Source organism: Aulonocara stuartgranti (assembly GCF_965226115.1).
Source record: "Aulonocara stuartgranti genome assembly, chromosome: 18".
Classification (NCBI taxonomy): domain Eukaryota; kingdom Metazoa; phylum Chordata; class Actinopteri; order Cichliformes; family Cichlidae; genus Aulonocara; species Aulonocara stuartgranti.
In genome coordinates, this window is record NC_138954.1 from 22,561,185 (window position 1) to 22,695,126 (window position 133,942).

The window sequence follows — 133,942 nt, forward strand, 5'->3', positions numbered from 1 at the left end:
AATGGTACAACAACGCAAAAGCATGGATCCATCCTGCCTTATATTAACGACTCAGGCTTCTGGTAGTTGTGTTCTGGTTTGAAGGATATTCCCTTGACTCCATCTCTTTATAACCATTGTGTATCCATCATCTTATGGCTGCTTCCAGCAGGCTAACATACTCTGTCACAAAGCTCAGATCCTCTCAAACTGGTTTCTTGAACATGACAATAAGTTCATTGCACTCAAATGTCCTCCACAGTCACCAGATCTCAATCCAATAGAGCAGCTTTGCGGTGTGGTGGAATGGTAGAGTCATATCATTTATGTGCAGCTTACAGATCTGCAGCCATTGTGTGTTAATATAATCATGTCAATATGGACTAAAATCTCCCAGGAATGTTTCCAGCACCTTGTTGAATCACTGCCATGAAGAATTAAAGCAGCTCTGAAGGCAAAAACCAAAATAATTTTAACTTGCACAAAAATCTTGTGCTGCATAAAGGTGTTCTATATAATGATTGTTCTGAAAGCCTGTAAAGGCTAAAAACACACACTCCCAAACATACTAAAACCCTCTGGTAAAAGATTAATTAAGCCTGCTCATTAGAGAGTGTATTGATTACGGTTATTGATCCATAAGATAAGCAATACGATCTGGGCCAAGCCAACTTATTAAACCTTTGCCGCTATCCAGTGCAAAGACAAAGGTACTGTTTTTTTAATGATCTGAGTTATAAAAAAAAGAGGTTTGGGGCAACTCTTTGATTATCAAGGGCTCTGAGTTTTCCCAGCTGAGCCAAAATCCTGAATAAAGAAGTGAAAGATGAAAGACAAAAAGGGAGGAAGAGCGATGCCACTTGCGACTGCCTTCCAGCTCATCAAGCTATAAAAACCAGACTGGTGACAGGATGAGTATCAGGAAATCAGGAGAGGAGAGGTGAGCAAGTGGAGCAGAAGAAAGGATGTTATGCTATTTGTGTCAGATCATGTTGGTGTGATAGGATTAAATGGTGTGACACTGACACTCGTATCATGGGACGCATGTAATGACGACGACAGCCGCACGGTGCAATCTAGCCTCATCAGGCAGCTCATTAGCAAATCACCTGCTAACACCCACATAATTAGCAAATCAGCGGGTCATCTAAAGGAGCGCACACACCGGCTTTCACTTCTTATCAGTTTGACCATATGTTTGGTACTCGTCACTTGTGACTGAGCTTCATTTGACAGTGAGTCTTCTTCTCTGAGGTCTCGCCTGCCACAGCTGATCTGACAGGAACCAGAGGGGGTGAGCAGCATGCTGGGGACTTCTATACAACCTCCAGTATGTCAACAAGCTACTTGAAGGACATCTAGTTTGAGGATCAACTATTCAATATTTACCAATGATCCTGTCCCTAAATGCCTCATTGGCCTTGAATACACGCTGCACATGCTCATATTTGCATGACATCTCAGCTATTAAAGCTACCGAGTGAGATCAATACACTCTCATCCTGCTAAATAGGGAGTAAAGAGCACCATCCCTATTCACACTGATGAGCTTTGGCCATGAGCAAAGCCTGAGCAACACCCTCTAGCCCCCCCACCCAGGCACACGAGGCCGCCAACGCACACCCACACATCTACACATACAGGCAGACATCAACTCAATGCTATGACCTGTGCTGCACCCAGCTACACTACAGCCATTAATTAATCCTTTGACACACACACAGACACACACACACACAGACACACAGACACACATATATATAAAGATATTATGGATGAATAAAATCCAAACCTATCTTTTCATGGTGTTGACATTTTACTCATGACTGTTACCAAGCTGTGTTTTATGGTGCGATGCACCGAATCTGTTGTTGTGATTAGGTCTTACAGGCAGAATCTTTTTTTTTTTTTCCTCTCAGTCTCTCGCTCACTGTTTGGCTGCGGCAACCACTCCACTCTGTGCCTTTGTTACCGTAGCAACCAATAGCAAAGCTAGGGAGAGATGTTTTATTGCAGTAGATGTAAACGTGAGGAGGGCGGGTCTGTCCTCTAACTCATACGTTACCCACATATGTGTGCGCAGTCAAACAAACAACACACACTGATGCGTACACACTTAAGCAGGAACACAAGTACACGCGCAGTCGTGTACATGGACACAGATGTAAGGAGGTGTGGGTCCCCGCATGGAGGGGGATGGGAGACAAGCAATTTGGTCTCTAAATTTATATATATATATATATATATATATATATATATATATATATATATATATATATATATATGCTGGACATAGTTTAAACTCTGAGTCCACAATTTTGGCCTTAAAGAGCTATGTGTAGTGCTTTCAAAGCTTTTCCCCAGTGAGCTTCTGAGACCTCCTCTGCTGTATTATTATGACAGACTGACTTTCACTAATATGCGATATACAATATACTTACAAGGATAACTGGACTGTAGAGTTTTCATGCTGGCTATGGCAGTATTAAAGACTCAGCTGAGAGAGAATCCTTTAGACCTTGTTCTCATTTGTAACACACTTGCTCCTTGAGGACAGTATGCAGGTTAAAGCCCGGAATAAAGCAAGATGGCCTAAGGGTAGAAACACAGACACGGGCTAAAATGGGAGAAGTGGGTCACCTTCAGACTTCAGTTTTCCGCGCTACAATCAGTATCGTTTCAGTAATAGGATTCAATCAGATATGAGCTGAAAATGAAAAGGGTGCACTGGAAGGGTAAAAAATAGTGAAAAAAATCCAGAATCCTTCTTTGGTATGTGCTGCTACTGTACAGTAGACTCAATTCAGGCAAAATGTGATGAGCTGTGTTTGTAGCTGACCAGGGTGTTTGTCATGATGAATTTTAATTTTGTCCATTAATAGAGTGATACCAGTTAAATAGTTAGATCAAACTGTGATGTGGTAGCCTTCATGCACAAATCTGTTTCGACACTAAAAACAGAATCAACATGAGCTTTATATTTCAAAAGAGAAGCTGAGAATTCTTGGAGTCATCGCTCCAAGATCCAAAGACTCTGAAGGTGGGTTACAGCTCCTGTCTTTATCGTACACGTTGAGGATGCCATCTCTGTTAATGGGCAGTTCAACATTTTGTTTCCTCTTTTCTGCTCTGGAAATTAAATGTAAAGAGCTGAAAGTTAGCTCTTTGCAGAGACTGGAAAAAGCAAAAACAAGGTGTTTTATCACTGTTTTACATGTGTTATGTACAAGACTCTTTCTATGGCTGGGAGCTTCATGGAGAAGTCTTTAAAAACTTCCTGTAAAAGTGTGAATGAATGTTTTTACACTTCGGTTATAAGGTGTAATATGGGATTTTTCTTTCAATTTTTTGACAGAGCTAAGTTTCACCTGCTTTCGGGTTTGGTATTTAGCTAAATGAACTTGTCTTTTAATCCCAGAAGGAAAGTAAATGAGCATGGATCCCTAAAATGTTAATTTGACATGGCTCATTGGGTAAATTCCCACACATTGCTCTATAGATAACTCGGATTTTATGAATGACATGTGTCTTTGTTGTAAATCCGGGACTGGGTCTGTGACGCAAGTTCAGAATGGTTAATGTGAAAATCTCTCAAAACAGGTGGCTAGACTACATGGTGTCAAAGGAAGCAGGTTGGGAAGAAGCTAAATTAAAACACAGATATTTGATGTGTTTACATGCGCTCATATTCAATGACAGGACAGAGCAAATGTCTATGACGGACACAGTCACGCGCTCCTCAGAAGTGGAAGTGTCGCGGTCTTTATCTTTATTGAGGTGGAGGCGATATTCCCTCAAGTGGCTGCTTGTCTCCTTAGAACGGGTCTAATCAGAGTTAAAGGAATCTGTCTCCTGCTGTTAAATATCCTAAAATACTATTCAATCTATAGGGTCATTTATATGCTAATGCAAAGGTTACCTCTGCGTATAGCTCTGACGCAGCTGTGTGCTGTTAGTTTATGGGTGAAAGCGGAAAAAGGTAAAAACTGCGAAAGAGATAATGAGGCTCAAGGAGATGAAAAGAGACGGTGCTAGCAAAAAAAGAAAAAAGAGACAGAAGGGAGATGAGGAAAAGGGTGGAGAAGACACAGAGAGGAAGCGATGTTCCCCTGGGTGAGTGCCATAGGTAATTAAAATAGGATGGACAGAGCTGGAGTCTAGCCAGAGAGGGTTTCATCTCCCCTCAGACATCTTCTCCAACAGGCCCTTTGCCTAAAGCTAAATTGCTGGTAGTGACAGACACACAGCATGCAGGGAGCTATCAGTGTCTGGGTGACAGGCAGGTTTGTGCAGAAAAGTAGAGAGGATGCATCTAAACATGCAAATAACAACAATTTGTGGGCTAAAAAACAGGCAAATGTATGTACTTTTTATTGCTACTGTGGGATAGAAATGCATATGAAAACGTCTGAAACAGCACACGCACACACGCAGACAGACACACACATAGACTTGCACGCACAGAAAACATTTACCGTGCTGTACAAAGCTGCAGCAAGGGCAAACGTTGCTAACCAGAGTTTGACTGCAGTAAGCACATATACATTCACTGCACAGCTCCGAGCTGGAGGCAGGCACATGAGTATGCAGTGCACACACTCAGACACACACTATGAGCACAGAGTCAAGCGCACGCACACCCCTGTGCGTACGACGCCAGTGAAGATGCAGTCTAATTACACAACAGCGACAGGGGTTTTTCGCCTATGAATTTGACCTGGTTTTATACAGTCATTATCCTGTTTAGTCACACAGTCTTAATGGTGTCCATGACATCTGTCTCCAGGCAGAATCTTTTTTTTTACTCCCTTCTTATCAATTTCTGAAGCAAAGCCTCGTTATTTTTTAACATTCATTACAAGGAAAGAAATCATCTTACTGCTTGGTAACTGGTTCTCTTTTGACAAAAATAAACTGTGGATTTTGCAGCCAAAAATAATCGTTGCATTTGTTGTATTTTTTCTTTCTTTTTTTACCTTGTGTTTTTCACTGACCAGCACTCGTCATCCACCTGCCTATTCATTTTTCTACCTCAACAAAGACTATGCTAAATAGGCTGTGCTAATGTCCCTGCGCGGCATCCATTACCATACATCTCACACTCTGTTAGTGGCTTCTCTTATGCCGGTGTAGAAGGGGCTGAAAGGTAGCTCATTTTCATGACATGCTGTTCTTTGTGTGCTGTGATCACCGGCAGCAGTAAATATAGCTCTTTTGGCAGAGGCCTGCTAAGAGGATCATAGCCCACAATAGGTGGTCTTCTCACTGCAGATATCAAAAATGCCAAAGAATCTGCTTGTACACATGTACATGATGCATGCTTGCACAGACACACACTCCCACAGCAGCAGCAGCAGCAGCAGCAGCAGCAGCAGCAGCAGCAGCAGCAGCAGCGTATAAACACCCATACACTGACACCTCCCCTGAGAAAGTTCTCTCCTCCTCGCAGGTATAATTGTGTTTCTGCTATGCTTTGCTCCTCTCCGTTCAGTTGTGACTGGGTCCCCAGAAGAAAAGCCATAATTAAAAGAGAAAAGTTGTGTTTGCCGCGAAGATGGGATGGGTGCAGGCGAGGACAGAGAGGGGAGAGAAAGATTAGCCACAACAAAGCTTCACCAGGCCACAAAACAGTCTCAAGTAGCTGGAAAGACAAAGGACTCCAATGCTTTTATCTCCCAATAAAAAAAAAAAAAGTCCTCCAAATCCCTCCGGCTAAGCTGCCATAACTAAAGCTTGCTTTTTGGCATAGGTGCTCACTGAATGTGTTGGACAACAAAAGCAGCAAAATATGAGAAGATAGACCAAGCTCCCAAGAAATATATATATATATATAAAGCCCCATTCATTTTGTGCAGAGAAGTAAAAAGTCAAGTGCCTTAGTGGTGGCATTTGAGAAAAGGTTACTGGTTATTTGCTTATCTTGTTTGTGTGCGCGCGTAGATGTGTGCGAGTGCTTCAGTGAAAGCATGGAGTGGATGGTCATTTTCTCCCTTTTGCAATTTTGCGATGTAAATGAGATCACAGAATGAAGGAGATTAGGCGGTCTCTATCTGTCTGAGTTGAAACAGCTGTGATAACGCTCCAAACCCAATTTCTAGCCACTTAAACGGGAATACGAGTTACGTGCAAAGGAGAGGGTTGATTTGCGAGACATACTTCCTTTTTTCAAGCTCATGTGCGACACACGCACGTGTAGTACGCGCACATGAAATATGTGCGTACACCTTCCCACTCCTCACCTCTGGGTGAGGGAGTAATGGGAGGTGCTGATGAGGTAAGACAGTGGATAGAACAATACAATAAGAACACATGTATTTGAGTAATCTAACATGCTCATGTATCAAGTTATCCAAAACTACTCAGATTATGTTTGATGTCATTTACTATTTCAAAAGCTTGCAGGTAGCTTGTATTTGGCAGCTGATTACATTTCATAATAGTATGATCCATCCCTGCATGCGAGGCCTTTATAGCGTGTGAACAATGTGCACAGGCATACATAAAAAGAGCAGCACCCTCAGGGAGGAATCACTGAAAGAAGAGTCATAAAACTGAAGATGTATGGCCACTCTGAAGGGATTTTAACATGGAAATAACTGCACGGTATTATTACACGGCGCATGTGGCTGATGCAACAACTAAATCCACATGCTTCAGCCACCTTGGCCACCTGAACATCATTTATCTTGCAGTGTGCACTTTATGGTGTTGTGGACAATTTACAGCAGTTTTCCACAGGTAACGCTCCTCTGTTTGCAGGGGTACTTGCTATCTTGCTTCTTTCCGTCTAAAACATCTGGAGGGGCTTGCTGGGGGGGGGGGGGGGGGGGGGGGGGCAGTAAAACTCCTGAAAGCCTCTCACATCAACACAGAGAAGCTTTGCGTAAAGGAGTATATTTTAAACACCTATCTCAGCATAGGGAACAAAGTTCTGCCAAGGAAAGAAAGCACGCCTGCATGACTCCTGACCCTCTGGCCCCCTTTAATCCTGCAGAATGACTCCCTGAGGTCCATGCACCGAGGGCCCAGCGGGAATAGGTCACCCAGCAGATGCCTGCCTGCTTAAACTCTTCTGATTTCATTGCCCCGAGGTCTGAGAACTCCATCGCCCCTTTGAAGTGTCAATTTTGTTCTGAAGAATCCCACCAAACCCTGCCACCCGATAAATATGGCTCCCTGTATGAAACTGGAGCCTCGTAATATGCTGGCTCCTTTTGAGGAAAATAAGCATTTCTTCAAATCTCTTGATACTAGACGCAGCTTTGTTTTGTTTTACAATCAGATTAGTGGATAATCCTGTCTCCGCTTTGACACAGAAATTACTGTTAGGGCAGGTGGGAGTTCATTCATCAAGTCTGGAAAGTAAAGTTCATCCAAACACTGTAAGAGCGTATGTTACCATTACTTGAGTGGGTGGTAGGCATGTCCAGGCTGTGTGAGAACAAGGCAATCTACAGTGAGCAACTTACGGGTTAAATGTAATGAGAAAATTAGAAAAGGACAAAAAACAAACAAAAAACCCCCAGAAAGCATTAACTTATTTCACAAAAATCTGCTCACCCAACCGAGTTTATTGAGTATAAAAGATCTTCGGGGCTGGCAAATAAAGAAACAAGTAAATCTGATAAGAAAGCGACTGGTTTTGCAGCAGCTTGCAGCCTCCCAGTGTTAAACCAGGGGTGTCTGACTGTTCCTTTCTGTGTACCAGAGGTAAAGAGGAGCAATTTGTCGCCAATTGCTTGACGTATTCTCTTGGCAATAGGAACAGAGAAGCTGTTAGGTAACATCTCTTTCCTTCCAACATCTTCTGTCTGTTTCATCTCACTCTGCTTAACACACAGGATCTGAGACTGTCATTCTACACATTTTTAGAAATGTGGTACTTAACAACCCCATCACAGTAATCTGCCTTTGATTTACTCTCTTTGTGTTGGGCTGTATTACTCTGGAATCCAATCTCTTTCTCTGTTTTTTCCCTCCAAGACTGAATTTCTCCGTTTGTGGCTTAGCATATGTGATTGAATAGAGTCCTATGTGATCAATAGAGTTCATTAAATGTCCCTATGGGAAGCTATCTCAACCTGAAGCTTTCTACATTGTGTTTACCTGCAGCTTGCTTTGCTTTATCAATTCAAGTAGTTTCACTTTTGCTTATGGCATAATAGATTTTATAATTAAATTCCTCATTCCTGGCCATCCTCTGCTATTTTCCTAAATGTACACTGAAGTATCCATTTGGTTCCCTTCAGTATGGGCTGTGGGCTTTGGGGTGGGGATGTTAGAAAGGTTTGGTGTAGCTGTATGTTTTTGATGGGTAGGTGTTAGATGGATTTCCAAAGGAAGGCTGAAGGAAAGAGTGGCTGCACCTGTTGTTCCCTGCGGTTGCTGTGTGGTGGGGTTAGCACCTGCTCGCACGGCTGCTGTGTGGATGTCTGTGTGGGCAGCAGGGATAACAGGGAAACCATTCACACCCGCTCCAAGTGCTGTCTGCAGCCCCTCTCCCTCAACACTTGTGCTTTCTGCTCCATCATTTCTTTTTCTGTGTTTTTTTTTTACCCCCCCTGTAGTTTATGCCAGGACTGCTTCATCCTTTGCATTGTTAGCCTGTCTGTCTTTTTCTGTCTGTCACCAACCATCTCTTTTTGCCTTTCAGCTCGCACAGAAAAACAAACACAAATTACAGCAGCTGGAAGCTGTAATAGTCCTTCTGTGGAACTTGATAGCTTTTAGTATGAAGGGTGAAGTTGTAAACAGTGAACTACATGTAACTGTTAAATCACTTCAGTAGAAGCTGGGACAGCGGTGACTGAGCACTTAACTTTGGCTATAGAGGTTGTGAGTGCGCAGGCTGGTTATGGACTATTCGGGTGTCAGTTCTTGTAACTGTAAAAGGCACATTTAGGAGAAAAGACATAAAGTGACTTCAGTTTGTGTCACTCTGTGACTGAACCTATGCGATGAAAATATTGAGGCACATGTGTCTATGTGTAAATTCACAACAATTTTCCATTTCTTCAATTTCATTTCATTTATCAACTGTTTTCTTTGCGCATTCACCCTGTAACCACACAAGTGAGTAATGACATAATCAATCGACTTTATGGCTTCTAAATGATCACATCTGACCTTTTCTCTTGTTAAAGAAATAAAAAAAAAAAACACTTGCAAACACTAAAGAAAACCATCATAAATGTACACAGAGGGGCAGTAAAATATGTCACCGGGGAGCAATGGGCACAAATCACGACCTATGATCCAATCCAAATGAAAATGTTAATTAAGCCGTATCCGTCGTTTTAATGTTACATGGTAATGTGCATTGTGAGTCTTTATTTATTTAAATATTTAGTTATTTTGCTGAGACATCACTCAAGCCTATAAAGAATAAGCATTTCAAAACCATATGCAACACGTGAAAGCAAAATGATGAAGATTTGCACGTCATACGCAAATAACACCAAACTTGCACAGCAGACACAAAGAGCAGCTCGTGCCCACAAAGGTCCAGACGGTACCACATCCAAGCCGGAGGACTGTAATAATGCAGCATGGCGTTTAGTGGCAGTAATAAAATTGCACACTTATACACTACCTGTTCACCCCAACCACCCTCCGTTTCCCTCAAAGCATCTGTTCATCTATCCATCTCCAAACCCCACCATCATTTGGCATACTCACCGCGCCAGATGGCCAGGTATTGGAGGGTGAGGCAGGTGCCAATCGCCAACTCGCCCTCGCCGGTCGATCTTCTTCTTTTCTATGATGAAACCGGGGTTGGGTAGCACAGCTCGGGGGTATTCAAAGCCTCTCTAAAATTGCGCTCCTCAGCCGCACCTCACCTGTCCCTTCCCTCTGTTGTGCGTCGCCGTAGCATCACTGCGCGTCCAAAACGCCCAGTCAACTAAACGTTTGGTTTTTTTTCTCCTCCCTGAAGGAAAAGAGTCCGTAGTGTAATTGCGTAAAATCTACTGAGGTTTCTGTGATCTCGAATGCGTTTTGCGTCCCGTTAGGTTTGTTCCGATCCTTGCAAATTCCCCAAATCCTGCAATTGCGGGGCAGTATGAAGTCTTCTTTCAAGAGGTACCGTGCAGTTTTCTGCACTTGGTCGAGCTGCGGCTTTGAAATCAGTTGTCAGCAAAATCTAATCCCCTTTTTAAATTTACAGTGGCGAGGTGAAACGTCCAACGCAGAGCAGGCACAGTGACAACAGGGGCCCATAATTCACACCCCCATGAAACACAGTCCTGCAGTGGATCAATGATGAATGGAGGACCTCTCTCTCTCTCTCTCTCTCTCTCTCTCTCACACACACACGCGCGCGCGCGCGCACAAACACATACAGGTCTATACGTACTGCATGTTGTGAGTTACAGAACATAAACATAAAGCTGCAGAGTGAACTAGCACATTAACAATATTTTGCCAAATAATAAAAATACCCGAATAAAGCTTATGACTAAATACATAACTGGCAGACGCCTTCACCTTAATGAATACAAAGAGGGTTTAAAGACAAAGACATGCACCTCTACTTCTTATTTAGGAAAATGGTGAAATAATAAGTAGACAGATGTAGGGCCGGATCTATACCAAAATATCACCAAATAACACTTGTTTTAATTGTAAACGACATCAGCAAAAAGACATGAAAATATATGGATATATATCTGTTATTCATTGCATAAAAGCAAACTCAAACAAACAAACACACAAACAAGCAAAAAGTGTTAATCAGATAAAATAAAATAATTAATAAAAATATCCTTGCTCTCAAATTCATTATAAGGTTAGTTTAGCATACTGTATTTATATTATTTCTTTTTCTTTTTCCTGCCATGTTCTTTTACTAACCTTATTTGAGGTATTGTATTATTACATTTATCTCTCTTTTATAGTTCTCTGTCTCATATTACCTACAGACATATGCATTTCATCACATATAGGTATCAGGACATTGGTTGTCCACCCTGTTTCCCACCACATAGTTATACAAATAGTTTTACATATGCATATACACAGATATGTCTGGATCAATGCAAACTAAGTCAGTAAGGAATTTTGAAGGGCTGCTATGCCACATTGGTCTCTGTTTTTAAGTCCTTCATCACATAATTGGGCATAATGCGAAGAGTGGGTTGAGAGGGTTATTAGTGTGAGTGGTGAGTGCTAAGAATGCAGTGGATCTGAGAGCTTGGGATGGGGGTGCAAATAATTGTGGAGGCAGTAAACAAAGACAAGATTTTGCATTCAGAAAGCTAGGACTTCCTAAAAACTAAGAATAAATAAAATAACTGATATCTAGTTGGTCTCATTTTGTTTTGTTTTTACTCCATGTTATTGAAATAATAGAGCGTGCACACACACACGCACATAAATCCATTCTGCTGCATAATAAGCACCTTCAAGCTCTGAGGTCCTTACACTGGCTGCCTGTCCGTCAGAGGATAGACTTTAAAGTTCTGATGCTGGCCTATAAAGCTCTGAATGGTTTAGGACCAAAATAGGACCAAAATACATCAATGACCTCCTGACCCAGTATGAACCATCCAGATCCCTCAGGTCATCTGGATCCGGTCTTTTATCAGTTCCCAGAGTCAGAACCAGACACGGAGAAGCTGCATTCAGCTTTTATGCTCCTTATATCTGGAACAAACTCCCAGAAAGCCTCAGATCAGCTGAAACACTCAGTTTATTTAAATCCAGGTTGAAGACTCACCTGTTCTCAGCTGCATTTGAATAAAGCACCAAATCCACACTTTAAGCTTAAATTTCAAAACTTACATTTAACTACTGATTTTATCTACTGTTCTGATTTTATCTGTTTTGATTTTATATACTGTTGTTTGTTTGTTTGTTAATTAGTTAGTTAGTTTATTTGCTTGTTTTAATCAATTTTAAATCATGTTTTTATTTGTTCTTGTTTCTAATGTCTCTGTAAAGCACTTTGAATCACCTTGTTGTTGAATTGTGCTATACAAATAAACTTGCCTTGCCTTGCCTTGCCTTGCCTTGCCTTGCCTTCAAGCTCGACACAGCTGCATTTTGCAGTACTTCTGGGCTTATAATTAAGATTTTAAATGCAGCATATTTACTACTGATTGAGTATTTTCTGCACTGTGGCATTGGCTCATCCTCACTGCTGTTCCAACAAATAGCACATTTTCAAATACATTTTGTCTCCAGTGAATATGAAAAAAAAAACAAACCCTTACTTCTGTGACCTGCTGTTCGAGCTATTTTAATTTAATCTCCCAGATTCACGGATTTGATTAAATATGCTCTATTATTATTATTATTATTATTACTATTATTATTATTACTATTATTATTAGTAGTAGTATTAGCATTAGTACTAGTATTATTATTTTGTTAAAATTTTGAAGAACTTTGTAAACCCCTCCACCTATTTTGTCCTTTGTAATTACACTGGTGTTACCCATATAACTGACACTATATAGAAAAGATTGACAGTGTGCAATAATAAACAATGATAAATAAAATGATAACTGAATGTCACTGTTTAAATTTACTTGCGGACAATATCTATTAAAAAATAAATTTCAAGATAATAAATTATTGCTGTCACATTATAATAAAGCTTTAAAAGGGATTACGTTCTTACGTCACTTCCGGTTGTCGTAAGACAGTAGTAGAAAAAAAATCTGTTTGCCATGAATATCAGCTAGCTAGCCACCGACAGCTGTTAGTACACTTGAGTAAAATCATCCATGTCAAGGCAAAAGAGGGAATATCGAAGTCTTGTGCTGCTTCTGTGTACAAATAGGGGCACACCTTCCTGCCTCCAAGCCTACTGTGAATCGGTAAGCAGCTCGCATTTAGGATACCTTGCTAACGAGCTAGCCGCCGCTAGCTGCTTGCCTCGCTAACGCTAAGTGATGATCTATTCGACTCGGAGCTGATATTAACGTGTGCACCGGCTAGTGTGCAGCAGCAGCGTGGCCCTTATCTAGCTCATCGGTCGCATGCATTGCTATGCCAGCAGTCTGCTGCAGTTATACAGCCAACATCGATGGCTAACACTAGAGGTTATTATCGTTAACCATGTAGCTACCGTTAGCATATCGCTCTGTGTGACTGTCTGCTGAGGGGGTGTTGAATTTAAGCACTCTTGTCCACCCGTTTCAAGGGTATCTAAATAACCTTAATCTCCCCCTGAGAGGTTAGGAGCTACAGTCCACACCTGAAGTTAAATATTTCATATTTACTTAAGATTATGGGTCGTGTGCAATGATGTCAACAACAGCAGACAAATAATGGGTTGTCACATACTTTCCACAAAGCTGATCTCATCCTCATACGATTCCAGGATGCTATTGACTTTTATAATTGTATATGACCTAAATGTAATCCAAAGCAGCGGCGACTGTTTTAGACTGAGACTCATAAAGCGGCCACGCCTTTGTAACTGTATATTGCCATGTATAATTTTGTCGTGTTGCGCGACGCAAAACCATTTTAAACATTTCTTTCTTTCTTCATCTTCTTCTTTTTCTTCCTAAAAAAAAAAAAGATCCAGCTGGCTCAGTGACAAGACCAGAGGACGTTGGCACCATTGTGTGCCAGTAGATTTCAAGATACTGGGATTTTTGAATCCAGGTACGTCCATAACAGGACATAGCAGGGTTTCCCCAAGGCAGCTGGTTAGCAGAGGTGGTTAAACTATTTGTGTGTAGCCATCCACCCAAAACCGAATTTTTTATTCACTTTGAAAAACACTCTTCACCAATCAGTCTGTTTAAATTAACTTATAGTTCTTTTGGCATCACATCTCATCTTCAGTGTAGTTAGCAGATGGCAGTTTAAATCTTTGCCTCACTGATTAAATATTTTTCCTTTGCTGAATGATGTGATACCACTACTCTTCTCATAAGCTAAATCATCTTTCCATCCATCTTTTACTTATCCAAATTAAGGTTGGTGGGGTGTGGGTGGCTGGAGCTAGTCCAGATAAGAGGCAGGGTACACCCTGGACAGGTTACCAATTTTTGCAGGGTTATTGCATAGAGACAGAACAACCATTCGCTAATCACTAATTAATCTGACCCCATTCATGACTTTGGCATGTGGGAGGAAGCTGGAGTACCTGGAGAACCCACAAAGACATAGAAATAACATGTAAAGGAAAGACAACAGTTCTATCAACTGCACCATTGTAGCGTTGTAAGCTTAATCAGCCAAACAATAATAAATATGTAAAAAAAAAAAAAAAATTTAAACAAAGAAAGAAACTGTGGGAAACCCTGTTGTGAACTAGTGGTTAAAGGCTTTGCTTGTAGCATGTTGTTTTTGTTCTGTTTTTCCTGACTCCTAATTATTCTGTCTGCTATATCTGTATTTCCACCAGAAGATGAACGGTCTGTCCATACGAGAGCTATGCTGCCTCTTCTGCTGCCCCCCATGCCCAAGCCGCATTGCAGCCAAACTGGCTTTCCTCCCCCCAGAGCCCACCTATGCTCTTCTCCCTGACCCAGATCCAGTTTCTGGGGCTGGAGCGGCATCTGGGTCCACGTCTGCGACTGGTCTCCCTTCTCTCGGAGCCCCTGGACTTCGCTCTCGACTCAGCACTGCTAGCGGAGGTGACAGAGGAGGCGGCGGCGGTGGTGTTGGAGGTGGTGGCGGTGGTGGAGGAGGAGGTGGTGGTAGCAGCAGTGGCAGTGGTGGTGGCAGCAGTGTTGGGAGTGAGGGCAGGTGGAAGCTGCATCTCACAGAGAGAGCAGAGTTCCAGTATTCACAGAGAGAGCTGGACGTGACGGATGTATTCCTGACCAGATCTAGCCGAGGAAACAGGGTTGGATGCATGTACATTCGCTGTGCCCCAAATGCCAGGTGAGAGGCACAGCAGCACCTGGAAACCATGAGACATTTTTTGGATAAGTGGATCACAACCTTGTGTGTCTGTATTTAGAATGCAGTTGTTTGTGGGATTTCACACCAACCCTGGGCCGCACAACTCGCTGCCTAACTTCCTTTTTTCCAATTTTTCTGCTTTGTCCCTCAGGTTCACTGTTCTGTTTTCCCACGGCAATGCAGTAGACCTGGGCCAGATGAGCAGTTTCTACATCGGATTAGGGACCCGCATCAACTGCAACATCTTCTCTTATGATTACTCAGGCTACGGCGTTAGCACTGGCAAGCCTTCTGAGAAGAACTTATATGCTGACATTGATGCTGCCTGGCACGCCCTGCGCTCAAGGTAAGAAGGCCCAAATTCAGTCCTTGGTGGGTCCAAACCTAATGGGCAGCAAGCATGAAATGCCATTTAAGTTTTTAAGGGCCACTTACATCACTGATTGGTAACTTTTTGAAAAAAACAAAACCCAAATAAACAAAAAAAACATTTGGTTGGCTCATGAAAGCTTTTTCCCTGCTGACCACAGTGGCTTCTCTCTGTCGTTCAGCCAGTGTAGTCACAGCTAAACAGTGGCTCGCAGTCAAACAGTAGGATGACATACTGTGCTCTACGTGAAGTGGTGCATCTAATATTCTTCTTTCTTACTTGTCCCTCTTGTTTATCTGCTGCCATCATAGTTAATGAGCCTAATGTTGGTAGAAAATTAACATTTCCAGATGGCACCGCAGAGGACGCTGAACAAATAAAACAAGATTCTGGTTTATTTCAACATTTTATTTTTATGCTTTTCATTGTGGCTTATGCCACGTATGTTTGTGCTTTTCAACAAGTTTTCCCCCAAACTTTTTTACATGCATGAATCCCTTTTGTTTTTATTTATTTTTTTCTTGTTCACGCGAATCATTTTCTTTTCTTTCCCCATCCTGCCAGCTGGCCTAATCACCCTGCCAACTGTGCAAACTGTGAGTGTAACTAGCAATTACAGCAAACAGTAAACAGATTAACTACTGTAACTCAAGCTTATGTGTGCAAGCATAAAAAAAACGCTTTAACTTTGCACAGCGTGTTCTCTCTTTAATATTCAGGGGTGGAAGAAAACCGTTCAGAGCACGAGTCTGAAAATTAGCGTTTATCTGGACATGAGAAGTTTCACACTTGTACACTGTGCTCAACATATTTCTGTGTTCAGTGTTTGCACTTGCATAGCATTTGTTAACCTGAGGTAATGTGGTTCCTCTTCACCCACTCTCACACCTGATGGCGACTGTGTGGGATCAGGACAAACTTGCAGTCAGTGTTTTGTCTTGTGGAGGAGCTGGGAATAAAACCACCAACTCTCTGATTAGGGGACAGGCTGTGTCACTTATTGCCAAAATTTATTGTGAAACGTGAATTTTTGTGTCTCAGGTACGGCATCAGCCCTGAGAATATCATCCTGTACGGACAGAGCATCGGCACGGTGCCTACAGTCGATTTGGCATCGCGGTTTGAGTGTGCTGCTGTGGTCCTCCACTCTCCTCTCACCTCCGGCATGAGGGTTGCCTTCCCCGACACTAAGAAAACATATTGCTTTGATGCTTTTCCAAAGTAAGTTCACTTCCCAAGACTGCAAACCTGAAGACTGTCGATTTGATTACTTGGAAGTCATTTAGAATTAAGTGAATTATTACAGTTTAATTAAGTGAAAAGGAAACATGACTAGCGTCTCAGTTCTTTTCTGAAGCAGAATTAGTCCATCTGTATGTTCTAACTTCTTAACAGTGTTGATTGTTGCAATAGAGCGATAGTTTGAGACATCATATTTTAAATTCAGTTCATTTAAAAGGTACAGAGCATGTGTTAATGAACATATCGATATAAATATGCCTGGATTAGCCACAAAGCTACTTTTATATATAGTCCCTTGCAGGATATTAATACTTTATTTCTAAATGGTGATGTATAGCAGTGTGATGTGGTCTGTTGAAGATATTTTCATAGACTTGATAGGACTGCTTGGAAAAAGCAGATGCACAGGGGGTTTTATTTATTATTTTGTTAATGTTCATTTTAAATCCTCGTACTTGCTCATTGCTCTGTAAATGTTTTTTTTTTAATGAAAGATTGGAAAATTGTACTGTTTTACAACCAAATCGAATGATACAGAGTTTAACCATGTTTCGATTGTTGCTGAAATTATTAGCATTTAGATAGATTGCAGAGAAACCTTCAGAATGACCACATGCTGTTCTTTGTTACAGAAGAAATTAAAAATCTTATAGAACCACCGGTTTCAAATGCAGATCCTCAAAAAAGAAAAAGAGATTAGATGTAAAATCAATCTGCATGCCATAAGACGTGCTGAGACAAATGCATTACAATGGGACAGAGAAATTGATTCCGTTCTCTGCATTTTCTGTAAATATTCTTCCAGCATCGAGAAGGTGTCAAAGATCCCATCTCCAGTGCTTATCATTCACGGTACAGAGGACGAGGTGATCGACTTCTCCCACGGCCTGGCTCTGTTCGAGCGCTGTCCCAAGGCCGTGGAGCCGCTCTGGGTGGAGGGAGCGGGCCACAACGACATTGAGCTTTACAGTCAGTACCTGGAGAGGCTACGACGCTTTATTAACCAGGACCTGGCTGCACAGCATGCCTGAGAAACACACAGCCTCTCTGTGTTTGTATGAATGAGACTGTGTGTGTGTATTTGTGAATACGTGGGGGGGTGGGTGGATATAGGCATGTTTGCATAGAAATATGGGTGAAGGGAGGGGGGGGGGCTCTAAAGGGGTTGTGTGATTTTTGGTCACATCTGTGTGTCTTGAAGCAGCACACCTTCAGGTTAAACACAAACACAAACTATGTTCTGTTTCCTGTTTTAAAGGTTAGAACATTTTTAATAAGGATAGATGACACTACAGTAGATAAAGAAACAACCTCACAGGTGCAGTTTTTAATGAGGGAAGAGTTTGATTTGCAGCTTTAAAATGTCTTCACCTGGTTCACGGTGTGCGTTGTCGCAAAAAAAGGCATACAGATGTAATGGTGAAGTGTCTGGTGGTGAATGTGTGTGCTAACACTGTGAGTGTTGCTTGTATAGTCATACCCCCATGGACCTATGACACCTGAATAATGTGTTCACACGTTTGTGTGTGGGTGAGCGCTGATAGAAATGAAGGACATCCTGATGACTTGGACATCTGAGAGTGGAGGAGGCTTATGGAGATTTATCAGATATTGGTGTTTTTTTGTTTGTTTTGTTTTCTGTGTCTGTATGTATGAAGAATACCTCCACAGCTTGACCAGTTCTCTCTCCTGTGGACAAACACTGGTCAAGCACGTGCACCCTTCCTCCTCCCCTCCTTGTTTACTGTTAATGAACATCCATCTGACTGCCAGGGCATTTACCAAGTTGTCCAGCAAACACTACCCTCCTCCTTTTTTGTGTGGTTTTGGGGGTCCATCTCCTGTCCTTTGGTGTCAGTTATGGTGGAAATGCAAGGGACAAGCCTGGAGTACTGTCACAGTGTTATGGCTCTTAGGTGTCTCATACATTTCTTTTCTTATTTTGTCTCCAAAAAGATCAAAGAATGGTGAGCCTCCCTGTTATTTCCCGGCTGTTACATTTGACTGTCTGCAGAATTGCAGCTACATGCCACAGGGAACTATTTTAATTTCTTTTTTTTCATGTATAGTTTGACATTTTTCATACTCATTAATAAGTGGTTGAAATGGAAATAAGCCTGTCAGAAGGCACATTAACAATACTGCTATAGAAAAGCAGGTCTACTCAGTATTTCTCACCTCGCATTTTAACAGAAATCTGTTGCCCATCAGGTACTAATGAATGACGTTAAGAGGTTGGAGTGCATGGGTTTGGCAAGATTTAAGGAAAGGTTTGGCAATTTGGGACACACATACAATTGTCCCAGAAGGTGACTGCACCCAGAAAAGAAGTTGTCCAGCCTGTAACACCCCATAAAACAACTGCATGTCACATACAAAGGGTTATATAGTAAGGTTTATAGTGGCTGCTGAGTGGATTTTGTCACCTTTGCTTAGAGCCAGGCTGGCTTCCCCTCCACTTTTCCAGTCTTACTTGTAAGCTGGTAATTGCTGGTTGTCGCTTCACATATATATACACAGGTGTGTCATTCATCTCATGTGACTTCCAGCAACAACAACGACAAAAAAAGAAGCAAATATGCACATTTAGCAGATGTCAGATTGTACATTTTAAGCCTGGAGTGCAGCTGTTGAGAAGGTTGTGAATAATTGTAGTTTCTTCTGGTGAATTGTGGAGATTGATGCTCTGGTTGGATTCAGAGGCTCTAAAGGAATAAGGAGACAAAATAGCTGCTCATTTCCCCCTAAACCATAAGATGTTATGTTCATTTTATTCTGAATTACCGTGCTTCATTAGAAGTGTACTGAGAATTTGTAGTCTTACAGCACAAGTTGATTTCGATGTCTTGTTACCGTAGCACTCATCACCAGGGTTAGTCAGCCTCCGCACATTTTTAAAAAAAATTTTTGTAGCGTGTTTTTGTTGTTGTTTTATTTCTCGTCATGATTGTAATGTGTTTGTTTTAGAATGGGCCATGGGTTGTTTCAGAACCACGCATGTTAATGGTAAAGGCTAACAGTGCGATTCGGATCAGGTTGCCGTGAAGGGAGATCATGTCTACTAGCTCTGGTTTAACCTCCGTGGCCCTAAATGTACAGGAGCTCTTTTATGGGTGGCAGCACGCTTCATGTGTGACACAAGCCATATTTGAGCCTCTCACTGTTGGTGTGGTGCAGGTTCCACCACACACACAGACACACACACACATACACACACCTTTGCACATCATCACACACATACACACACCCGCACACACACACATACTGTCTCATACAGTATATTTACACATTTATATATATCAGATCAAGCATGACGAAAGCAGGTCTTAAGTTCAGCACTATTGTACAAAGTATCCAAAGTGTAATAAGGGTATAAAATGTAAGTTTCTGTGTCTTCTTCATTACTATAGAGTGTGTTCTAAAGGCCAGCATCAAAGATACAAGAGTCCTGTTTGGACTAACAGGCCCTGAAAAAAAAGCATGAGAAGGTGCCTACTGCACAGCAGACCCGCCGGTGTCAGTGATAGCAGCTGCGTTTTGTCAAAGGGAACATTTACTGAACTAGCACTGATCTGATTACTTCATTTTGGGAGTACCAGTGGGGCTTGGTAAGCAGCGGAGCAGAATTACTGAACACCACTCAACTTCCTGTTAATTGTTCTTAAACTGGGGAATATTCCCGGTTTCATCTTGTGGCTTTTTTTTTTTTTTTTTTTCTGTCTGATATTTGAATAACGGAAAACTGCTACCTTCTCGAACCAGGGATCTGAACTGTCGGATGAATTTGAGAGTTATTTATTTCCTCTCTCTCTCTCTAGAAGTAAACAGTGTCTTTGAGTTTTTCGTTGACAGGTCGAGTTATCAGGGAATCCTCTGTATCCACATCTCACTCATGGGGTCAAAGAAACTGTGTGGAAACCTACCGTTTTATTGATGCACCACTATAGTTGATGTACATTGTATCCTCTGGCCTTGAATGTTTATTGATGTGGTGGGGGTTCGCGGGTGGGGTGGGGCGGGGGTAACAGTGGGGAAAAAACCGAAACTGTATGCATGTCTGTTGTGTTTTGCGGAGCAAATGAGGGGGTGGTTCATTATCTATCGTGTAGTCTGCGGGAGGGTAAAGCTGAACTCACGGCATTGAAACATTGAAGCGCTTTTTAAAAATGAAAAAAAAAAATGGGACATTTGAATTTTTTTATCGCTGATACTAACTGATGTGTTGTTGAGTTTTGTGCTAGAGTGGGGCAGTGGCAGGCGGGCGGGCGGGTGGGGCTAGATAATATTAGTGGACTGTTTATATGGTTACTGTACTTACCTATTCTATTCTTTGTATTATGATTTGTAATTTTATGTTGCTTTTTTTGAACTGAGAATATGATGTAATGAAATTAATTCATGGGACTGAATCTTGACCTTTTTATGGACAACAAAATAAAATCACTTATTTACAAAAAGATACAATTGGTAGGGTTGATTTTAGACAGTCATTGCATTTTTCCAAAGTCAATAAGTTAATAGGTTGGAGTACAAGACCTGAGAGGCAGCGTTTGAAAAATTACAGTACATATTGACATAAAGATTTGAAAGACATGTAGAGCTTTAAATAAAAATAGCATGTAATATAATTTATATTGCATTTGCACTTTATCTAAAACTTATGTACCTAAATATAGTTTGACACATATAAGGTACTGCGCAAGAGTCTCGAGCTGTCCCTCAGTTCTTTATATTTTGCTTCCAAGCAGTCAGACTCTCATTGAACCTTTTCTTGAGAAATAATTCTCCAGGCTTTCTCAAAGTCTTTGGACGTTTTCAGTCTGGCCCTTGTCCCTGGCCATTTTCAATTTGTTCTTATCTCTAAGAAAATGCCAACAATAACACAGTTTAACTAGCATAAAATAGTTTTTTGGGGGATACAAGGTGATTCTCAAAGAACTATTAGCCAAAAATCACAGCATATCTCTGCATGGTGTGCAGTGTGCTTTTAAAGATTTGTAGGAAACTGACAAGTGTCAGGCCTAAAAAAAAACTATTGATGAGCAGTTGAAACTCTGCCCTTAATAAACAGCAGAGAGCTGACCTGGACCTGATCAGAAATGGTCTCAGTGGAAGGATGGCTGTCAAGAAGCTGTTCTTAATGAAGAGAAATGGAGAAAAGGCTGAGTTATGGCAAATTACATGCAGAAAAATGCATTTTAGAAAGTGTCTGATTGCTACAGCATCGTTTTTCAGCCCGACAATGATCCCAAACACACTACCATTGCAGGAAAAGCAAACCTGTACAGAAAAACTAACAATGAAACACTATCAGTCATGGATTGGCCTCAACATTATTGAAGCAGTGCAGGAACATCTTGACAGAACAAAACACAAGGCAGCCAATATCCAAAGAAGAGCTTTGAATGTCCTTCAAGAAGCCTGGAGAACTATTCCTGAAGACTACTTAAATTAATTACAAGAAAGCTGCCTGTGTTGAAGAATAAAGGTGATCATAACAAATATTGATTTTAACCCTTGTTAGAATTCTGTCGTTGCCTTTCCATTTATATTAGCAAATTCAAATAAATTGCATAAACTTTCCATTTTCCTGCCAAAATAGAAAGAAACAAAAGGTGGTTGGAGACTTTTGCACAGTACTGTTTGCTACATACAATTTATGAAGGGTTGGGCATGAGTCATGGAGCAGTCAAGGAAAACACTGGCCAAAATGTGCACAAGCCCTGTATGAAATAAGTTTAATGATGGGACTAATGAACCACTCACTGACTGTGTTTAAATATCAGAGCCTCAAGTCGGTGTGAAAGTGCAGTGAGTGCAACTGAAACAAATCTCATCTCTCGTCTGCGTTTAATGGAAGCGACTGCCCTCTGCTGGCTAATTCTTGTCATTACCAGCCTTCTTCTAAAGCATGCCTACGGATTCCAGCAGTTCATGAGCGCAATATGGGGCCCTAAATTAATTCTTTAACATCAATTTAAATCAAGTAACAAATTGCTTCATTTATACTCTTCTTCATCTTCAGTTTGTTGTCAATGTTGCAGATTGTGTTGATTCCAGGAAAAAAAAAAGAAAAAAAGAAAAAGGACAGCCAACTACTGCTAGCTGAGCTCAGCCGTTTATCAGCCAGCAAATAAACATGGCTTCAGCAGACTGCCTCCATATGGCTCCATGCAGGAGAGCCTCCCCTCACTTTCTGATCAGTCAGCAGAGAATCAATGTGCTCCTAACAGAAAATATTGTCCTCCATCGGTCATCCACGTCGTTCACCACATGTGGCCTCGATTCAGACACACCAACGCTGACCTCCGCCCTCTGTAGAACATCGTGCTACCACAGGAGCTCCATGTCTACTCAGTTTGTGTGCAATACTGAACATTTCTTTGGACAAACAACAGCAGAACAATGGTACAGTATGTACAAAAAGGATCATAGCAGTCAAAGATCTCAGCCAACAGCTATGTTTCCTGGTACCTGGTTAAAATAAAACAAGGAGCAAGCATGAGACAGAGAGCAGTGGTGGGGCATGTACTAATCTTTTAATAAAGTAAAGTGGCAATCTTACTATATGAAAATGCAAATGAAACTCCCATGTGCTTGAAATGGTATGTAATAAAAAAATACTGAAAATGTAAAAACAAAGTCTTTAACTGCTTCAGGTTGACTCTAATTATAGATGCAAGCCGGTTAAAGTGGAGATAATTTGAACTTAAAATGCGAGGTAGCTCAGCATCTAATTATGCCTCGTACGGCGTAATGACATGTTTTCCATGAACAAATCGACATCTAAACACAGCCTCACAAAATCAGAGCAAAAATAAAAAAGCTGAATATTTTCCTCTAAAACTAGAGGACAGTATCGATACATTTTGAGTATTTTGCCCATGTAACTTATTACATCCATTCCCATTACTAAAACAATTTAACTACAATGAGATTCAGGCGTATTTTCCAGCCTGTTGCAAAGCATCATTTCACTGCCTACAGTTTAAAATGCATAATCCCGAGTGGGTGTGATTCTCCTTGGAAGCCTATTCTTTTCCTTGTGTTATTGTTAAGAACCAGTAAAACTGGTCTCCAAAAAAAAAGTCTCCAAAAACCGGTTTGAGACACCCCCCCCCCTTCCTCAACAGATTTCTTTTTGTGGCTTCCCCTTTGCGTGCATGTGTCAACTCACTCTCTGTGATGTGAAGACCAGTCAGTCAAAGCTCCCAAAGAGTTCAGCTGCTCCTGCAGCGCTAAAATCCTTAGCCCGATGTATCCGGACACCAACAGGAGCAACACCAGCCTACAAACACCCACAGTAAAGTCTTGAATGTGTGTTGTGCAGGAAGAACTACAGCCTGAGAGTCTAGGATGAGTACATGTTGTACAGGACTAACAGCAGGATATCAGAGACTTGGATCTGTGTGCAGCCTTGATAACATTTCCACAACCAAGGTTTAGATATTTGTCTTTCCTGGAGAGTTTGCAGCCATTCCAGTAAATCAGTATGAGAAAAAAAAGCATGCCAAGATCCAGTAGATGTGTGAGTGCTTTTGCAGTTTTATACCTCAAAAATATGAATTTTGGTCTGCTGAAAAATTCTACATAAAGCAATAGCTCATGGTCCTTTTTTCCCTTCAAACCTTCAGTGTTTTAGGATGTACAGTCAGTTTCAGTCAAACTCACAGCTGTGACTAGAATCGTGTTGTCATGGACCCTGGGTTTTGTGTTTTTATGTGATTTCTTCTGATTTGAGAAGTGATTCATGTTTAATTATTTATAGTTTCCTGCTTTTACCCCCTGAAAGTTGATTCTGTTTATCTGGACGTAACGTTTTCAGTGGGAGAAACGTTTCATCACTCATCCAAGTGACGTCTACAGTCTCTGCTGACTGCAGGTTTCCCCAACCCCAACCACTGATCAAAGACCTTGAGCAGTGGTTGCTGATCAGTGGTCATGACAATTTGCATATTAATGATCAAGAAGCTGACCTCACAGCCTAATGTTCCTTCAGTGGTGCTAGTTTCAGTCATTGTGCAAATGTACTGTTTATAAGATTGGGGAAACCTGCTGAGAGTACAGAAGTCACTTGGATGAGCGACGAAATGTTTCTCCCACCAAAAATGTTACGTCCAGATGAACAGAATCAACTTTTTTTGGATTTCCTTACCTGGATGATTGAGCATGCATCAAGAAAACTTTTCCCTTTAGTTCCTAGTTAACCTAGATGACCTAGTTGACCTAGATGACCTAGATGACCTAGATGACCTAGATGACCTAGATGACCTAGATGACCTCGGACTAATTAGTTCCTTTTTTGTGTTCCCATCATGTTCCTTCAGTCTTGTCTGTATGTTTGTCTTTTTGTTTCACTTTAATCTGATCTCCCTGTACAGTTTTGTCTCTTGTTTCCTGTTGTATTTTGCTCATCTTATTTCTCTGTGTCATGTTTCACGTTTTACTTCCTTTGTCTTGTTTTGTTGATTAGTTTCAGCTGCCCTCCCACCTGTTTCCGCTCCCCTCATTATTATAGTTAACTAAATATAGAGGAAATATCCTGGGTTTTATTATCTGTTAGTTCGGTAAAAATTTTAATACGGCTTTCCTGATGAGACGTTGATTGATGCCTTTATTGAGACAAGACCGTGAGGGAATTGCTTTTAAAACGTTCCGTGTCTTTATTGTAATACCTACACTGATTTTCCTAAATCTCCCCTCTGACATATGTCACTCATACAAGATAAAACTAAGACTGAAATGGATAAAAACTACACTAAGGGTAAACATTTAAAAAGAATAAAAGAAATAACTGAAAGGTGAAAATCTACGCTGGAAACTAAACTGAAATAAAAACAAAAAGTCAAAATCAAAGAAAAATAAAAGCTAATTAGAAAATGTGAACTTATAATAACTCTGGTCGGAGTCCCTGGATGTTGTGTTTCCTTACCCTGTGTTGTCCCTAAAGATCTTTTTGCACTCTTGTGTATTACCAGCGATAAAGCCGATTTTTGAATTTATTCCTGTTTCCCTGAGTCCTGCGTTCAGGTCCACAATCTGCCTTCCACATAGCTGGTCTATAACACAGAAGCTGGGTGAAGGCGCCGTCTTTAAATTTCTAATCTCCTTCCACATCGTTACTGTTGAGATGACCCTAATGGTACATCATGTTTTCTTCCTTCTACAAAGAAACTGCTCACTACAGATTTCAAGCAGTATTTATCTATGAATCTGAAAACTATACTCACAGCACCATGTAGATGTGGAAGACAACACTGAGAGTCTTAAGTTCTGGCAGTTGTGCAATGAACCTCCAAATCCACAGTCCAGCTGACATAGACCAAAAAAACAAATAAAAAAAATTAATACTTGTTCTACAATCACACGACTCTGTATGGCCGCAACATGTGTGTGTTTGTATTTGAATACACACCGCTGTCTTCTTCATCTATTATGCTGTTTTGACGAGTGGAGTTGGCTGTGCTGGGGCCTGAAAAGACATTAAGACAAGTAAGCTCAGCAATTAAACCCCTTAATGTAATTTTTTCAAATAGAAAAGTGAACTTTAACAGTTAAAGTCAAAACCATTAAGCGGTGATGATCACCCATCAGTGCTCTTTAGTGTCTTTCCTTTACCTTCACTGGACGTCTGAAGAAAGCTGGTATCAAGAGAGTCACTGCTCGGAAAATCTACACGGTCGTCCAAACTGGAAAAACTGGAGAATTGCTGACAAAGAGAGAGATGCCATAAGATAATTTATCACTACGCAGTATGGCAAGATAGTCGCTAAGCTGCTACAAGATTCCTGCAGCTGCTGAGCGTCAAACCTACCGGATTGTGAGCTTCGTTCTCTGCAACGGCCAGATGAGGGCTGCTGTTTACAGCCTCCGCCTGTTCGAAACAAATGAAAAACAAGTTCAGAAAAAAACAACAGCTCGTGTTAGCCTGAGAAATGATGCCTGCACCTGCATGTGTGTCCGGGGAGCAGCAGCAGTACCTGCGCATATGAGCACACACTTTGGAGGAGTTTGTAACACTTCTCACGGTTTCTCAAAGACACAAACGAGTACTGAGGGAGAGAAAACAAACAAGCAGAGGAAAGGCTTAAATCTCAGTGTTTCCCCGGAAAGTTAATCTGCAATGTTAGCTCGACAAGCTGTCAGGCTCACTGCAGGAGGCCCGATCACAGTTAACACACTGTCCATCATTTCCTTTTACCAGCTGCTAAACCAACCGGTACATTTGTGTCAAGTCAAGAATGAACACTTATTTTTGGAGATCTCGTCATTTGTAAATAAATGAATGCTACCAGATGCTACATTGTGCTGCTGGTTTCTAAATGAATTTTGCGCGTACACAGTAGACAAAGTAAAACACATATTAAGGAACACATAATACACATTATAAAAGGTAAAAACTACACAACAAGCAGTCTGAGAAAACAAATGTCCACCAAGGCAGCTCACTCACTGAGCAGCGTTTACTTCTAAGGGAATAATATAGATTTTTCTGTACATTCATCTTGTTTTCTTTGTTCTTTTTAAACATACTTTAAGAATTTTGTAGTGCAGACTTCTGTTAATTGGCCTGTTTCAACCTATTTTAATTATTTTCATTGTTTTTTTTTATTTATTTGGAAACACTACATGTGTAATATTTGTTTTATTGTTTAGTAAAAAAAAATTACCCATTAATTACCAAATATAAAGTGAAAAAAGTTTTGTATTTAAACGGTTATAACCTGTTATTCTAATGTACGTAAGAAAGTCATAATAAAATTATGTCCTTGGTGGATGTAAGCCAAATTTTAAATGACTGTTAGCATGACCTCAGTCTACACCTCTACAGAGTTTGATCAGAATTAATTCAGAATTTTTTGAGCTATCGTGTTTACAGACAGAATGACATGCACGCATGCAAAATGCTAACACAAGCATAACCTGTGTGGTGGAGGTAACCAAAACCTCCCGATCATCCATGCTTACACGAATCAACTTAGCTGAACTCAAAAGTATCCAGTTAAAAAATTATGTTTTCAGTTTTTTGAGGCCCTGCGATAAACTGGCGACCTGTTTGAGGTGTACCCCGCCTCTCGCCCTGTGGTAGCTGGGCGACCCTGATAAGGATAAGTGGAAGAAAAGTGCTGGATGGAGTTCTTTGAGTTGTAGGTAAGAAGTTCAACAATAAAGAAAGGTTTCTGCTTTCACAACTATAATTCCCTTTAGATGTAAACTTCGTCATTGAGGCCAGAAACCCTGACAGGGTTCCCCGTGATACTGAGCACCAAAGCAGCCAGCTTATTAGAGAGCAACTTAAGTTTCTGATAGCTTTTGATTTAAATACTTAACCGCAGAACTACACTTTACATCTGTAATGCAAAGACTCAACTGCTACTTTTAAAGGTGTGTGCTGACCTTCTCTTCAGCAGTCTGTATAGAAAGCATAGACAGGGCTGAGCCATGTTTCTTCACATCCTTTATGCTGGAAACAGGAATCACCACCTGCAATGTATGAATGGTAATGAGTGTGGTTTTCTTTAGAAACTTACAGAGCTCATTACAGTAAAATGACATGCCAAACGTTCACAAAGTGAAACAAGCAGAAACAAACCCCAGAGCAAGTTGCTGTGTCGTTCTCTCTTCAGGTATGATAAATGCTAAAAATCCTAGTGAAATACCAGGATTTGGACTTGTAATGCTGACTGCTCCTCTGTATCTTTATCTAGAAAATCCAAATGATCTCCCTTTGATTGTAATTTTGCAGCTGGGAAAGTCCAAGTACTGCAGCTCCTGCCATCACATTTCAGTGTGTGGCGTAAGTTTGAGTTACCTTGGTGTCTTTGAGCAGCACAGATGAGTAGAAACACACATGGTTCTGAGAAACAAAGAGTTTTCCGTGATACAGCACTTCCTTCTGCAGGGAACACGTGAAAGCTGCAACAGATACACACAGTTCGAAGGCATTAGGTCACTGTTTCTAAGGTGATACCCACACAACACCAGAGCCATGACTGCTGAAACATTTACTGAAGCGTTTCGGCCGTGCAGTCACCCCAGACCGCTTGGAAAACAAAGCATTAAGTGGCACTTCATCTGGCAGCAAAGACATCGGGGACACTCTGCGAAGCCATTTCCATAATCAATATTCGCAAATGAGTTACAACCTCTGGACCTCAGCTCAGCTCACCGTGTGCCAGGCTGTCCCACACAGGAATCTCTGGAAACAGCTTGTTGAAGCTTTTATTGTGCTTGAAGTACTGCAGGGAATAAAGAAACAAAAGGTTTTCATTCAGACTTGTTTCAGATACAGAAGAAGAAGAATCAGGTTTGTTAACTGACTTCGAGACCTGCACTCAGCATCAGTATACAAACTTTTGAGCTGCCAAGCTTGTCATCAAACATTTACTTATTTAAACCCTCCAGCAGTTAGAATTTGCTTTGTCTCTGAATACCTGGTAAATGGCCAATAACCAGCCTGCATTGAACTCTAGTTTAGATCACTCGTGGCTCTAAATTGTCTACTTCCTCATTCATGTAGTTGATAACCATGTGTATCTGATGTTACATTGTAAAGCTTTCCCACCTGGGATGTCCGAAAATGCTACGAGAAACTAGCTTGAAACTCAGCCCTGAAGCAAGAAGATAAATAACAACCTAAAGGTAACCACAAAGCCCCTTAAATCCAAGTAGAGCGTCATATTCAGGTAGGTTTCTTGCATTCACTTTGTCACATTGCTTTCATGTTGGAACATAATGCATTGCCACTGTGAAAACATGATTCATGGCCGCCTCAGTTCCTGTGCTGTGAATAAAAGGGAACAAGAAGGAGCAGGGTAAAGGGAAGCAGGCTTACGTGATCATCTGATCGCTGAAGATTCTGCTCTGCTATGGTCTGCTCTCTGATGACACAAAGGCACAATAGTAACACAAATGAGATAAGGATGTTTTCAGGGAGATATCTGACAGTCTGTGCAGCTTTAACATTTTAAACCATCCAATACTTAGTAAATACCCCCCCAACCCTGTGTAGTGATGAAGGAAGACTCTACCTCAGGGCCATGTTGGAGTCAAGGCTGTGATTTAGTTGGCCCTCCAGTTGTACTGCGTCCAGCATCGTGCTCTGTTTATTTTTCTTTGTACTAGATCTAAAACTGCTTCTTCTCGTGCCAAAAATATCACTTCCTTCCACGATACTGTCCCAAGAGACCAGGATATAAATGTCAGACTGATGATCCAGCTTTTATATTACCCACAGACACACGCTATCAATATAGAACACCAAAAAGGTAATGAAATCACAGCAAAATAGAAATTAATGCATTTCTCCCTGATGGATGGGTGCCAGCTCCTGCGTGGCGATGGGGAAAATGTTACAATCTTCAGCTATTTTGTTTGCATCAGTCACAGAATGACTTTTCACAACGATGAATGGAGCTCATCAACAGGTACAAGAAAGATCTGTTCGCCATCAAAGCACTCTTGAACATTAACAAGGTACAAGAAAATAATATGCTGTTCCTACACTCTCTTCCAAGTCCTTGAGCAGCCTTTTAAGCACCAGCTGTGCCAACTTTCTGACTGTCTGCCTCGCAGACCGGTGGTTAGTCTGCTGTCTCCGGGCAACTGACTTGGCTCTCCGGAGGATGGTTTTACTTTTGCAAAAGCAGCCGCCACAAAGCCCGAGCACAATGAAAAACTGTACTCTACAGCTGGTATTTAGAGTGGCTTTTTGTTTTTACACTGCACGCTTAAAAAGTCAATATCACTGTCAACCGATAAAACATGTACATTAGGCACAAAGGAGGAAATGTGATAAGATAAACACTCACCCAGAGCTGTCCAGTGAGAATTTCCTGTTTTTCAGAGTCATGATGGAACATAAACAATTCCGGCTCACGCACACACAAAGTCATACACTCGAATACATAGTGTAACTGTATAACTTTATGTCTGTAATCCACGTTTACTGGCTCTGTGCAGGGCTTTGCTTCTCTTGTATTTCCTGGAAATGACTCTAAATCACCAAGGGCCAGGTGAACACAGATGAGAGAAAAAACAAAGGACGGCTGCCTTTTAATGTTAACCAATTAGCTGTGAGAGGTGGAGCTTTGCATAACAAAACCAATCAGTGAAGGAAGGAGGAAAATCTACACTGATGCAGAGTTTGCTCCTCATAGGAAGATCTTTCTATGGGCGGCACTGTCTATGTTCACCCTTTGACTTAGAGACACACCTTCTAGACCCACACGCATCAGCACACACAATGAGAAGGTATGCAGAGACAACCGTCATGAGATTTAGATATGACAGTAACATTGTTGTCTGTCATGCAAAACCTTCAGCCTGCATAGATTAATATCACATGGAAAGAATGACGGACACACAGCAGAGGATAGCGTGACATGACATATTTTTATGTAAATATTGCATCACTGTACAGACAGTAGCTTAAAAAAGATACTGCCAACCGCCAGTGCTACCACTTTTGAAATCCTACGATGCTTACTTTTTGTGTTATTACATTTACAGGATTTTCCCAAAAAATGGACTTCTGAACTTTAGGACACTGAGATTCAAACTTGTCTGAGATTTTAGTAGATACGCCTATGGTATCAATTTGAAAATCTTACACCGCCACGTTCTCCAGTTATTGCATTCACAAGATTTTCTGAAAACCTGCCCTTTAACCTTAAGGCCAAGGTGTGCAAGGTGTCCAAAACTTGTCCAAGATTTTTGGTAAGAGAATTTTGAAAAATGTGAAAATCCTAGGTAACTTTCTTTTTAAATTATTGCATTCAGACGATTTTCAGAAAAGAGATTTGAAGATTTTTAGTCGATCCAGTCGATCCACCCATCGTATAAATACCGCAAAAAATTTCCAGGCCTATCTACATTAAAATGTTATTGGCCTTACTTTTTTGTTTTTCTTTCTCAAACTCGATTCAAACATAATCTTCAGAAAGTCATGTCTCCTTTCCTATAACATACCTGCAGCTTAGGCAAAGTTAAGGAAAATCCATAATATGATCCAAAAAGGCCCAAAAAGCACAGTGTACTATATGTAACATGAAGAAATACTGTTTGATTTTCCACAAAATTACACAGTGCTCAAAATGACTATATTACTTTGTATAATTAGTGTCTCCTTTCCTGTAAAATACCCAGTTTAGATACAACTTAAAATTAGTTATGCACAACTTAAATTTACTTACTGCATAATTATTTCCTTGTTTCTTGTAAAAATCTGACTTGTTCCAGTGTACCCACCTTTTAAATATAAGGCACATATAATTACCAGGGAGTTATACCAGGTAGTTAAATGGAAGACATGATTATAAAGTGTTACCAAATCATTTGGTCTTGAAGTAATGAAAAAGTAGAATTGCTGATGCTTGCTAACTTTTCCTTAAGAGTCTAAAAGAAAAAGCTCAACACTTTAATTAGTAATTTACAGCACAGGACTGTGGGTGATTTATGAATGTTGTTGCTGAAGGTGATTTAAAGACTGCAAAAGCTGAAGCTAGCGCCTTTTTCCTGATGTACATGATTCATTTGCTGTGTGTTTAATTTATATCGTTGTGTTTAGTTCATTAGTTACTGCACACTGTTCTTCCAATGGCACAGTTGATTTCACTGCACATTATCTAATAGGATGACAAATAATTTTTTGATAAAAGTCATTTTATACAGTTGTAAATAAAGTCCCTTTCTACCACCGTAACAGGTGACATTACACGTCTCCATTAATTTTCTTAATAGCATATCCAAGTTAGGGTGCAGGGGGTCCTGGGGCCAGAGGCAGACATATTGTATTTAAGTTGAATTTTCTTGAAATTAGCATTTATTTGAGTTTTATTTTATAATAAATTTGTACTTTCAATGGCGTGTCCAGTGGGGTGGCCTGGGGGGGCACAGGCCACCCCCCCAACCAGACTGGCCACCCCAGGTGCCACCCCGAAGATAAAACAATAAAATTTAATGAAATATCAAATGTACGATTATGGTTTCACAGTGAAGCTCAGATATCCGAGTGTAAGTGAATGTAGCATCGGCTTCTGCACTATGCGCATCATGTTAGCAAAGGTAGGAGAGCCAAGCACGAAAGACGGCACCGCAGAAAACATTTTTTCGGCGAAAGATTAACTAGTTAACATAGCTGGACTGGCCATCGGACGTTTGCATGGTGGGCTGATGACTTATTTTTTTTTTTTTGTAACGGCATGAACAATGAGAGGTGGTGGATTGGCCAGATGCTGGCCGATGTGTAAAAATAACTCAGTTGTTTGGTGGTGGCTATGGCGGAGCTTCCACAGAGGCAACAGGTGGATGAGGGAAGGTGAGGCAGGAGGAGAGACCCGAGGCAGCCACCAGTCCGAGTGTCAGGTGAACTGAACTTCAGGTAAGAAGTTATGACCTGCAGTCTCTCTGGGTCAAATATAAACCAAGTTTAGGTGCAGTTTATTTTCGTTGTGCTGACTTTTTACAGTCAGTTACAATACCTCATACTGCGTGAGCTAGCATGACGAGTTTATACAGCTGTTCGGTTGCTATGATGTTACTGATAGTGAACTTTATTTTATTCATAAGGTTAGTTAGTAGAGTTGCCAACAGCTCCTTAAAAAAATGGAATGGTCCCAATGGCGTGTCCAGCGGGGTGGCCTGGGGGGGCACAGGCCACCCCCCAAACCAGACTGGCCACCCCAGGTGCCACCCCAAAGGCAAAACAATAAAATTCAATCAAATATCAAATGTCCGATTATGTTTTCACGGTGACGCTCAGATATCCGAGTGTAAGTGAATGCAGCATCGCTTCTGCGCTATGCGCATCACGTTAGCAAAGGTAGGAGAGCCAAGCCCGAAAGATGGCACTGCAGGAAACAATTTTTCGGTGAAAGAAAATGAGGACAGAATAAATGTCCCGGTAAGTAATATCAAGTTTGTTGAGTTTAGTAAACTTCGGTGAAATTAGAATACCAAGGAAAAAAATAACACTTAAAGAATTATTGCAGCTGTGGAATATTTCAGACAGTATGCTACTGAGGGGAGCTAACATAAGAGTTATGAGTTATAAGATATAATCTAAGTCGTAACATTGCTGTATGGAGCTGCAAATTTGGTTGCAGGTTAACATAGCTGGACTGGCCATCGGGCATACCGGGCATATCCCCAGTGACTTATTTTTTTATTTTTTTTAATGGCATGAACAATGAGAGGTGGTGGATTGGCCAGATGCAGGTCGATGTGTAGAAATAACTCCGTTGTTTGGTGGTGGCTATGACGGGGCTTCCACAGAGGCAACAGGTGGATGAGGGAAGGGGAGGCAGGAGGAGAGACCCGAAGCAGCCGCCAGTCCGAGTGTCAGGTGAACTGAACTTCAGGTAAGAAGTTATGACCTGCAGTCTATCTGGGTCAGATATAAATCAAGTTTAGGTGGAGTTTATTTTCATGTTGCTGACTTTTTACTGTCAGTTGCAATAACTCATACTGCGTTCTAGCCAGTTTGACTGAGTTTTTATACAGCTGGTGGGTGCTATGATGTTACTGATAGTGAACTTTATTTTATTCATAAGGTTAGTTAGTAGAGTTGCCAACGGCTCCTTAAAAAAATGGAATGGTCCCTCATTCAGAGAAAATATTACACGTTTCGTATTGAGCTGAGAAGAGACGCAGTTTGTCCCGGACTTTAGCTAGAATGGAAAAAAGACACAAAACTGGATTTATTCTGTCTTTATGCTGCACAGCTGCCTCTTCTCTCATTCTCTCCCCTGCCTCTCCTGTTTCTACTTCAATCATGAAACTGATCAATGATCAGCTGATCGGCTTTTCTCTCTTGTTTGTTTATCGCCCACTTTGCGCCAGAAAGAGGAAACCAGCAGATATTGCGCTAAACAACAGCAGCACATTTAAGCTTGATCAGCTGTTGTTAGAATGTATTTAATATTAATTTCTAGTATCAGCTGATGTTTGCTGGAGCCACAGCTGTAAAGCTGCTGGTCATGATGTCTGTTTAGATATGTGGTGAGAGGGAAACATGAAGATGAAACCAGGAGATGTCCTTACTGAACCATCAGAGCTGAACAGGTGATGGAGAAACAGGTTTACCTTTTAGGTGACATGAATGAGTTGAAGTTATCAACTGTTTCTGAGAGATAAATAACACCAGGATCCTTTTTTATGTAGCTGACAGCTGGTAACTGTGCAGGGGCGGGTCTAGCAAAGTTTTGCCAGGGGGCCAGGTAGGGCATTAACAGGGAAAGGTGGGCACAAAGAAATACTTTTCTTTCTTATTCTCATTTAAAATGTCTAGATTTTATTAAATAATTATCTAAATCTTACAACCAAAGTTTTTATCTGACGTAAAATGTATAGAAATCATACATATACCAACAAGACTGTACATCACTGTCACAACAGCATTTGTTTTCATTCAAAGTCTTTATGGCTTTACTACCTGGTGGGTCGGTCTGTAGTAAAAATGCCCAATTTTTTTGTCCCAGTCCAGCCCTGCAGGTTAATACTGGCAGTGTCACCATGCCAGCTGACTGGATTTCATCATCAGCCAGTGCTGTTCTTGATCAATATTACCAAAGTTTACCATAAGGCAGCATAGCAAGTATTTACTTGCTTTCAGGTTTTATTCAAATGTTAGTCTTTTCATTTGTTTCCCCACTTTTTTCCTGTTTCAAAATCAAACACCAGTTTGTGAGAAGATTATCTTCTTTTTTTAACAGGCAGATAAAGTTTTGCATTGGCTAATTTGTCAATTGTTTGTTACAAATGTTCGTATTTTAATTTTCAAAAATGTTTTTTCCCAAAACATATGTGCACTATATGTCAGTAAAAATACTATGCAAATATTGCTGTCCTTGAATGCTGAGTAAACACTGACAAAGCACTGATTGTATCTCTTGTACTTTATCAACGCAGTATCTAAAAACTTTGCACTGTAGTGGTTAAAATCTCATTCTAATAAGAGTTAAAAGTGCATTTGGTTATTAGGTTTATAGGATTATTGAATTATGGTTAATGGTTGGTAGAATTTTTTTTTTAAACATTATCTGCCAATTAAATCTGCCACCCTTCTCCAAATCTGTGCCCCTACCTGCCCCCCCCAACAAAAATTTTCTAGACACGCCACTGAATGGTCCCTCATTCAGAGAAAATATTACACGTTTCGTATTGAGCTGAGAAGAGACGCAGTTTGTCCCGGACTTCAGCTAGGATGGAAAAAGACACAAAGCTGGAGTTATTCTGTATTTACAGCTGCCTCTTCTATTGCTACTTCAATCATGAAACTGATCAATGATCAGCTGATCGTCTCTCTTGTTTGTTTATCGCCCACTTTGCGCCAGAAAGAGGAAACCAGCAGATGTCACGCTAAACAACAGCAGCACGTTTAAGCTTGATCAGCTGTTGTTAGAATTTATTTAATATTAATTTCTAGTATCAGCTGACGTTTGCTGGAGCCACAGCTGTAAAGCTGCTGGTCATGATGTCGGTTTGTATATCTGTTTGTATATCAGTAAGATGTCCTTACTGAATCATCAGAGCTGAACAGGTGATGGAGAAACAGGTTTACCTTTTAGGTGACATGAATGAGTTGAAGGGAAGTTATGAACTGTTTCTGAGAGACAAATAACCCCAGGATCCTTTTTTAGGTAGCTGACAGCTGGTAACTGTGCAGGGGCGGGTCTAGCAAAGTGTTTCCAGGGTGCCAAGTAGGGCATTAACAGGGAGAGGGGGGCACAAAGAAATACTTTTTTTTTTTATTCTCATTTAAAACATCTAGCTTTTATTAAATAATTATCTGAATCTTGCGAACAAAGTTTTTATCTGACGTAAAATGTATAGAAATCATACATATACCAAAAAGACTGTACATCACTGTCACAACAGCGTTTGTTTTCATTCAAAGGCTTTATGGCTTTACTACCTGGTGGGCCGGTCTGTAGTCAAAATGCCCGATTTTCTGTCCCAGTCCAGCCCTGCAGCTTAATACTGGCAGTGTCACCATGCCAGCTGAATGTATTTCATCATCAGCCAGTGTTGTTCTTTATCAATATTACCAAAGTTTACCATAAGGCAGCATAGAAAGTATTTACTTGCTTTCAGGTTTTATTCAAATATTAGTCTTTTCAGTTGTTTCCCCACTTTTTTCCTGCTTCAAAATCAGACACCAGTTTGTGAGAAGATTATCTTCTTTTTTTTTAACAGGCAGATAAAGTTTTGCATTGGAACTGGCTAATTTGTCAATTGTTTGTTACAAATGTTCGTATTTTAATATTCAAAAATGTTTTTGCCCAAAACATATGTGCACTATATGTCAGTAAAAATACTATGCAAATATTGATGTCCTTGAATGCTGAATAAACACTGACTGATTGTATCTCTTGTACTTTATCAACGCAGTATCTAAAAACTTTGCACCGTAGTGGTTAAAATCTCATTCTAATAAGAGTTAAAAGTTCATTCGGTTATTAGGTTTACAGGGTTATTGAATTATGGTTAACGGTTGGTAGAATTGTTTTTAACATTATCTGCCAATTACATCTGCCACCCTTCTCCAAATCTGTGCCCCTACCTGGCCCCCCCAACAAAAATTTTCTAGACACGCCACTGTGTACTTTTACTCCCTACATTTTATCAGAAATGTCGGGTTCGTTTTTCCACAATAAATAAATAAATGCGAACAAATTATATATATGTATGTAAAAGAAGCAAGGTTGCAGGTAATTTTTCTAATAGCTCAGCAAATGTGGGCAAACCTGTTTGTGTACAAAGGTGAAGTTAAAAGTAAAGGTTGCGCTCCTGTAGTTCCCAGACAGAGAAAAGAATGTGAGATAAAATCACTCCAAGATACAGAAAGATATCAGAAAGACAAAAGAGGAAGATACGAGATTATTTTTTAAACGTAAGCACTACTCATTTAGATTTGATAAACCAGTAATTTCAGTTGTTTTTTTTGTTTTTTTTGTACGGATATCGAAGCTACACAAGATTTGTTGCTGAAGTTATGTTGTTTATACAGTGAAACATCCTGCAAAACAAATTGAAGTATACTAACGTATTATTTTTTAAAGACTGCATGAAATTTCCAGGCAGTTTAACACAGGCGGAGGTATTGTGGCAAAGTTTACACTTATGCATTGTGTGAGACTTGTGCAGAGTGTCTGTGGTGTTCATGGTCAGAGTTAGGTTACGTTTAGATTCACTCACTGAATTCCACCTGTATATTAGCTTTATACTGTCTGGAGGCTAAAAATCAGCCGTGTTAGCTCATGCAACATCTTTCTTTCTTTTTTAAATGAATGTTATTCAAAAAGGGGCTGTCAGTATTGCCATTTGATGCATTGTACCAGAGTTAGCTGATAGCTAATTTCCATGCATGATTACACGTACAATAGATCACCATAATAAAATATCATAAAAAAAAATCGGCTTTGTTCACATTGGAAATTACTGTAGCTGTTTCTAACTGTTTTTCTCCACCTGCCAAACCCCACTTTAACCTCTGGGTCTATTCATTTTTCTATTTTAGCTTTGAAGGGAAGGTCACCCATCTACAATGCAGGCAACAGCAAAAATAGTTCCTTTTTTAAGTTTCTCTGCTTGTGTTCTACGCAACAGATGTTCAAGCTGGGTGCATTCATTAGAATTGGATCTAAGTTGCATTAATATTAATGTGACATGAGGTTCAGATGGCTTGGCAAATAAATAAAGATCTACTTTTTCTTGTATACTTTCAGTACTTCTTTACTTTGACTCGAGTGAACAAGTCGAATCAGTTTGACCATTTTTTAGAATTTTTAAGTCCATCTCACAGGGCTAATACCACACACACCTAAAGCCAATTTAAAATACCAAATTAAAGCAGCATGTCTCTGGAATATGGGACAAAAGTGGTGCAGACACAAAGAGAACTCACACAGAGAGGAGCCAAGCAGGAGGCTTCAGCTGCTGTTGGGAAATCGCACTAACCTCTGCACCCCGGTGCCATCTGCAGACCACCTTGCAAATTAATGAAATATTAGATTGTCAAAGCAACTGTGCTCTTCTGCATCGCGGCATATTTTGATATGCGAGAGGGGGAAAGCACAGGTGTAAATAATGAAGCAATGTTTTCTTAATGAGATGTTGTAATGAAACAGAGCCACAACCTCTGAGAACTGAAACAAAAGTGTCTGCTCTGACAGAGGATCTTAGGAAATCTCTTTGTTTTTGTATACAAGTTCAAGAATGAAAATAAAGTTTATACAGTTGCATTTTCTAGTAATATGCAACACACTTTAGTATTTATTTCGCCCACTTATGTACTGCATGTACATGCAGAGTAATACTGCGTATTATGGAAGCAGTGAAGAAGTTCTTGCGGTAGAAGACTGTTTCTGTTATGAAGTATAAAATCAACTCAGGTTAAGGATCTTTCTTTGGTTTTCTTTTCCTTCCTCCTCCACTGAGCAGCCAGTTTGTTTTTTTGATGATCAGATTTTCCTTAGTGATAACTGCTATAAAAAGAAAGGTAATCAAAGAAATTGTGTAAACATAAAAGTTTTAATTTAACTGAGTGTTTTTTTTTAACCTGTACAGTTTATGAGTTTTTAAAATGTACCGACAGAAAAACGCTATGTACAATTAATGTCAATCAGAGTGAAATTAAATTCAAGCATATGTGTTTAAATAATTCACATAATAGGAATTTTTCAGCCCTAACGCTGACACCATCACGGGTGCTTCACACTGACTGCTGTGACTTGTCTGTAGGTGTGGAACCAACTGGGGCACAAAACCGTGTACAGGCAAATAATGTTGATTTTGTAACATACCTGACGTGTTTTAACACATCTCATTAAGGACGTGCACCAGCATGGAGTCATGAAAGCGCATGTAAACGTGCCTTTCATGGACAGAACAATGCATTTCTTGACTTTCCCTTTCTGTTCCTCTGTGCAACATTTAACAGCAGTGAGGGGTTGGCTTTTAGAGAGATTTCAAAGAAATAGTAAGTTAACATTTGGCCCCGTCTGATAAGAAACAGTGTAAGATGCAGCAGATGTTCATATCAGACCGATAACAGTCAGGAACAATGAGGATGGCAGGCAGATTTTTCAGATTTAGTCCAGACGTCAGACACGTGTAGAGCTCTGCCTAGGACAGGCAAGTTCGTGAGCATTAGTGAACAGCAGTTGATAATCTCTTTGTGCATGGCATGTGCTTTGAAAACAGATCCTATCACTAATCCGAGGAGCAACATTCCTGATGAAAGGAAAGTAGTCTGTCCAGTCCTGGTTTCCGTCACTATCTGCCATAAATTCTGGTTTGTTCAATCCATATTTTTGACGGGTGGCTTTAAATGGATGGGGTGAGGGATGAAAGACATTTTTGTAATGTGAAATTTTTTTACTTTTGACTATTTAGAAGAAGTGGAGGTATCTTAAATATAATTTTTATGTTAAAAGTTTAATTTTAACTGAATAAAATTCCATTTAAAATACCTGAAATGGAGTTCTGTTCATTATTAGGCTGGTTTAAATTCCCAACAGACACATCAAAATCTCTATTTTTAACAATTTAATTGTTTGTGTTTAAATGGTCTTGTTACTGCACGTGACAGATTTGTGGCATCCATGTATTGTTTAAAATCATTAAGATCTGATTCTCAAACACTCCTGATCATCCTGAGGTCGGGGCTTGTGCCTTTGCAGTCGTTACACTGAAACTCTGGAAAAACAAACATTTCTGTCAAACTTTTAGAAACTGCTGATTTCTGGAATGGTGATTGGATGATTGGTTGTTGTTAAGTTATTCCATGTAAACATTGTGAATGTGTGTGGCATACATTTTTCACGAACCTGAATATTCTTTGTTATGTTAGTATAAGGCACTTTGGTTTTACATGTGCTATAGGAATAAAATTTACTTGCCTACTTAATTTTATCAAGTAAGGAACCTGTGATGTGACAACAGTTATAGATTTTTATAATGAACATCGTCACTACTGTGCTATAGAGATGATATATTAGATATAATGTATTAGAACTGTATAGAGTCAAAGCCTTATGGATACGTGAACTTGGGATTATAACATTTTAAACTTGTCGCTGAGCTTAAATAGTCAAAAGTCAAAGTTTAAAAAAAAATTATTGTTAATATTTAGAGTTAATCCTTTGAAAAAACTCATTAATAAACCTCGATACTGAAGATGTAGAGGTGGCCGAGGCTCAGGAACGAGGTAGGTAGACTAAAACAAAGAATATTGGTCAACGTCAAATTGTGCCTCATGCATTCATTATTATAGGTAAGATAAAGAGCTACATGAATATGTATCTGAATGCATGAATATTCTTTGTTTTGCTGAAAACCCTCTGAGTGGTTAGTAAGACTAGAAAGTGCATACACGTTCACCGGCCACTTTATTGGGTTTACCTGCTCTTTAACACAAACATCTAATCAGCCAATCACATGGCAGCAATTTGATGCATTTCGGTGTGCATACGGGATCATGAAGCTCAGACTGAGCAACAGAATGGGGAAGTGAGCTGATTTTAAGTGGCGGACCAGTCTGTCTGGCACCAGTGCAGAACAACTGTTGATCTGCTGGGATTTTCCCACAAAAACACCAAGAGTACCGAGTAAGGGAGCTCCAGTTCTCTGAGCCAAAATCCCTTGTTGATGTCAGAAGTCAGAGAAGAATCAGTACATTGTTTGGAGCTGATAGGAAGGCAACAGTACTTTAGCCCTTTGTACCAACTGATCATCGTTTAAACAACCACAAGGAAGGTGGAACTAATGAAGTGACCAATCAGTGTAAATGGTCGTCTCTTTCTCTCAGTTTGGATAGGGCAACATTTTCAGTCAACCATCTGCACTTTTTACATTCAGGCAGGGCTTTTTGCTTGATTAGCACAAGAAGTACCTGCAAGACCAAGAACTCACCTGCAATTTTTCAAGATTTTAGTAAAAGCTGAAGCTAAAGAATTTTGTACATTTTGAGTGGAAAAAGGAGGCTAAACCGAATCCAAACAGATTCTGTTTGTGTGCGCACTACTGAAGAGTAGGTGCAGCGACTTTGGCCCCATCTAGTGATCGAAGAGTGAATCACACCAAAGAGCTACCCCCCCCCCCCCCACAAGAATCAAGCAGCTCATTGTGCTGTATATCCAATCATCCTGCTTTTAATACAAAGTCGAGATACAATATCTACATCTATGGTTCGAAAGGAAAGAACAGGTACATAAGTGAGGGGTATGGCATCACCAGAGCTTTTCCCTCAACACATTTCATATAATGTTTCGCGTGTGCCTTTTATATTTCTCTTGACACAATAATCATTAGAAATCGAAGGAATAACATATTTCATATATGTCAAACATTGTCAAGACTTATGGACCACACATAGAGTTCATATGAGAATAATTTCAGGTTCAAACAATAACTTTTCAGGGTGTGTAAAGTGTGTAGCTAGGCAATTCTTATCCATTCTCTGTCAAAAATACACTTGCTACCATGTGCTTTCAAGCAAACTAAACACCAACAGCTTGCCAGGAGGTCTTCACCGATCTGCCCTGTAGTCTGCTCTATATATCTAATTTCTCTGATGCCCTTACACCTATCACGGTGGGGTGAAACGTACCTCCAGCTATGGAGGTTGAACGAGGGAGAGCATCGAAAGGGCATCTCTGTAAACTGAAGCTAGTCCTGCCTCTATTGTACGTACATCTCTAGCTGACTAGTTGGACATCAGTAATCAGTATCAAATAGCACCCTACACTGAGGGCATACGTTATAACAATAAAGCAATTTTCTTTTAAAAAAAAGGAGAAAAAAAAAGCACCAAAATGGACGGTTAAAGACAAAATAAAAAAAGTGACAATATCATACTTTAACAATGGCTCGCCAAAGAAGCAAATAAACATCGTCTTATTGGATAGAACTGCTAGAAATCCCAAATAAATAAAAACAAACTTAAAAAATAACAAAACAGTCATAATAAATATCCTTTAAAAAAAATCATACGAAATAAATATGACGAAGTGAACAATAACAATAAGGCTTTTTTCTTTTTTTTTTCTTTTTTCGCGACAATAAGTACTACATCACATCCAATCCCACGTTATATTTTGTGCTCAGACGTTATGCAACTGTACTGTATAGGACTCCAATGATAGACTGTATGTACACAATCGGTGATTTCGGTCGAGATGTCTGCTATATTGGAACATCGCTGTGCTGTTTAATCACCACGTGGGACCAATCATGACTACATTTCAAATTCAGAAAAAGATAAACAACCATATCGAGGAGTTGTGCAGTCATACTTAATTGGAAGGGGAGGGCGGGGATCTATCAGTCGGTAAAGCTGAGCATGTTCTGTACAACAAGGGTTTAAGGAAAAGAGAAACTTTTAATAGGGTTAACAGGAGGATGGGATAGAGGCAGAGGACTGTTGAAAGTGAGCGGTTCACTACTAGCTTTGAATGTAATTTGAATTTTTTCCTGTAATCGTTCACTGACGGTAGCCTTAGCAAGGAAAAGCAATTAACACAAGGGTTCAACTGCAGAAGCGGCAAAATTCAAGTAGGAGAACTTCAGTGGAGGAAGATGATCGGGACAAAACCAACCAAACAAAAAATTTTCATCCTCGAGTGAAGACAATGCACGGCAATAAAAGCTTTAACACGGTTTGCGCGAGCATGAAGCAGCATGTGAAGGACGCAAGAAAAAAAATAAAGTCAACGTAAGGCAAAGACATACAGTGAAAACAGAAAAATCTACAGAAAGATGGCTCTCTGAACTCAAGAGAGAGAAAGACACTGACTGGAGCTCAGTTCTTTCTTTCATTAAGCCTCTCTTCAGTAAGCCACTGCTGAACTGAACCGATAGGACTGACATCAAGAGGAGCCGAGCTGGAAGATGAACAAGGACTACAGCAAATAGCGAGCAAGCTTTGTTGAGTGAAGAAAGCAGTAGGTTTTAATCGCTGTTTCGAGGTCAGCTGTTTGGGGCTGCCAACTCATCCTTGTTATTGTGTTGTGGTTTTTTTTAAGGAGCGGTCTCTAGTCTGATTATGTTATGCTGGATGAAAGAAGGAGTCACCTCTCCTTTTAGGCCACAGTTTATGTTCACGCTGCATGGTTTCTCTTGGCACTGTGCATCAGGTAAATGATCATCCACATGCTTCTCCAACAGTCCTCGGGGTGGTGAGTCCATACTGAAGGCTTCTGCTGAGCCACGACCTAGTCAAACTACAGGCAGGACTACTGATGGTAGCAGTAGACACCTTAGAAATAGACTCACAGACACATAGAAACGTTCACCTTTGCACTTTGTAACCCCTTTAGTAGATCAAACCAATAGATACAAAGTTGAGGATAAAAAGCCCATTTAGGGTGCAGCAAATATCCAGGCTCTTGTGTTTTTTTTGTTTAGTTTTTTTAAAATCTTTTTTTGTTTGTTTGTTTTATACACATAGAGTATCATAATTCCTGTTCAGAAGCCATTTGTATTTCACTGGTTCATATTGGAGATAGCTGACCACAACACACATGTATTATACGTCCTTCACACTGGAACACTGAGGTAAGTATATGGATTACACATGGATAGTCTCCACACCCAGCAGCTCCTCAGGGAAACTCCTGCTGAGACGCTGTTAGACAGAGATTTTCTTGTTGCTGTTTTTGTTGCTTTTTGTCCTCGTTGGTGCAGAATTTGAATCTCGCTCCCGGAAAAGGTTCAATGTTCACGTTTATCTCACGCCGTCTTTCTGTTGGCTCACTCGGTTGGTTTTGTTTGTGGACCTCAAAGCAGAAAGATGGATGGATGGTTGTCTGTTCTCTTACGTTGCATAGTGGTCAAAGCTACCCAGGTACTCGAGAGCAGCCTGGTAGCAGAACTGGTACTCGTCCTGTGTGAAAAACACAAGTACAAATAAGGGAAAAATATATTTCCCATAAACAAGAGTGTCATATATTTGGAAGAAATACAGTTCCAAACCAAGCCTGTGGCTTTACAACAAGCTGCTAGTAACAAAGTGCTTACAGATACTTTAAAACTGGCTCTTAGCTAAGGTTTCTGTTATGTATAGACACAACAGTGGCTTCTCCCTTGAGGTATATGCTTTTTTTCATTCATGTTTCTCAAATGATTCATAGGTCAGTGTTGAGTGGCTTAGGAACAAATGAAAAACACTGCTCAGTTCAGGTAAAAAGACTGGCCTGAAAATGAGTGAAAAAGCAGCAAATGTCCAAAGAAAATCTTTAAAAGATCAGCAGAAAGCCAGGAGAACTGTTGCTCATAGAGAAATCAGGTGGTTCAAGACCTTTGCACAATGCTGTATACTTATGAATATGCATTTAGCACTCGAGCACACTTAGAAATATATTTTCATTAATTCCTTACAATTAACATGAAAAAGTCAGATTTTTACTAGAGATAAACCGATCTGATATTACGTATCGGCATCGGTCCGATACTGACCTAAATTACTAGATCGGATATCGGAGAGAAATAAAAAAATGTAATCCGATCCATTAAATATCAAAAAAGCACCTCACAAAACGTAACTCGGCTCATAACCGTAGCACGTTGGAGCAGTATGCGTCAGGTGATAGAGTGGCTGTGGCGCGAGACCTGTCGACGGTCTGGTTGAGCATTTGGAGCCTCATCTCATCTCCGAGAGAAGTAAAACAAGTGTGTAAGTTCATCTCTGAATGTTTGTAAAGCATTCCAGCGTTAAGCTTAACCACCGATATATGGAGCGACTGCCTCTCTCTCCCTCCCTCTCCTGTTGCTACTTCAATCCTGAAACTGATCAATGATCAGCTGATCGGCTTTTCTCACTTGTTTGTTTATTGCCCACTTTGCGCCAGAAAGAGGAAACCAGCGGCTGAACAACAGCAGCACGTTTAAGCTTGATAATCTGTTGTTAGAATGTATTTAATATTACTTTCTACACCAGGATCCTTTTCTACGCAGCTGACGGCTGGTAACTGTGCAGGGGCCCCCCTGGCAAAGTTTAGCCAGGGGCATTAACAGGGAAAAGGGGGCACAAAGACATACTTTTCTTTCTTATTCTCATTTAAAATGTCTAGCTTTTAATAAATAATTATCTGAATCTTACACCCAAAGTTTTAATCTGATGTGAAATATATAGAAGTCCATTACTGTATATAGTGACTATTAAGTCTAATATATATACCCTAGTAAGCTATACTACTTTTTCCTTTGGGAAGATACCATCTGTGCAGTCTGCAATTCTGTTGAAGAAAGATGTTGAATCTATTTAAATACTGTAGAAAAATAATTGATTTCTGTGCATTTTTCTTCACACTGCATCAAATTAAAGTTGATTATGCATCATTAAGCATCATGAGGTGGAGGGTGGAGGGTTCCCTTTCTCTTTTTCTTTTTTTTTTTTGCTGGGAGTTTTCAACCCTGTTAGTTAGGTTGCTTACTCTTTAAAATACCAGAATAGGAAGGATGGAGCAGGTTTAAGTTCATTAGATTGATCAGTTTTGCTGAACTATGAAATATTTTGGTTGCAGTGTATTTTTTGCATACAGGTATAACAGAATAGCTTCAGTCTCTTGTTTTTTAAAACTTGAGTATGAACTTATACAAAATGCAGCAAGATATAAAAAAAAAAAACAGTTTTATTGATTAAAAACACTATATCGGATTCATATCATATCGGCAGATATCCAAATTTATGATATCGGTATCGGACATAAAAAAGTGGTATCGTGCCATCTCTAATTTTTACATATAGTAAAACAGTGCACTAGTGCATAGTGTAAAGCACAGCACTTTATCAAATATGCGTTCACATGTTTATGCAAATAAAACTATGAATTAAACCATGTGCATACCTTGCTTCTGTATATAGAATATAACATGACACTGTTACAAAGTGCTCCACCAGCTTGTGTGTGTTGCTGTTACAGTTTACAATGAAAAATTCACACTCTGGGGGCTATTTCCTCCTTTCAGTGTCCTACTTATGCTAATGCAAATGTATATTGATGTGGGTGGGACTGCTCATCAATAGCTAGCGCTGCCTAAATGACATTAAGGCTTTGCCTGTGTTATTGTAGCATGGATTAAAAATATGCAGTACAGTTCAGCATGCCAAGCTGCGAAGCACTTTAGCTTCTTGGGCAGATAATGAATATAATTCTAAACTCTTATGCTAGTGACATTTCTGTTCTTTTCCCAGATCTGACTGCAAATACATACACAACCAGTGGAATTATGATCTCGTTTATGTGGTTAACATTTCCATCTCTGATACTTTGGGTGAATTTTAAACGCTTGGTGATAATATGAATCTAATGGTTTCTTAATCCACATTATTCTTTACAAAAAGACTTTAATAGAGAGATTTTCCTTTAATCACCAAATAGTTAAAATAAACACTAAGCTAAATGTCAAATACCACCATTCTCATTAATGCAGCGCTCTACTTCACTGTCTCTGCCCTGGTTAATGAGTGTGTGTTTACCTCAGTCTGCACCATGGCTGGTCTCTGTGTCCGCAGCATTTTGACAGTTTGGAAGATGTCTACCGCCCCTTCGTAACGCATCCGCTCCAAGACAATGCTCAGAGTGATAAAGACACCTGTCCGCCCCACGCCGGCACTGCAGCCACAAAGGAAAACAATTTTACTAGAGTATGTAGTGTGTCAGATCAACAGTGTGCTGGATTCTCACACACACTACTGTTATTACAAAGGCGAGAGTCACATTAAACTGTGATTTAATTACCAATGACGAGTTGTCTAATATAAAGTCCGGTGCTTACCTGCAGTGAACGCAGATTGGTCCATCCTGGCCAAACTGCTCCTTGGTTTTGTGCACTTGGCCAATGAAATCGATGAAGCCCTCCCCAGATTTGGGCACACCTTGCTCTGGCCAATCAGTGAACTGGAACTGACGCACTGTTCGTGACTGGCCGTCCTGGGGGAGCGAAGAATCAGTTAAAACAATAACCTGCACACTATATGGATGTGAACATCTATCTGATGTCTTTCTCACATATTCAGACGCTTGTCCTTGAATGTGCAGTTGGTCTTCATGCAAGGTGATTATTTCGAAATGATTATTTACAAAGCTTCCTCTCGCTGTATTGACCGAGGAGTGAGACTGCCAGGCAATATCCTCTCTTCCTTCTAATGATTACTGTTATCTGATCCTGGATCAGTGGTTGTGGTTAACTTAAAGCTGTAACGTCAGTGCGTCTGCTATTGTCAGCCTCTCAGAAGGCAATTACATCTTTTCTCTTCTGCTCAGCCTTTCTGACTCCCCTTTAATGGAGATCAATAGAGCATCTGTCAATGTGGCGTCGGGGCAGGACAGGCTTAACTGGATTTATGTATGACTGACACGTGTGTGTGTGTGTGTGTGTGTGTGTGTGTGTGTGTGTGTGTGTGTGTGTGAATACACACACACACACACACACACACACACACACACACACACACACACACACACACACACACACACACACAATGTCAAGGTAATCTGGAGACAGCATGGTTGAATGAGTGATCCATAGGAGTCTGTCAATATCTTGAACCTGCTGTGTTACACACATTCACATAGAAAACACACACTAACCAGCACACACTACAGGTCGATAGTGCGCCACTGCCTGCTAACAGCACTGACAAAATACTCCTGAATAACCTCAGAGTGTGATGTTACACCGTTTTCTGAATGCAACATGCAAGAGGACACTTTAAGCAAAGCATGAACCAACCCTGGCATCTGTAACTTTGAACTCTCGGAGGATGTACTGAGGCATGTTGTACTCCGCCATGGGGTCCACCACAAAGTACTGATACCTTGCTGAGCGCTCAGCGGGCCAGTACTGGTGACACTTCTCCTGTCAGAGCAGAACACATAAGAAGTCTTCAGTAATCATATGCAAGAGGGCTGCAATGTTACAAGACCTGTTGTTTATTTAGCTTTGTGTATTTTGTCCATACCCGTCCCATTTCTCTCAGCTTAGTGAGCATAACTACTATAGTGGAGTTGTGTTCCCACAGCATTCTCCAGAAGTCCTCTGTAGTCTCAGCCAGTGGACCCTGGGTGGCAATGTAGCCTCTCTGCTGCCTACACACAAACGCACACAAACACACATTATGTTGTCACCTCCTTTTCCCTCCTTGTTTCTTCATCTGTCAAGAATCAGACTTAAAAGGGGGTCAGGCTGCAGGCAAGAAAAGCAACAGTCACAACATGTGTGTACAATGACTCTGAATGCCTGAATCATCAGAAAGTCTTCACTGGACCAAAATGAGTGCCATGCAGCAAGACAAATAGTGGCAACATGTACACAGTAATGACAGATCTGACAGGAAGTGACAGGTGAGAGCAATGTGGTGAAAAGCTATCCAGTCCATTCACTCATCAAACCATCATAAGAGGACCGCAGCGGAGGGAGGAGGTCAGGTCATATTAGCGTTTGCAGGACGAAAACATACCTGTAACCGTCTATGTAGCTGGCGTTGATGTAGTCGGACCCCTCCAGTCCTCTGATGGGCTGGAGGCACACGCGAGTGGTTTCATAGGGCATGATGTTAACTAGTCGGTTCTTGAATTTGTTGCAAGGCAGGTTGGCTGTGACGAACCTGGACGTGTGGGCTTTGGTGTTAGCCAGGCGCTGGGTGGAGAGAAAATGAAGGAAAGTGTTTATATTCTTTTAAATGCGCAGTCAGTAATTTTTTTCCTACTGTGGGCATCATGGATAGAATCATGCACTTGAATTGAGAGGGGTAAGAAATCTACCCTCTACTGACATCTGCTGGTGACATTTTCCACACTGTATCTTTAAGTATATGAATCAAGTAAATGTTTTTCAAATCACTCTTAAATCATCTTTCTGATTATTTAATTGATTATTTAATCCAATAACTGTTTAACAACAGCCCAAACACACAAAACAATCAGTTTGCTGCCAAAAAGTAAAACAACAGCATAAATTCATGTAGTCATAGCTGAGAAACTGGAACAAGCCAAGAGTTATCTTAACTACTTAATAAATTGAAAATAGTACAGGCTCTAATTATCTTTTTTATTTTTATCACAAAGATATGGGTGTTATATCATCATTGGGCCTCTAACAATATTTTCTATACTAAACCAACCTGTGAGGCAAAGATCACGTCTAGCTTAAAGGTTTACAACTCACAGACACACTATCAAACCAATTATTTCAAATGGGCACTTCTTTTTTGAAATTTGGAGACAATGTTGCCAATATTTTCTACATCTCAAACAAATATCAGACGTCAAATCTGCTTGCCTTCCATTTCATTTAAATGGTTTCCAGCTCCACTGCCTCCACTCTCACCTTAAACTCCAGCTCCATGCCAATCACATGCTCTCCGCTCTCCACCTTGGACAGCTTCTGCATGTAGGAGTAGAGACTCCTGGCAGCCACTTCAGTGTTTCCGCATGCCACAGCCTCCAGAAGGGCCTCGTGGATGAAGCTGTACTGGTCCTCCGTTTGCACCATGTAGTTCCTCTGTGAGCGCATCAGGGTCACGTGACCGTAGATGTCCACAGTGCGCTCGTGTCGGATGCGCTCTAGCATGGCGTCGATGACAATGAAACAGCCAGTGCGACCAACACCGGCACTGACATAGGAGGAGGAAAGACGTCTTATATACTGATATTTTCTTCAGTAAGATTTCTTTAAAGATTACAATGTTTTTATGGGTCTTTTCAGAAGTTCAGGTCAAATGTAAAAATAGCTGATGCTTGGCCCAAAGACTGGGAATAAAAAATTAGCCGAAATGATATAATCTACTAAAAATATAAAGAATGAACAGGACAAACTGTATTTTTCCAGTGGCTACATTGCATCCTACGCAATGATAGCAAGTCCTCTCACACTATTTCTGTTGACCACTGGAGAGTTAAGGAATTTTCTGTACTCAGCCAAGAAACAGTTCCCAGCATAACCAACCAGTGAAAATGCAATTTTCAATCTCTTCAGTTTTTTGCAGATCAAACAGCTGTGAAATTTAGTGAGCTCCGCAAGGGTCGGATATTGTTACCTTCAGATGAAATTAGCGTAGCAAATCAGCCACTTTCCCAGTCATTTTTCCAAGTTAAACGCTCCCTCAATAAAGCTTCACAGTCATGATGAAAGCCGCATTGATCCTATTTATCTCCAAGATAGATTAAATGTGGGTGTGAGCATACCTGCAGTGAGCAATGATAGGTCCAGCATCAGGGGGGTTGCAGGCTTTGACTCTGCGTAGGAAGTTGAGGAAGGGGGTGGGATACTCTGGCACGCCGTGATCGGGCCAGGCTGTGAACTGGAACTGACGCACCTCTCGCCTTTCGCTGCTTCCACTCTGATGTGAGAAACATGTGAGAAAAACTGAGGTTAGTGTCACTTAAGCCAAAACAACTTGTATGGCGACATTTGTAAGCTTCATTAGCACAGACTCTTATAAAAAAAGTTGATTAAACAAAAGAGGTGGAAGTTGTTAAATTTAACCATCTTTGACAAGATTAATTATCTATTATTGCAAGTGTGTGTTCCAAAAACCATCTTGAGCTTAGGAATGAAATGGTTCAATAATTTCCTTTGGGAATAAAATGAGTGTGTCAATAGTACAGTTAAAACCTGGAGGAGGATTTGTAGAGCAATGCAGAAAGAAAAGTGGAATGATTTTATTTGAGAGAAATCTCACAGGATACAGAATTTAAACCAAATAGGAAAGATAATGTTTTTAACTTAGTGGCTATAACGGGACTAGTCAGACTTTCAGCAAATATACCAAATAATCAGTTTTAAGACAGATAGAATATTTGATGTGTTAGAAAAAGTGGAAACTGAGTAAGGTGTGTACACACATTAAACTATGACTATAATAAGATGCAATAGATACAAAGCCGAATGCAAATGAAGCAAAGAAATCAGATGCTTAATAAAATTCATAAACCTACCAGTTTCTTATTTTGGTAGGAATGTAATTTAAAAACAAACACGGATTAAATCTTGATCCCAGAAATTTCCTCTAAAATTAATGTAAATTTATACATGTTTTTATTCATGCAAATTATTTAATGCGTAATCAAAGTTCACAGGGATCTGCATTTAAAAACACAAAACTGACCACTGGTCTTAAGACGAAAAGAATTTACTCAAAATAATTGAACTGAAAACAAGAAACAAAGGGTTATTTTGATATGTAGGAGTTAGCATGTTTGCTAACTTTTTTATGTATGGATAGCTACAAAACATCACAAAATGTCTTTAGCTCACAGGGGAAAGAGAAAAGCACAACCCCAATATCAAAAAGAGGACTGCTAGTGTACACACAATCTGATAACCCAGTATTGGTGTTATTCCTACATCATCACAACAATATTGTATGAGTATTCAGTTAGCATTAGCCAAGACATTAGCTAATGCTATTAAAAACTATCACTACCAAACCAAGATTAGTAAGCTAAATGTGGCTAACAACAAACCTCAGTTTAATCATACGTTTACCATGTTGTATAGAAAGCTATTGAAATACCGACTATTTGATCCAAAAGAGTTTTATATTAAGAGAGTGGGTTTTTTTCGACTCCACATTGCAAAGCTATGACATCACAACAATGCGATTTGTCAGCTGCAATGCTGATGCTGGACCAACATTATTATGATGATGCAGGATACACATCTATTGCTCCCACTGTTGGTCCCCAGCCTAACATAAGGGGGCTGGCTGGGTAAGGACATCCGCTGTAAAAAAGGTGAGCAGCTGAAAGAAGCTATTCGTACATAAAAGTACTTCAGCCTACTATTATTATTCTCTTCGTCATTTGTTAATCTAACGCAACATTTTACAACACATAAACAAATATTTCGAGAGGTGGAGTATTACTTGGAAACTACAGCTGGCCTAGTTTCTGTTTGTAAGTAGGCCAGAGAGAGACGCGCCAGTCTGACGGTCCTAGATTAGCCCTGTGCCACAAGAAATTGCTCTGCCTCCAACAGAGATCAAATCACAGTCCCTGACACAGGGAGGCTGGCCTGGTTTGAACACTCCACGAAGCCCAGACTAATCTATTATCCTCTGTGTCCACACGCGCTGCTCGCTCATGATTACTTCAGTTGCTCCTGCTTCCAAATTGTAAGTTCAAGAGATCAAAGCTGTTCTCTGTGGATATGTCCGTAAACTTAAGGGAGGTGAGGGCAGAGAAGTGAATCGAGGGGCACACAGGTGGAACAGGAGGCGTGAAATAATGTACCTTATGGAGGGAGAAGGTGCGAACACAGAAAGTGGCCAGCTCCATTGTGTCCAGCAGCGTGGCCTGGATCATCCCGTATGTCTCCGTGCCACGACTCGGCCAGTACTGATCGCACTTGATCTGCGAGGATCGAAGAAAAGCATTAGCCTCATCGGTACTGCAGTTCTCAGAAGAAAAGCGACGTTCTTCTTCAGTTTCATGTATGCAGTATGACTCTGGATAATTGAAATTGCAGATGTGGGTCAGTGGGTAAGGTCTTGCTTTCTTACCCGTGACTTCTCCTCCAGGCGTGTCATCATGACGACAGAAGCAGCCCGTTGCTCCCACACCATCCTCCAAAAGTCCCCGAACGTCTCTGGCAGCGGCCCCTGCGTCGCGATGTAGGCATTCTGCTTCCTGTAGCCATCAATGTAGTTGGCGTTGATGTAGTCGCTCCCCAGGATACCTGCAAGCGAGACACTTCTGAGTCTCTTGCTAAACTGCAATCTGCACAAGTGGCACAATAAATTAACCCCCGTGTATGACATCCAACAGCCTAACGAACTGTTTGTTTCTGACAGCCGTGGCTTCCAGCAGACAGGCTGCTGGATGACTAGTGGACGACAGCAAACAAACAAGAATCTGTCGGTGTAAATTCATGAGCTCCAGATCAAAACCATTCCCCTCCTCCTTGTTCTGGAGGAGAGCGGGCTGCACTTGGATGCACTCACGCTGTTTGTCAGTCTCATGCCACTGCACACAGTTGGTCTCAGCACTGTTCGCAAATTCAGATTTCATCTATCATGTAGCTCTCGCATCACTCTCCCCATACCAACTCTTTGTGTGCTATGCACCCACCCGTCAGCTCAAACATGCCCCGCCCCCTCCATTAGGAACTCTCACAATCTTCTTTAATTGACATTCATTTCCAGCAAATCCTCACCATCTATGGGAGACAGGATGACTCTGGTGTGGTCGTACGCTATGACGTTGGCGTAGCGGTTTTTGGGCTTGTTAACTTCCAGATTGGAGTGTTCCCAGGTGAACTGCTGACTCGGGTCGATTGACTGCGAGAGAGCAACAAAATACGTGCATTAATAGCGTGTGCTGGCATATATTTAGTGGTGCATTTGAGGATAATGGAAAGAGAGCACTCTGTAATGTAGACGAGTTACAGCAATAAATTGCGCTGCTGAATAAATCATGAACAAGCAGCCTGCACGCAGGTAAACAAATGTTAAGTAACACTTGTTTTATGAAGGCTTAACAGGCTTAACATCGCCAAATAACAGGATGGTATCTATTTATTATATGGAATGATAATATACAGTATTTCTCACCTCGTACTCCTGGGAGAGTCTCAGGTTGTCGTTGGCTTTCAGCAGCTCTATGTGCTCAGCCAGCTCGCTGATGGGGATGGGAGGATGGCTCATCATTCCTGCGTTACAATGAGGGTCAGAGGTCACGCAGACTTCAGCTCAGCGACCTAAATTGCCGCCGCTCGACATCACTCATATGCAAAGATGCGACGATAATTATACAATCAGACAACATCACATATCATTAAGGAACACGCTGAGGCAGAAAATCAATTTTGATCCATGTGCGCGGACAAAGTGAGGCGAGGTTTGTTTGTTTGTAAATTGTTTTTCTTTGATAAATTGCTTTCTCTGTGATCAGAGGAGCAGCGACTCAGAGAAAACAAACACAGACAGAACACTAATTAGGAGGGCGGTGCACGCACGCACGCACGCACGCACACACACACACACACACACACACACACGCGCGCGCGCACGGATGCACACAAAGGAAGCAACCTCTGCCTCGTACAGTCGTTAGAGAAGCTATAGCAATCTATTCCCCATTCAAAAGGCAAACACTTTCAACAATAAATCAAACTAACACAAACTCTGTGTGCAATAAACAGATTTCACAATGCCAGATTCCAGAACGCATTTTCGATGTTTGGGTGATTTATAATGCACGCAGATGCACTATGAAAAGCATTTGACACGCTGTGCTGCTACAGCCGTCAAACACGTGCTCACATCAACGCTGATTTTTCTCTAAAGGCAGGCACTGCAGCACCCGCAGGTAAGCACGACAAAACGTTCAAGTCGGGACCGGAATGACCTCAGATAGGATCGGCCGGTTTTGTTGGAAACAAATTTCAGCGTCTCAAAAGCACAAATCTCAGGGGAGAAGAAGTGGGCGAGGAGGGAGCGTCAAGGTTGCTGCCACGCGAGCATGAAAAATTCTCATGATGAAAGAAGCTCTGAAGTGCTTTCTTCTGTATGTGTGAGAGTGTGTGTGTGTGGGGAGGGGGATTCTTTGCTTCCCAGGAACATGTGGGGAAAAAAAGAAACTTTAGACCTTTATCTATTGATTAAATAAAAATCTTTCTCATTTGCCCTTTAATATCCTGGCAGGTGACCTTTCTCTGTGGTGACACATCTCGCCACCTTTTTCAACAAGGACCCCGAAACGCTTCTATAAATTGCAACCACAAAAAATACACAGAGAGCGGTGATTAAATTCCTTCAGGTCATGTGTTATTAGGATGGTGCTAACTGAACGGGAAGAAGTGAAAGCGAAGCCTCATTGGCCCGTTGCCTCGACCGAAGCAGCTGTGTTGTTAGATCTCGCTCGGTAGGGGGTGGGAAGCAGCAAAATCTGTGTATTTACTTCAAAGTGAGGCTTTGGTTGGTTATGCTGGCGAGAAGAGAGCCAATTGCTTTACAAATGATCACTGTTAACCCACAGCATAACTTCTGAGAATCCGCTCTGAGCTCTAAACATTCAAGATTGATAAGGCAGATTTCTGTCATTTCTGTTTGTTCTGATGCTACTTTCTGCAGCTTGGCATGTGGATTGTGGGCGAGCGGAGATAATCAGATTTTGTCACACCGTGATGACTCAGCCGTGACTAAGCAGTGACTGTACTACCTGGGTAGAAGCCATTTTGATCTCAGAAACGACTAGAAGCTGCCAGGTATGTGTTGGCTGTGATGAGGAGGAAAACTTTCTCAATCTCGTCTGTGGGTTTCTACCAGGAATAAAACTGCCGGCATGAATATTTCATTTTCAAACGATGAGCAATCAAAAGTAGATTTTATCGTTCAGAACAAAAAGTGTTTCTTCAGGTGCCCGTGGAGGCGCACGCTGCCTACCGGGAGTCTGGAAGTTGATGCGTCTCATCTCCACGGGATCGGTCGGGTGATGGGCCATCATCTCGGCGTTGCTCAAAAGGCTCTTGGTTCCAGGTTCAGAGTCTTTGCGCTTACTGCTGAAACACCAGTGAGTCAAAAGAGCAATTAGCACATGCAAACAAACCGGGGACAGGAAAGCAGGCTCGGTACTGACACGTCATTAGCATGGCCGCTTGATTCGCGTAAACACAGCATTAACAGATACAGTGTTTAAGTCCTTGTACAAGTTCTTTGTACAGCATCTGGTATCTTGTAATTACTGTGGGTTAAAATGTACAAAGAGCTTGACATTGGTTTAATCTTACCTGTCAGGTTTGCTGCTTCCAGTGAAACGGGAGCATGGGCAGGAATAATTAGAGGAAGAAAGGGAAGGAAATGGACAGATTGTTAGAGAGGAAAATCAATATTTTGCATTAGCATTCAAATGCTTGAAGGCTTGCAGCAGATATCACAGGCTTACAGCAGGGTCAGACTGCTTGATGGCTGTCTGAGGAATGAACAAAATTTCCAAATTCATAGAGAATTTGGTGAATGTTGAGCTGTCGTGGAAGAGTATAACAGCAGGAGGTGCAACAAGGATATAAGCATAGTACCTGAGTGTGTATGCTTAATGTTGCTGCACTGTCTAAAACCCATCAGTGAGCCACACGGGCGCAGCTGGAACATGGATGATAAGTAATGGCACCGTCGTTTATCTTGACTCGAGTTTTGACACATAATCGCGCTGCTGTAAATACTCACTAGCAACCACAAATGTATTTTACTCTAGTTGCTGTAAATAGTCGCTGACACATATTTGTTTGCCAAAAAATACAGTCCCTAAATATTAGGGGTGCAATGATATTCGTATCGATATTGAACCGTTCGATACAGTGCTTTCGGTTCGGTACGCATATGTATCGAACAATACAACATTTGTAATTTATTTTATCAACTTTCCTTCTGACGATGCTGTCTGTGTGGAGCGCTCAGTGAATCTGCGTTCGACTACTCCGCCTAGGCTGCACTGTCAAGCGCAGAGCCACTGAGCGCTCCACACAGACAGCATAGTCAGAAGGAAGAGCGCAGGGCAAGCTAGCGAGACAGAAGTTAAGCTCTCCTTGCAACAGGCAAATTGAACGTCATTCAGATCTGGCGTTTGGAATTATTTTGGTTTTCATGTGATGTATGACCCTGAAGGTAAGCGAGTCATGGACTAAAACAGTATGTTGGATGTGCCATGCAATGCTCAATTACATTGGTGTGAACTAGTGTGTTAGCGCAGTTAGCTCGTTAACGTGTTGGCCGTCTAGCCCCATGCACGGGCTATCAGGGGTAGCTCGTTAACGGAGATTTGCCGTGTTGTGGCGTTAAGGTCATTTTAACGAGGTTAACCTGAAAGCACTAGTGGGAACACAACGAATATGACTGCACATTTATGCCAACATCATCCTAGTGCAAAGACAAAAACAACAAGCATGCTACAAACTTTACCCGAGTCATTTAGACAGCTGTTAGCACATGATTCTCCTTATGGGGACCTGATATGTTTAATATGCTGCTGAGAATATAGCCCAGAAGAAGCGGATAGTATAGCTGTTATTTTGGAAAGAGCCATTTCTCTGTAATAAACTCTCTTTTCCAAAGATGAGTGATTCCTCAATCAGATACAGGGCTTGCAATATCGCTAGCCTGATGTCCTGGGGCTAGAGATTTTTCCAGTCGGGCTACCAAAATCTATCTCTTCCCTGCCCGTCGGGCTATTGTAGGAAAAATATATGTCAATGCTTTTGCATTCTTTCAGAAATGTAGCTGGGTAATTATGTCATTGGCATCGGTGAGCCACTGTCAATATGTGACATATTGAAATCGCATTTGAATTTGCGCTTGTTTTTTTGCTTTCACTTTGCAATCGCGTGAACTGTGTATAGAGAGCGACAGCACTGATCTGTGAGTGATGATAATTTGTGCACCAATTCCTCTGACATTGTCTTATTAATCGTTAGCTTACTATGCAAACATGACAAGTGAAATCTCCCGCAGCAAGCTTAAACATGTGAGAGGTTGATCGTGCAGAGAATCGCTGAGCTTATGTGAGTGCGTGTGTAAAAGCAGCAGGATATATATTTTAGTTCTGCTGAGCCAAATAAGACAGGTCAGGGTGAAGAAGTGACAGCCAAAGAAAAGCTTACCACAAAACAGAGAAGTTATGACAAATGAGACTATAAGGCAAAAAGAAAGTGCAGCTTTATGGTTTCATGGACAAAATAATTTCTGTGGCTGCGATATGATGAGCTAAATAACCAGGGCTGCACATAAGTGGTCCACAGGTACGCATTCGCTGTCAAAATAAAAAACACGCACAAGGGTTAGGGTTAAATTTAAAAACTTACTTTTGAGTTAAAATATATATTTATAATTTTAATAAATGACAAATTAAAAAGGCATGAACATTTTATTTTGTATCGAGAAAATATCGAACCGTGACACCAAAGTATCGAACCGAACCGTGAATTTTGTGTATCGTTGCACCCCTACTAAATATATAATGTATTATATGTGTGGGACATCTTCAAAGATTGACATATTCAGTTAGAATGAATATTCACAAACAGCGAGGCTGAAACACATGAAAAGATTTCTGCGCATTTCATGGAGTTTGATGTCATTGTGAAAAGTTTTGACTAAAGTCAGTCTTATCCTTGAAGAGTCATAATCAAAGCTGCTGTGGCATTTACCCAGTGTGACCAAGAGTGTGAGTTAGCGTCATGGTTGGAAAATTTGACATTTTATTTTTATGAAGTCCATCCCACTCACTTTTTGTACAGGAGGATGGCGATAACGATGCAGATGATGAAGACTACAGCCAGGACTGGTCCAACCACCCAGATCAGACCGTCACCTGCATCGAATGGCTGCGGGTCTGAGTCCGGGGCAATCACGCGGTCTGTGTACGGGCTGGCCACGTACATCTTCTGTAAAAAAAAACGTAAACGAAAAAACACCACAGAAGAAGATGATCACAAAATTGTGGACAGGCAGTGACAAAAAAGGGCATTTTATTTTTTTGTGTTTTACTTTGGTCTACCGTGAACACCTGAGACTAAATTCCAATTTGATGCACTCTCTATCTCTGTGGATTACTGCAGCAGGTGTGGATTAGGATCACCAGGAAAACTGGAGAGAACCTGAAAACCTGAGCCTGGTGTTTCCTCACAACAAATCCCCACATTCTTCAGGCTGAGTGAGATCTTCACTCCAATGCATCTCTGTTTGATTTGTGCCATTCAAAATACTGCTTCTCATCCATCCTGCTCCCGTAGTGAAAATACCGATGATAAGACTGGTTATTTTTAAAATTTATTTAACACTCTTTTGATGTATTTTGGCAAATATTTATTTATCGGCCTTCATTCTCTTGCTCTTTTTGTCATGTCATTCTAAAGACTATGACACAGAGAAGTAAGTGTAGAGTCGAATCGTTTGTTTTCTCCCTCAGGTTTTTCATTTTTTTTTGCAAAAGTAAAACAGGGTCAGTGTTTGCATTATTGCTGAGCTGTTGCAGTGGATTGCATTAGACTGAAAACATGTCCGTATAATTGTGATCAGTCATATAATGTGCAGGCATTTGTGCCTTTATTTTTCCTCAGCATTTTAGACAGTAGCTCAAAAAAATGTACCTAACCTTACTGTTGCTCGAACTGTTGCTTTTTATTAGTTCTGCAGAAGTTTGGAAGAGCATCCCCTGAGCTAGAAGGGATCCAATAATGAAAAAAATCTAATATAAAGACCCTAGTCTAATTTTAAGTTGTATATTTATGTCTATTCCAGTTTGAATGCACATACATAGCAGGGGTGCATGAGGCAATATTTCTTCCACTGCCACAGCGGGTACACTCACTCTTTATTAGCAGTGGTGATGGAAGTATGTGAGGGTTATTGCCTTTTGCTTACAACACTTTGACTGATGGGCATTTTATTGTTTTAGCAGCTCGGCCGTATTGATTACAGTGTATAGTGACAGCCTGCAGGAGAGAAACGCGGACAGCCTGGAATGTGGGAGCAGTTTAAAAAAAACAAACAGGGAAAAGACATGTAAAGTAGTGTCTTTCATACCCCGGATGTGGAGTTCAGCTCAGCCAGAATGAAGAAGACGTACTCCTGCCCTGGCTCTAGAGCTCGGTTCTCAAAGCCGCCATAGTCCAGCTGGTCCCCCAGGGTGAAGAAAGCCGGCAGGATGGCAGGTGTGAAACGGGCTGTGATGTAAGCCCGGCGCAAGTCCACCTGCTTCTGCTGTCGAGTATCCTTCTGCCTTTGACTGATGTCTTTTAACAGCTAAAAGAAAGAAAGAGAAAGAGAGAAAAGACACAGACAAGCAAAATAAGCCTCTCCAATAACTGTGACTAATGTTTAAAGACTGATATTGAATTAAAAAGGGTAAGCGTTGCCAGGAGTTCTCAGAGATAGGATTGTGTGTGTTTATAGGTCTTTTCCTCCTCGCAGGCTCAGACATCAGTGGGTGCTGTTATTGTTGTGGTTCTCACCTCCTCTAGGTCCATTTCGTCTGGACTCTTGAGGTGTCTGATGACGCCGCGGGGCCTTCGCAGCGGAACCACAACAACATAAATATTCCTGTAGGAGTGCAAGAGGACAAACAACATAACAACAGCTGCAGTTGCACAATAGCAAACTGTCTGTAACTATTTTCACTTTAGAGCAGTCATGTACTGTTATCATCAGTGCCCCATACTGTTACCGTGACTGTAATCACCAGACTTGAACACAGCAAGTCAGATGACTGTCACCCCTATATGACATGACGTTTTCAAGGCCTGTAAGAGCATCTAAGGCTCAGTCTTTCAGCCTTACTTGATGGGACTGCGATTCTCCAGTGATGGCAAGATAAGCGTCACGGTGGTCTCGGAGTCACGAGTGCGGTCGATCTCAGGGCGGCGGATGGTGATCGTTGGGGATGTCTTAGCAGAGATGCGATGGCGAAGGCCTCCAGGGTTCCCCTCAGGAGCAGTGATTTTAAAGTCGTAGCTCGTGTTAGGCTGAAGGTTTGGGATGACTGCCTTTCTCAAGCGAGCGTCCACCTCCATTTTCTGACGGTTATATTCAACCTGAAGGGTGGGAAAGAGTTGGTGAAGCTAATCTTTATGTTGTGTGCTGTTTAAATAGTCATTTAATGCTATAGAACTAAATTAAGGAACATTTGTAAAATGCCCTGAATAAAGTTTTTTGATGGGTTTGTTTGAGAGTTTGAACTAAAATTGCGTTCAGCTGCTCCCAAGGGGTCATCACAGCGGGGGGCTCTGCACATTCACTTCGGCAGATTTAGTTTTTGTTTTTGTTTTTTTTATACCAGATGCCCTTTCTGACGTTTTATTGGAGGAATGTGTGCTAAACTATTCTTAGCCAGGACCAGTGTAAACTAGGAGTTAGTAAACCTAGTCAGTTATTAGCAAGGGATATAATCCCAGTAAACCTCTTTTCTGGATTCAATAAATGAGATAATAAGTGCACTTTAAAGTGCTGGTAGATGGATTTTGCTATATTCAGTAAATGCTCAGTTTAATTGAACTTCTCATAGTCCAGAGAAATTCCACATGAATGCCTGTGGGTAGATCTGTGGGTGTATTATTGTGTCGGGGTCATGCATGCTAAAAATATTTTAAAAATGAGTCAGCAGCTCATAAGTGTTTTTAAATTTCACATTTTTTATTTGATCAATCTTGGATTTAAAAAAATATTGCCTGTTTTGCTTTTTATTTGTGTTCTTTTTATATATTAATTTTATACATTTTTATTAGATCTGTGTTACTCAGTATTTCACGCTTTATTTAAATAGTTTCTATCCTCTTTCCTGTCATACATTTTTTCTGCATGTCTGAGATGTTGTTTGTCCTACAATGTGCTGATCTGTAATTAACTCTTGCTATTTAAAATGCACTCTATAATTTCCAAAAACTTGACCCAAATAAAGCTGAGTATTATAATCTTAAGGATCCCACAGATGTTAAAACATTAGAGTTTTACGTAACACAATGAGGCACTGCACGTGCCATTCAACATACAGTAAAGCGATAGGGGTTGCTAGTCTCTGGAAACTCCCAGGTAAGAAGAACGCTGGTCTCAGTGGCCAGATTGACCGAAAAATTCCTCGGCACATCTGGGAAGTGAAGAAACAAACAGGTAGAAAGTCACTCGTGATGAAGCGTTTTATTAAAATCGCGGCGTCCTCTGCTTTTCTCGACCTGTAAAAATGGAGAACAGCCCGGTCAGTTGATGAGGAGGGGGAAAGACATGATGGTTAGGAGGATAGGCAGGTGATGAGGAAAGTGGATGGCAAGAGTAATAAGTACAAGTAAGAGACAGACTGGCTGCAGAAATGTGACATGCCACGTTGTTAGAGTGTAAGGTTGTGTTTGTTAGACTCAGACTTCAGCAAAGCCTTTGGAAAAGGTGGTAGTGAAGGTCTATCAGATAAAAAAAGCTTACCTGCAGATACAGCGCCAGACGCCGGTTTTCGCTTCAAATCAGACCGAACACTTACCTTCGCTATTAGATACTGTATATCCGAGCCCTGTATTGACTTTTACCTGAGGGTTTGTGATAAGCAGTGCTCTTGAAGCAAACATCCATTAACATTCAGCCTGCTTCCATTGGTGGTGAAGGGTAGGTGATGAAGGTATAAGTGAGTGAGTGGAGGAGATTGGGGAGAGTAGTTGTGTCCCGCACTTTGCAGTTCTCATCCTCTCTGAGGTGCACTGGTGAGAGGCAGACCTGTAAGAACTGGCCCAGACTTCATTAAGTTTAGTGTTTTTGGAGTGAAATCCACAGTAAGGGGAGATGTGAAGTTGAACCAGCGCTTAGAAAGGTGTTCCTGAGGCCGGAGGCCAGCCCTACCTGTTTCCAAGGACAGGGTGAGGTGCACCAGTAGTGGGCTGAAGGGGCCCGGCCCTGCCTTGTTGTGGGCTCTGAGCTGCACCTCGTAAGCTTTGCTGTGATTGAGGCCCAGGATGGTGTAGCTCGACTCACTTGCTGGTAGCGCTATCAGCCGTGGACGAGCAAAGGGGGTTGGAAAAGCGGAGGGGCCAGGGTCAGCAGAGGGTTGGGTGTGTGCAGCCTCTTTGTAGGCTAGAGTGTACTCTGTAATCACACCGTTGCTCTCCTCTGGGGTTGGGGGCAGCCAGGACAACTGCAGGGAGCAGCAAGTGACATTAACAAAGTCAGATATTTTGGGGTATCCCACGGGAGGAAAAATAGGGACTGTTATTTCCTGCTGGACTACATCTCCATAGCCTGCTCGGCTCTTTGCGGCGAGCACAAAGATGTAGGAGGAGCCTGGGGAGAGGTCTCTCGCAGTGAAGTTTCTCACACGATTTGTGAAATCCACCGTGGTGTCTAAAGAGCTATTCTTCAGGCCAAACTGTAGGCGGTAGCCCTGGATTTCTACCGGGGCCCCCCGGCTATCAGAGCATTCCAGCGGAGGAGCCCACCGCACCACAACTGACGGGCTCGATCCCAGACGCACCCAAAGGGAGGGGGGACCAGGCACTGCAGACAACAGCGTAGGCAGCAGAAAAAAAGAAAATGAATAGAGATAAACATATATCACGCAAATACAGAAGAATTAGAATTGATTGTCGGCTTATTTATTGCCATCTCCTGGCGCAGCTTACTGTACGATCAATTCTTGAGTATGCTACTAAATCTGGGGCACTGAAATGTATACTTGACATATGCTTACCAATCCCCGGGGTCTGCACCAGCTTGGCTTTGCTGTGTGCTCCATCCCCTTTGGTGGTGTATGCTGCCACAGAGACAGAGTACAAAGTCTCTGCTTTCAGATCTCCTAAAATCAGCTCCTGTGGGAGAAAACACAAAATACCACCATCAAATACTGCAAACTCACTCCTTTCAATCTTAGAAAAAAAAAGACACTATTTATTGATTTATTCCCCTTTTTTGGGGAAGAACTGTGCATCAGCAAAAAAAAAAAAAGAAAAGAAGAAAACTTACATAAGAGTTGATAATTAAATCTGTGGTCTATTAGCAGCATAGCGCTGTATGCATTAATAATTGGTTCATTTATAATGAGAAGAGGACGGGTAGTCTGCACTCACATATTGAGTCGCGTCATCCTCCTCCATCTTATCCCACAGACGAGACACACCCCACAGGCAGCCGAGACGGATGAGAGAAGGAGTGAGTCAAAGGAGCGGAGGAGAAAGGGAGGATGAATATAACAAATGAACACCATTTAATCATTTATATATTTAGCTATGCTGTCACCTGAGACTCGTCCAATAAGAGGTCTTTGATCCGGGGAAGGTTGCGTGATTCACCGCTCTCTGCCTGGCTGAAATGCACCTGGTAGCCACGGATCTGGCCTTGCCGTAACCGTGGCAACACTGGGCGCCACGTGACTCGGAGAGCCGAGGAGTTCAGCGGCTGGACATCCACCTGACGAGGGGCTGCGCCGGGAACTGAGCACACGTGTGGAATTAATTAAGTGACCAAAGTTCTAGCCAGTAAATAATCAACTTAGCAGTCAATAACGTTTAGGTCTGATCTGCGGCTCTCACGCTCACCATCCTCGTCTGTTCTGCAGAGCACAGCAGGGCTGCTGGGTCCAGTCCCCTCTGCGGTGGAGGCTGCAATAGTGATGTTGTACCAACTCCATTTCTCCAGCCCCTCTACCACTGTCTGCCCCTGCTGGGCCGGGATAGGAAGGTCTTTCACCTCCGGACCCAGACCTCCACCTCCTGCCCCAGAAACTTTCTGGTATCTCAGCTCATAACCTGCCAACTCGCCATTCTGGCCCTCCATTGGAGGAGGCCCCCAACTTACTCTCAGCGAGGTGGAGCTGGCACTCTCGCAGGACACACCCTCTGGTGCGGCTGAGGGCTCTGATTGGACAAAGGGCAAGCAGGGCAATTGGCAAAGAGTTTAGGAGAGATGACCCGGGAGAAGGGAAAATACAAGCAAAAGGACAGGAGATAAGGATAAAAAAGGAAACAATGAGAAACTAAGGTAAACTGAACTGAAAGAGATAACACTGGGACAAACCTGAATTGGGCAAAAAGAGGGGGAGCAACCACATAATGTAAAAGCATAATGTTAGCCTGAGAGCCTAATGAAATAAACCAAAGACAAGAGTATCGACCCTAAGTGGACAACTTAATTATACCCAAGGAGAATGTGCATCCAGCAGTCAATGATTATATCTTATCCCCTGACTATAGGTAGTGCCAAAAAAGGCTCGAGATTTATGAATGAAAAACAGATAAATGTCTGTTCTCTTTCAAAAAAATGGGGATGCACAGCTAGCTGCACGACAGCACAGACACATGTATACATTTCACATGACCAGCCGGCTAATCCTCGAGTCCTCAAGACGGTAGGGTGGTGTGAGATTTTTCACTGTGGCTGACTAGAGAAAGGTCTTACACATCGCAGCAGGAGATAAAAAAAAACAAAAAACCCACTAAACCAGATCTCATACGGTGCTGAAAGGATTTAGGAGGCAGGTAAAGGAGAAAAAAACAAAAGAAAAAAAAAACACAAAACAAAATCTGAGATCCCGGAGGGGAAAAAAGGAGCTAAGACAGGAAATTGAAAGTCAAGCTAGAATGATGAATTGCAGACACTGAATCAGACAGAGGCTTGGATATTTACTGTCACAGACATGAGTGCAGAAACAGAAATCACGAAAAGACACCACAGATTTACGAATCACAGATATAGCTCAACCAATATAATGTCATTTAAGTAAGACACACACACACAAACAAAGGCGGGCATGTCCGAGGTCCAGGCTTGTGCGTGTGTGTGTGGGAGTGTAATAGTCATGGCTGACAGGTTCAAGTATCTATCCACTCAGCCATACAGCCACTGTTCTGTTGGCCTCGGGGGACAATCTAGATGTGCACCAAAGCTTGGCGATAAGAAAGCGCACATAACCTCCCTGGGAAATTAATGCATGAAATAGTCTGCTTATCTAGCACCTTCCCTTTTTCCAAATATCACCCCCCCCCAACATCCTCTGGTACACAACCTTGGTTACTCTTTCCGTTTGGGAGTAAAGAGAGAAGAGAACCTCACTAAACGCAGTCTGATGGGTGACTGCAAGTACTTACCACTTAAAGGAAAACGGCGCGGTGAACTGCGGGGCTTTTCATATCGACTTTATAAATTCTTTTCCTTGTACCATTTTTCTGTTATCCTTTCTTGAGAGCAGATATGAAATAACTTGGTGTCAGAACAAAATGGTGGAACTCATTTAACTCTTATTGGCTAAGAGTGATTGCACAAAAATAGAAAAAAACCCAAAGAAATCAGAGAAAAGGAGACAAGGGAGAGAATCTAAGCTCAGCGTGGGTAAAATACAGACTGGCCAGCACTTACCTGTCAACATAGCAGGCTACCCGCCATCCTTTAATGCTCCTGACCACTGGCTGCTAGCCAATAAGTGGCAGACAGTTGCACCCTTTCAAAGACATTAGACACTGATAGAGTGGAAAGAGTGAAAAGAGGGCAAAGGAAAGGAAGAGTGAAACATTAATCGGTGCTCCATCTCCATCTGTCATGATGTTTTGGCTGTGCGAGAAAGAGAGAGGCTGAGGGGTGGAAGAAAGGCACGGTCAAACAGAGATGGATGGGTTGGAGGAGGGGGTGGGGCTGGACGTATGGGTTGATAAACGAGACACATGGAGAGATGCAGAGACGGCTTCCAGGTTTTACCAGGCCGGGAGCTGAGGGAAATGTACCGCTACGAGCTGTGTGTGAGAGCGTTTGGAGGACAAAATGTTTCCAAGATATTCGCGGCACAATACATTAAATAAATAAACACAATAGAATTTGAATTTGTGGGATATGCGTTGGTGTGTGCAGGAACACTGTGTGAATCCGGCTCAGTCGAGACGTACTGGCTTGTGATGTCCTCTGCACCAGTTCGTTAGTGAAAGCGCCGATGCCTTTGCTTGAGATGGCAGCCAGGGAGAAGGAGTACTCGGTGTTCGCTTTGAGACCCTCCACAGTGTAAGAATTCCTGGGCCCGAAGGTCAGCTTCTCCTGTGAGAGAGAAGAGAGGGGAGCAGAGAGGTGCGACGATGAGGGAGGGGGGGAGATGAGAAGAGTAAAAAGAGAGACATTAGAGAAGAGCTGGAGAAGAGAAGTTGACCGAGAGTGCGACCACTAGACACAAGGGTGCAGGACTTTGGGGTTAATCTTTTAAAAAATCTTCTTTTATCTCCCTTTCAAGCCTTTGTCTTGATAAGAAATCCACTCAGCAGGTGGATTTATTAAAAAAACAGACTAAGAGGTCTTACCAAGCTGCCAAACTTGACAGGTTTGTAGAGGAGCTCATAGTTGACGATTTTCTCTTTGTTGTGGACAGGCTCCCAGGTCAGCTCTATGCTCGTGTCTGTCACTTTACCCACTTTAAACTTGCTTGGCTGGCCAGGGACTGCAGGGAACAGGACAAAACACACTCAAATAAGACCTTGGCTTACAGCAGTGCTAATACTTGGCTTTGCACTATTCATAAAGATTATTTATTATATGTATAACTCTGTTTCATTGAGTCATTCAAATGCAATGAATATTTTTTTGATAATGTATTCATCATTATTATTGGTAATTGTGCTAGAAAGACTTCAATTTAGACAAAGGTTTTAAAAAATGTACTTAAACCCAACCTAATTACTAATCATTTAAGTACTAACCCTTAAACATCTAATCATAAATCAGATTCTTACATATACTTTCATTTCTTTATGTGTCAGAAACTGTTAGAGACTAAAAGTGGAGCAGAAGTAAAAGTGCCACAGAAATTTAACCAGCAATACCGTCGCAGTTTTTTTTATTTTGTCATCTCTTTTCACCTCCCATCATATAAACCTAGCAGCTTCTCAGGAGCTGTCACGGTGACACAATCAGCACCGGGGCATGAGGGATATTTCTCGCTGTTAATCCCTGTTTCCTTCACATAAATCTCCACACTTCGGTCCCGGCTGGTAGAATTTATTCACTTTGAAGAAGTCATATGTTCTGACAGGTCAAACTTTCACAGTGGCTTGCTACTCAAACTTTACATAAGCTCCTCGAATAAGCTCCTGAGCGGTTTGTATACTTGCACATAATCACGAGTACTTACTCATTTGTGCTCTGCTGCACATGCTCGTCTGAAAAAATAACCATTACTCATCCACACATAAGTAAATGCAAATGGCTACTTAGCCGTTATCAATGCACTAGCATGCGGGCTAAATTTATTCTCTTTCACGAACGTCTACCGATGATTATGTCGATGCACGGTCGCGCACTAACCTCCACGCAAGACTTTAACGTGGACGGGGTCTGAGAAGGGTCCGTCCCCAACGGAGGTGAAGGCGAGGACCTGGATGGTGTAGGTCTCTGAGGTTACCAGGTTCTGAATGGTAGTGAGCACACTATCCTGGACGTTATGAATCTGCCACTCGTTTATAGGCCGGGACGGATCCATGGTGTAGTACACACGATAGCCTTTCACCTACAAAACATAGCAAAAGGAAAGCCACCCAGTGAATCGTGCGGACAAGTTTGTTTTGATTGGGACTGGATTTTAAGGTCATCGGGGACTGGGATGCATTACGTGACTTTCACCTAATCCCACTGTCCTACAACCGGGGTAATCCATAATGCCATCTTTTAACACAACAAGAATTTACGGCAGCCAAGGTCATCGTGTCTGAATTATTGTTTGACTTCAGGCCAGATGGTCCAACAGATTACTGTTTCCTAGAGGTCACTGTCATAAGGTGCAGTTTTACATTTCGTCCTGATAAAGCTTCAATAAAATAAATAAATAATACTGTGGATGCCATCAGATTGTAGCATTTAAAATGTGATCACGATATTCCTCGTCTGTGGGATTAGTTTATGGGTAGTACAAAGTATAGCTCTCCTGTTATTACTCTTTAATATCCATAATCCTCATATGCACTCAGTTTCAGTCTTGTACTTTTATGGACCTACGGTGCAGGTTGGTAGGCTTGAAAAAGGAAACAGGCCTCTGGAGGGAGCGCTCTGTACTTAGAGAGGACTGTCCAATTACCCTTTCCTTCTTTAGAGAGAAGAGCACAGGGAGACATCTATCTATCTATCTATCTATCTATCTATCTATCTATCTATCTATCTATCTATCTATCTATCTATCTATCTGTCTCTCTGTCTGTCCATCGGTCCGTCCTCTCTGTTACAGAACACAAAGCACAAAAATGAAGGACTTTTTCTGCTGGGTATCTGAGGTCTCGGTGCAGGCATTCACCACCCTTTTGAGAGCATTTTTCAGGTTGACAGCTGGAGAAGCATGCCAGCAGATAAAAGGAAATGTAAAAATGTGTGTTTTCCTCTACTGATAACAGATCAAACAGGGCTGTTCCAATCCTCATCTCACCTGTCCATTGGGCTCTTCCGGTTCTTCCCAGCGGACCATCACAGTGTTCTCAGAGATAATGTGAGCTTGGACGTTTCGCGGCGGGCTGGCGGGGGCTTGCTCTCCCGTACGAGCCTCCACGCGAGCGGACGGGGGCCCCTGGCCGATGGTATTATAGGCTGAAACTCTGATTTCGTACTCTGTGTTGGGGTAGAGCCCCCCGATGCTGTAGCGGGTGGTGGTGATGCTGTCCACTGTCTCATACTTGCTGTCGGGCCCTTTGGCTCGGTACTGAATGATGTAGTAGGAGACGGGGTCGGGGTTGCCAGAGTCCCATGTGATGGTCACACTGGTGGCTGTGGTCTCGGTGACAATGGGCGTGCCGGGAGGCTTTGGTAAAGCTGGGGATTAGAGTGGCAGCAGGTGATTTAAACGTTTGAAAAAAGAAAAATACTCTCTTGGTCTCAGTGTTGAAATTACATTTTATATTTAGTGGAAATACTTGATTCTTTTACAGTATAAATGTTGCTTTGTTTAACATATATTACATTTAGATTCAACCTGCTAAACTGCATTTCTTTAGTGGTACTTGCAGTGTCCAGTGACAGTAACATTTAACCTGAAATACACTGATTAATAAATTAAGGATGCTACGTTATACTATTTAAATTGCTACACTTTCACCTACAAGGGATGCCAGAACCCTGCTGAGTACATATGAGAAGACAGCTGAACTTTTCTACTTTCTCAGGCTAAAATTAAAAACATTCTTAGGCATCTAAAGGTTGCCGGGGCCCTTACTCTTCACTAAGACCTGAGCGCTGGCCTCAATGATACCCAGGCTACTCATTGCCACACAGGTGTAGTTTGCAGACTCGCGGACACTATTGAGCTCCAGCACGTTCCGTCCAATCGGCATTTCATCCTCGGGAGTCAGGTCCTCGTTACCCAGCATCCACTTGACATAAGGCATGGGTGAACCCACAGCCACGCAGGTGATGTTGATGCTCCCTCCTGGCATGATCTCGTGGTTGGAAGGGAGGATGGAGAAACGAGGGGGCACGCGGCGCACTGGGAAAGGAGGAGAGTCGGGAGGGGAGAAAGGAAGTGGGACGGGGGTGGGGGAGAGGGGTTAAGGAAAGGGAAGGAGAAAAGTGGGGAAGGGAGTGAGAAGGAGAAAGGTGGAGAGAAAGAAGGAGGAGGGGGCAAGGGAGTAAAGGGGGGAGAGAATGAGAAGAAAAAGAGCGAGGCAGAGAGCGAGATAGAGATTGAGAGAGAGAAAGAGAGAGAGAGGGCGAGAAAGATAAAAAAGAAAGAGAGAGAGAAGGAGAGGAGAGGTAACAGGAAAGGGGAGAATGAACTTCAGGGTTTTTACAGAAAATTACATAGGGATATTTCAAGTTTAGTCCCAATTACTTTATGGCACTGATGAATCCAACAAAAAGACACAAATCTTGTGCTGAGCTCAACCACTCAGAGTGAGCTGCCTTCTCAAAATAATAAAGTGACAAACTCTTGAGTATCATTTCATCCAGGACATGACACCTATAGTCAGTTTCTCTTTCGTAAAAAACCAAAACCCAAAAAACGACAACAGCGGGTTTTTTTTTTTTTTTTTTACGGGTTATCAATTTATGCAGGAAGCAGATTTATGCAGAATTATTAATAAAACACCACCTCGAAGCAGTGACTAAGCAGGCTAAACTTTAGCAGTAACTTATGAGGGAAAAAACTTTTCTTCATTCAGATTGCCGTGCCTTGAGGTGCCTGTGCGGTAGATGGGCTCCTTTTAGAGAGTATATGCATCATGGGGGCCAATCAATAGGCCCTGCCTGCTATTTGTGTCCCCATGAGAAGAACAAGCAAAGTGGCAAGTTATATCCAATACTGCATCTGTCAGAGCTCGGTTGACTACACATTAGGGGAGAGATGCATCGAGAGACTGAACTCATAGGTCACTTGCATGCCTGGGCGACTCAAGAGGGATAAAATGGTGGAGAAACACAAAGAAGAGAACGAAGAACTGTGGACTGAGAGGGGGGACAGAGAGAAGCAAGATAAGAGCAGAGACACGGGAGGGACAGATCGAAGGACAGAAAAGAAAAAGACAGAGAGACAAAGAAAAAGAGCGAGAGGGAGGGAGAGAGAGAGAGAGAGAGAGAGAGAGGCAGCTCTGCTTCTCTTCCAGACAATGAAACGCAATGTAGCAAAGGACAGCCACATTGTACAACAACATACTGTACAATACATAGGATTCAAAACTGATACAGTGTGTAGTCAAATGAATAGGAAATGTGGACAGGAGTGGATCAAGGGTTCTAAAAAGGTGTTGTGGCATTTACAAAGTGATCATCGGACACATTTAAGTAAAGAACACCAAGACAGCATGAGAGAACGAGGCAGAACGGGAAAGAACGAGTGCGAGCAAAAAGAGAGATATGTGAGGTAGTATGTGCATGTTTATAAGTTAATAAACTTATGTACATGTGTCTGTCGCTCCTACACATCAGGGTGCAGACAGAATGCAGAAGGAGAAGAAGGAGAAGAGAAAAAAGGAGGGGGTGGGAAAGGAGGGGAAAAGACAGGGGAGAGAGGATTAGAAGAGGGTTCGTGGGGAAGGAGGGAAAAGGGGGAAGAAAAGAGGAGCGAGGAAGAAGAAAACACATGGATCTATTTTAAAACACGGCTGTATACCAGAGTCAGGCCCATTCAGAAAGAAGGTGCTTCAAAAGTAAGAGAAGAGGGAGAGAGAGAGAAAGAGAGAGAGACAGAGAGAAAAGGGCTTGAAGAGAACGGATGTTGAAAGAACAGAGAAGAAGAGGATACCCGTGGGTCAAAAACACAGGAAACAGAAAGAGACAAAAAGAGTAACGGACAAACATCTCTGGATGAAAGGAGAGAATGAAAGGGAAGGCAGACAAAGAGCAGAAACATTGTTGAAACTAAACTCAAAACTAGAAAGCTTATATGTGCGATAAACAACACAAGCCCTAAAAATAGACAGTTTAAAAAAGATTACGAATAAAAGAAGATATCCCTACAGTAGCAAAACAATAAGAGTCTAGTCTTTTTTTTCTCAATTACTTGCAAATCCAGCAATAAATCTAACGCTATATGAAAGAAAATGTCAAATTAAATACTTGAATGAATACATAAATATTGATAAATTTGCTGCATAACCTCCACTCCTTAATGAGTGACATCATTACTGGGAATCTTCGTGGGCCACATCCCCCCTACTCAAAGCATCTAGAGACAATTGGATAGAAGTTAACATTTTTGCATGATTTCAAGAAATTAAAAAAAAAAGTAAATAGTTGTGGTCATTTCACGAATAACAAAGTTCAAAGCAACTTGGAAAAACAAACCAAAGCAATAAAAAAAAATCAAACTTAAAAATATACCCAGAATTGGATACAGAAGTTAAAGACAAGAAAGAGACAAAGAGACAAAAACAGGTAGATCTGTTAGAAAACAGACATGATTGGGCAGGCATCTCCTCATCTGAGCATGCTGGAGAGACACGCACACAGACTGCATCCATGACAGCTCCATGCACAAGACAAAGCAGGTGCAATGCAGCAGGACCAAAACGTCAGTTTAAGCCACACGGGCATGTATCTGTCAACACAGCAAGAATAAATAAAAGATGTCAATGTAAGCATGTGGGCTAATTTGATAATGCTTTAAGTTTAAGGATGAAAGTAAAGACTCAAGATGACTGTTCGGTAATCTCCTACATCAAGCGGTGGAGTAGTTCTAAAAATACCGGTCGTGAACACAGACGACGACTGAAGAATCCACTGGGGAGCCAAAGGTGAGTACTTTACAATAAAGTGAGCTCATAACAAGGGATAATCCTTTTTGTGCTCACAGAGCCTCTAGCTTAAAGTTAATCGAGCCAGGACGCATGATTCCCCACCATTTTCTATACAGTTTGTACGAGCCAGGAGCTTCGCTCTTTATTAGTGGAGCTATCATTAGTCCTGTTCTCTGCAGGGAGTCTGGAGGCTACGGGCTGGGGAGACCTTGGCACAGCCATAAGGATTACCGCTGAATCTCAGCATCGCTATATAGCTGACATTTACTCAGCACCATCTTGTCTGTCTCAAGGACACAGCTTTCATTAACCACTGTAATAAGAGAGAATCATTAATACCCCTCTCAATATCTAAGATTGAGAATGGATATAATTAATTTCAAATGTCAGTCAACAAAGACGTATCACAGTGTTTGGTGGGGAGTCAAGCAAGGTAAGACATGGCCAAGACTGTATAACAGTCCATTAAAGAGAGCTTGTTTTACTTATTACTGTATAATAAACCTTCAGAGGCTACCTGTAGAAAATGTGCAGCATTAGTATGAATATTTAAAGCACACAGGTGGAAAAGGGGAAAAAATAAACAAATAAACAAATAAATAAAACCTGTAACCTTGTAAACTTTATGTCTTTTGTCTCATAGCTGTGGAAAATACAAATCAAATGAACTTGGTTGAGGTGTAGCTAATTTAAGTATTCTATAATGTCTAAAGCAAGGCATCCTATTTTTCATATTATGCTTGAGTATGTAACACAAGCAGCAATGCTGGGTGTTATTATTAGGAGTGGGGCAGACAGACGTGTGTGCCAGCAGAGGAGGCTCTGCGGCTAGCTGTCTTGAAGTGTCTCTAATGTTATGGCTTATGGACATGATATTAATGCAATTGTCTGACAAATAAAATGGCTTTCTGAATGGTTAACACAGTATCCTAAAGAGATGCATCTCTGTGGATGCATCTTGCTAATCGGTCTTGCTAATGCGCATCCACCTTTTCATCTAAACATGGTAACTTCTGGCTCCAAAGAAAAAAAAAGAAAGCAAACAAAAAATTATTGCTCACAATCCATCCTGTCCCCTCTCCCCTCAACCGACCCTGCTCCGGTCCTGAGCACTCATGAGCTGAGGCGTGTGTTCCGGAGCATTAACACCAGGAAGGCGGCCGGGCCGGATGGAGTGCTGGGCCGGGTGCTAAAAGACTGTGCTGCGGACCTGGCGGACGTCTTCACCTCTATATATAACACCTCGTTGTCCTGTTCACTGGTACCATCCTGTTTCAAAGCAGCAACCATCGTTCCCATCCCAAAACAGTCAAATGTCACATGTCTGAACGATTTCAGACCTGTGGCACTCACCCCCATTCCCGCCAAATGCCTGGAGAGACTGGTCATTAAACACATCAGAGCTGCTTTTCCACCATCCCTGGACTCGCACCAGTTTGCATACAGGGAGAACCGGTCAACCGAGGATGCGATCGCCACAGTGCTGCACACATTACTGAAGCACTTGGAACACAGGAACACCTATGCACGGCTCCTCTTTGTAGACTACAGCTCGGCTTTTAATACCATCCGGCCATACAAACTCCGTCCCAAACTCCACCAACTGGGACTTAACTCCTCTCTGTGCAACTGGATTGTGGACTTCCTCACTAACCGTAGACAGAGTGTCAGAGTGGGTAAGAACACCTCTTCCACCCTTGTGGTCAACACCGGTGCCCCTCAGGGGTGTGTTCTGAGCCCTCTGCTATACACTCTCTTCACCCATGACTGTATTTCCTCCTGCGCGTCCAATCTCATTGTTAAGTTTGCAGATGACACTACAGTGCTCGGACTTATATCCAACAATGATGAGACAAACTATAGGACAGAGGTGCAACAACTAGAGTCATGGTGCCACGACAATAACTTGGTCTTAAACACCAAAAAGACCAAGGAGATCATTGTAGATTTCCGGAAGAGGGGTCATAACAACCATCTGCCTCTCTTCATTGGCAGTGAGGCGGTGGAGAGGGTGAGCAGTTTTAAATTCTTGGGGGTAACTGTGACCGAGGACCTGTCCTGGGGCAACCATATCACCTCAGTTGCACGGAAGGCCCAACAGCGCCTCTACTACCTGAGGAGACTGCGGAGCGCACACATTCCCAGATCTCTGATGTTGAACTTCTACAACTGTGCCATCAGCAGCGTTCTGACGTATGGATTTCTAGTGTGGTTCCCCAGCTGCACCAAGGCCGATCAGCAAGCACTCCAGCGGGTGGTGAAAGAAGCTGGCAGAATTATTGGAACAAGTCTGCCAGAGATCAGTAATATCTTCCCCACTCGCTGTCTGAGGAGGGTGCACAGTATCCTGCGGGACCAACATCACCCTGCGCGCCACCTTTTCCATCTGCTGCCCTCAGGGAGAAGGTACAGGTCTATACAGGCCAGAACATCCAGACTGGCCAACAGCCTGTATCCACAGGCTGTGAGGCTCCTGAACTCTCTGCCCCCCTCTCACGGACAATAACCATATCCAACTTCTTAATAGCAATGAACTGGTCTGCATTGGTGCATCATATCTTTATTCTCTTCCCCCTCCTGCCCCCCCCCCTCTTTCTTAAATAGATAACTATCATATCTGATATCATATCTCACAGTACAATAATATTGAATGGGTTGCATTGTTGTATTTTGTCATGTTTCTCAGGTCTTTGTCTGAATTTCTACGAACATTATTGCTAAGGATTGTCTTATTGCATTGGAGTCACACTGGGTTAAATATGTACACTTGGGTTTTAAGGGGTATTTATTATTTTCTTCTTTTTTTGGGGTTGTATGGAAGCCCCAAACGCAATTTCATTGTTCTTGACAATGACAATAAATAAATAAATACTAAATACTAAATACTTTTATGTACAGTCTATGATGCTCCATCGTAACACGTGTATTCTGAACTGTAGTGCAGTGGTTCCGGATAATTTAGCCAACGTTAATGTTAGTTTCAACACTAGTGTCCATCATCAGTCACGTGACCCGTCCTCTTGCCATTTTGAGTTTGCGTCATGAATTTATACCAGTGAGTGATTCTCGTCTGACAAACCGAACGTAAAACTGCAGAACAAGGGGGCATACACAAGCAAGTGCAAGACTTCCACTCAACAAGTGCAGCACTGGAGCAGATGTGATGACATGGGAACAAAGACAAACCGCCAAACAAGATGGTACAAAGGGGAAAAGAATTAAAAAAAAACACACACACACACAAAAAAACAGTAGCAAGACATGACAAGACAGCAAGTTCAATCAGATCACAATCTGAGCATATCAATAAGCGTGATAACACACTGTGCCATGCTCTGGTGTCAGTCCGTCAGTCAACACACATGCAAGCGGTGCTCCTTTCTCTTTCTCTCTCACTCCTTCCATGCAAACATTGCCTCTTTTTAATCTTCCAATTCTTGGGTCTCCATGACAACAAGATCATACCATGCAGAAAACATTGATCGGGGAGTGAAGGCAATACCAAGGGTTCTGCACACAAGGCCTCACAATGCAGTCAATGCACTCTGCTGCGTAGGCAGACCGCTTCATCATCGCAGCAGCTTTACTCTCATCATTTTGGATACAGGTTTGAATCATTTCACTTCAAATCTACTCCGCTGTCCTTTAACTCATACTGTGGTTTTTTTTTTTTGTCGTCTTTTTTTGTTTCCCTCTGTTTCAATAAGTGAAGCTTTCTGAAACAAAGGAGTAACAAAAGAAAAGAAAGAGCGCACCAACCTTCTCGAAGCTCTGAGGGATGGAAGGGGGTTGATGCAGAACACAATGACGTGAGAGGGGAGAGAGAGAACGGGGAAACACAGAGAGAATAAAAACGGCCAGCGCAAAGCCACTCGCTTCACTGCACCACACACACACGCACGCACACACACACACACACGCGCGCACACACACACGCACGCACCAGTCAAACTGCATTCACGCTTCTCTGTTATCCCACGTAAAATAGAAACTAGAACTTGCAATACTGGACATTGGTTGTGGCCTTTGAGCCATAAGCCAGTGTTACAACAGCACCCACAGATTTATTTAAGCATGTGGGGTCCACAGTGATCCCATTAATGTGAAACACTGTAAAGCCAAAATTACATCTTGACTCTCACTCCCAATTTTGTTCAAATCTCTCAACCAATTAATCTGCCTCTAGTACAGAAACCACTTTAGCAGACAGATCAGTGATGTTTCCATGCAGTTAAACCAAGGTGTGGTCCCCACTTTATCCTTGCTTTGATTCAACCGTCGGAGCTCGCACCAAGGTTTAAGGTGGACTTGTTAAAGGTGGTTGTGAGAAATACCAAACAACAGAGTCAACATATATTGTAGACAATGGATGGGTTAGTAATACTTGTTAAAGAGCACAGTAATACAGAAGAGGTAGTTTTACTAGTAATACCTAAGGCACCTTCGTCACAGTGATTTTTCGGTGTCTGTGTCTTGTTCGTGCGTGTACGTGCATGTGTGTTCTGCGTTTCAGGTCCTACCTCGCACGTATAAGTTGGCGGGAGAAGAGTAGCGCACGCCTTGGGAGTTGGTGGCCACACACTCGTACTTCCCTTGGTCTGTTTCCTCGCTGTTCTCAATCTGTAACGCTCCTGCAAGAGAAAAAAAAGAAAACCCCAGATAAATATGTTTGCAGAAAATGCTTCTGCCACTGTCCGCCATCCTTTTGCATCCTCTCCTTTTCATCCTGCAATATCTGCTATAGTTTGACCCTGGGGTATCTCTTTGTCTGTTGCTTCAACATCCAATAAAGTCAGCTCAGTTGTTATTTCTGCAAGGCAGAAATGAATGGTCCGCACAACACTCTCTCTGTATCAGGAGTTGGATTTTCCACAAAGAACTGCGTCTCCTCTAACCATCCCCGTCTCCCATCCTGCTACCGAAAGGGGGAAAGGAAGCGGCAACATATTCACAAATTCAGAATTCCCTTTCGAAAAGTTTGGAAGTCAAAAACAAGTCTCAAACTCACTTTTTACAAACTTAGATGACACTTAAAGCGCCTTTAGTTTATACTTCTGTACTAGCTGGTGATTCCTCTCCAGCAGCAGGCACACTGCTGAATGAAGAAAGCCTGTTTCTATCTTTGCAGTTAACTGGCAGCAGCTACACAGCTTTACCCCAGGGCAACGACCCAACGACCTCAGTTTTTATCCTAGTCTCCCTAAACGTGCTATAATTACACACGGCACTCGTCAGGTGTTCTTTTGCTTCACGTGGTACTATTCTTATTGCTGTGTTTCTTAGCTAACGGCCTTTTGAATTACCAGCAGAGATGTTCTTTCTCTGGTTTTGTTTTTTTCCCCCCCTCTTTCAGTCTGCTCTGTCACATCCGTCTCATTTGAAACTGACTTTGACACGGAGCCCGAGGAGGAGGCACAAAACCATGCATCACTCTCTGCTGCACTGCACAGAGTAGAAAGTGACACAAATCTAAATGCACATGGCACACACACACACTTTTTAAGGAAAGGATGGAAACACATACGGGAGTGTGTAGATAAACAGCCACACAAAAAGAGCAAGTTTTAGTCTCATACAAAGCACTGTGTTTTATATCAGATCTTCTGTGAGACTGATAAAAGGCATCTGGCTTTTAAGAGAAGCACAGGGATATTTAGAGAAAAGCAAGATATACTGTGCATCGCTCTGCACAGATTTTTTATTTTCCATACACAATACACAAGATAAAATACAAAAATAAAAGCCAAAATACTTAAAAACAATCCCTCCGTTTATATTGATATTAAAAGGAAGTAATAGCGAAATAACCCCTGTGCATTACACCAATATGCACAACCATTCAATCTAAATATTATTTAATTTTAAAAGATAAGTAACAGAGTACTACTTACAAGTACTTTGTTCATTTGTCTCTTTTAATTCTATTTTTTATTTTTATTTTTTATTTTTATACTTTTTCAACATGTTCAAAATAAAGATTCAATCAATCAATCAAAACCGTAACCCTGTAAAAGTGATGTAAACCTAAAGGAGGAAACCATATAACATAAACGCTAATCCTGTTGGTCTATCTATCACCAGTGCTTATCACACAAAGATAAGAAAGAGGCAAAGAGAAGCATATAACTAATGCATCAGCTCTATAGTCAGAGGTTAAAGTGAGCCGAATCAGTTAAACACAACGACTTCTTTTTAAGGAACAAATGTGTGTACTTTTGCCATCTCTGAAGATAACTGCACATGTCATTGTTGTATGTTGTAACTCTTGAGCTGCTAAATTTAGTGGGTTTATTAATTCATGTGGACCAGAAACAAATTATTTATAGACATTTTCTTTTCACTTTAAGTAAGCTGACCTTAAGGAAAGACTCTGTAAAAGATCTTTAATGGGGAAAACTGAGGTCACCTTGGGAAGAGCAGCAGATGTGGAATACCTCTTCCACGAGAGATAGACATTGTCATTGATATAATAGGCAGAGGTGCACGGCAGTGACAGACAATATGAGCCAAAAGATGGCACATGTTAAATACCTCAACCATCTGCTCCAGTGCTGGATGGTTGACTGATGCCTTTTACTGTATTCATCATTATGTACAAATGTTCTTTTGAATATTATCTGTTGTATATCTTAAAAATGGTAAAGAAAATAAAATGCACAGTAATAATATTTAGAAAGAATACACTAAATAGATGCTTCATTAGGTGCATTGGTTAATTGGACCCTTATTTGGCATAAACTGCTTTAATAAAAAAAAGAGAGATTTTGGTTCATATTGACATGATAGCATCACACAATTGCTGCAGCTTTGTTGGCTGCACATCCCAAAGGTGCTCTACTGGGTTTAGACATATTGGCTGTGGAGGTCACTTGAGTACAGTGAATTCATTGTCATATTAAAGAAACCAGTATGAGGTGATCTGATTTTTGTGACATGGTACGTTTTCCTGCTGGAAAGAGCCATCAGAAGATGGATATACTGAACTCATACTAAAGTCATTTCCCATTACACCATTATTACTGATACTAGGCAGGATGGATCCATGTTTTCATGATCCTTACACTAAATCCCAACCATAACGTTGTCACAGCAGGCAGAATCTTCTGTTGTCCATGAAGATAGGAAAAAACTGCAGAAGAGCTTTCAGAGATGCTCTTAATAATAATAATAATAATAATAATAATAATAATAATAAATTTTATTTATGAGCGCCTTTCAAGTCACCCAAGGACACTTTACAATAAGATAAAACACTTAGTAAAACAATGGCAGAATAAGAACAATAAAAGCAGAGTTCTGAACCAGTTGAAGCTTATGGAGGGATTTTTGGGGGAGACCATGCAAAAGAGAATTGCATTAGTCAATACGGGAGGTAACAAGACTATGTACAAGAATGGACGTAGACTGGGTGGAAAGAGAAGGAAGCAATCTGTTAATGTTACGTAGATGGAAGTAGGCAGAACGGGTGAGATTATTGATGTGAGATTTATAGGAAAGTGAACTGTCTAGGATGACACCAAGGCTCTTAACCTGAGGAGAGGGGAAAACTGTGGAGTTATCGATGGTGAGTGAGAAATGGTTCGCCTTCAAAAGGTTGGATTTGGTGCCAATAAGGAGGATCTCAGTTTTATCCTCATTGAGCTTTAGAAAATTAGAGGCAAACCAGGATTTTAACTCGGATAGACATTCTGTAAGGGAAGAAGGTGGGAGGGAGGAATCAGGTTTGCAAGAGAGATATAACTGGGTGTCATCAGCAAAACAGTGAAACTGAAGATCAAATTTGCGGAAGATGGTACCTAGAGGGAGGATGTATATTATAAAGAGAAGAGGGCCTAAAACTGAGCCTTGGGGTACACCAGAGGTGACGGGGAATAGACGAGAGCGGAATGATCTTAGTTGAATAAACTGGGAACGGTCGAGGAGATATGATTGAAACCAGGCGAGGGGTGTGTCAGAGATGCCGAGAGAGGAAAGTCTGCTTAGAAGGACAGAGTGAGAAATGGTGTCAAAGGCTGAGCTCAGCTCTTCTGCATGGCTTGGTAAGAATGAGTGGTTATTTGAGTTACTGTTGCTTTCCTCTCAGCTCAAAGCAGCCTTGCCATTCTCCGTTCACCTCTGACATCGACAAGGCATTTGAACCGCTGCTCACTGGATATTTTTTCTTTTTTCTACCATTCTTCCTGGAGACAGCGGTGTGGGAAAATCCCAGTGGATCAACACCAAACACTTAATAAGGTGGTTGTTACACCAAAATAAAACCTCATATTTGAGGTTATGTACACACATACAGACAGATTTTGTGTGTCTTAGTATACGTAGATTTTGCACACGCACACATACACAGACACACTTGCAGGTCAGCTTATGAAGAAGTTTGAATGCTGTGATTTCAGAGGGTTAAAGGAGGGAACGTGTTAGGTGAGCTGAGACGCTGCTCGCTGAAGCTGTCATCCATTTATTTCTGTCTTCTGCAGTTACATGACAGCAGAACAGCTCGTGCCCTGCTCTTTCTCCCTATTTTCCATCTCTCATTTCCCTGTGGTTCAGGGCAGAGTTGGGAAACAAACAGGAATAAATTATCCGCTCTACAAGAAGAGCCTTCTTCTCAACCAGAAAGCAGAGGAAGAAAGGAGCAGTGGGAGGAAAGATGGCGAGGAGGTGGAGAGGTAGAAATGGACCGGTTTAGATCTGCAAACGAGAACTTGTGCGACAGCTGGAAGCAGCTCGTGTGGCTAACAAGCAGCGAAAATTTGAAATTGCCAGTTGTAATCTACTGCTGTAAAACATGACATTACATTACACTGGGGTGGACAGGTGTTCTGAATATATACATAGAAAGGTCAGCAGGTCAAAACTTATGTACACAAGCACATAGCGCAGACAGAAAACGGGCGTCAAAACGACGTGATGATGGTTTGTGGGACGGCAAAGCAAAAGGTCGAAAAAGTAAAAGAAGAGAGACGAGGAGAGAGAGCAGTTTTGGGATGCTGACAGGCCCAGAATAAGATGTGACTTAAGTAAATTGAGCTACTGTGAAATCGTGGATGGTGTATTATTTCTGTGGGCTGAGACTCAGCTGATCAGATGACAGCGGATACTGTTAATCTGATAGCTCTGATGGGACACTGAGGTAAAACAGATCACTTGGGCTCCAGTCTCCCACAAGTTGAGACATTAAATTAACCGGAGGCACATGTTAACAAGCGTCGACACAAAGGACAGTTACTACGAACGCAACACAGTTACGAATAAACTGCTGGTAATTTTTAAAACCGAAACTGTTGTTTCCAAACCATTATCAACCTGCTCTTTAATTTCACATTTCACTAAAACATGAACAGAAAAGCCTCAAAGCAAAGTGTTACGCAGCAATTTAGGTATGGTTTAACGCAGCAGTTACTTAATAAATCGATAATGAATATAGACGCAAAAACGCTCAAAATTTCCAGGTTCTGACTTAGTTCTGGTTTTTATTCTCGCACACAGAGACAGAAACGATTCCTAATTGTCAGTCTGCAGATTTATCCGTGTCACAAGTTCCACTTTTTCTGTCAGCCTGAAAGCACGTTCTGTCAAAGGATTTGTACTGCTCACCATTTTTAGATTTTTCTTTTCTTAGAAACAGACTGTTACCAAAAATGAATGATTTACTTTGGCTAAAGTCCCAATTTCAAATTCTCTTAAAATCTGGTTGTGAAATATTCTGCTGAGTAACAGCCAACCAAATATAAACTCTGTGAAAATAGCATTTCACGATGATGCGCGATTTTGGGTCAGTCTCTTTGACGCAACCCTATATAGGTGTTAAAAATGAATAACCAATTTTGTTTGGTGCATGCAAAAATTTACTTTAAAAAAGTGTTCTGTATTGATGTCAACAGATAAACTGACATACACCATTAACCTTCATCACGTCTTAGTCCTTACCAAAGAGTCTGCATATGTAATCCTGGAGTCAACCTCAGGGTCCGTACTGAATGCCATCTGTTAAGAGTGTGGGTCTACATAAGCTGTTAAGTGCTTAGGTTAACTTTCCAGCTCTAAGTCCCAAATGTCAGGGGCAGACAGATAGCTTGTCATGGTTCTCCTCATGCACATACAAACTGGTGCAGCAGATGGCATGGAAAAAAGATAGATACCTGATCGAGGCATACAGATGCCAGCAAAAGTTCATCTCTATACCACCCCATATGTTTCTGTCACCGAGGACTGATGGGGTGAGTATGTGTGCATTTGAGGTGGGTAAACACAGAGTTCACGGCTGTCAAAGGCCACCGTGGACAGTTATCTGCAGTGATAAGCCCCCACACATGATGGATACTTATGAGCTATGAAATGGCTAAGATGAGACATCCTTTGTGGGATTCTACTGCAGTCATTCTCTATCTCATTTTTCTTCCTGACCCATATGGCTCATAAAAGTATTTCCAAGAGCCAACAGAAGAAGAAAAGAGACAGAGAGAACAGAATGACTGTGGCCAAAACACATTCCTGGCTGCAGTCCAATAAGAGCTGGCAGCTATCCACTAAATCAGAAGCATTGCTCGGAAAGTGCCTCCATTAAACAAATCTTAAAGGAGTGTTTTATCCATAACGCATTTCTTGCCCAGCTCAGGTGTAATTGATTTCCTCCAAGTCATTTCGCTGCACTGTTCGGTTCATTATACAGCACATTTTGTTGTTTGGCTTTGTGATGGTTTTGGTGATTTCAAATCCTATTAAAGCCTGGGGTGAATCTCAGTAGGCCATTCGTCTTGCTACTGTTTCATTGATGTGATATGTGTCCTAACATACTGTACCACTGAATCATTGTCATGTCTGCATGACACACAAGCAGGGAGCAAACGTCTCAGAGCAGATCAAGTAAATGTACAATTTTAGGTGGCTACAATTTAGCAGTTGTTATAGTTTAGTTAAAAAAAGGACAACTAAAATAAAAAAAATAAAAATAAAAGCATGGCCAGTGATGATCAGGTGTGGTATAAGCTGCAACCATTACCGAGGTGGCACAGATACTGATGTTTTGTAATTTTTTATTTCTGCACATTCTGATGTAATAACAGTGATAGTCTTTGTTTTCTGGTCACTCACTCTTATTGTGTGCTTTGTGTGGATTTTGAGGTTCAAATTCTTAGTCTATACATGTACGTTTGGTACTTTGATTTTTGTTAGGTGGAGTTTTAGATTCCTACCTTGACTTCATTATCATTCTAGTAATTTTCAGCATTAGTTCTTTTTGTTTTATTTGATTTTCGGTGTTTCATTTCTGGGGAGGTTTGGGTACCAGTTTAGACTGCCTTACTGTTCTTAAATTTGAATTATTTGTTTGTGTTAAGCCTCAGGTCCTATTTTGAGTTTGTTATTTTTTGACTGTGTTCGGTTGCTTCAGCGTTTCATTATCTATTCCTTCCTCGACTTTGTCTTTTTGTGTTTATGCATTTTCCCCTCAGTACTCCCCGTCTCTGTTTTCATGTTTATTGGGAGTCTTCTTGCCTCCATGTTTTGCATTGGTACTTTGGTTGCTTCCTGTTTTACTTTGAAGTAAATGTCTTCTAAGTCTTCTTACTTGGTTGACTCATTCTATCTTTCTATCTATCTTTCTATGTATATCCCCACTGCCATGTAGAAGTACACAATGTGAAAAGGAAACAGTAAATAACAACATTTGTTGTTTTTTTATTGTTCATGAAGGTCATAAGATAATTGCAATTGCAGTTCTAGTATATGTGCAGCTCCCCTAATGGGCTTCCCCACTGGTTGTATGTGCCAGACTAGTCAGTAGTGGTCGTGGCCGTCCTTTGCCATCCCTTTGCTCTGCGTGCGTGACCAGGGGAGGCTCTGTACTTGGTGTTGCACCAAGGGGACCAAAATGAATAAAAAGAAATGAATATAATTTATTGTGAATAATAAAATACTGTTCTGCTGAATATGCAGGTTTAAAAGTCCTATTTTTCTTTAGAGAACTCAATTTAGGGTTTCTCTTCATAATTATGGCTACTTGAAACAGCCGGTGTATTTCTGCAGGTGCTGGAGCAGCGTGCACTGGACGATAAGCTGTGTTTGAAGAATACGAATGAGCGAGGAAAAAAGAAACGAAACTGGCTGGATTACACATGCGTTTATTTATCTTTCAATAAGCCGCAATCATTAGCTTTCCTGCTAGCTGGTTCACTACCTATAGGAAACTAAACTCATCTTTAGTTAATATTCATCTATTTCCAGGATTCAAGGTGTATCAAAGTGTTGTACTAACACATCTTAGCTGGTTGTGCATGCCATCTAAGATTAGGCAGACATTATGGCTTTGTCCAGTGGTTTATTGCAGTTCCACTCCAGTCCAGTCTTAGCCAAACATGGTAGCCAAATGAGAAGTACAACTGCCAGACCTACTAATTAGTCTTCAACTAAAAAGCCTTGTCTTAAAATTTGAAATACAAAGAAACTGTATAATTCTGTAGTTTAACTACAGTTGTCTGTGTAAAGTATCCACACTGTCAAGCTCCTGGGTTTTTTCTGAGAATCATGTCTGTTTTAAATTTTGTTCCGTGTTTCATAGGTAAATGGGGTTGTCAGCACTGCTTATATTCTTTACTGCTGCACATATTCAGCTCTTGACGAGCTGAATCAGGAACCACGCTTCCACCCTAGAAGAGAAAGCGTGGTTCCTGATGCCGGAATTGGCAGCCCCAGCCCTCTGATGCTGTGTGCCCTGCAGAGCCGCAGTTTGAGCCTGCATTTCCGCCACACCTGCCAATGCCCGGTCCCTGCCAGAGCCTGTTTCTCCGGCCACATCTACTGATGCTGGGTTTCCTGAAGCTGTGAGTAAAACATATTTATTTCCTTGTGTGCTCTTCAAATGTCCAAATATAGTAAGAGCACACAAGGGAACAAAGAGACTGTAACTCCAGAATGTTTCCCATGCCCTAAAGCATGGTTTGTTTTATTGCTGTTAACCAGTCCTAAACAGTGATATAAAACACTGTATAGGAGCTCTCATTAGGATTTCTTTGACATGGATCACAAGCCATTAAGAAAGGTAACTTGTTGCTTGGGACAACATGGTAAATGTATTTAAACATTATAAATTCGGCAAATGGAAATGCAAAGACACAGCTAACGGAGGGCACTGGTGATCAGTAAAGGATATTGGCTGACAGGAGGGATATATCAGAGCTGGCAGGCCGGAGCAGCACAGAGAATATGGATGAAACAACAACAAAATGGTTTCGCTTCACCATCACTTTCATTCCCCCTGAGGACAGCTGAGTGGGAAAGGCTGAGAAAAAAAATGTTTCTGCCTTCTCCTGGAGACACTGTACTCATCTATACAGAAGAGCATAAACAAAGCTGAATAAACTGTCTTAAGCGCACAATGTGATTCTTTGGTATGCAGACACATCGTCTTTGCTCTCTTTTTGTGTCTCTGGTAAAGTGAGCTTACCTTCACATTTTGGGACACTGAGCTATGTCGCGCACATTTAGGCAGTGGGTCAAAATAAAAGCATCACCAGTTAAATGCTTAATTTTAAGAAGCGCCAAACACATTTGACATCAGAAAAGAGGATATTGTGGTTGCTTTGGGATAAATTGAGGAAGACAGTTTCATTCTATGTGAAATTTCTGAACCCATTTGAAATGACTATACAATTATATGCTGCTATTTTTTTCTTATAATTATGATACTTAATGGAAAGCAAATTTTGCCTTTTAAGTGATATATATTTTTTATAATCCGTTCTCCCAAATGCTAATAAACAGCACATTTTTTTCATGGCTTAAGGATGGCACAATTATCCTTTTTTATGAAATTGGCTTTAAAAAGGTTTTATACCCCCAAAGGAGAGAGATAAACTTAGAGAACAGCATGTAATCCCTCAATCATAATTAAAATAATCACCAAATTTAGAGCAACAGGGATTTAACCTGATCGCAAAAAAGTGCAAAGCTGTAAATGCACTGTTGGTTCCGTTGGTGGAAAATACAAACAGTCTGACTAAAAGTCACCTGTCTCACCTGATCTGAGCTGTTTGATGCGACCCTGGCTGGTGCTGGGGTCGACAGGCAGGAAGTCTTTGAACCAGGAGATCTCGGGGTCCGGGATGCCACTGGCAGCGCACAGCATGGTGGCCGTCCTTGTCCGCTCCACCACTTTCAACTGAGGGCCCATGTCTATACTAGGGAAGCCAAATGGCAACAGGTCCTCTGAAAGCATCAAGAGAAAGAAAAGAGTATGAAATGTGCAGCATTTAAAACATGAAATATAAATGTCTAATTGCACTACTTGCGCATGTCTGCTGGTAACATATGATAACAGGAGCTAACATGTATATTTAGCACATATAATGACTTGTGTTTTGACCATTAGTTTAGCATGTAAGCATGCTACGATCTGCTAATTAGTGCTAGAGGCAAACAGGAAGACGTCATACACTGAACAGTGATCATCCCCATATAGTACAGTGCAGTGCTAGGAAACATGACAACGCATGTGCATGCTGTTTTCACACATACCACCCTTCAACACTGTTGCTAACCAATCACATCAACCCATAGCAACAGGAGCACCAGCCTCCCCTAGCAAGACGCCTCACCATGTTGCAAAAATCTTTTCCTAAACAACCCAAGGTACAAGACAAAGAGCCTATGGTGCTAACCACGTCTCCAAATTCCTCAGAAATCCTTTAGTATGCCTGAAAAACACGATTCTACTGAAGCCCCACCGGCAACCACCACAGCACCCAAAGGATTTGCTGCCAAAGTCCCAAAGTCCCTGTGCCAGACACCATAGGACATCCTCTGAGGTCCATGACTTTGTAAGTGCGCATGCGCCATTAGCGTGCTGCCTGCTGTAACCCTAATTTCCTTCGGGATTAATAAAGTATTCTGATTCTGAATCTGTGTAAATCAAAGTACAGGGTTAGATTGGGGCGAAGTGCAGTATGTGTACTTATTTCATGAGGACAGTGAAGGCTCAGTTTTTCTAAAACAAATAACGGATGTATCAGCTTCTACTGCCATGCATTCAGTCCTTCCTTTCCCACACATGCAGTGATGTGAAAGCTCCCCCCTCATAGCAGAGCCACTATAGCCTTGGTGATCAAAGTTGTGTGTTCATTCCTACAGCTAGCTAGTCATTAGGTGATATAGCAGGCGGGCAGAAACACAGCTAGGATTTTTCTGTGTGTTTGACAGGCCATTTCTGGAAGAGTATAAACATACCGCCCAGTCAGCAGGAGTTACTTAAGTGCTTACACACACGCACACACACACACACAAATACACACACACAGGCTTTGCAGTACATTACTAACCTAGAATTACAGGTGTTTGGTGGCAGTGGCGATGAACTACGAGTTTTCAAAGGTGTGGTTCTGTGTTATGTGGTGCTAACGATTCCTGTCTAATAACTATTCAGAAAGCTGCTCAGAAACAGCAGCGGCAATTAGAAGCTGGGACCAGAGGAGGGGCAGGGCACTGGGGGTAATAAGGACTTGTTAGCAGTAATTGTTAAAATGTACCAACGATTAGAGAGGCCGATCTGGGATGTGTCTGAATGCGTCTGGATATGTCTTATTACGTTGTAGGAGCTGAGGACAAGTGTGTGTGTGTTTGTGTGTTGGCTGTGTGTACATATTTGCTTCTATGGCTATGTTCTCATTAGCATCTTCACAGATTTCTGCAAAGTGTCGAATAATGTTGAGCGGCACGATCGCACATATCCAGGAAAATAAGTGTGTGCACGCAAAAAAGCAGTTGCTTTCTATTTCGCACACACACATACACAAACACGTTCACATACACTTTCTCTGGTGAATGGGATTAAGAGTCTCAGTGACAACAGTCCAGATGGCCAGACACGTAATCAAGCATCCATCAGCCCTCCTGCTTCCTTTCCTCCTTACCCTTTAAACCACTCTCTCTTTCTCACACATGCACACAGACACCTCCTCCATACCTGGAACTATAATTATAAATCCACATTCCCGCAGCAGCGAAGCAACGAGATGGCAATTTCCTTGGCTAATAAATCAAACCCATCGGAACATCTTGATTGTCAGACAAAACAAAACCTGCTAAAGTTTGCTTTGCTTGAGCCCAGAATCACAGACATATCTGGAGCTGAACGCAGTCCAAGATGCAGACCGTGGCCACGTCAACTGTCTGTGTGTTTTTCCTCTCCTCCACTCCTCCTCCGGGCCCCCTGCTACCTAACCACATGACAGACATATACCATCTGTTCCCACACACTCTGTGATGGGGATGAGAGGCTGAGTTGAGATAGGATCTATCGCTCTCTTTCTCTCTTTCTACAGTCATCAGCGCTAGAGAGACCTCGTCAGATAGGAATGTCAAGCTGTTGCTGATGCTGCGCCTGAGAAGAGAAAGTGGAGAAATGCCACAAAAAAGCAAGAGAGGAATCAAAACTTGATGATCAAGATGTTTAGTGCAACAATTAGGCCTCGTGAAGACAGGAGAGACTGGAGTGGGCAGAGTGGACCACGCTAACACTTCTGAGACCCCCCCCCACCCCAACCCTTCAGCATCCCTGACAGATCAATACTAATGATCTACCTGAATGGAGGCTAGTGGTATGGCCACTGATGAAATAGACAGGAAGAGAAAGGAAAGAGAAGAGGGAGATCGATGGGCAGGTCAGAAGGTGAACTCCCAAAGGCGAGGAATATGCTAGGCCTACATTTGCTCCCCTCTACCCTCCCCGAATCCTACCCCTCTCTTGAGAGGGTTCAGATGGTCTTTTTATCACTCTGCCAGCTACCACAACATGGACTCCCTGGCTGTTAATTAGAGCACACCACAGCACTGGGCTCAAGGCATGTGCATATACAATGCATGCGTGTGTGTGTCTGTAGGGCGTGTGGCTCTATATTCCACTCAGGTCTTTATTAATGCTGCAAATACATGGTGTGGGTGGACCTTGGACTGAACACTTGGAGAGAATTAGAAGAAATGGAGAGAGTCGGACAGATAAACAGAGAGAGTGAATCTTTGCAAGCATCCAGAACCCAACGATGCTTTTCAGATAGCTAAGGATATTCAGCAGTGTAGAAAACAAACAAGGGTTAAGTTAGTCATTTTAACTTTAAAATTCTGCTCATTTCAAGCTTGAGTAGAATTGTTTTGCATCATTAACTGTTTAAAATAATCCGAGTTTATCTTCTACTGCAGCACCCAGTTCATCCAATTCATCCTCTGTATAAAATGAACATTTTTAACTCCATTCCCTTTAAAGCTAGCTCCCCATTTAAGTTAAATCCATACTGTCTGTGAAGGTTCTCAGTCATCCAGGTCATCGTAGTCAAAGGAGCTTGCAAAGAAAAGCGTCTGGACTTCTTTAAGTTACTTGAAGACGTTTCACCTCTCATCCGAGAAGCCATTTGACCTTAGAACTGAAGAAGCTTCTCGGATGAGAGGTGAAACGTCTTCAAGTAACTTAAAGAAGTCCAGACGCTTTTCTTTGCAAGCTCCTTTAAATCCATACTGATTTGTTGTCCTTTGTAAAAAGAACATCATACCAACAGTCAAACATAGTGGTGGTAGTGTGATGGTCTGGGGCTGCTTTGATGCTTCAGGGCGACACTGTGATTGATGGAACCATGAATTCTGCTCTCCACCAGAAAATCCTGGAGGAGTATGTGTGGGCAACAGTTTGTGTCTGGAAGCTCAAGTAGCAGGACAATGATCCGAAACACACCAGCAAGTCCACCTCTGAATAGCTCAAAAAAAGAAAAAGAAGCTTTGGAGACACCTAATCAAAACCTGGCCTTCAATCAGATTGAGATGTTTTGGCGTAACCTTTTTCACGCTCAGAAACCCTCCACTGTGGCTGCATTAAAATAATTCTGAGGAGTGGGCCAAATCTCCTCCACAGCGAAATGAAAGACTCGTTGCACAAATGCTTGATTGCAGTTCCTTGGGCTAAGGGTAGCACTATCAGGTATTAGGTTCAGAGACAATTAATTTTTTCCTTTTTTTTTTTTTTTACACAGGATTTGTGTTAGGGGTTAGGGGGTTTGGAAATGAAATGAAAAGATTTTCTCTTTACATTTTCTCAGGTTATCTTTGTGTAATATTACAATTTGACAAAGATGTTTGATGATCTAAAACCTCAAAAGGATGGCACAATCCTTATGATGTTATGATATATACAAAGCTGTGTTAGAAAAACAGCTTTAATTATCTAAAATATCCTGCTTGCCCTTACCTGGGCTCTCATATTTCTTAGATACAGACGGAAAGTGAGTGCCTGTTAAAGAATGGCCTTTTTAACCCTCATCTGTTGCTTTATTTGATTAACGTTTCATGATAGTTAATGTTTCATGGTTGTTTTAAACGTCTATGAATTATCTTATATTAAATCCTCGTGTTTAATACCCTAACACTAATGCCAAGATGGTAGCTGCATTAATGAGGTAAGTTAAAAAAATGTCCTAATTTCTTTAATTCATTCAGTTTGTTAACACTGACATTTTCATTTGTAATTGTAATTAATTTAACTTTTTTATATCATCACTCATAAATAAGAAAATTATCCGTCTATGGACCTGATCATCATCAATGTATAATATAATATAATATAATATAATATAATATAATATAATATAATATAATATAATATAATATAATATAATATAATATAATATAATAGTAATTAGAAGGCATCAGTTTGCAAGGTCTCTAATGCCTTTTCCACTGAACTGTAGAGCAACATAAGATAACAAAACCCTTCTTTAAAGGGCAAAATGTAGGAAACAGCTTTGTTAAAACCAAAGCCAGCTGTTTTAATAGACTGGCTCAATTAAAAGGACACAAACACAGCAGCAACAGCACTGCCCCGCAGATGCAGATAACCCATTCCACAGTACAGGACACTAAAGTACAGTTCACCAGAGAGGAGAATATGGAGCTACAGGTATTCAGCCAGGCTCCTGGATGAGTCAGCGACCGCTTGAAATAGATACTGCGGGCATGGCCTTGATCACACTTTCCTCTAAAATGAATCATTTATCAAGAGCAAACACTGCTGCACAAAAGTGCCGCTTATTTTTCATCTCCTGGTTAAATTGATAAGATAGCCTATGGAAAAATGTGGCATGTGTATACAAACACTCTGTGTGTCAACAGCGTTTGGGGGAACATTGGCAAGGGTCGAGCAGCATTGTTCCCCGGAGCTTTGTATTTGTGTGTATCAAGAGGTTGAGCGCGTACATTTTGGCCTGGTTATGTTTGCAGAAGGGCAATCAGGCCTAGTGCCCAAAACCAGTCAGTAGAGCCAACCAGTTCTGGGCAAATATGCAATTTGTGTGTCCGTGCATGCACACACGCATGCGGCAGTAGAACGGAAAGACACAAACACCCAAAGGGTCAAACACATAATGCATATGATGCAAACAAACAAACATGAATCCAGGTTTTCTTTCCCCGTGCCTCTTTGTATTTCCGTCTCACGCGCACAGAAACCCAAACAGATACTCTCTCTCTCTCCCACATTCACACACAAACACGCCCGCTTCCCCACGGAAAAAAATCATTATTTCTCCCAGTTAAGAAACAGGTTGCCTATTCATCTCTCAGTTCATTTCAGTGGGAAATGGCCATGTGCATGAATGAAGTCTGAATAAAAGCCGATCTCGGGGAGCCTGATTCAGGATTAATCTGCTCGCACTCAGCAGTCTTCAGAGGCTCTAATGCTTTGACTCCTATTGACTGCAGGAGGGCTGAAGGGGAGCACTTTAAATGCTAATAGACCTTTATGATAATAGATCACAATGCAATGCAAATGCAGACTTTGTAGACCAATCACATGAAAAACCCATGTGTCTTCACCATTGTGTGCCCTACTTTAGGGGGCCAGGACTAAACAGGATCCCACATGTAAGGCTGATTCCCGAACCACATATAAACATTCAAGAAGAATTTAAAAAATGAAAGAAGGACCAAATATAAACAGCAAAGACGAGGGGTTAAAAATGATGAAACAGCCAGTTCTCCACTCGAGGAGTGTAATCCTCCTGCAGGCTGAGTAGATACTCTTAGTTGTTTCCAGACCGAAATGCTGCTTGAGCCGCCGGCCTGCCAATGCAGCAGACGCCTAGGGGGAATCACTGATCTGACTCTGTTGTTCATATGAAGGGTGTTTGCCGTGGTGGCAGAACATCTCTCTTCCCTCTTCTCTCTCTCTCTCTCTCACCCTGTTTCTCCCCCATCCCCCGCCTGCCTTTCTCCTAAAATGGGACACTGGGAGGTGAGTATAATCAGGATTACTTTGCACAAAACCAGACATACACACGCACACAAATGTATGCACTCACGCACACACCCGTGCGCACGCTTACCAGCGCACACACATACAGCGCTGCGGTGATGAGAATCTCTCGCCCACAAGAGGCTTTCAAACATGCAGAGCTGCAGATATTCATGTCTCCTGAAGGGAGAGCAACACAACTGCAGTGTCCATAGAAAAGAGCAGCTGGGATGGAAAGGGGAAGGGGTGGAGCAGCGGAGGACATGTAGCAATGCAACGGGAGGAGTTAAAAACAGAGTCAGACAGACAGAATAGATGGCTAAGAAAATGAAAGCATGAATAAAACAGAAGAGAAGAAATTAGAAACGGATATTGCTGTAGGGCCAAAGTACGGCTCCTGGAGTTAAAGAAAGAAAGATATAAGGAGGAAAAAAGGTCATTTTACAGGTAATGTGTGAGGATGATAAAGATGATGATGATGTTGGTGAAAGCCCATAACCTACCACATCTCCACCCATTAGGCAGCCAACAGTGCAGCAGTAAATATCCTGTGGCCAACTGCAAGCCCCTCACTCTGTACGAAACTGCTATTAGTCTTAGTCCACCATTATACAGAACGATGAGATAAAGCACATCAGTGGATGAAAAAGACTTTTCAGTGGAAGTGGAAGGGTTTTGGCCAATAATGGAAAGCCTTTTTTCTACTTCAGTGGTGGACCTTTTCTACGATGGACTGGTTCTTTTTTAAAGACTGACCCAAGCACAATTTCTGCAGACATTTGTGCACTTAACAGCATTCTTGGATGGCATGATCTATTCTGCAGAATATCACTGAGCCTACAGTAGGCTGCATGGGTGCAAGACACTGGGAGTATCCTGTCATGTTTGAAGTAGGAGGAGGTGCCGTCACTGTGTAAAGTTGAAGTAAAACTGCGCAGTAACTTGCAGGTAATTTAAATCCCTCTCCTCGTGTTTATGTATATATAGAGCAAAGAAGCTTTAGATTTACTTTTGAATATAAATTTAAAAACACTTAGAAACATCTTGGCAACAAACTTTTATTTTATTTTATATCTTTACTTTAAAATTTTCTGAAAAGTTTGATTTAAAATACACAGGCATTAATCATCTAAAAATAAATTGTTCATCATGTTAAAATTTTAACCTCAGCTCACGCAAATCAAGGTTTTCAACAGGAATCACTAGCAACTGTGGGTTTAGTGTATTGTCCGAGGGTAATGGCCAGGGATTAAAACACCAACCCCGGGATTAGTGGACAACCTTGACAACCAGCCTACACCGTTGTTTGATGTGCAGCACTTTCCAGAATGACTTCATGCGCCCTGATACGTTAAAGGGACAGCTTACAAAAAATGGCTGATGTGCAACAAATTTCTAAGCAGCATAAAACTCTCAAAAAAAATAATATATACACAAAATTATTGCCTTTATTGCCAACTGAATGCCAGAGACGTGCCTGTGCATGATCATTCAGGCCAAATCTAACTATTACAGCTACAGTCAGCTCTGATTCTGATTGGTACTCTCGGTGAAATATTATCTTATTCATTGCTACCCTTCACTCTGCTCTCAAAGACTGAAGATTGTAATGTCACTGAAGGGATGGGGACATCACCGCACACAGAACGGGTTGAGAGAATAGGTTATGGCACCAGGAACACACTACCACCCACACACGAACACGACCACACACATACACACACACACTGGGAAGCTCGCCCTCGAGGTGTAGTTTATGTGGTAATGTGCTTTAGATTGGGGCTGTGTGTGCAGAGAGGATGGGCTGGGTAACAGATGGACAGGAGTCTATTCCCTGGGCTACCAGCCTTCTGCTTACCACACCGCCCTGCCAGCTCCACAATCCTCATCCATCTCCTTCACTCCTACACCCCCACCTCCCACCAAACCCCATCTCCTATGACATCCCATTCAATCTCTTTTGTTTCACAGCATCCTGCTGTGTTACGCAACTTACTGCCATCTTTTCATCTTCCATCATCTCCATTTGACCTCTTCCATCCCCCCTTTCCCTTTTTCCTCCTTATTTACTCCTAGCGAGCAAAGGTTCTTTGCCAAACCAGGGCGTAATCCCTTGATTTTCCTTCATGTATTAACAGCCTGAGCAGTCATGCCTCTGTTTCTTCTTTCATTTCTGCTGTGCTGGGTAGATGGTAGGTGCTCTCATGCCAAGCTATCAGCCACATGCTGCAATTTTAGTCCATAACATGTTGGAGCTCCACATTAGATAAGTTTTCCTTCAAGGGGCCAGTGTACATTCGATTAACACCCTTGCTCTGGACGGGAAGTGCAACGTTTAGAGCAAGCCCGTACAGTTTGCTAAAATGCCCCTTAGCTAGCATGCTAGCTGGCCCTCTCTGTGGCCAGATCACGCTCGCTGCACTCAGAGGGACTATAAAAAGAGCAGCTCCCTGCAGCCTCCTGTGCTGGCAGGGTGCGGCCCTGCTTCGCTGTTACATCTACGACTGACAGCTCAGTGAAGCAGGGATGCCGGTTGAAGGCGAGCGTGCAAAAGAAAGCACCTCTTGAGTAGACACAGTGTGTGTGCGTGTGTGTGTACAGTATATGTGAGGGTTTTTTGTTTGTCTTACCTCTGATAATGGACAGCTTTGCAGTGACAGACTTCTCATCTACGCTGTTACGTGCCACACACTCGTAGGTGTTCTCATCTCGGGGACCTCTAAGTGGTTGGATCCTCAGCACAGCACCTGCACCATCATCAAACTCTATGGTCTGGACAGCCACAGAACAAGACATATTAGTCACAGCAGAGGAGGCACATAAACCCTACTATTAGAGCAGCTGACTATAATGTTGCATGTCAGCACCTCGGCCCAGTGTGTGTTGTGTTAATATCACAACAATTACAGCTAAGCACTTCATCATGCCCCACCAGAAAAAAAGAAATACAAATAATAATAATAAATACAAATAATGATTTTGTTTGCTCTTCTCTACGGAAATGCTAGAGGTCAGGCACAGATACAAAACATTTACCTGTGCTCACACATTTACCTGGAGCGGGTAAAGAAGGAGGCAGTTTCTTGCACAAATACACTTCATCTGGGTTGATACTTACTGAGATGGGGGGGTTGAATGAGGTCCTCTGGTAGAAACTGAGTATTTCTAACCATTAGGTCACAGGATCAATACACAGTCAGGCCTCTACTGAGCCACAAGAATTTACTCTCTGGACTAGGCTGCTGTATAGCTCCATGACAGCAATATGTGAATTCAATAGGAAGTAAAGTCAGTAATACTTAAGGGTCCATTGATTAGTTTTATTTTAGGTTTGTAAAATGATCGGACGTTTAATGGAACCTTGTGATCTACTGTATATTGGAAACATGTATTTTTAAACAATTATTTTTCACTAATAGTTTAAATGTTGGGTCTCTTTATCTTCTTGATAATACTGATACCGCCTGTTTAACTTTGGAGCTGCAGCCAAGAGGTCAGTTAACTTAGATCAGCATTAAAGAAGGTGTGCGCTACACTTAGCTTCAGCATAGACAAGCTAGCTGGCTAATTGCATGCGTAGAGTACTGATTTAGCATGTAAAAACAATAATAATAAACCCTTTAATACGTTTGGCATATTATACTTATTGTACAGATTAAACAAACAATGAATTACCTTTATATTTTTATTTTCAGAGACTTAAAAAGAACGAATAGCTGCTTCACCCAGCTACCATTCTGTATGCTAAGCTAAGCTAATCAGCGCACTGGTGTAGCCTCTTATTTAATCAGACACATCAAAGATACCAGTCTGTGTATTTCAAAAATTTGTGAACATACCTTGATTCCAAAACATATTTTAGTATTTTATATTAAAATAAAAAAAAAAAATAACTGGAAAAAAAACTATTTCTCACATACATAACAAAGTTTTATCTTAACAGTTTTTCGCCTATCCACTCTCTGTATAAATTTATTTACAGTGTAACGTCAAGGTTGTAATTAATGTATACATTCAAATAATATGTATGTTTTTTAAATGGATTTGCATATTCATATCTGTCATGCAGTTACAGTAGGAGTTGAACATTGAGCACTGTGACAACCACCTCGATACGCTGGGAGTTGACCTTCTTGCCCTTCTTGTTCCAGTAGACAGAGGGCTTGGGATTGCCTGTGGCTTGGCACACAAATGATGCTACACCTCCTGATACTCCGATCTGGTCTGTGGGAGTCTTGGTGAACTTTGGGGGAGCTAAGAGAGAGAGAGAAAAGGAGGGAGAAAAGTGAGTGAGGGATGGGGGAAAATTAAAACAAGACACCAGAGGGCTACAAATGAACTCCACAACCAGCAACAACCGTCCCCGCTGACCACGCCCCATTTCACTGTCAGTGACTGGTCAGGCCGACTTGTGTTCTGATGGCTATGTGTTGTGCTTACTTCCTGGGTATCATCTAGAGGACAAACTGAAGGACTTCCTGTGGGCCATAAATAAAAGATGGGGCTGGGCTTCACAGGAACATCTCTTTCTCTCTCTCCGTCTCTCTGCTTTCTCGAGGGCAGGCTGCCATTGTATTTCATGCAGCACAGGCTGTCATGACACATGAGTGTTTCACAGGTAGGTGAAGTGTTGGCTGCAAATTCACAGCATATAATTGGTTTAAATGTATTAATATCAGAGGTGTCATTTTATGCCTGTGCATGCCAAAGAACTGCACAGAGATCCTGATGATGTTAGCAAACACAATGAACACAGCAGCACAGGCTTTTGTTAATTTTCAGAGTCGACTCAAGGAGACAATTTCATCTTGGAGGCCGAAAGCATCTTAGGTGGGACGTATGAGCGCTGCGGTCGCCCTCTAAGACGAAAACAGCAATTTCCAAGTGTGATATTGAGCCAGGCGTAGCGAACCTACACTTCTCACAGCGGCTGAGTCAGATCAGTCAAACAACCTCATGCATCCACCCTTTGCTATCTGTCTGTGGCCTGTTTCCATGGTGCCCAGCTTAACTCCTCCTCAGCTACAGAAACACCGCTATCCATCAGGGTGAAATCAGGATGACCCTTACCATGGCAACCTGGATGCCTCCTCCCCTACATCTGGGTGGGTGAGGTCTGCCTGTGTTGATTCACTTCTGCTCTGAAGACCACACAGGAGCAAAAAAAAAAGAAGCCATGCCTATCAAGAAATCACCAGCAGATTCTAAAGCCTTTTTGCACGTCTTCCCACTCCTACTCACTTCGTTGGTTAACAGCCATGCAGAACACTTCCCAGTGCCTTGACAGTAACTGGAATAACATTATGTCAAAAGACTGCTCCTGTCCCGACTGCCCCGTGTTGTCTCTTAAAGACCCACTCTGAATGTCAGAAATAAAGTGGTTTGCCATAATCCGCACAGGAAGAAGCAAAAAGCTGGTACAGTAGAGTCAATCAGAACAAATTTATGCCCACCATTTTGGGATTCAAGAGCAGGGTAGTTTTTTCTGAGGACTCTTAGAAAAGCACAGACTATTGAGCAGGCTGCTGGTTTTTTCTGACAACAATATAAGAACTATCAAAAAAAAAAAAAATCAAAAAAGACTAAATGCCATGGCTGAAACTGCTTTCTCCATCCTATAGGGTTATGAATGAATTTCATGTTCTTCTTAGGGATTGAGCATGGTTTTCGGTGGCTTTACTTTGAGTCCAAAACGTTTTCTATGTTCTTTTTAATGTACTTCAACACCAATCCGCGTGCAAAACCTACCCCACTGGCAGTGTTACCACTTAAGCCTCTTCTGAAAGCCAGAGAAAAGCCCTACAAGCTACTGGCTCTGGATGGATGTGGACTGAACAGCAACTAGTTATGAGAGGAAGATTCCAGAAAGCTGCCCCGAAAAAAGAGGCACTAATGAGAAACCGTGGCTCTTTAATACCAAGTCCCACTCTGTTTCCACGGAACAGGATGGTCTACCACTGAAATACCTATTGTCTGTTTTTAAGGGAGCACCTTTGTAACCGGTAATCATTTGACTGAAAGACTGACTGCTGCTGAGCTGAGATACAGCTGGCACCTGCAGGCGTAGTGCCATGAGTTCGGAGCTTGTTTCAAGTAACGCTGTGGGCTAAAGAGGAATAAGTTTGGGTTGGAAATTTTCTTTTGGGGGAATTAGAGTAACCTCTTGTGAAATGTACAGCTCTAAAAGACGCTACTTATGGCAAAGGTATTAGTGCAACCAGCTGTGGTCTGACAAGCCCTTAAGCCACTTTAATAATGCATCTCTTCCTGATTGTGTGTTTTTTGTTGTCAACTTTGTTTGCATTTCCTGGCTAAATGCGTGACAAAAATGAAAGGAAATTTAAAAATAAAACCTCCTGTGATACAAAGATGATGACTGCAGAGTACGATGTGTTGCTGGGCACATAAGAGACGAAAATAAAAGGAACACTGTCTCGGAAGAGGATCGCTGTCAGGGAAACGCTAACCATGTTTTGCATAAAATTCGACAAAGTGATGGTGAAGCATAATATCTGAAATTAATTTTCAATAATTTGGAAAAGAGCTGAGTTGAACCAGTAAATACTCAGAGGCACTGAGGGCCTACTAGCAAATCTCTCGTTTTTAGAAGTACTTATTGTCCATTATATGGTGTAATCTGTTTACCTAGGCTAATTTGGTCATTGTTCTGCTATACATATTGTTAATGGAAGAATTCCAGTTATGATTTTATCTCCTTCGTTACTCAGAAAGCTAGAGAGATTTGGATCTACAGGGAAAGAAAGATTATTTTCCCCTCCACAATACTATCTGCTCTGCTGAGCAACACTGTAGGTGGTCAAAAAGCAGCAATATTCAGTCCCACAACATTTCAGCTGAAAGTTGGCTGGTGTGTAATTTTTTTTCTCTTCACTGAATATAAAAAGATTTCAGATATGATGTCAGTCTTATAAAAGAACCGTGGACGCAAATTGGTTACGCAAATGGGAGATGAAAAAAAAAATGCACGAGGCAACTGCCGTATCTAATGGTGAGAGGTGCCATCTCTGTCTTTAACCTATCTTACCTTCTTATCCAAGAAAATCTAAATATATCAGTTTAGTAACATTTTCAGAGCTCTGACAGCTGTGTGTGTGTGTGCATTTGTGTATCTTATGTGTGTGGCCAACTGAGGCAGGAAATTTGTGGAAATGTTGTAATCAAGGAGATGATGAGGAACATGCTGATGGAACCTCCTGGCTTATCACAACACATTAACAACGCTACAGCCCTAAGATGATGTGCTGACGGGCCTGGATCCACTCCTCTCATACACACACACACACACACACACACACACACACACACACACACACACACACATATACAACACACACCGCACACATAGACTCACATACACACACACACACAGAATCAAAGACGCACACACACACACAGCCACATATATATACACGTCTGTGCCTCGCATTCATTGCTGACAATATACCAGCTGCCATTCAACTGAGAAAAAGACAAAAAGACAAAAAAAGACTACCAACACATAAATAGACACAGACAGACAGACAGACAGACAGACAGACAGACAGACAGACAGACAGACAGACAGATAGACAGATAGACAGATAGATAGACAGATAGACAGATAGACAGATAGATAGATAGATGTACCTAGTGCTTCACCCACGCTGCTCAAAGGTCTGGTTAGCAGGATAATCAAAGGCAACAGCAGACACAGGGGAGATAGGCTAATCCACAGCCCCAGGATTGGCCTTCTGGCCTGGGCCAGGACTCCACCAGTCTTGGGCCGAGGCATGGCACCACCGTGGATTGGTTAGAGATGACGGAGATTTGAGTAGGGCTTCACTCAACAGGGATAGGCACTCTGCAGACACAAGAGAAAAAAAAAAGAAGGAAGGTCAGGCATATTTCCGTCACCTCTGATTCATCATTCTGCTTTTAGAGCAGCATCTGAAATGTCAACGCACCATGAAGGAAGAGGGAAAACATACAATACTTTATACTAATGTAGAAAAAATAATAAAAACACGAAGAAAATTAAAGACATATTCATGCTAATGCAGGATTAGGTCTTTTGATTTAGTCAGAGCACTTCTGACTTGGGATTAACAGCTCAAGCAGGCCAGCTCTGGCTGAAGTAATACCAGAACAATAGAGCCACTGCTCAATAACTATGACAAGAAACAGACCGAAATAGTTTCCAGCATACTGCTTCTGTATTAATAAGTCTTCTTTTCTAGTGAGCCGTGAAATGAGCTGCAATGATACAGTTTTAAGTTCTTTTTTTTTCTAAGACGTCCTAATAATTTCATTTTGCTCTGGCCTAATTCCTTCTTAGCGTTCAGTATTTTAGTTTTCTGGTGCCACATAAAAGTGTTAATGGAATAATACATCCAGAGTGTACCACCGTAATGGAAAACACTCAAACAAAGAAGAGTGGGGGGGGGGGGGGGGGGGTCAGTAGGAATGCGGCAAAATTCAATAACGGCAAACGTATCAGAAGCTGCTGCTTTAATAGATGTACCCCCTTCTTGTTAATCCCTAGCCTTGGGGGGGGATCTCCATCAGCATTTCTTTTTTTTCTTTTTTTCACTCTCTTTCTTCACACAAACACAAGCGCACATGGGCACACAAATCTGTAAGACTGAACATAATTCAGCTCTGTCTGCTTACAGAGATTTAGACAAGCTGTGCAGAAGCTCCCCGTCTGGGAGTCAATAACTCCTCAGTCCTATCGAGCTCTTCCGACCCCCACCCCTCTCACCCGATGTGTCAGAACGCAGGTGGGGAGGCCAAATGAGAAAGGAGCCTTTGTTAACCTGTCATAAATCACGCACATACATGTTCTCCTTTCAAGCAGCAGTACGGGATAACATATACGCTCCCAGGGAGACATAATAAGCATTAACAGGTGACAGGGCAGGCTGTGATTGGCACATAAATATGCGCAAACACCCATAAGCACACTTTCACCCTGACATCCGCCGATACGCTGCCAGAAATGGAGGAGCAGCGATCAGGCCGACACTTAGTCGCCTTTCCTAAGCGAAAGCGGCATTTCTGGTGAGTTACATATTCAAAGTCTCCTCCAACCACTTATTGAGCTAATGACCTGCTCATAAACATTACTGTCTGCCAGTTCCTACACTAAAAATAGCTCGACTGAAAACATGGCCGTCTATCTGATAGAGACTCTTCTCGCCGCTCTGCCCTCGCCTTATCTAACGCCGTGTAATAGCCGCTGAATAGAAAAGCTTTCAGCGTCCCCTTTTCAATTGAACAATGTGATAAGAAAAATCAGATCAGAGCTCATTCGAGCACCATTGGTAGCATGTTAAGTAAATTCCCCTCTTACGGAAACTCAATTTGCCAGCGTTAATCTAACCAGGGTTACCGTTCTGCGTAGAGCCACATGGCCACTGAAACATTAGGCACTCCTTGCATGATGCAGCGTCTGCTACCACTGTCCTGTGTGCTGGATTTGCTGTGGCACTAATATCTCTCTGTGACCTCAGTCCAACCCTTTCTATCATTTCGTTTATCCCCTCCTCCCTGTTGTCTTTTCACCTACTGACAAAAACCCCTCTCTACCTCTACCTTCACTATAGACGCACAGCCTCTAATCCTTAATCTTACTCTCGTCACACTCCTGCATTAGTCTCAGTATTCCAGAAATCTCCTCTTCTCCCATTTCCTTTCATCCGCTTCCGCCCCTCTCCTCCCCGTTTTTCTCTTTTCCTTCCTCGATGCCATCTTCTCTGTGATACCCGATCATTCATCTCCTTTACTCGTTTTTGTTTTTTTTATACGCACTCTAACCCCTGCTTGTATACAAATCCTCTTCCTCCGCCCCAGCTGCCCTGCACCGGCTGCTCCAGCTGTTGTTGGTCCATTGACACAGTTCAAACAAAAGAGCTTAGAGCATCCTACAGCTGTGAAAGTTGAGGGAAGAAGCCAAAACAGATACACAGAAGCCCCAGCAGGAGCAGACCCAGCAGACCAGGCCCATCTAAGCATATCTGAGCTCGTGCTTATGGTAACTAACAATCGTCTTCACCTCTCAGCATACAAACAGTCAACAACCAGGCACGTTGCTCATTGCCGAAGCAGAATTAAAAGGTGCGAGCACAAAAATTCTCATGACTCAGGCCAATAACCCCTCAGAGATACTGCAACTCCCCCCACCCCGATCATCCGAGCTCAGCATCCGGAAAGAGAGAGGACAGCAGGGGTTGTGCTTATTACCTTTTCAGTGACAACACAGATGGTCAGCCAGACAGATAGATTGATGGGGATGCGTGTGCTATTTATTGCGGGGAAGCCGATAATGACACCAAAGCTCAGGTGGTGAAACGTACACCGGTTATTGTGCCCCATCAGGCTGATGAAATAACATTGTTTAGGTGGCATCCAACCTGGCCCTGCTCCGCTGGGGCCCCTCGGAAAGATGACATGTTTTGTTTTCCTCACCTTCCTTCCCTCCACCCTCCTCACTCCCTCCCTTCCCACCGTACCCGCGATGCCTTGCACCACAAGTGGGTTGAGATGGTCTCCCAAGGCCCGTCTCCATGACAACGAGCCACGAGCACTCATGGAAGGACCAGATCTGTTTCCTGCTGCACCACGTTAGCTGTGAGTGAGCACACCTGATAAGGAGGCTCGTGTTGATTCCTTTTACCTTTAATTTGGATCCAGTTCTGGGAGTAAGCATCAAAGGAGTCTTGTAGAGGAGGAATCAGTCCAACTATACATATGTATATACGTAGTCTGGCATTTATAATTACAGGGAACACAACTGAAATAAACAGAAATAAACACATGGCTGTGCACCACTGAGTTATTTTTGGATTTTAATGAGAATGCATGCACTGCAGTTAGCCTTCTCTCACATTTTTATCAGTGATTCTGAAATCATGTACACAAATATGGGCACTTAAACTTTTTCGGCACAAATATAACCATGTCTTGAATTATGCACGTTTTAGTGCCAGCTTGGAGTGGAGGCATTTGGAGTAGAAATCCTGTATCACTAACATACATGGCCAGACTAGAAGCGATATTACTTCATGTTTCTACGACCCTGGACCCTGTAGGCAAACGACACTCGCAAATGCTTGCACACCCACAGGGCCGTGCGCACACAACACGAACGCACACACATAAACATGGCAGATGGCAAAGCATCATGGGGGAGATTGGCACTCGCTCGCTCACACTTCCCTTCACTTTCTCTCTTAAACACACAGCCCACAGACACACACACGTTTATGAACACACACACATGCTCACACGCTGAGGATCAGAAGCACAGGATGAAGTACGGCTTACTGCAGGCATGAGCTACACCGCCCTGGTTACATTTTTAGCAGTGGAAATAAAATATCTGAGGCTCCTCTCTAACAAGAAAAAAAACAGCTGTCACTCAAACACGGAGATGCCCCCCACCCCCTACCCCTCCCTGGAATTTAAATGCATATGTAGACCTGCGTACTCCAACTAAACCTCCATCGGTCTTGCTTAATGCTGCAGGATGCTGAAGCAGGGGCTGCCTCATACAACGCGCATCCAAACAGCGTTATCAGGGGACATTTTGACAAACACCAATAAAATTCCCAACCCGCAGCTACCATTTTCATCACGGGTCTGAGCCTATAAACAAGGCTGCTGCTGGAGTTTCAAATCACACCTCTGAGAGCAAACATGACTCACAGAAATAGCCTAAGAAACATGTAGGCATGGAAGGAAAACCCATATATGTCGCGTGCGCTGCCTTCTTTTCTAATCGTCACGTAGCACATAACCGAGGGGAAATGCGGATCATCAATTCATTGATGAGATTGTGACTTTTCTGTCATCCATTCATTTAAGCCTTATCCCAATTACTGTTATTCTCTATCTTCACTAAGTGACTATTTTGCTTTAAATCATGTCACACTGAGCTGAGTAATTAGGGGGCTTGATGGTTGGTCAGGGGAAAAAAGGCAATTTAAAGGCACCACTCTGGTCTCAGTTAAATTGTGACTTGCATTTTTCTTCGACTTAGTTAATAATTACTAAAGTGAACTATGAATGAAAGCACTAATTGCACACAAAATGATTACTTGTCCAAGAGAGAATAACAGCTTTGCTCATAAAGAAAATAAGATTGGAGGATTAGAGTGGTAGTACTTAGTAGTGGTAGTACCGCAGTACGGTTTACACATTTGCTTAGCAAGTGAAAGCTCCCAGGTTCAATCCTAGGAGAAAACACAAACCTGTTTGGGTTACGTCAGGAAGGGCATCTGGTATTTAAAAAAAAACATCTGCCAAATTAAGCACGGAGCGCTACCTGCTGTGGCGAGCCCGTGTGAAAAAGGGAGCAGCTCAAAGTATCTTGTTGTAAAATTATAAATAACTATCCTTAACTCTGCCAGATCTGACTTACAACATCTCAACAATTTTAAAAAGTACATTTAAAAACAAATCACTAGAAATTATCTGTCGTCTTTTTTTATTTGAAAATTCTGCATTTTCATTTTCCTATTTGGATTAGTAGACGGAGAACAGCATACATTATTAATACATGTGTCTTTGTTCATCAGTTCTTCTGTTTGTTTAATTTGTTTCTGGGTCATACTGTGTGACAGGTGAGTGCTGACTTTAATTCCTCATTTGTTTCGACACCTTGATGTAGCTGACGGTTTGCTTTACTTGAATGTTTTAGAGAGATTTCTGTTTGCACAGTTTTGATGTGAACATACACAGGTATTCAGGGGTGGGTTTGGTGTGGGTGCTACTGTGGGTGCTTTCAAATCTTTCTGTCTCCAGCAGGAAGTTTCCTTTTATACCTTATTATAAGCTCTTCAGAAAGAAAAAGCAGCATGGCTTTCTCATTATGATGAAATAAGCTTTTACAGATTAAATACACTTTCTCGGGATGATAACAAAACAAAATTCAAAACTGAATCTACCCACATACTCTCTCAGGCTTTCTCTGGTGGGGAGCGTGAATTTAGCTTTAGGTCACAGTTTAATTAACTGATCACCCACAGCTAAAAAGAGAAGAGCTTTCCTGGACTCTACGCTTTGACTTTCCTCATTTTAGCCAGATTTGCAGCAACGTCCTGGGTGTCTGACCCCTCTTTCTAATCCCAGAATTAAGAGAAGATGCCAGTACAGCCTTTCTCTCTGCACATCAGCACATCAATAAAATTATAGAGCAGCACGAGCATCATGTGACTATTTAAGCATTAAAATCGCTGTTCCCCATTATAAAGAAAAATCTGGACGCGCTTCAGTTTTTCCCCATCAAAACTACGTTTCCGAGCCAAGACGACACACTGATTCGTGATGATGAACAAAGGGAGGGGTGGAGAGGAGAGACAGAAGCGTGACTAACCAAACTAACTTTCACTTTGACCTCAATCGCTGCATACCCGGGACGGACTAAAGCTGCCGTATCCCAACAATGGTGAGGCAAATGTACACCCACGCGTCTTAAAAGGGGCTCCAAGGTCAGACTGACCAACACAACTAGAAAGAGGCATCTCTTTCTGATGGATAAAACAGCCTCAGATAAGCCTAGCAACAGATGGACTAGATCCTGCTAAGCAGGAAATGCCTGTAAAATGCTATAAAAGTGTACACAGGCCTGATTATCTTACGGGAGGTCAGAGGGTTGACACGCATTTACTGGCTAAGGAAGTCCTTGTCACCTCCTCGCAAGAAGTTAGATTTGATCCTTCTGGTGTCCTTAACATTTCAATGAGAAAAAGATCCTTTCCTAATGTCACACATCTGTTAAACACATTCATTGCACTGGTATTAGATTACATTTAATTAAAAAAATTAAATTACTCTCTGACCTTTATTTTAACAGCTAAGGGTTCTTTAATACCCTGCCACCTGTTTTCTGAGGTGGTAGTTTTACCCATTAGCTGCTTACACCGAGTTTAAGTATGTTACTGTCTGACAAGGCTCCAAGTCGAATGAGTGATTTTGAAAAAATATGATAGTAATATAATTATGAAGCCAGTACACACAAGGGCCAGATGGATCTGATTCTCAGCTGAACGTTGTGTGTAATCTTTATACTTGTTAAGATTGGTAGGAAAGCCAGGATATTTAAGAGTCAGCCCAGAATCCATAGGCCCTGACAACAGGTCCCATATTCATGATCTATGCATCACGGAACTGTGTGAAAACCTTGCAGCTTCAATTTGACAATTTTTCACGCTTTCAAATAAGTTCAAGGATTATTTGCTCCTCCGTGAGCTCAGTCAATTTTTCAACCCCTTAGGCTCATAAACCTCTTTCAAATCCCTTAGGGTAATGCCAAAATGCATTGTCATCCAGCTAAAACATGGCTCTTTCCTCCCTAAAAAAAAAAAAAGAAAAGAAAAAAAAAACAATTGACATTTTAGCAGATGCGTTTTCACCTGACAGATGAAGGTTTTTATCTGACAAAAGCAGAGGAAGAGGATGCGCGCGTGTCCACATGCAGACACCTACGCAATGCTCACTCAGCTGAAACGGCAACACTGAGCTCGCAAACACCCAAACATAATTCGTAATTTTCTTTCAGCGACCCAATCCCCCCCCGCACCCCCTTGTTTTTTTGCCTCCTCTGTTGCCGCTTCTTCAGAGGCAGCCGATCTTCTGTGCAGCGGCTCATTACGCAGGCTGATGGTTGAGCCCTTGTCAACTCACTGTCCAATTAGCATATCCAAGGCTGGCACAGACTCTTATCCCAGCGGGAGAAAGAACTGTATATACATACTGATGTCCACATAGTTATGCACTTGCATGTACGTCCCTAATTGTTAAACAGCTCTGACATATGAGAAAAGATGCAGAGTGTAAATTGTCCGCTCCTGATTCAGATGTAAGCAGGGCGATTGCTTCTTTACATAAATCCTAAACACTGGTAATAAATGTGTTTTAGATGAATTATCAAGCAAAACACACACACACACACACACGCACACACAAAACACACACTGACAACCAATTAGTGAGCTTCTCCTGCAGCAGGACTGAGGCTCCCTGACAACACAGAGCACCTTCATCTTCCTGGACGTCATTGTCATCGTCCTGACCATCATCATATTTCACTTGCGCTTCATTAATGGGACATGCCACACATTTTTACCTCCACGTTTCAGCTCTTTCTCGAAACCTACACATCAGCTAGGAGACAAAGCCACGCTGTGTGAAGCGGATTTCAGAGCCCGTTAAAAGCCTCGAGAGTAATAACAGCAGCCTTGAGAAAGACAGCGCCTTTCTGATTTACCATTCATACATAACCCAACAACGAGGATGTCATTAATGTAAGCTTCACGGAGAGTCTTCAAACCGATTCATCTTCTTATTGATTTATAAAAATGAAAATCACTGTCTGCAAACACACAGCAGATGGTTTAAAGTCCAACACGCCCCGGGCATAACCTTACAAGTGTTTAAAGGCAGCTTTTGTGCTGCGATTTTGAAGCGACCCTCCTTTTAATATTTGCTCAGGTAAACGATGTGCAACAGCTTCGGCAGGTCCTTATTCATTTCCTGTCGACACATTGTTTGTTTGCCCAAGAAGCCACTCTCTCCAGAGTATTTTCGCTGCCATGGTATCACCTGTCTCCTGTGGTCACATGACACGCCGTCCACTGAGAGCTCATTAACTCACAACTGCAGCACTTTTCTCCAGCAACACTGAGATCATCTGTAGAGCATCAGCATTCATTTCACACGCCACACTGTTTGGTATGCAGTTAAGGTCAATGTAAAACATATAAAATAAGGCAAAACACTGAAAACTTGCAATGTTTTTGCCGCATACGCCGGTGAACGAATCCTATTTACGTGCTACACAGGCGCTACTCTTAAAAGGTCTGTCACTAACCAGCCATTGCATGACTTCCTGATGGAGATGAGATTTGTGACGCCAAATGAATTTCTCCTTGAGGGACAATAAAGTTGTGAATAGAATTGAAAAGCGAAGTAATGGGGTAGAAAAACTGCATTTGTCCTCTGCCTCAGAACTGAAATCAGTCGGGGAGTCTGTCTCGGTAAGTGAAGAGATGAAATGCTTGTCAAGGGTAACAGACTTGTGCACGGACGCCTTTCACCAATGACTAGCCATTACTCTCACCCCTGTCAAGCAAACACTTCATCCAAACTGGCATCCTTCAGTGCTGCGGAGACAGAGTAATCATGAAATGCCACAGACAAATGTGGAGGTGCATTCAAGAGCCATGTCAACCAGGCAGGCCCGGCACCTGCACACACACACACATTAAAGACTGCAGAATGCTCCTGCTGAATCAGGCCTAATCCTCCGGCTTTTAAATTTCCCCTCTGTGATTTGTGACGATGGAATAGAGCCACAAGTTTCCTGGACATCGTCCCTTTACCATCCTGCATGGTAAAGGTCTTCATAGCAAAGCTGTTTCACTAAAGCAATAAAGATGTTCTTTCAAAGGCAACTGGCATATGGAGGCACGCCAAAACCTTTTCTTTTATTGGACGACTAGCGCTGACAGCAGGGTTTAAATAGGTGGCACAAGCACCGGGCTTATTTGCAGGGAAATTTAAAATCATTAAGTCTGCTGTAATGCGGAATTACTCACATAAAGACTATTTTAAGTTTACTAGCTGCCGGTGAGGTTGTAATTAACAGCAGTGCTTGGAGTTGAACACACAAGAACGCAGGGGTAATGTTTGCATTGTGAACCTAGTTTGTTGTTTAGTTTTAAACACAGTGTATCCAAATAAAGCCTTGGGGGGTTGGGACTGCTATTAGCGTTGTGGGTATTTGATCAGCAATCATGCTGCTGAACAGTAGGATTCATCCTCTATGCAACATGAACTAAAGTGTATGAGTTTACATCTAATAGCTATAGACTGACAGTGCTATCCTTAAAGCCACAATCGGCTAAGAAACCTGAGCTAACTTTATCAAATCCAGTCTTCTGCCACACAGCGTGTACCATAATGACATAATGGTACTAAAAAAGGGATTGCAGTATATGACAGCTATGCAATTTTTCTGCCTCCATGAGCATTCGCATTGGCTTTATTACACCAATTAAACCAAAGCCATATGATTTTATGCTTTACAAGACCTCCAATCAGAATGATTTTGGCATCACTTCATCCAAAATTAACTGATGGAAACTTACACTTTCTTCAAAGAGAAGGGTTTTTTGTTTGCTTGTTTTACTCCACGAGTTGAAAATACCTCAGAGAGCAGCCAAGTGCTGCTGTGGAGGAGCATGGATTATTCTGTCAAACATTTAATGACATCTAACTGGACGCTTCAAAACAAATGGTATCCCCTCTTTCACCAAGTCCTGATTAGTCAGTTTGTCTCCTGCTTTATCAGCCCTCTTGTCAGTCAACCTTATCCTCCTAATGACTCCTGTCAGTCAGGGATGTAACTGTCAACCCATGTCAATGGCTGCATGTCGTCCTCCCGTGACTTGATAACGAGCTGTGCACGTCAAAGCACTTGGCCATTTTCAGCGCAAATGTTTGCACGCGCCTCATCTTGAAATGCGCCGAAATTTCAACAGGAGAAACTTCTGCAACGCCCGATGATAAGAACGAGTTAGCTGTTCGGAAGGAGAACAGGGCTGACCCAGGGGAGAGCGAGGTGGCGGCGGCGGCAGCAAAACCTCGTTTGCATAAGGGAGGAGGCCGGGGGGGGAGGGCTGAAAATGAAGGTGAAGATCTCTTCAGATGTGGCAGTTGTGATGAAAAGAGAAGCAAATGACTGAAGACAAGAGGTGGAGAAGAGAGGTAGTGGAGCAGCGTGCATTATTCATCCCTGCTGACACATCAGAATCTTTGATTCAACTGGAGAAGGGCATCAGTCAAGTCAAAACCTATCTCTGAGCCTTCACTCATGTGTACGCACGGGAACACAGACCCATGAAGAAAAGACACACTCACATAACCGCAAGTGACCCTTGTGGTCGAAGAAAGGATCATAATGGGTCTGGTTTAAGAGACGCATCTTTACATAACTAGATTATAGTGCAGGTTTCAACTGTTAAAGCAGCTACCTAATACTTTTTTGTGTACTTTAATTATTTGTACACATCATCAATTTTAAAGTAGGGCAGCTGTGGCTCAGGAGGTACAGCAGGTCATGTACTGACTGGAAGGTTGGTGGTTTAATCCCTGGGTGCTCCAGTCTGCAAGATGCTGTTTGAAGTGTGAATGCTACATAAAAAAAGGTCCTGATGTATAAAGAGCTCTGAATGTTTGACTCGAGTAGAAAAGCACTATATAAGAACCAGTCCATTACACAATAAGCATGTCTCGACGCACTCTTGGAGCCAGTTTTGAACTTTTATCATTAGATGTGGTGATGAAGCCATAAAGTGGTCATTTAGTATGTGATTGTTGATAATTGTGTGTGTGTTTCTTTGCAACTAATGTCGTCATATGAATAATCTGATGGCTGGACGATTACCAAAATGAACATATAAAATACCACAGAATATACTTCCTACATGCTATAGAAAGGCTCAGCCACCTCATTTAACCATTTATGAATTAGATTAGCTCAGAAATACTAATTCGACCACCAGAATTTTGAAAAGCATTAATGCTATGCTACGATGATATGATAATAAGGAAAGCTGGTTTAATGCCCAGCCATACTAAAGATAAGGGTTAGATTTGGATATAAAACAATATAGTTTTAGTGTGCATCCTGATAGTCCCTCGTTCAAGTTTCATTCCAGTTATTAGGTCAAAAAATAGATGTTTTGATTTTTAAAGGGTATTGTTTTGAGTAATGCGGTGCCTCCAACCACATTACACAGGCGTATCGGCTTCATTCTGCATGCTGTATATGAATTGCTTTCAGGAGCATATAAATAAACAGAGGCAAAGCAGACAAAAGCTCACTGTTTGGAAGGCTTTGAAAAGGTCAATTAATATCTATTCCTAGACAACAACAAGTTGTTTTTTCCCTCCTTCTTGTAATACAGGTGGCTACGCTCCCAGCATCAAAGTCGCACGCCTTTATGTTCTCCTTCCTTCCTTCCTTCCTTCCTGGTAATGGAGGGTAGGCACAGAGCCTGGCAAAATCCAAAGATGGGCATAGCATGTAACACAGGGGAAGAACGTAAGAGAGCAGAGCAGTTAGGGTGACGCTGCAGCGAGAATGTGGGATTGAGACTTCAATGAAGCCTTTGACTTGGAAACCAAAGCTGCTCCAGTGGGAGCACACGTCACCCGGCATATTAAAGTCTGGATGGATCTTACAGTGGTATCTGTTCAGAGGGAGCAGAAAACCATTGAGGCCCATGGTTGAACCCTTAGAAATGCTATTTAAAGAGTACATGCCATCACTGATTTCATAAGCTACCACTCCTAACAGCGCGTAGATGAATACCTATGGGGCCAAGAATCTCTTGACTCTTGGAAGAGAAAATCTGATCTATTTCCAGCACACAGAGGTAATCAACCAGTCCAGTTATTCTGCTTCCACCATAATGACTTCCTTGTCATAATGATGCAAATATACACATTGCTTGCCATCTTATGAAGGTGCATAGTGTAGCCTTCTGTTAAACACAGAGTGGAGCTGAAAAGACGAGAGGGAAAAAATCGGGAGGGGATCTGCTAAAGAGAGGAATCCATGCATAAAAACGACTGATTAAAATAATTAGGGATGTGGAAATGGTCTGGAACAATAACCAGCAAACACAAGGTGCCCCAGGGAACATTTCCCATCTGTGTGTGAGGAGGAAGACCTCCCTCAAATTCACCACGACAGCGTGATTTTCTAGTTTACAGAGGCCACACAACGGAAACCCAGAAAAACTAAACAGGCCCTTGAAGTTTACATGATTAAATCCCAAACGGGCAATAGCCATCGGAAAATGTGTCAGGATGAATCGACGTATCATTAAATTACATTCTGCCTGCACGCGTGACTGGCTGTGTTAACAGTCAAAACCTTGTGTTTATAATTATAGACATCTGAGAGGTCTATGGACTAGAAACACTGCCTATATGTGCAGATGGGCTTGTTTTAAGTAATGTTGGAGAGTAGCAGATGCAGCAGCAGCAGAACCACTCTATTGTCTAGGAACCAGTCCTGCTAAATAAGTCCATCCGCTTTGCCACCTGGTGCCTTCCATACCATAAATGATTCACAAATACTGGTATAATAGCCTGTATGGATTCATAATGTGTCTGCGAGGGCCCCTTTGAGCATGCTGACATAATGACATTATCATAGTGTTATATTTACTTTGGCGTGGCATCAGTGAAATTTAGACACAATAGAAACAGAACTAAGAGTTTTCTTCCTTTTTTCTTTCTTTTAAAAAATATCCTTGGCAGATATACAAGATGCCTGTGTTACATAGATTTGATCATAAAGATGAGCTCTTTCTTGTCTGAGTCTACTGTTTATATTTTTCTTTCTTTTTCTTTTCTTCTTCTTTTTTTTAATAGTCTTTAAAAAAAACGGACTCAACATAGACTCGTCGCGCCTGGAGAGCGCTTTAAAGGGCCATCAAAATAAAAGCCACTTTTAATGACAGTTGATGAGGAACAAAGGCTTTGCCAGTCTGCCCGGGTCCCTCATGCTGCCCAGCCAACAATAAGGAGGAGGGGGTGATGAAGAGGGACGCGCACTCACAGCGTTGTTGCCAACCAGCCTGATCTGCACAACCTCGTTTTTTTGTGTGTGTGTTTTTTTTTTTTTTGTTTTGTTTTTTTTTTTACCCAAACGCTTGAAACAAAATCTGAAGTGATGCTGCAGCTGCTGAGTAAAAGAGAAACACCACAAAGAAACACCCCGGGAAAGACTGAGCGGTGAAATTCCATCCGGGCTGGGATCTACTCTTGCCGCTTTAGTTTCCAAAAGGCTAATCGACAAGTAAAAATGTAACCAGCCTGGGTGGGGTGCACGACTGCAAACATTAATTGTTAAAATAAATATACATATGTATAAATGGATGGTGCGGGTTACCTCGGTAGGAAGTGCTCCGTCTTCCTTACTGTCTGGTAGATTCATGTGGGTGGATTTGCAGCTGGAAGCTTCCTTAGAAACAGCAAGGATAAATGTAATCCAGTGGCAGCTCCACTCAGATGAAGGTCTTCCTTTGTGGAGGGTGCATGCACACATCGCCGGCGTTTCCCCCCCCACACACCGTCCTGGCTGTCCACCGACCTCTCGGAGCGCAGCGGGTCACGGCTGCTCCTCAGCCCTTTTGTCGGGAGAGCATTGCTGATCGGGCGGCCTCAGATACTGCTGGTTGATGTCATTGATACTCCCTGCCTTCTTCCTTAATGCCCTCCTCCTTCCCTCTCCTCGCCTACCCCTCCCAGCTCTCTCTCTCTCTCTCTTTCATGCACACACCGGAGCACTCCCCCCACCCCTCCCTCTTACACATGACGTGATGCAGGCAAGATCTCCAATAGCAACCGTATCCCCCATCACCTCTATTACCCCCATTACTTCCCCACTTCAACCCCCACCTCCTCCAGCTCTCTCTGGTATCGCTGACTGGTGCAAAAGAGGCAGCAGCTGTGGCAGGTTGGTCTTGTGTATTAGTGACTGATTTATTTATTTATTTATTTGCCCCCACTTTGCACCCCAAGGAGCTAAAATGAAGAGAAGCACCCTAGACCTCTTAGATTCCCATAACATAGCATCTAATTATAGCTGCTGGCAGGAATAAAGAGTGAGAGGCTCATAACGGCTCCCACTGAGCAGAACTCCCACACTAAATTACAGCTGGACTCTAAAATATTGGAGGGAAATACAAGTCCTGGTGAGATGTTATGGAAATGCATTAATAATTCCACAGGAGGTAAATAACGCAGTAGCATCTGAGGACAACAGATGGAAGGAGTTTAAAAGTATTATTTATTGTTCTGGAGACAGACTCAGTAGCAAGTTTATAGGTTCACTTGCCTAAAATGAACAACTATTAAAGCCAACAACAGTGCAACAAATCCACGTTCATCAAGGTTATGGTCAGCTTTCATTTAAGCTGCTGATTTAGTTTTACCTTTACTTTAGGGTTACATCACTGGCTGAGCATCAGTATCAACCAATATTAATGAGAAGGAGTGTTCTGGTAGCAGCGGCTGATGTTTATCTCTTGATGCATACGTATACATCATATATACCAGTACTGATATTCTTGGCTATTTTAGGCTGGAGTTAGCAGTAGTCTATTATAAATGAGCTGTTCCTTATAATTTATTCAGTCCTGTTATATTAACAAAGGTGGATTCATTGATCATTTATATCAGTGGGGTCAAATGTGTGCACTTTTATCATTGGTTTTCTTAATCTACAGTACATATATATCAAAAATGGTTTTCAGGGGATTTAATCAATATCACAGTAGCAAAGGGTCGGTAAAAATATATGGAAGTGACTGCCGAACAGGTTCATGTAAGAAATGAATCAAATGAAATATAATTATCAGGATAAATGCCTGCAGTTAAACAATGTGTGTGTGTAATGTAACCAATTTGGTGTATTAGCTTATCTTCGTTTCTGGCGTTGCCCACAAATTTGATTTAAAATATCAATAAAAAAAAAAAAAAAAAGAAAAACAGGGCAACAAAGCACTATTCTTTAACCTGAAGCAAATTGAAATAGTTCAACATAGGACTTTGTTATATCTAGTTTAATGATCTGGTGCTATTTGGGTCACGCAGCATGACAAAAGCAACAGCCACAAGGGCAGATCGTGAGGTGTTGGAGTGTGGTGCTGGACGTTGGCATGGCACCTGAGGATGTCACGAAGGAGGTTTTATATTAACCTTTCTGCTGACCCCCATAGAAAACCCTGCAAAAAGACTCAGCGCCTCCCATCTACCAAGATTTCTTTTCCTCTTTACCTAAAAATGCACATTTAGTGCTTACATTTTCTTTCTTTTTTTTTCAAATAAATGCCATCCTCAACAGCTCATTCTGTTTCTCTATCGGTACAAAGACTTCTTTGTCAGAGTCAGACTCTCTGCTGAAAGAGACACAAAGAAAAAGAAAATCAACCCACCACCACCATTTCTGCCTGAGAGCTACATTTCTGAGCATTTCACATGATCTTAAAGGAACAAAAGACTTCTTGTCTGATTGATTTTCTTTGTTGCTAGTGACATCTAGTGGGAAGTTACTATTATATGATGTTACATTTACTTGAGGATGGAAATATGAACAAAGAAAATTCATGACTCCAGGTTTAGGTATGTCAGTATTTCTATGCCAAGTCTCTTCAGTTTGCAGAAGATAAGTTCCTAAAAGGAAGCCCAGCTTTGGGATTTCCTTTTTTTTTTTGCCTTCAAGTACCAAAAATACACTTTCCTCTTCTATTTATCCCAATATTACCACTTGTAAATATCTTATATGAAGAAGGGCTACTTCCACAGTTATTATCTAACACAATAAGTTAATGACCATTTTTCCCTTTAACAGAGGGGTCAGGTCAGCCATGGGAGACCATGTGGATTACGTCAGTGTTCACAGTTTCTTATTTCATGACTGTTATGCAGGGTAGACGCTACATTTACCACCTGGTGTTTCTCGACTAGCTGCCACCACACTGCCCGACTTAATGTAGTTAGGTTAAGCTTTTATCGATGGATAGCTAATATTGTGTCTGTTACTATAAGAATAATGCCGTCTCTGTTGTCCGTGCGCCGTCTCTGCCAGTCACTCTGTGACCTGCCTGTCTGACTGTATAGCATTACAGTATTCCCATTTTCAGAGTGGAAGCTAGGGCAAAAGATCCCTAAAATTAGCAGAGTAAGTGGCCTGTCTCTAGCACTACCCTGCAGCAGTGACGTTAATTGCACTCTATTTATATTTTAAGAGTGCAGGACTCTGAAAGATCAAGTTTCTGTTATGCTTTATTTCAGGGTGCTGGAGTTTATGTGAGCTGTGGAAAGCCTGCGTAATGAGAGCTCGCAGATTTTGTTTTTGATACGTGTGCACTCCAAGATAATGTCACTTCCAGTGTCCAAATTAGATCATTTCATGGACCTGGCTGTCACAATGGCATGGTAAGGCTGTTATGTCCTGCTGCTATCACAATGCAAACGCTGCTGCCATGTGAGCAACAGCGCTCAGACTGAATAATTAAAATCAAGACATCGAAAACTGGGATTCATTTCCAGCTTTTCAGCCTAAGTCAAGAACAACTCTCATTCACATTTTTGCACACAGACAAGAGCCACAGGAACGCTGAGCCGACATACAGGGATTCTGTTGTGATACTGAATTTTATTCAGGCATCTCCAACACACTTTTAATCTTGAGTTATCGCAAATCTGCTGGGAAAGACAAAGGCAGCGACAGTTTAGAGCCTGAATATAAGGTGTTTAGGATCTTCCAGAGCCTCTTCAGTGTGTATTTCAACTTTTTAGTGGTGCTTAACACAGACTGACAAATAAAATATTGCTGAAAACACAAGAAAAACAACTAAATATAAGACTGAGATGCAGGAATGGCCAAAGAGCCATCTGTTCCTTTTTGTTTTCTGTGAACTGCATCTGATGTTAAAGGGAAAATTCACTGCAAGGCAAAAACCAACACATGATCCTCGACAGTTGATTTGTGCCTTTTTTTATAGCGACGAGAGCGCGCTCAAAGGTCCGTCGTTGTCCCCGCAAACGTCATGAGGCTGCTTCTTTTGCATTAACTTGGATGTCTTTCTTGTGGATTTCATAATCCTGGGAGGAGGCACGCAGGTACGCGTCAGGCTCTGTTAGAAACTGTTCATTCAGAAATAAGTAGAAATTAACAAAACATTCTTAGATTTAAATATTCAGAAGATACCAAATTATTGTTAAAGAAGCAGCCCCAATCATTTAAGTCATCATATTAGGATGAACATGTACAACAGAGGGGAAAAAACCCCCAAAAAACAAAAACAACATGTAAATCGTGTTCATGCAGCGACTTTTAGCTTCACAATTTTTGGAATAATATTAACAACTGCATAGGTTATCTTGTTTGGAGACTGGGGAGTGTTAAATAATGGCACCTGTCTCTCTTTTTTTTTTTTTTTTACTAAGTCAGACGGTGCAGCAGGCTGACAAAATACTGTCACAGTCCAGTCAATGTTCTCCTCAAGCTCAGAGGTTCATGTCTGTAACTTCATATTATTACTTTTGCTTGTAATCAGGAAGAAAACATTCATTGCTTTTGCCATTTTGCCACCGGTTTACAGTTTGTAACGGAACATTTGGCACAGTACTTTCCACACCTTCCCAGCGTCAGAGAAACATAACAGATGGTACACCGAATGCGAACAAGTAGAACCAGGCACAAAGAAAAGAAAAAAAAATGCCAGCGACTCGTTGAGTTTGTTCAAATATTTCCTTTCTGAATGAATCTGCTAAACAACAAGTGAGCTACCACAGTCACACTTCATTTTCATGCATGTTATCTGGCTACTTTGATCAGATGCTTTGTGTCAGTAAAAACGAGCCCATTTCTCATACACTTCAGCCACTAGCAAACCCACACAAACCCCCATCAGCTTGTACCGCTCCCTTTTTGCTTGTTTGTTTTAGAAGGAGACACTGAGAGGAGACGCAATAGAGTCTATATGATGTTAACGTTTCACCCGGCATTAAGTAGCAGTGGAAACCAACAATCACCTTAAAAGTCTGTGTTAGAATAAAGCAACAACTGACCAGACCTCTGGCAGACACTTAAGCCCAGAGGTTGGATGTTTATTGCTATTGGTTTGGTCTGATAAAAACGTTGGTTACAGTCAGCAGTGGAGCAGAAGTCAAGAGGAGACTTGTGTCGAGCAAAAAAACCCCCAAAAGAATAGTTTGTGTCAGGTCACAGTAAAGAATAGGCGAGAACGGGAAGAGTAGTTGCTGGGATGCCTCTTCATTAGAAGCGGGCGGTTGATGCAGAAGTGGAAGTCAGTGCAGCTCAATGAAAGCCTCCATCTCTTCAGAGATGAGTCCCCTGTAGGGCAGTCTGTGCTTTTCGATTGCACGTGCTGCCAGGCACTGAAGGGTGACGTAGTTTAGCGGGTAGAGGGCCGGGTGCCCGCTGCTGTGCTCATCCAACAGCTCGTAGGCCGTCTTCCTCTGTGCATTTGTGGCATCGAAGTGAGCTCCAGCCTTCATGAGGAGCGCTATAATCTCCGGACAACCGTTGTTAGCAGCAATGTGCAGCGGTGTGTTGTTCTCACAGTCCCGCGAATCAACGTCCGCGCCGCACTCTAGGAGCAGTGCAGCCACCGCCTGGGAGGGGAAGCGGCCTACCGGGTAGCGGCCGACAGATGTCGTTTCCTTGTCTACGGCCATGTGCAGGGGGGTGAAGCCGCTCCGCCCTCGGGGGTTCAGCTTTAGAAGTCGGTACACCGTGTGCTTCTTCTGGTGCTCCTGCTCCGGGCTGCACTCGAGCTTCTCCAGTAGAAAGATGAGGTGGAGGATGATGGAGAGGGCTTTGGTGAACTGAGGAGCTTCTGGGGGATTATCCCTCTGTGCCACAGCTCTCTCTACCTCCCTCACGCTTTTGCCCAACACAGTCATGAGATCATGGAAGGTGATGCGTGTTGACAGCGAGCCTTTTGCCCGGTCTTGAAGAACAAACGAGAAGAGCTCTGCAAAAGACAGGAAACTTGAGGCTGTCATGGGACTGAGAGGGTCCAGGTTGCTTTGCTGCATGTCTAAAGCGTACTTCCACAGACTTATGCAGCGCTCAAAGTTGCCCGAGTCAGCGTACACAGCTCCCCTATAGCGGATGTAATAAGACGTGTCTGGATGGGACGGGCCCAGGATGCGCTCGCGAATCAACAGGGCCTGCATCCTCATTTCGTCCGGGTCGGTGATCAAAGCCTCGAGTTCCTCTGCAGTGCACACCTCCTGTGCGCAGCCATAGGCGGGGATCGGGGGACCGGGTGGGGGCTTGGCAAGAGAACCGGTCTTTTCCCCTGGCTGCCTCAGCTCCATCGCCCTCCTCCAGTACCTCATGGCGCCCAACAGATCACGCTTTTTGTCCACAAAAGTAGCCCCTAGGAGTTCAAGTGCATCAATGCGCTCCTCTCTGGAGGTACGAGGCTGGTGGGCGAGGTACTCCACTATGTTGGTGTGACCCGTCACGCTTGCGGCCAGGAGCGGGGTCATCCCGTATCCGTCTCTCTCCATGCGGGCACTGCACTTCAGCAGCATCTTCATGATGTCCAGACTACCTGACTCGGCACAGTCGTGTAGGGCAGTGTTTCCTTTCACACTCTTGCGGTTAACATCCGCACCGCGATCCAGGAGGAACTTGGCTATCTCCTTGTGGCCCTTATAGCAGGAGATCATGAGGCAGGTGTGGCCGTGGCGGTTGGCGACCTCCATGTCGGCTCTGTGCTCCACCAGGTAGCGGACGATCTCCAGGTGACCGTCGAAGCAGGCAGCTCGGAGCGGCGTTGAGTTAGTTAGTGTTGCATTGTTTACTGAGGCACCGTGTTTCAGTAGCGTCTTCACCACAAGGAGGTGACCGGCTGCCGAAGCCGCCCAGAGCGGCGGAGCCCCCTCGATGGTCTCGCCGTCAAAGTTCACCGAACCCCCGAGTTCAACATTCGCTTTACAATGTTCAAGGAGGTAGTCCACCACCTCTAAATGTCCGTATCGAGAGGCTATCAGCAAAGGGGTTCCCCCCTGTGTTTTCTCCTCAGCCAAAGCCTCCAGCTCCTCTGGACTTTTGTTGCTCAGCAACTTCTGGATAAGTTTCAGCTTACCATCTCTGGCCGCGTTGAAAACCGCCGTCGATATATCCATGTTACAGGCTCTGTGCTGCCTCGCTGGGCTCCAACTCCATAACCACCCGCGGTTGGGGAAAAACGGCGCCGACTGGTTTTAAATAGCAGAGCGCTGAGATCTTAGTTTGGACTCGGTTTCTAGCTCACATCTTTCTGCCATTTTGAGGGTGCTGTCAAGATGGCGTCTATGTTGTTTGACAGGTCTATGTTTACGATGACGGTGAGGCATTGTGGGTGATGTAGTGTTGGGGGAATTTCCAGTTCTCAAGAGCAGGAGGCGTTTCCTGGAAGATAAACTACATTTCCCGTGATGTGTGTCAGTTAAAGAGCTGCCAGCTGATGGGTTCGTTTGTTGTGGCGATCGCACCAACAAAGCGCAGTGTTTCCAGCTGATTCCGCGCTTACAAAGCAAGTATACCCGAAAAGAGTTGTAATGAAAACGGTAGCGGCTACTTATAATAAAAGTCGGTGTAATCCACCCGCTGGTAGAACATATGCTGTGTTTGATATATAGTTTAGTCTCACAAAACTGTACACCGTTATTATACAGTACTGTGCAGAAGCCTCGAGCCGCCCTTCATTTCTTTATATTTTGCGAGGAAAAAGTATATATACAAAAACAAACAAAACTTCGAACAGAATCAATATTTGTTTTGCTTTTCAACTCAGCCTTAATTGAGCTTTCTTTCAATTTCTTTAAGTAGTATTCAGGAATAGGACAATCAAAGCTCTTATCCGGATGTTTTGGTTCGTTGTCACGCTAAAAAATAAAATTGGCACCAATCAGTTTCTTTCCATGTGGTATTACATGGTGGATGAAAATCGTTCTCCATGTTTTATTGATGTCTTCTTCATACATATTAATGATGATTTGAACAAAAAAAAAAATAAAGAAGGGAAATTTGGATGCAAATATGCATTCATCACTCCATCAGACCTGTTGCCACTGATTTTCAGTCCAGGTGCGATCTGGCGTACGTCAGCCTTCCCCCTGTTTCCCTTCCTTAAGAATGGCTTCTTGACAGCCAACCACTGAGTCCTCGTGATGATGTGTCATTGAACAGCAGGTGGATGAACCAAAGGATCAGACGCATCTCTCAGGTTCTGTGTCAGGTCATTGCTGGATTTTCTTTCTGCTTCTTAAGAATATGACTTTCAGATACTGTTCATTTGCTGTAAATAGTTCTTTCGTCCTCCACTTGGTCTGGTTTCCTCAAACATTTTAAGGACACCCTGCACATCCTGCCCAGATGTCACATTTGTGCCTGAAAGTTCCCTGGGGCTCACCTTGTTACCTCTGTGAGATCTTCTTATGCATTTTTCATAGAGTCAGTCAAAGTAGTTGTTGTTTTTGTGACAGTCTGAGAGCAACAAAGCACCAAAAGAGACCATTTAAAATTTGTTCTCTAGTTCATCCCTTAAGATATGTATCTTAGGTCAGTTTTGAGAAAAAACGATGAAAAATAAATAAATAACAATAAAAATAAACAAAACAGATAAACAAAAAACTCCTGTTGCAGGCAGCTGAAATGTTGGATTCTCCTCCTTTAGACAGCTGCGTCGTGCCAAACTGTGACTGTCTGCATGCACATTTTGAATGTGCATGAATCCTACCAGCTCTTAATTCAAATCAGGAGTTTCAGTCAGTCTGAATTAAATAGCATAATATTCTAAATCTAATGATTATCACCGAATAATCAAATGACAGAATCCTATCTCACAGGCAGCGAGGCCTCCTGCACTGTGAGCAAACAGTCACCATCATCCCCTACTTGCCATATGACTACATATTACTTTGGAAGATTATTACTTAGGTTAATGTTATGGGGATAACACAGTTTTAAATTTGACAGCAGGGATGAGATTCATTTTTAGTTAAAAAAAAAAATCCAAATGAAAACAGTAAGGAGCTGGAAACCTACACCACTGATCCCAACAGTTGTTAGGTCACATCCCTCTGTCCTCCTACTCAACGCCAGGGGCCAGAATATTGACTTAAATGTTCAGTGCCAAAATCTGTAGCCTACGTGCTTCATATGACTTTATCTTATTTGTAAAGTGGAAACTGGAAACATATAACATATGTATAAATACACTGTGGCATGGAGAGTTGCTATAGCTGATGGTTAAAACATTAAATGAATTCAGAGGATAAATGCTGCTACACGGCAGTCATTTTCAGTCCTTGCATACAGTAAAACATGAAGAGGAAACACAGTCTGAATGCAAATAAAAGCTTCCACTGTGCTTCTCTTTTAAAGCCTCTTAAAAATATCATTTCCAGTCTGTCTCATGAAATCATAAAAGTAAAATTTGGGGGGGGGGAGACATTATTTGGTCAAATTAATTAAAGCTTTTATGCTTACATAAGTGTTTGTTTGTTTTTTAAGTCGTCAGAGCTGAATATTTTTTTTAAAAACCATCTGACTGTGCTGCAAACAGTCTGTTAATGAATAAGGAGATTTTTGATGGACCCTGGTTGCTGTGTGGAAATGTCTTTATGCATGTGTGAGAAGATTTTCCAGCGAGACCCGCAAACCTCAAACCAACAACTGCACTCACAGAAACAATCAGGACTTTTAATTTCTGCTTTTGATTACCTCAAGTTAAAAACAAAAAAACTCTTCATCTTCATTTGATTGTGTAGGCTGTTGTTGAGCTCTGGATTTTTTTTTCCAGTTAGGAGGTTATTAGATGGTTCAAGTTTCATAATTTCCCTTCTTGAGTATTACCACTACGGCAGCTAACACACTTAATTTTCTTTCAGTTTTATCGCTCTGCTCTTGAGTTTGTAGGAAATGCATCTCCTTTTAGCTTACAGATGAATGTTTCCCACAGGCTTATATCAGTGAAGAAATAGGGGTCATCACTCTTGTGCACAAACTTGAGCGTCGTCTCCCAAGTTTTTACATTTTTAATGAAATCCTGGATTATTTTCTGCTCTGGGTCACCAAACTGTCTGCCTGATATATCGGGGGGCAGGTGGTGATTGAAACAAAGGCTGTCTCAGCACTTATTTTATAAAAATGAAGTGACGATTTGATGATTTAGCTCACTTGCATGTCATTCTGCTGTTGCACCAGCAGAGGAGGCAAAAGTCCACGTTTAATATTTTTTCTTTTTCTTTTTTAGTAGTGGGACTTCTGCCATGTATGTCTGCCAAATGTACAAGTGTGGATTGCAGTGTGTCTTCTACATTTTTTTTTATTATCCTATAGTAGCACAAATACATTTCCACTTGTCAACCCAAATGTTGAACTCATAAATCGAGACCTAACCTCCCTGTGCAGACGGATTATTTCCAGAGAAAGACAGTGTGTGCCAGTAACTGTGATTAACACCAGCCTTCTTAATAACTATTTGAAACTCACTGGAGGACTGAATAGGAAACATGCTTTTAAAATTAAACAGGGATTTTGAATGCACACAGAAACAATATTGGGGTTGGGGGGGTATTTGGAATCAAAAGGCTCACAAATGACACCCAGCTTGTGCCTGGCTCAGAAGACCCCACCTGAGGGTTGTTTGCAATAATTTAAAACTCGAGTGAGAAAATGAGAGGTTTATTATCATTTCTGGGGATTTCATGTGATCCTGGGGATTAATTCAAAGACAAAAACCACAGACAAAAAGTGCAAGGCGAGACAAAAGCCCTAGCATGGTTTTTATTCGTGAGTTCAAAAGCATATCACAAAACAACACTCATATCAACATTACATTTACTAGCAATTAAAATCGAATATCTTCCCTATATATAAATTCTCTCAAGCACACAGAGCCATTATTAATTTCCACAGTGACGTGCAAATGCTTACAGATAATATCACCGCATTCATTACGAAACAATAAGCAGCTCCAACTTAAACAAGATTGCATACCAACTGATATGACACTGAGCCACAATACAACGCTCATCGGTGAGAGTAAAACTGTTTGTAACTCAATACTCAAAGAGAAATACGCACAAACGAGGATCACAGCCCCACTGTTCACATAGTCACTTCACTGATAAGCCTATAGGTTATTGTGGGCTGCCCCTAATTTTGAATTTGAAGAATTGGCAAAGCGAGACTTTAACAGAGACCTTCATTTTTTTCTGTGCGCATATATAACCCAGTGTGGAAGAAACATCTTCCTTGTCATCTGTGTGCTTGCTCCTGTCCAGTATTTGTCAGAAGGGCGAGGTGGGATAAAAAGACTGGGGGCCCTCAAGGTGTGGACCAGCTCGTGTCCGCCAGTCTTGACAGGGGCTCCCTAGAGGCCTGCGAGCAGCTCACTGAGCAGCACTTCTCTTTCTCCAAGAAGCACATCTCTCTTCAGGCTGGTTCCTTTGTTCACTACCTTTACTTTCAAGGCCAGAGTCTTTACCTGTGCCTGAGGCAGAGCATCGAAAAAAAAGTCTTCATTGAACACCGGATTCCTGCTGTTCTTAATGATGGTGCTCCTTTGTTTCTGCTTCTTACCAGGATTCAGGTAGAGTGCTACGCAGCAGTTGATGCTTTTAAGGTCTGTCTGCCTGTCGTAAAGGGCCTCAGCTGCGAGCACGCGCACCCTCAGCCGGGCTGCCTCCCTGTCATAGTGAGTGCTCAGCCTCAGTTTCCCCCCCTTGTTGAGGTTTATAGTGTGCTCGCGCTGACAGAGGTCCGATGCCGCTGCTCCCCTCAAGCCACCGCTTTTACATCCACGGAAGGCGGGAGAGGGAGGGCAGCGCATTCGGCGGCGCTGCATGTTGGGGCTGTTGTCTGCTGAGCTGCATTCATCAGTGGAGAGGGAACTGTGGCGTGCCAGGGAGCGTTTGGCACGAGACACCTTGGGGGAGAGAGGAAAAGCTACTGTAAACATACAGAAATAAGCCACTAGCTGAATCAAACTAGGAGGAAAAAACTGTTACACACTCACTGATGATTTTGAATTATACATCGTGGCCATACATGAGCATATAGAGCACAAGTCCTCACCTTGGCTTGTGTCTCCTGTGTAATAGAGCGCAGGAGAGAGGCAGATCGGGAAAGGAGAGGTGAGTTAAAGGGAGATGACTCGGCTGAGGAACAGGTGTCACTCTCACCACCGCTGAAATAGCGGTAGGGGTTGGGGTCAGCCGGGGCCAGTAGGGTTCCCCCTTGGGAGCGCCTCTGGGAGTTTGGGGAGGTGAGAGGGCTGCTGGGGTCGCTGTGGAAAAGGCTCTCCTTGCGTCGGGTATGAGGAGACTCCATCAGGGTGGAAAAGCCATAGGAGGTCTGAGCCTTTGGGACATATGGCAGAGACATTGCAGTCTGTGACTGTGGGTCAGCATTAGTGTTTACATCAATACCGACCCTGTCCATAGATCCAGCACCAGGCTCATCAGCGCTCTCTATCTGGATGATGTGGCGGTTGGCTGATTTCTGGAGATTGCGGGAAAAGAGGCGAGGGCTGCAGGGGTTCTTGCCGCTCCTAGCTCTGGGGCTCTGGCTGCAGATGGCATGGTCAGAGGCTGAGGGTCTGATTTTGGAGCAGTGCTGAGTTTCTGGGGTGACAGATTCTTCTGGGGGGCAGCAGATAAGTTTGGGTGGGATGAAGAAATCGGGAATCTTCTCTGGAGTGAGTACATTGGCATACACAGAAACAGGAATGGCCTCTATTGTCTGCGGAGGCTGGGATTGAGTCCCACTGCGGAGCTTCTCCAGTAGCCACATGCCTACTCAGACGCCCCAGCTAACAGTTTTTCTATTAAGAGAAGAGTGATGCACAGAAAAGGCAGATAGAATCAAAAGAAACGCATCCATTGATCGGAGTTCAAACGTGGGTTCCCAGAAGACATTAACCCTAGATCAAATTTGTTTTGCCCTTTACACCTCAGTAGAAAAATACGCTTCAGATTCAGCGGGTGAGTGAAATGATGACTAAACCTTTAAACCAGAAGTAGCATTAAAACAAAACAATTTAAAAAAAACGCTTATCTAACCAGCTACAAAGAAGACTTTAATGAATGTGGAATTAGTGAGAACACGAGCTAAAATTAAATTTCATCTAGATAATTTAAACGAACAATGCGAAAAAAAACGTTTTCATTAAGTTTAACTATTTTTTCATCACTCCGCAGTCATTTAAATCACCGAAAACGCAAATATTCAAAGTAATATTAAAAATGCATGCGCAAAGACGAGTCTAAATAACTTTTCTCCACCAGATAAAGCCAAGTTAAGTCCCGCTGCGCTGCACAGCTGCAGCCGAGTAAACCCACCTGTTGGCTGTATGACTCTTTCGCTTCAAAAATTCTGATCGCTGGCGCGCGGACTCGCTCAACCTTTCCAGACACTCTGTGCGTAAAAGGTATTTTCCCGACAGTTGGAGCCCAAGTGTGATCCACTACCCTCGCCAGTGGGAAAGGGCTGTTAGACCAGTCGCTCTCGTTTTATATGATGGGGTCTCTGACTTCTGAGCCAATGAGATGATCGTGAAGCCTTCCCATGATATTTACCATGAAACTGTTCCCAGCGCAGGCATGGAAGGGGAGGGTGGCGGTGGGGGTACTCATTTTGAAAGCTGTTGCTTCATCACCCACAAAGTGTTGCAAATTATGTGGGTTTTATATCTCACTGCTTCGTTGGATTTTAGAGAGAACACTGTGATTGCATTTGGCACTCACGTGAGAGCTAGTCTCTAATGGACTGTGAGATAGTGCACCGTGTATTACATGGGTCTAATGCATGCAAACAGGGGACCTTAATTGGACTTCCTGATGGCAAACTGAGCGTTATATGGTCTGACAATATGCTGCATTTATACCAACCATCTGAAACTCATTTCCCAGTGATGATGCAGGGGAAAGCTCGCGCAGAGAAACTGAAGTAATATATATTTTAAAAAGAGAGAAAGAAAACATAATGAAAAACAATTTTAATGACCATCAGAAAGCAAGTTAAACTGAGGCAAATGACCACTTAGCTCCTCCTTTCTATGCATCACATTCAACTAATGAAAAAGACCTCACAGTATTACATTTTGAAGCTTAGGCATTGAATATTTCTCTAAAATCCCACTGTTTAACCATGGACTGAGTCTGATATACTGCCAGAGAACAAGAGCTCGGATCCAATGACTCTCTGCTCTCTGTACCAAAAACTCTGACATAGACCTGTGACAAAGCTGTCTTCTGTTTCTCTCGAGATGGAACTCCTGTTGATCTGAGGAAGGCAAATCAAAGGAGAACATCAGATGAATGAAGCACAGGATACTTAGAGCTGAAACAACATGTTGAAAATATTGGCTGACAAAACCCCCAAAAAGAAAATAACAAAACAAACAAGCTTTATTATTATTAATAATAATAATAATAATAATAAACGTACAGGTACAAATATTCACTGCTTTACTTTCTAACCTGCCAAGATGTTTGGCCTCTCTTCATCTCCTCTAATAGCAGCATCTTCACTTTGTTGGACTTAAGTTGTAGAAATTTTCAAACCAATTAACCAATCACCAAATCAGGAACGAATCAGGAATCAAGGACGATCATCAAATTACTTTAGTATGTTTGAGTTAAGTAAAATTTTATTTCGATTTTATTTCTTATTTCTGTAGCACTTTTAAAGACAAATATCACAAAGTGCTTCATAACAAAATACCAGACCTTTAAAAAAAACACTGTAAAAACAGTATTGCTAGTAGTACTTTTCAACATTCATCCCCCCAGTTTTTTTGACTGTGTCAGTTCACGATTTTCTCTATTTTTTCTCACTGTTTTGGATTTTATTTATATTTTCAAATTGCCACAGTTTATAAAGCTTTCAAATAACTCACAGTCTCTTCTTTTCTTAATGTAGTTGATTTAAATTTTCATTATTGAATGGCAAAAATATCTCCTCTGCTATGTGTGAGCTGGGGTATGAATGCAAATGAATGGACTATAGTAAAACAACAACCGAATTATACATTTATTTCGTGCTCTTGAAAGCTAAAAATAAAGGCATCTCCTGTGTGAAACAGAGCCAGTCACTTGCTGAGTTTTCCAAACAACATAAGGCATCTGAAATATGCCAAGCCTGGATAGTAGATCTGATCACAAAACTACAAAATTACATAATTTGAAATAGGGGAAGTCTAAGAAAACAAAACAAAAAAGAAAGACAACTCTGAAAGCCTGAAAGTGGTCAAGACACTTTTCCTGAAAACATTGCATTTGTTCAATTGTAACCATGTACTGCTCAATAGATCTACAATATTTAATGGTAAAACAAATAAATAAATAAAAAAAACCCCTGAACAATGCAAAAGTAACATTAATTGACAATTTGCCTTTGTCTTCTATCTGGGCCTGTTTTTGTTTGGAGACAGCCAAATAAAAAAAATAAAAAAATAATAACTCAACCCACAGTGTCTTTTGCCAGGTGTTAAACATGGAGGTGGATCTGTCATGGTATGAGCAGCCATCTCGTAGGAGTCATTTGGACCAGTCGGTGTTCTGCAGGGTTTTAAAAACGGCCAATAAATACAAAGCCATTTTAGAGAATCAGCTGAATACCTTGGAGATATAAATATTAAAGCAAAAATCCACAATCTAGCCAGACCTTGCCAAACATTTCTAATGTGTGTATGACTTGTTGTTTTCACTATTTGGAAAGTCTGCCCATCATTATACATTAAGTCTATCAGCAAAAGCAGATATAAGACTATATGTGTGTTTGTGGCCTTACGTGACTGGATCATTAAACTACTGTTGCAGTTAAAGGCGCCGTAGGGTCTGATACATGCATCCTTAAATCTTCTTGTGGTCAGAATCGGATCTGCTTGGCTTGATTCACAGTGAAAGTGGGCAATCCTGTCTCCAACAGCAAACCTTTGTCTTTACGTCATTAAACCACTGAATTTATTTCCATGTCATTTGCCTTTAAAAGACTATTTCTTTTCATCACAGTTTAGTCAAAACCTCAATCTGCACAATTGTGAACAACAGGTCTTACCAGTTGGACACATGAGCGCTGTTCCTGGGAGATAAAAGCCAATTAGTTTTTAACATTTATTTCAATGTATATACTTTCAAGTCATTTGATTTTTATAGTTATTAACCATTTTTCTCATAAAAAACTGCATTCAGAAAATGTGAATTAGCAGAGTAGAGAGTAGGAGAAGACATTTGAGCCTTGGTATAAGTTTTGACCTGATCTAATTATGATGAAACTCAATAAGTATTTTCAGACATATATTAATAGATGATATTTGATATTTTTACTGCCTGACAGCAGACAGAGGGGGTTCACACGGAAAGCAGAGGAAGAAGGCGTGTGAGAACAATCTGCATTCACCATTTTTCTGGATGTACAGCAAGAACATTTTTACTTTAATGCTTAAAAAAAAGGAAAATATAGTCTCACATGACCCACCAATGCAGATGTGTGAACTTACTCAACAATACTCAAGAGTCTCAGCTGTAATTTGTGCCAATGGGACAAAGAACTAAATATAGGTCTGAAATAATTATGTAAATGAGAGCCATTCATGCTATTTTTTTTTCTGAAAGTAGACCGTTGTCAATTATAGATAAATGATGAGCCATTAGATTTGTATGAATTATCCACTGGTCTAGCTGTGAACGCAGACATTAAGCCAGGCAACTATTTACTGATCCCATTTGGAAATGCATGTTTTATCCCTGCACGGAGTACACACATGTACTGCAATCGAGCAGTCCAGTGAGGTTTTCAATTTATTGCATAAAAAACACAAAATAATAATAAGAACAAAAAAAATATGATGATAGTGGATAAAAAGCATTGCAACTGTTTAACCATACATTCAATTCAATTCAATTCAATTCAATTCAATTCAATTCAATTCAATTCAATTCAATTCAACTTTATTTATATATCACCAAATCACAAGAATCTTTATATTGTATGGTAAAGACAGTACAATAATACAGGTAAACCCCAGCAAACAGATGATCCCCTATGAGCAATAACTTGGCAGCAGTGGGAAGGAAAACCTCCCTTTTAACAGGAAGAAACCTCCAGCACAGCCAGCTTCACAGAGGAGCAGCCGTCTGCCGTGACTGGTTAGGGATGAAGGGACAAAGAAGCACTGTGGAAGAGTGTATCTCAGAGAATAGCAGAGCAAACACCTCTAAATGAACTACTACTATTATTTTGAAAATTTTAAACTTGTACAGTATCACTGCAGTCATGATATTCTCAAAGTATGTCAAAGTGAACATGATTTAACTGGGTTGTGTGATATTATATGATTTTATTTCTAAAAAGTTTATAAATAATAAAACTATAGAAACCATTAAAACTAGCACAAACGTTAGAAAATAAAGATACCTCAGAAGCAGTCAGACAAACACATTCAATCCAGCTCTGAACTATGTGTAATGCAGAGGAATAAAGATTCAATCTGCACTGTTATGTTGTTTAAAAGGAAAACATGTGCGTTACCTCACATTATTTATATAAATACATATTGAATAAAAACATTAGATTAGCTGCAGTTTAAAATTATTCACAACTGTCAAAATACAGTATTTGATATAGGTTGATAAATACTGGCACTGTTGCACACACACACACACACACACACACACACACACACACACACACACACACACACACACACACACGAATTTAGAATAAAGTGAGAAAAGATAAATGCTGGGCTCTTTTGATTTCTAATATTGGCAGTTAAAATATACGAAACTCGACCTACTTTATAATCCTCTCTCTCTCTCTCTCTCTCTCTCTCTCTCTCTCTGTCTCTCTCTCCATATATACATATTATTCTCTAAAACTCTTCTCTCACAAATCATACCAACACAGTAAACAGACATTTGTGTACGCAGACACAAACAAGCGAGCAGGATCGTGTACCTCTGTCAGTTTTAATTGGACCGATGCTTTTGTGCTTCTGTTTATAACGAACCCTTCCTCACTTAACCGATTCTTCCTTGCCTCTGCAACCAACCTACAGGATCGAACTCAGCATTGTTTTTTTTTTTTTTGCTCCAATTAAGCGTCAGCTGTTGACTGTCTTCAGCTACTCATGTCACTTCAGCTAAGCATGAGCTCATCCAGATAATCACCAATCATGTTTCAGAGTGGAATCAATGTGGGCTTTTTCTTTACTGTCAATGTATTGTTATTGTGAGCCGTTCTTATGAGCAGTGGGATTTTGTTTATCTGTTTTGGCTTTTAGTTCTACCTATTGCAACATTTGTTTGATGTGTCCTCCATCATTTCGGCTTTTTTCTTTTATTATTTTTTTGTTCTGTTATTATTTTTCTTTCACATTAGCACTTATGGATGTCAGTGCTTGTATAACAATCCACCAATTAGGTCCAGACTGGACTATCTCTACAACCATTGTATGATCAAGACATTTAGTATGCGTACCTGCAGGAGGAATCCAGCTGATTTTAGTGACCTTTCACTAAAAGCAGCTTTCTTTTGGGTCAGACTCTTCATTTATCCTGTTATAGAGGCTATTTTAACAACTATTGAATAAAATTGTTTAAAATTTGCTGCAAAAACCCTCTAGAGCAGGGTTTGTCAAACTCTATTGGCCCTGATGTAAAACTGTGTTTTATACTATATTACATCAGACTCTCTTTGAGCAAACCTTTGGCCATGGTGTGAAGGAAAAGGTGATTTTTAACTGGAAGAGAAATCCATCAGAACCATCCGTCCATCATGGAGTGTGTAACCAAGTGGGGAGTAAAAGGAATGAGGAGACTGAAAAGAGGAGCACGGAGAGAGTACGAAACACAAACTATGGGAGCGAGAAGGCAACACGCAGTAGAACAACACGCGGCATATAAACACATGGGAAATGAAAGTAGGGGAGTGAAATAGAGCTCTGCATCACTGGAAATCCCCCAGCAGCCAGAAGGCTTTTTCATGCTTTTACATTGGTCTTACGCAGCGCTGACAGATAGCTTTGTAGACTGATATCTACATGTCACTAACAAGAGCCTGTGGGCCACACTTTCTAGTTTATTTCTTGGCCTTCCAGCTAATGTAAACAGAGCTGAAATGAAGTCTTAAAAGCAAACAAAGAAAACTGTCGACTTCAGCCTGTCTGTGCTTCTCAAGCAGTTTTTGATGATTTTGAGCAGTTTTTGATTTTCTTTGATGCCTTTTGTCATGTTTCTCCCATTCATGCTGAACTCCACTGTCACCCCTTTTCCTGTTCCAACACAATTCAAACCAGTCAGCATCTGACTTACACATAACATTACCTATGCTGAGGTACCTGCTATTCATTTTTTGGAGGGCTGAATGTTAGCACATATCCAGTTTTACAATAAAAACAGACTTGAGCCTTAAGCAGCACAACTAATAGATGGTTTAGGGTGATCTGATCCAGCCCTAAATATAAAACCTTTCACCAAAAAATGAAACTTTTAAGCCCTTAGAGCCTTTAGGTAGAGCAGATTCTGTCTCCTGAATCCAAACGTCCACCGGAGAGCAGCCTGACAGCTAAAAGCCCTGCCTCTCTTTCTATTTTTGGAACCACAAGTAAGGCTGCACTTTGAGAGCAAAGTACTCCAATAGGTTAATATGGTACTGTGAGGACTTTGCCATATGATGAGGCCTGCTCATTCATGACTGTGTGTTAAAAGATTTTGAAATAAATTCTTCATTTAAGAGGAAATTATTAAAAATGCAAAATATGACCTCTCTTTCCAGTCTCACCTGGTCCAAAGATGAGGATGGAAGACACAGTAACAGAGTCATTATGCTATTTTATTTGCATAATGGTCCCCATGTGTACAAATTCACTTTTAATGGATATTGAATTATTTTGTGATTTTATTGTACATTATTTTCAGAAGACTTTGGCTTTGGATGCTGTACAGAAATG

At 41.8% G+C, this 133,942-nt stretch overlaps 6 protein-coding genes and 1 long non-coding RNA gene across 18 annotated transcripts in view; 2 read left to right on the top strand and 5 right to left on the bottom strand.

The window, feature by feature from the left end:
- Nucleotides 1-9,678, bottom strand: part of LOC309693547 (semaphorin-6B-like) — a 37,592-nt gene extending 27,914 nt beyond the window's left edge. Inside the window, exon 1 of the mRNA XM_082512883.1 lies at nucleotides 9,658-9,678. The gene's annotated coding sequence lies outside the window, so the exon portion shown is untranslated. The remainder of the gene's footprint in view (nucleotides 1-9,657) is intronic.
- A 2,934-nt stretch (nucleotides 9,679-12,612) lies between these two features.
- abhd17aa (abhydrolase domain containing 17A, depalmitoylase a) lies at nucleotides 12,613-20,201 on the top strand. Its single transcript, XM_082512291.1, has 6 exons — nucleotides 12,613-12,800; nucleotides 13,511-13,596; nucleotides 14,345-14,826; nucleotides 14,999-15,193; nucleotides 16,259-16,438; nucleotides 17,265-20,201. Exons 3-6 carry the CDS (start codon nucleotides 14,348-14,350, stop codon nucleotides 17,488-17,490), a joined length of 1,080 nt encoding a protein of 359 aa, XP_082368417.1. The 5' UTR covers nucleotides 12,613-12,800; nucleotides 13,511-13,596; nucleotides 14,345-14,347; the 3' UTR covers nucleotides 17,491-20,201.
- A 536-nt stretch (nucleotides 20,202-20,737) lies between these two features.
- Nucleotides 20,738-30,481, bottom strand: LOC309693240 (GRAM domain-containing protein 2A-like). The gene is made up of 13 exons (XM_082512292.1): nucleotides 30,271-30,481; nucleotides 29,491-29,634; nucleotides 29,295-29,340; nucleotides 28,629-28,698; nucleotides 28,272-28,375; nucleotides 27,857-27,943; nucleotides 26,440-26,511; nucleotides 26,274-26,333; nucleotides 26,078-26,168; nucleotides 25,875-25,931; nucleotides 25,690-25,771; nucleotides 23,637-23,747; nucleotides 20,738-22,933 (listed from the first exon to the last, which is right to left on the bottom strand). Exons 1-13 carry the CDS (start codon nucleotides 30,309-30,311, stop codon nucleotides 22,918-22,920), a joined length of 981 nt encoding a protein of 326 aa, XP_082368418.1. The 5' UTR covers nucleotides 30,312-30,481; the 3' UTR covers nucleotides 20,738-22,917.
- A 2,379-nt stretch (nucleotides 30,482-32,860) lies between these two features.
- LOC309694044 lies at nucleotides 32,861-58,770 on the top strand. Of its 2 annotated transcripts, none has more exons than XR_014272779.1 (3): nucleotides 32,861-33,362; nucleotides 33,655-33,819; nucleotides 58,697-58,770. It is a non-coding gene; the product is annotated as an uncharacterized lncRNA (long non-coding RNA). The 2 variants fall into 2 exon arrangements; XR_014272780.1 differs by having other exon boundaries at nucleotides 33,734-33,819.
- On the bottom strand, nucleotides 41,598-114,681 carry ptprsb (protein tyrosine phosphatase receptor type Sb). Of its 10 annotated transcripts, none has more exons than XM_082513750.1 (35): nucleotides 114,343-114,681; nucleotides 101,022-101,235; nucleotides 97,483-97,628; nucleotides 96,005-96,146; nucleotides 87,125-87,313; nucleotides 77,632-77,742; nucleotides 71,776-71,790; nucleotides 70,093-70,362; nucleotides 69,313-69,692; nucleotides 68,205-68,406; nucleotides 67,205-67,341; nucleotides 66,803-66,947; nucleotides 64,466-64,783; nucleotides 64,167-64,360; nucleotides 63,998-64,024; nucleotides 63,622-63,739; nucleotides 62,778-63,428; nucleotides 61,946-62,040; nucleotides 60,738-60,991; nucleotides 60,413-60,500; nucleotides 59,985-60,203; nucleotides 58,686-58,843; nucleotides 55,851-55,966; nucleotides 54,018-54,115; nucleotides 53,621-53,744; nucleotides 52,968-53,143; nucleotides 52,699-52,818; nucleotides 50,650-50,804; nucleotides 49,793-50,078; nucleotides 48,924-49,102; nucleotides 48,426-48,552; nucleotides 48,197-48,322; nucleotides 47,240-47,394; nucleotides 46,941-47,076; nucleotides 41,598-44,345 (listed from the first exon to the last, which is right to left on the bottom strand). In XM_082513750.1, the coding sequence occupies exons 2-35, from the start codon at nucleotides 101,164-101,166 to the stop codon at nucleotides 44,277-44,279; spliced, it is 5,871 nt and encodes a 1,956-aa protein (XP_082369876.1). In that variant the 5' UTR covers nucleotides 101,167-101,235; nucleotides 114,343-114,681; the 3' UTR covers nucleotides 41,598-44,276. The 10 variants fall into 10 exon arrangements, with proteins under 10 accessions (XP_082369876.1, XP_082369877.1, XP_082369874.1 ...); XM_082513751.1 differs by having other exon boundaries at nucleotides 55,851-55,963; nucleotides 97,480-97,628; XM_082513748.1 differs by having other exon boundaries at nucleotides 97,480-97,628.
- Nucleotides 114,682-117,592: 2,911 nt separating this feature from the next.
- On the bottom strand, nucleotides 117,593-121,337 carry fem1a (fem-1 homolog a). Its single transcript, XM_082514376.1, has one exon. It carries the CDS (start codon nucleotides 121,122-121,124, stop codon nucleotides 119,271-119,273), a length of 1,854 nt encoding a protein of 617 aa, XP_082370502.1. The 5' UTR covers nucleotides 121,125-121,337; the 3' UTR covers nucleotides 117,593-119,270.
- Nucleotides 121,338-124,773: 3,436 nt separating this feature from the next.
- On the bottom strand, nucleotides 124,774-127,773 carry LOC309693643 (C2 calcium-dependent domain-containing protein 4C-like). 2 transcript variants are annotated; one of them, XM_082513065.1, is made up of 4 exons: nucleotides 127,329-127,773; nucleotides 126,421-126,811; nucleotides 126,064-126,348; nucleotides 124,774-125,914 (listed from the first exon to the last, which is right to left on the bottom strand). In XM_082513065.1, the coding sequence occupies exons 2-4, from the start codon at nucleotides 126,778-126,780 to the stop codon at nucleotides 125,360-125,362; spliced, it is 1,200 nt and encodes a 399-aa protein (XP_082369191.1). In that variant the 5' UTR covers nucleotides 126,781-126,811; nucleotides 127,329-127,773; the 3' UTR covers nucleotides 124,774-125,359. The 2 variants fall into 2 exon arrangements, with proteins under 2 accessions (XP_082369191.1, XP_082369190.1); XM_082513064.1 differs by having other exon boundaries at nucleotides 126,064-126,811.
- Nucleotides 127,774-133,942: the final 6,169 nt, after the last annotated feature.

Excerpts from the sequence above, each read along its gene's own strand:
- abhd17aa (XM_082512291.1), top strand. The coding sequence starts at position 14,348 with ATGAACGGTCTGTCCATACGAGAGCTATGCTGCCTCTTCTGCTGCCCC. Across the intron at positions 15,194-16,258 it reads TGGCACGCCCTGCGCTCAAG|GTACGGCATCAGCCCTGAGA; the intron begins GTAAGAAGGCCC and ends TTTGTGTCTCAG. Across the intron at positions 16,439-17,264 it reads TGCTTTGATGCTTTTCCAAA|CATCGAGAAGGTGTCAAAGA; the intron begins GTAAGTTCACTT and ends ATATTCTTCCAG.
- LOC309693240 (XM_082512292.1), bottom strand. The coding sequence starts at position 30,311 with ATGACTCTGAAAAACAGGAAATTCTCACTGGACAGCTCTGG. Across the intron at positions 28,699-29,294 it reads TTCAGCGATCAGATGATCAC|TACTTCAAGCACAATAAAAG; the intron begins GTAAGCCTGCTT and ends TATTCCCTGCAG. Across the intron at positions 28,376-28,628 it reads GTGGGACAGCCTGGCACACG|CTTTCACGTGTTCCCTGCAG; the intron begins GTGAGCTGAGCT and ends TATCTGTTGCAG.
- ptprsb (XM_082513748.1), bottom strand. The coding sequence starts at position 101,166 with ATGCCTCGGCCCAAGACTGGTGGAGTCCTGGCCCAGGCCAGAAGGCCA. Across the intron at positions 96,147-97,479 it reads ACTCCCAGCGTATCGAGGTG|ACCATAGAGTTTGATGATGG; the intron begins GTTGTCACAGTG and ends GTGGCTGTCCAG. Across the intron at positions 63,429-63,621 it reads GGTGCAGACCCCGGGGATTG|TGCCTGGTCCCCCCTCCCTT; the intron begins GTAAGCATATGT and ends TGTTGTCTGCAG.
- fem1a (XM_082514376.1), bottom strand. The coding sequence starts at position 121,124 with ATGGATATATCGACGGCGGTTTTCAACGCGGCCAGAGATGGTAAGCTG.
- LOC309693643 (XM_082513064.1), bottom strand. The coding sequence starts at position 126,780 with ATGTGGCTACTGGAGAAGCTCCGCAGTGGGACTCAATCCCAGCCTCCG. Across the intron at positions 125,915-126,063 it reads CACAGGAGACACAAGCCAAG|GTGTCTCGTGCCAAACGCTC; the intron begins GTGAGGACTTGT and ends CTCTCCCCCAAG.